The following is a 137,489-nucleotide window of genomic DNA, read 5'->3' as shown; positions in this document are numbered from 1 at the left end:
AAATACTAGGTTACTAATAGTAAACTAGTATTTCTTTTATGAATTAATTTAAATGACAAAGGTATAGTTATCTGGAATGTCAATTTATCCCAGGGTACTGCGTTTTTTAAATGAATCAAATATGACGTTTGCCAGTTCCACAATCAAGCCAATGATTTACAGAGGTTTCTGCACAGAAATCTGAAAGGGGTTTTCCATTTAGGTAGATGTTCATAATTGTGTTTAACGCTTCTTGTTAAAGACCAGTACGTAACGTGTTTTTTTGTAAGTTCATTGCTGAAAAGCCCCTTTCAACAGTTGTAGTACTCCCAGACAGAGAAAACAACAATTCCACCATGCGCAGTATGTTGCTGTATTGTGGGTCATTTTGCTGCATTATGTCTTTATAAATAGCTTGGGCTCGGAGGACTGAAGGTTTCTGGGGGTAACGATGTGTACCTTAAATTTTAATGACAACCATTCTTGAGAAAAACGGAAAAATGGACATTAACGGGAAAACGGCCGTCCGCGCGGACGTCGGATTCGAGAAATTCGTTGTCCGAGGGGAATTTTTGACCGCTGCGGACGGGCGGTTTTTCGAGCCCTGATTTATAACTTTATTTATAAAGTCAAAGAATAACGATTATTTAGGGCTCCATAGCCGAAAAAAATTGGGAACCATCCTTTGGTATTGGTCAGGTAAATGGTGCATTTGCCCTTGGACCCGCTATCCTAGGACTCTAGAGGGCCCCACTCTAGTTATATTTCAAGAATAATAATGACAATAATAATAATAATTGTAAACATTTAAATTTTTTTAAAAAGTATTTTAAGTATTAATAATTTGGAAAATGCGTTTTATATTCTAAACATATAGATAATAATATACTAAGCATTACTCTATAATTTGAGATATAGCAATAAAAAACATAGAGTTATTATTATTATTATTTTTTTTTTTTTTTTTGAAAATCGGCGTTGAACAGAAGAACAAATTCTGAGTTTATGACTACCAATGTTCAACTCCATAGCCTTGTAATTTTGAACCCAACCCAGAAGACAAAGAAACTCTTGGATTAAACATTGAGACAAATTAGCCTTCTTTGAGGGCCTTTTGATGGAACTGACCCACACTTGCGCTACATGGAATGGAAAACCACGAAAACCTTCCTCATTTTGAACCGACGGCAAAGGGATTCTAATCCATGATCAATCTGTCACTAAGGATATTTTACGTCAGCTCTGTGATGGGTTCAAGCCGGGAGCAGGATTCGTATCAACCAGCACCGCTAGGATTCGAACCTGGGTTACATTATAGGGAGGCGAACGCTCTATCCCCTTAGCCACCTCGACTCAAAACACATTAAATATTATATTTATTTAATTTTATAACCGTGGTTCAACAGCCAACCCAATTTTGAGTTTAAGACTACCAATGTTCAACTCCATTGCCTTGCAATTTTGAACCTAATCCAGAAGACAAAGGAATTTCTGGATCAAGTATTGGGGAGACATTTGCCTTACTGGAGGACTTTTTGAGGGAAAAAACCCGCATTTGCGTTACACAGAGAGGAAAACCACGAAATCCTCCCACGCTTGCCCTGACAGCAAGTGGACTCTAACCCATGATCCATCTACCACTAAGGATAGTTTCACGTCTGCACTGTGGTCGGTACGAGTCGTGTACGGAATTCGTATCGACCAGCCATGACAGGGATTCGAACCCGGTTCACCTCATTGGGAGGGGAACACTCTATCCCCTGAGCCACCACGGCTCAAAACATAGAGTCAGATAATATAACATATTTAATCGTTCTTAATTGATTATTTAAGTGGGATCCTTAATCACAAAATTTCTTAGTTCTCATTTTCTCTGATAAATACTTAAGCGATTGTATAAATTTGAAAAAAATATAAAATGTTAGAGAGAAAAAAGTTAAGTTGTTCGTTCTTAAGAATAAAATTTTTAAAAAAATCTTAAACAAATAAAAGCATGTAACTCACTTCAAAAATTTAAGAGAGAATCTTACAAAAAAGGGTCCCAAAGAAAGAAAAGATTTAAAAGGGCGTTGTAAAATATTTCGCCCAGGACCCGATAAGTCTAGCGACGTTTCTATCAATCAATATTTAAAGCTTATGGCTAGGGCTGCAAGTTTGTCGCGGGAAAAAAGACCCGAAATTCGCGGGAAATTTTGAAAATTGCGCAGATTCTAAACATAAAAAAATTTACTCAACAAATGATGCAAAAAACAGAAATTGGACAAATAATAAAAAAAAGCTTAAGAAATACATAACGTAAGCATTTCTTTTCATTTCAAGCAATATTAATATTTTCATTTAAATGAAAAGAATTTTGGTACAAAAGTATTGCACATCGTCAGATTATTCTCATTTATGCTTCGTCTTTCATCATTTAATACATTTTATACTTAGAAAACGATCTTTCTGCTTCCACGCTGTTTGAAAACTCGATCAATTTTCCTTCATCAACGCTCAATTCCTTGACCGTTGCTTTGTAAGAAGTAATTGCTGTGAAAACTCAAACATTCAAACTGCTAGTTACAAAAGCCTTATGTCCCTCTCATCTAAGAAACCGATCCCTATTTAAGAAATCACAAGAAGCCGCCCAGGAAAAATTGCCTGGATAGAAAGAAAGGCAGTAGAAATTTCATTGCCCAGTGCATTCATAGAGTTGAAATACTGCTATCTCAACTCTATGAGTGCTATAGCCTGTATTACGATTTTTCTGTCAAAGATTTGATTTATAACATTTTCCTTCTTTTGCGATTCCAATTTCTTTTGCACTCTTACTAACTTCAGGAAGGTAATTCTATCAGTCTCTTACCCTCCCTAAGTGTAGAAAGACCACCTTACCTGACAATATTGTGATTATCTCTGAACTATTTTCTTGTCATTTTGCTATTGATTCACTCCTCTAAATATCTAATCAATTTTGCATGTTCAATTTAAGGCTTCAGAAAGGTAAAAAATTCTGTTAAATAAAAATAATAAATTTAAAAAAAAAATTTAAATTTTTGAGCAATTTTAGCTCAAATCAAAACATATTGAGAATTCGCGGATTTAAAGAAAAAATAGGACAATTTCTCTGAAATCATCGCGGAAATTCGAGCAGCGACAGACCTGCAGCCCTTACTTATATTTCATTACAATATTAATGTCGGGTGAAATAATAAATATTATAGTTATGGCTGAAAATAGATAAATGAAAAGTATTGCTGTAGTTTCAAATTAAACCACACCACTGAGCTTCACGATCAATCTACAACTGAGGATATTTTACTACAGCACTGTGGTTAGTGCGAGCTGAGATCGCAATTCGTAACAACTAGCCATCGCTGAGATTCGAACCTGGGCCATATCATTTGGAGGTCAACCACCGCGGCTCAGGGAATGATTCGGTACAAGTCGGACGGTTTTCGAAAGTGGAAGAAAAAAAATCTATCTTACAATAAGCCAGATATACCACAATGACGACCCTCAAATTCCTATTAAAATTCTTATTAAGTAAATGAAGATTTGGCAATTTCTTTTTTAAATTAAATAATTCTGTAATATTATTATTATTTCTCAACATATTTAAATATTTTCTGAAACATTAGATCTATTCTTTCATTTGAAAACGGAAAACCACAGAGCAAAAAATTATAAAAAAAATTCACAATGTGTCTGACAAATTATATCGAATAATCTGACGACATTATCAAGAAAGAAAAAAAACAACAAGCTTGTCGATAAACTCTAATAAACATTTCGTTCAATAAACATAAAAAGAATGCGTAAATAGCGTTTTCCATTCTCCTCGAAATCTGATTTATGGTTAAGTTGTTTCAGTTTTTGGTCTAAATTTCTGATTAATAGTTTTAAACATATATGTTTCTTTCCGAATTTTACATATATATATATATATATATATATATATATATATATATATATATATATATATATATATATATATATATATATATATATATATATATATATATATATGTAAAATTTGCAAAATTAAAGTAATGAAATAATCAGAAGAAATCAAATAATTAAAAGAAATCAAATAGCCAGAAGTAAAAAAAAAAATAATAATAGTAATAATTGAGCGTGACAAAGGGGAAAAAATAATGAATTCGTATTAGACAGATATCAAAATTCAACTTTATGTTTCAATGGAATGTGAAACAAGATTAATAAAATTAAATTTTCTCCCAGGAATTACAATTACATTTCTTTCCTTAAATGCAATTTCGTGGTTATTGCATCTTTGAATGATGAAAATGTTTTTCCTATCTGTTGGGTTTCATATACAGTACAGTCATGAGAAGTTCGTCATTCATAAATTTCAGGTGTGCCATTTGCCTCACTAATTTTTGAACATTTTATGCGTATTATTTTAACTAAATAATTGAATTCAAGCATAGCAATTACTATCTCCCTAGGTAATTATTAAAATCTTCATCATGAATTTTTTTCATGATTGGTAACTAATTTGGTATCATTAGTTTGACAGTGATATGTCAATGTAATGCTACCAATAAAATAATGCATTATACACTGAGGTGACAAAAGTCATAGGTTAGCAATATGCAAATGTGCAGATGTCACTAGTATCGCATACAAAATTCGTATATAGGTATTAACCGCAGGACGAAAATTAACTGACTCTGAATGTGGAATGGTAGACGGAGCTAGAAATATGTGACATTCCATTTCAGAAATTGTGAGAGAATTCAGCATTTTTAGATCTACAGTGTAAAGAGTGCGTCGAGAATACCTGATAATAGGCGTGACCTCCTACCACGGACAATGGAACTGCTGACCACCTGCACTTAATGACCGAAACCGCAAATATCAAAAAAGTTCACTGTAGTCCCCTATAGGGGCTGTGGAATCAGTATTTTGAAACGAAGACAATGATGATTGAATGCATCAAACTAGATTATCTAACTAATTTTATGCTTTGATTTTTTATTCTTTTATCTGTTCTTTTTTTTATTTTTACATATTATAAATAGTTTAAAAAATTTCATATAAGGGGAACCGACTAAAGAATTGACTAAGGTACCGTTTTACTCCTTACTTTAGATACTCCTCTGATCAAAAATATGTGAAGTTAGATATAGTTTTTTTCTTCCTACAACGATCTATAACATCAAATTATTTAAATTAAAAACATAATCAAAATTAAAAACTTAATCAAAATTAAAAACTTAAGCAAATTATTATAATAAAAATTTTTAAGAAAAATTATCCCAGGGATCAAAAAATATTTTTGGGGGGAAATTCTGAAGATAGATATCGCAATGCATTATCTATTTTTATTTCACTTTCGTTTCAAACTTAAGTACAAATAATACTTTTTTAAGTTTTGTCGTTTTATTGTTTTGAAACAAATAATTTTATTGACTGAACTTTTTAAACTTGTAAAATGTTATAATAATCAGAGACGTTTTTCTCACATATTTTTCTTGAAATAAATGAAGAATTCCCACAACAGCCCTTTGTCTGCCAGGGAGTTCATTGAGGCTCCACAATTTCGTGACCAACGGCATTATTGGTAGCCTTCGAATTTCAAGCCGACCTAGGGATCGAAGCTCAGTTCTTCGCAGTGACAGTTCAGAGCCTTAACCAGGGCCCGATTATTGCCTAGACCCAATAGGCACGGGCCTATGCCACGCACTTTCTGGGGGGCCTCAAAAATTAGTAAAAAGTCTACAATATTCCTTAAAAAAAAAAAAAAAAAAAACTGAAAGAAACAGTTTTTCTCAAAAAAGGCATTTTTTTATTTCATATTTTCTTTATATTGTGATAAACCAAACTAGTGTAAAGATTGCACTAAACAAATTTGAAAGTACAGCTGAATTTTAATTGGTGCAATTTTTACTCTCAACAGCTTGAGCAAATGTAACGAGAATGCATATTCGCTAGGTCTCTTATAAATGATTAGTGTCAACAAGAACTAAAAGCTTATTCTTAACAAATATGTAAAGCTGAAAGTGGAAGACAGTAGTGACTTTTAGCAAAAATCACTGATTTCAATTGTTTGTGGTCACCAAACTATTTTCCTTTTCATACAACATTGTTTTGCTGTTTTATAGTTTGCTTTAATATTTAGATGCGTAAACTTTATCTTAGAAAAATAATCTTCAATTGTCTACTTTCAAAATCTTTTAGAATGTTTCTCTTGAATCATGCAATTCAATAGATTCTTTTTATTGTTAGGACTACTCTTCAGAAATTTAATTTCAAAATATTTTGTTAATGGGTTTGGAAAATTTTGTGGGCTTTCGGCCTGAATTTGTCTTGATCGGTCCCTGGCCTTAACCACATATGTATATATATATATATATATATATATATATATATATATATATATATATATATATATATATATATATATATATATATATATATATATATATATTGTAATTAGATTGCCGAAAGTATATGCCGCAAAATATTTCTTCCAATTTAAAATTTGTTTTCATAGCTCAGCCCTGAACACAGGAAAAGAATGAATACTACTTATATTTTATATTTCAGGTCTTGTGAAGTTCAATATTTACTATAAAATTGTTTTCAGATCCAAAAATTTGAGTCAAAAAATAAATAAATAAAATCACGAACGACCTGACATCATTATCGTTCTGTTTTGATTAACTCTGGATTCTGTTGCTACTGTTTTGGAAGGTTTTTATCGATTCAAGATGTTTGAGAAAACAGAAATATCTATCTCGGAAAAATTCAGGAAAGTGTAGTAAAAATAAAAATTTGCGCTTATTTTTTAAAAAATATATGTCATCCTGCGGTGCATAAAACTGTTGAAAAAGTTTGACGTGAGTCCAACCATGAGCGAATTTCAGTTTTGCGTAAGATTGTGACTAAAATGATTGCCGAGATTTTTTTATAGAATGGGAAAGTTAAAGTGCCAGATGCTTTCTTCTTTTAATATTGATGCTAAACTGGCTCTGCTTATTTTTTTCGCATGCTATTCTGCAGTAAATTTTAAAAAAGCAGATCATTAAAAAAAAATTGTCTGTGAAACTTCAGGATCGTAAGCTTCTAGCTGCCATGGTTTCTGTTTCAATCTCTAATCATTTTGTTTGACATTCAGTCTAATCTTTAAACTATCATTTGGCAACATAAAATTTGTTGCTTATATTTTGTTTCTTTCTTTTAAATAACATCTCATTCTCATTCAAAAAACTAATTGATGTCTTGTTTACATTATGTTCCGTAAATTAACTTTGTTTGACTGCTTGAATTTTAATAAAGTCATTTATCACTGAAACTATTTCGCTGAAAGTATTATTTGATGAAGAACTTTTACTAATTAATAGAAAGTTAAGTTCAGACTGTCTTGGGTGTTGTTTTCTAATTAAAAGGAATAGAGTATGCGTAAGTCCTTTAATTTATTGATGAATTGCTCCAGACAGTTGTTTAAAATGGCTTTTTTCATTTTCGATTCGTTGTAAGACACATTTATATTTTGAACTCTGTGTGCAAGAAGTTTGTTTACATCTTTGTTTGGAGTGGAATTTTTTTTTTCTTTCGTCTAGTGTTATGTATGGTATTTACTAGTCATTTAATTTCTTAGATTCATATTTTTATTTTTTCCAAATAATGATGCAATATATGTCGATGCTTCTAACTGCGAAACATTTAATTTCGATTATCAGACTGGTATAAACAATTTAAGATGAACTTGGTGCATTAAAATTCATTCAAATTGAATTGATAGAAAACTTCTAAATTATACCTAATGTGTCCTAAACTCCATTTATCAACTACTGTTTTTAAATTGTTAAAGTTATTTTATTATCTTTCAAAGAAATAATAGAATTTAAAAAGTTATGAAGTCTTTATGTTAGACTATAATATTTGACATTTTAAAAATTTATTATGTAGCCTTATGATGGAAGAAAAACTGCTTAGTTTTTGTTTGAAAGTTATTAGATTTCAGTTGTAAGACACTGTCATATTTCTTGTAGATCATGCATGTTTTAATTAGAATATTTAAATGTATTCCCTATTTTTGACATGATTTTTTAAAAGCCAGCCATTATTCTAGGTTTCAAACTGCCTTATAATGAAACGATTCTTGAAACTTTTATTTTTTTAGTTTTATATAATTACTTGATTTTGTAGTTTTGTTAGAATCTGAAGCTATTTGATTTCAACTTTGCTTTTCTAGTTCAGCAAGTTGAGTTTTGATTAAATTTTAAACTATATTACGTATGAATATAATTATTTAGAGCTTGATCAACTTGAAAACTTTTCATAATAGTTATTCATAATGGTTTTAAAAGTCAAGCACCTAGTTTAAAAACATCAGTTGCCTTGCCAGGAACAGAATTTAGAGCCAACAATATAATTATTTTAAATTAAGGAATTATTTTCTATTACTTAGCCCATTAAGAAAAATGGGTACTTACGTTTTCTTTCATCGACCATTTCACCGTCGCACCAATGTCATTTTGGCTTCTTACAAAGTATGTATAGTAATTGAATAGGTAAAAAATTGAAAAAATACAATTATAACTTTATTACATGCCAAAATTTAGATAATATTTAAATTTGAACCATTTCCAAATCTTCAACCTCTTCACGACTAAAGTATATTATTAACTTAGCAAAAAAGTATTTTGCAGTTCTGAATTTCAATTTTACAGTCATTATAAGATAAAGTATGCATTCCTATTGACAGGCGGCTAATAATTTTAGGTATATATACGTGGACCTCAGGTCTTAACTAAATAAAATAGCATAAATATCTTAAATGTTAAATTGCACATAAAATAGGAACAAACTTACTTATTGTTTTATTATGGTCGATTTAAATACAATGATTAATAGAATTAACAATTTTTGGAATTGAAAAATACAAAGTTTTTTCTATGTACAATGCGATACTCTATTAAGTTTTATCAATACTATTTTAATTATGCAAACCATACAAAAAAAAAAAAATTATTGAAAGGAATCTAACATTAAATATAAAAAATATCTAACTCTTGGGGGTAAAATTTCAAAATTATCGAAAAGTAATTAAATATATGTATGTACCTTAATGTAAAACAATTCATTAAAATACACATAAAAATATTTCAAAATAGATATAAAATTAAATACTCATAATATTATGATATTTCACTTGATTACTTACTAAACTGTTATAAATTTCGCCATGCATACCAAGTTACTCATACGTGGACCTGCATGTTCTTGATTGTATTAAATTTAAAAGCTTCCTATAGATCACTGAACTACTTAGTCAAAAGAATTTTTTATTTTATTTTTTAGAATAACTGAATTATATAACATTTGAAGTAACTGACATTTTTGAGCTCGTGGATTAGGCATCATTTTTCGAAAGTCACTTCTGTTTATGTGAAATTCTAACCAACTAATTTACATGTTCTGCATCGATTGGAATCTCCGGAAAACTTAAATGTCCATGAATGTTCCAGTTAGGGTAAAATAAATTTTCTTATAGTCTCTTTTTTGAAGCTAAAAAGCGAAGGTCCACATATGTGGACCAAGGTTATGAAGAGGTTAATAATGATATGTAATTTACTTCTTATACAAATAAAATGGTAGTTTCTCATCAATTTCATTTTTTTTTTATAGGAAATGCAAAAAGTTAAATGATCCACTACAAATAAATATTTTTTACCCTGATCCAAGACTTCAAATGGCACTAATTCTCTTTTCCAAGATTCATTGTTTTTGAAGTTATTGTTGATTGTTGAAAACAATCGACCAATTTTAAAAACAACCTATTTGAGCTGTGTTGAAAACTCACAACTTTAGAATTGAATATTTTTATGGATTTAATGTATCACTGCTTAAATGGTAACTATTATTTCAGATATTTTTGATGTTTCCTAAAAAAAACTTGTTATGCTTTTAGTCTTCACTTTTTGTAAGAATAATAATTTTAATTGCCTTTGTTAAATATGATTTGGGATTTTGTAAAAATAAATATCAATTGCACATTTACGAAAGACAATTCACACATTAGTCAATTTGCAGGTTTATAAAATGCTCTTAAAATTAATAAAGTCGGGTGGGGTATAGTGAGTATAAAATCAAGTTTTTTTAATTTTTCTTAAAGCTGGCTCTAAAATCAAACCATTAAATTTATTTTACTGAATATTTGATGAATTTATATGCATTGGATTTATATTGAATAAATATGAAGCATAGCTCGTCTACTTTGTTTGATAGTTTTCTTACAGTAATGCATTTAAAAGAACATGTTTTGATATACCTACTTTACCCCATATTACAGTGGTTATAGCTCTAAAATTAGTGTATATTTCACTAAAAAACTTGTAAATACTGTTTTCAAAGTAAAAATTTGCTTAATTAAATGTTTCTTGATTATATTTTAAAAAAATACATGCTAAAAAATGTTTTTTTCTCCATAAATTAAAGTGTAAAAAATGTTCATGGCTATCAAAAGTAGGTTTCACTTTGAATGCAGTATATTTCATTGAACTCTTCATAATTTCATCGAAAAGCACGAAAACTATTATAGTTTTAGGTTTATTTGAAATATAAATGAAAGTGTAAAATTTATATCTAAATAGGTAATTTAAAGTGTTTTTAATGTTTATATCAAACATGTACAGTACAGAACCCGTTATCCGGAAATCAGAAAACCGGAAAACCAAAAAACTGGAACGAAATTCGATAAATTTTCCCGCAATTTTTAAAAATTTTTTTTTTTTCCTCTTAAGATTTTAGGATTTTTCTTTCTTTTTTAAAAGATATTTACCTTACCATCATTTCAGAAATAAACATTAGTGTATTACCTCATCGTTTTTTCTTATTTTTAAGATTATTTCCAAATATTATTTTTTTTTTAGTTGGGTTTAACACTAAAAAAACTGCTTTTTGTAGCGATTCAGAAAACCGGAAAAATCAGTTATTCGGAATAGCGATAGTCCCGATCGTTCCGGATAATCGGTTCTCTACTGTATTTTTATTCTATTTAGTTATTTTAAGGAAATTGTTTTGTTATCCATGAAAAAACTGCCATATGAAGGCAGAAATTTGTGTGAAAACTCATCTATATCTTTAAATAAGTTTTGTTCTTCAGATGTCCCTCTATCAGTTTGAACTAAAATTAATAGTTTTTAAAGATATTAGAAGAGAAGTGATCAACAGCTTAAAATAACATACTGTAAAATTTTATCATTAACAGATAATTTGTAAACATAAAATTTTTACAAGTTTCTAAACTGAAATTAAAATGCTTGCTGCAAAACCAGTAAATGTCTGTAATAATATGAAACAAATTTTCTCAATTTCAAAGGAGGAAATAGAATCTTAGATAAGTATTATATTAAGGTAAACCATGACTTAAACCAGAATTTTAACTAAACTTATTTTTTAATAAGAACCATCCCTGTTTTTTTTAATGAAAAAAATCTTTGCAATAATTAACCTTTCTATTATTTATACAAGTACCTTTTAGTTTCTTTTTATATAGCCGATTGACAAAATGTATATAAAAATTTCTATAAAAATCTTCAATTTTGAGTTCGCTATTTTGAATTCAATTATGAGTTCCAATTTTGAATTGCTACTGTAAGTCTATGTATCTCTGAATGTACATTATTGCACTTTTCAAATACAGTGAAACCTCCGTTAAGCGGACATCCTTGGGACCGAAAAAATTTTCCGTTTATGAGAGTTGTTCGCTTACGGGAAGGATACCCTAATAACGAAGTTTAACACTGTTAATTGTTTTTAGAATATTTTCAAAGATGTAGAAATAATTCAATAATTTACAATAACTATTTACTAGGATATTTATTTGAACTTTAAGAAAGGTATAAAAGTATATATAAAGAAAAGTTGAATTTTTACCCTTGCAATTTAAAGCAGAAATAGTTTTTTTTTTTTTTAAATTTAGAAAAAGTAGTGTCTGGTTTGAAGGGATAGAAAAAAACGTTTCAAGGCCAAAATGACGGTCCGTGTCCAGTTACAGGAGTGTCCGCTTTGCGGAGAATGTACATAATGGTTTATTTATGGAAGATTCCCAGGGAATTAAAAATATGTCCGTATTGAGAGGTGTTCGTTTTGCAGGAGTGTCCATAACAGGAGGTTTCACTGTATATATATATAATAAACTAATGTGTGTAAAGTTAAGTCATAATGTTTCTAAAAAGTGTTTGAAATAAAACAGATCATCACCAATTCCATGTTTTGATAATTCCCAAAATTAGTAAAATACTATAGTTATAGATTGAGTTCAGAGCAAAAGTTTTTTGAACTGTTTCTTCATATTGTGAAACAATACATTATGCTTGCTACAATCAAGAACATAGATGGAAATGAGAAGTTATCTTGAATTTTAATTTTCAGTTTATTTTAATGATTTTTTTCTAATATTACTGTTATTTTTTTATGCAATATATTTTTATCTATGATTAAACTAATATTTTCAAAATAGAGACATTTATATGAAAGAACAATTTAACAGAAAAAAAATATTCCTAAATTTTAATATATGTTATCAATGAATATTATTTTATTTCATGCAGTATTATTTATATGCATATTGTTGTGTATTGTTGTATATATTTATATTGTTATTTTCCTCTTATAGATGAAGAATATACTGATGTCTTATAACAATACCTAACATGGTGGAAATGTACATTTTATGTTATTTCTGACAAATCACTGTATTGCATTGAATTATTTTAGTCATTTCTGTTAAGACTGCTTTTACAAAAAAATGGAAATTTGTTGTGTATCATGACGATAGTTTTTAAAAAATGGCAGTTCCATATTATTACAGTGAATTAAAGAAAGGCACTGTTCCTGATGCTGAAAAGAATAATTTGAATAAAGCAGAAACTCCTAATGAAAAGGGACACGGTTTTGATAATCCTTTGCTGGCAATAGAGCCTGATGTTAGCACGTGTGATATTCCTAGAAAAGCCTCAACTTTTCAGAAAAAGAAGAAAAAGAAAAAAACTTTTCAAACACCTACATATCTCAGATCAAATTCTCTAACTACTAACAGTCTTCGACTTTCTTCTCAAGCAATTTATGCTCATAAGGAAGCAATATCTACTGGAGAAGGAGCTTCTAACTCTCCTCAAAAAACTAAAAAACAAAATCATAAAAGGCGCAGCTCTGAACCAAATATATATGAAGAAATTCCTGAACAATCATATGAAGATTTGTCATGTTATACTGAAAGTAGAGATGGTTATGCATCACACAGATGGCCACCTAAGCCTCATGAATGTAATGGATCTTCAACTTATTCGTCCTCTAAGGTTGTTTTGGATGAGGTTGAAAAAGTACAACAAAGGCATGTACAAATTTTAGAAAATCTCAATTTAGATGTGGAAGCTATGTTAATGCCTGAAGAAACTGTATGCTTAGAGGAGTTAAATTCTGAAACAAATAAGTTTGCTGCTGAGCGTTCTAATTCTGAAGCTAAAGCGTTGCATTTTCTTAGTCCTGGGACGCCACCTTTATACTTTGCCTCTTCACATTGGCAAGGTGGTGGTAGTTTGTGTGGCACTATGCCTAAAGCAGCAACTACTAGTCATGGCCTCCGTGTAATGAATGAATATATTTTACAGCAATCAGACTTTTGTCCTGGTGGTAAAGCTGCTTCTGATTATGGTCAAAAAGGTATGCTTATAATCTCTATATATGTAATATATCTAATAATATATATATAATTATTAACAATACCTTAAGCATGTAAAGGTATACTCATTTAAACTTGCTTTTTTATTTGATTTTTTTAATCAATAAAAAGTCTTTTTTATATGTGAGAATAATTGATTTGAATTATCAAATAATATTATAACTGAAGTTTTAATAATATAAAAAAATAGTTAATTTTAATTAATAACTTTGATTAGATTTTTAATGTATAACTATCTACTACCAGGTAATTTTTGTATAAAAAATGTTAATATATGTTAAAAATTAATAAGTAATAAAAACTTTTTTTTTACATTATTTAAACTTTTATTATACTTGTAATTTTTTTATTTTTAACTTTATTATTTTTATATTTGTTATGGAATAAGAGTATTTTTTACTTTCTTATATAAAATTATCTGAATTGATAGAGTTGAAAATCTTTATAAGTTGAATTTGTTAGGTTATATAATTTATTTCTTAATACTATAAATAGAAATCTATATTTAATTTGAAACTTATATTTTCTCTTTATGATACTTGGGAAAACATATTTTAGGCCTTAAAAAAGATGATTTTGCACATTTTACACCTTTTTTTTAAAATTTTTATTCTGCTTATGTTCAAATTTATAATTATCCTGTTTATTTATTTAATTTTGTTAGTTTTTTTTCTAAGTATGAAACTAAAAAAATATATGAGGATGCTGAGAGAATTTCATTTTATTCCCTTTTATTAGATTTATTTATTTATTTTTAAATTTTCTTTCTCTGTTGTAGGGTGCTTTATTAAGTGGTTTATATTACCCAATGTGTATAGTTTCTGTTATTTGTTTAGTCATCAAAACCTTTTGCTACTATTTTGTTAGTTTTGTTTGTTTCTTTTAAGAATGCTTCTATGAAAATATACGTTCATTGATTTTTTCTCTCTTGAATTTTTTTCTATTCCAACAAATCATTCAATATTATTCATATGTTAAAGTTAGAAGTGCTGTCAGTGAATACATAATTTTTAATTTAAGAAATATTGCTAATTAGCACTGATAGTATTTAGTGTATTTAAATTACATTTGCTAATAAAAGTGCTTATTAGCATATTTCTTAGAGTAGTTTTTTTTTCTGGTAATTTTTTTTGTTTTTTTGTAAGGCTCATAATATTTTTGTGTGCTTAAACTTGGTACTGCATGCTTTGGCCTTTTCTCTTCTTTTTTTCTTTTTAAAGTCTTTCAAGAGCTCTTTCTGATTTTAGTTCTCCAGAAATTCAGCGAATCTACTAATGCTGGAGAAACAAGTGAAGAACCGTCATACATGCTTTATGATGATGCTCATCGGCTACAATGTTCTTCGCGAGGTTGGTGGTGGTGCTGCTTTTTTTTCTTGCCTTGCTTTTATTTAACTAATATGCCTATTAATAATAACCATTAATTCCATTTAATTTTTTACACCTTTTTCCTTGTTATGGACGATTTCTATTTTTCTCTTTGTAATACATTCTGATTTCAGAAAAAAATTTACCAAATCTTATCAACTATTTTTACTGATTATCTATATTTATTATATATAATGTTACTTTTAGAAGGACACCGAATAAACTATATTAGTTTTTACATTATATATCTGTTGACTGTGAACTTTGTTTAATGTAACACTTCTGGTTGCATCAGTTAGCATTGAAGCATCATAATTGCAATGCTCGTTTTTAACAACTAATCTTCTAAATACAAGTTGCTGCTCATTTTATTTGGGTAATTAATTACATTCATCTCCTTAATACAATTGTTTAGGTTGTTCCTGAATATATATTTTAATAATCAAAATTTAAACATTGCAGCTACATGTTACAGTTGAATATTAAGTTTTGTAATTATTAATATTCTTCTCTTGCATAATTCATTATTTCATTAAGTTCATTGTATTAATTACAGAAAGTTAATGACAAAAAAAAGAAGCTGTAATTGCATGGTATTATAATTATCATAGCATGCTGGTCTCACACAGAAAATATTTTCATTCACTATTGTCTTACTTCTGCGAACTCTGCTTGATCTATGCTTATTATTCAGACCCTTCATTATTTAATAATATCATATTATTTCGTTAATAGATGTAATTTTTTTTAAAGACATGTAAGTTATAATTTTGAACTTCATTTGATTTTCTGTTAGAAAAACTTATTCAAAATTTTTTTCCTGTTAAAAAGTTTGTTGCTTATTGCACCTCAAGAGGAACTTTGTAAAGTATATGTTGTGGCTATTACTATTATTTATAACTTGCCTACCTTAACATATCTGATATTATTGTCTAGAGGAATGACGTCGTGTTTCCTATGCATTATTTTATCCTAAATTAAATGAGGCCAAACTTAAATCAGTAGAACTGATAAATTTAAAACTATGTGTGCAAAAATTTTATATTTTATTTTAGTCTTTTTTGCACAAAAAATCCTTGTAGATTAGAGACTAGTAGTTCTATTAACTTAATTTTTAATTCACTAGATTTGATTTAAAGCAAAAGAAACAATTACATCGGGTCTAAATAGCAATGTCAGTTATGTAAATAAAGTGTACTTTTTATACATAATATGGATTAACTCTTTTAATTTCTAAACTACATCTAACATTTGGTTTCATTTGATTCAGCATAAAAAGATACCAATAAATCATTTATCCACATATCAATGTCAAACAAGTAAAAAATGTGTAGGGGAGTGTCGGGTACCCCCACCCACTGTCTATTTCATATGTATAGAATATTTTTTCAAGTCAATGGGCCATCGGACATTAATTGTTATATTAAAAAAAGATAATTTTCAAAGTTTCAAGTATTTATGCAGTTGAAAATATGTTGAATTCAGTAGTCGAATTTTTTAAATTTCTATTTTTTTAAATTAAACTATTCTTTTTTTGGTTTATTCTTTTTGCATTATTTAATTAGATGATAAAACAATAGAAACATACAAAAATATTGATTATTACTCAATATTATACAGAAATATAAGCAATACTCCTTAAGTGGGCGGGGCTACCCGACTCTCCCCTAAATCAAGAGTTGTACTGTTTTTTTCATAAAATCCTTTAAATTTTAAACTGTGGGTCCTGTCAACTTAGGTTTAGTTTTGTTCCTTTCAGCATAAAGAGGGTTATTCACTTATCTAGTTAGCATTTTTGAGTTTTTTTCTTCTCTTTTTTATTTAAATTTATATCACAGCTCCTCAATTGATCCACAAATTGTAGCATGAGGTTTACAGATGTAAATGGACAAAATAGAATTGTAAATTAAAAAAAAAAAAAAAAATTGTGCAAAATTAAAAGTTTAAGCTGTAAACAAAATTGCATAAAATATTTAGGTTTTTAGTGCATTTAACAAGCAAGGACAAAATAGGTGGCCAAGAAATGCCTGAGTGTCTCAGTTCCTTTTTTAAGCTTTCTTTTTGACTTGAATATAAATTAAAATAAAATATAATGTACTCTATAGTTCAGACTAAAAGAACAAAGATTTCAATTCACTAAATTAAACCCAAACAAGTAACTGTTGAAATTTCCTTATCCTGTAGGAATCTGAAATAATTTAAAGTCAGTAAAAAATTTTATACTTTTCAACCGTTGAAAAATAGTTGGAGGAACTCTTTTAGTCCACACAGCTTTTGGTGAAGCTAAGAACAGGGTGGCCACCCACCTGGAAAACCTTGAAAACCTGGAATTATCAGGGAATTTTTTTTATACTGGAAAAAACCTGGAAAAATCAGGGAAATATGGATAAAAACCTGGAAATTTTAAAGAAAAGCTGGAAATTTTTTCTTATATATTTTTTTATTCACTAATTTAAATTATTTGCTAATAATTTTCTTAATTTAAATTGTTTCATCCATTATACCAACATTTTTTAATCAAATAGTAACAAAAATGTTACCCCACGAAAGTCATCGTACATTTAAATGTTTTGGATCTCAGAATTAAAATTATTCAAATGTATCTCCAAACAGTTAAAATATCATCAACTTACTTTGCTTTCGTCAAAATTTGCTCCATTATAACCCTATTAAACTAGAATACAACATAAAATTCTCCCATGCAAATGTAGAAACCTTTGATCTCTGTGCAGACTGTGCAATTTAGGAAAGGCAAAGATTATGGTGGATGTGGAAGACGGGGTTAGGATTCGGTTTTTAAATTCTGTCCTTGTTCACACAATGAATCAAGTTTGTTCGCAATTGAGAGTGGTAATTTTTTTCTATTTTGACAAAATGTTTTTGTATTTTTAACTTTATTAAATTCTCCAAAAATTAGTTGGTTATAATTTAATAATAATAGATTTTATATTGCACTCTTTTTCTGAAAGCTTTTCAACTCCCATTCAAAGAAATCTGTAAATTATTTTTTCTCAGCAAACCAACCAATCACGCATTTCCCCCCATCACTAACAGCAATGTTTGTCGACAAATTGTTACAATTCTTGCATTAATGCTAATTTTTTCTATTTCATTTTAACCTTTTGTAGTATATTTTGATTTTGAAAAAAGTTTTTTTTAGAACTAACTATATATTAATATCAAATTTTACGATTTTGTTGGTAAATATTAGTTTTTTGATTCAAAATTCGAATTGTATAGTTATCACAATATCGAAAGTTCGTAAATGTTGCTTGCATTCCAGAGATGATATTTCAAAACTATTCCTCTTTTTACCTAAAAAAGCTGACAATGACTAAGGAATATATAGGAAACGTATTAAATGATATATATACATAAAATATATATATTTTTTTATTCATATGTGTTTAGTCAAGAGAAGGAAAACGAAACTTAGTGTTTTAGTTCTGCACTGTACAAGATTCTAGTTGTTCAAACAGAAACAATTAACTATGCTGAACTAAAAAACTGTGTGTTTAGATTGGAATTCTTTAAATGTTTTAAATTCAAATAAGAAAAAAAATCAAAAAAGTATAAATTTTAAGGAATTTTATCTATTTTTTTTCTTGTATAGAGTATAGAACTAAAAATTAGACAATTTTACATTTCTGACATTTATTTTTTTATACTGTATCTCTTAAAATAAAAATGCTATTTCAAAATACCATTATTTAAAAATTTGACTTGAGATATTGGTTTAAGGAAAATATGATCAGTGAATTTTATAAAAAGCACTGGTAAGATGAAATACAGTATTATGCAGTATACAGTACAGCTTTATATTGAATTGTAATTACAGTGATTCACAAAAGTGTTGATACACTTATGACTTTCAATGAAATAAGACTATCCATTAATTAAAATGAATGTTTCAGAATGTATATTTAATGATAAAAAATGTGTTCTAATCTTAACAAAACTGAAATATTTTAAATGACAATATGAAATATTTTAAAAACAAAGGAAAACTTTATTTTTAAGGAATCAATCATCAAAAAGTGACAAAAACTTTATCCCACAAAAGTCATCATACACTTTTAAAGAAAAAACTCAGTCTATTAGTAATCTATTTTTTCGTTAAATTAACATTTAGTGGAGTTTCCTTTAGCATCTACAATAGCTTTTAAAGGTTGAAAATACGTGTAACTAGTTTTTTTTTTGTCAGGTGAAATTCGCGCAAATTATTTTTAAAATTTTTACAGAAACTTTTACAACACTCAATTGCAAATTTATGAATTTTTCCACAAAATTTATAATTTTAATATCTGATTTGAAGTCCTTCTTTTAAGCATTTTATCACATATTGCACAGTTCAATTGAATACAGTAAACTAATTTAACATTCATTACTGATTTACCTCTTATGAAGACAAATAATCAAATTTGGTCTATTTTATTACGACTACAAGTCATTTTTAAATGATAAAATAAAATATTACGGAGTTAACAAGCAAAAATTAAAATATAATTTTGCTATTATAGGTTTGATACTAAATTGCTAATAAAGAAATGAAAAATAATTAAATAAAAAAAGCAATTGACGATAATTTTAATTCTGAGATCCAAAACATTTAAATGTACGATGACTTTTGTGGGGTAACATTTTTGTTACTATTTGATTAAAAAATTAACTTTTGCTTTGTTTTTAAAATATTCCGTGCATTTTTGCTAAGAATAGATTATACATCTTATTATCAAATACCCATTGTGCAATATTCATTTTAATTATTGAATTTTTATTACCTATTTCAATATAAGTTATAAGTGAATGAGCACTTTTGGGAGCCACTGTAATTATTAAAAATTATTGATATATAATCACCTGAAACTGTTTTCTTTTCCTTAATGAAAATATATTAAACAATACTTATCCAAGGTTTTATTGGCTATTCTGATTTTGTCATTTTGTAGGTACACTTTGAGCAAATACTACTTAAAGTAACACATTAAATTCAATAAAAACAATTAGAATTATTCAATAAAAACAATATATTCTGCAAGCTAAACATATTATTTTCTCCACGTCTTAATTTTTTAAAAATTAATGTTGTACCAGAACATTAAAAAATAATGAAAAAATATCTTGTAAGAAATTTTTTTTTTTTTCAAGATATGTTTAAAAAAATGACATTTTGAATAAGATATTTTATAATACAGACACTTTTCTTGTACACATCCTACACTTTATAAGAAAAAAGGAAAAAAACACAAACCTGGAAATTTTAAGATTTTTACCTGGAAAACCTGGAAAAATCAGGGAAATTTGAAATCTGTTTTGAGTGGCCACCCTGAAGAATTCAGCATTCCAGTTTGAAATAGTTTTTTCCCTAGCTGCATATTTCCAGTCTGACAGCGGGACAGATATAGAAAGATCAATATCAAGGCAAGTCACGTCTTTGTTTAACTGGTCTGCTCTATCATTGGCGACTTTTTGAAGTTTGCCTCTCACCTTTGACCCCCTTAGTAAATTTAAGACGGCTAACTACAGCTACCTGGCTAAAACTCAGGGGAGGGAGGAATTTCAAGCATCAATATTGGCTTTTAAGCACAACTTTTAAAGCATTTTCCAGCTTTTTCCGAATTATTTATGTATTCAATTACTTAATATAATTGAATACATTAATTGAAACTGGGCTATGAAAAGAAAAAAACTTTACTTTTTTATACAGATGTATTCACAGTATATATAAAAATGCAAGATATTGGAAAAGGACCTAATACCTGTTGTTTACATATATTTATCACTTACCTTTGTACAGTTTTAAAAAGCGATAGAAATTTTTTTGTTAGTTAGTGTGCAGGGTGAGTCTAAATTATTTGTATTAAATAAGAGTTGTGATGGTACTCATTGAGATAAACGATGTTTACAATGGAACATGGGTCACATTCCACAATAAGAGGCTGAAAAGAGTAGAATCTTAGCAGACCTGTGATTTGACCATCTTACTCACAGCATTCCACTGTTCCCATTCTGGACTTTTTCTTCTGCAGGCATATGAAATCTTAAGTATATGAAAGCATGTCGAGTCTGTTGAAGCTCTTGTCACAAGAATTGCTGCTACAGACAGAATTAGCACAGCACCAGTAATCTTTTCCTTTTTCCCAGGGGCTGTGGCAACAGTTGTCACATCTGTAGTTCGGGTCCTGTTAGGGGCTTGTGACACTTTCAGCTTAAGAATGGGAGTAGAAATCTTCTCGACAGTTAAGAGAGAATATTAAAATACAAATACATTGTAATACGTTTTATTGTTGTAGTCGCTGCGGGAGGTCTCACCTTCTTTAAGATTAAGGGAGAATAGTTTCATTGCATTTCCTACATACTTTTGAGCATATATTCCAAGTTAGGGTATTCAGATGTTTGTTTGCTATTTTTCTTTTCTTTTTATTTTTTTATATATTTTTTTAGTCAATAGCAATTTCAATTATACATAAAAAATATCAAGTAATTATAATAGAGAAGCGTTCTTGAAAGTAAATAATAAAAAAAAAAGTTTTAGGTTTTGTTTGCTATTTTTGTTATCTATGTAGAGTTATAATATATATATATATATACGTAATTCTTTTAAACTTTTTCTGCTACTTAACCATTTATCTGTGGCAAATTTCCCCCTTTTTTTTTCTCTTATGCTTTTTGAAAACATAAATTTATTAATTCATAAGTTTTAAGTCAATTTTGAAATAAAAGCAATAAGTGAGCTGTTGAAAATTATCAATGACTATATTTCAAGAATATAAATACAAAAAGAATAATTTCTATAATCTGTTCTACACAGCAACAAGATGTATTTTTTTTATGAAATTTGGTTCAAAAGGAAAATGACATGATAATTTGAATCTAAATGTGATATATGAATCATTTGCAACTGAAGCAAAGTAATTAAAGTTTTTGTGCTTTATGCGGTAGAAGATTAATTTTAAAGTTGAAAATCCTTTGAAAATCGGAAGACTTATTACATTCTAACAAAGATATTAAGTAAGAAAATACTAAGTGGCATGTTATAAATTTAGAAATAGGCTAAAACATTTAATTTTTTTAAGGGAGTGATTTTAACTGCCACATGCTAATTAGAAAATTAAAATTAAAATTGCTGTATAATTTTTTTTAATGATTAAAAATGTTATTTATGTTAATTTTTTTTTTAAATCACACAAAATACAAAATTTACAATATCTTATTTTATTGCATTGACTGTGCTTACTTGAGAATGGGTCAGTCAAATGAGCCAGGAGTTATGACAGAATTATCTTCATTTTCCCCACTTTTTTTTTTTTGTTTTATTAAGAATAATAATGGAAACATAAGACTGGTAAATAAAGTGAAAAAACTATTTTTCATTTATTGAAGTGACCGGTATTTTTTCTAAGTTTAAAAGATTTATCATTCAAAAAATGAAAACTAAAATCGAAGAGTACATTAAAATAATTACTATTTGAAGTTTTAAAAAAAAATTTCTTGTATCAGCGACTACTATAACTCAGACTTATTGTAAAACAATGACAAGTCACATTTTAAATTGCTTAAAATTTATTTTATAATAAATATGTGGTTAAAAGACTTAAGATTTTTGAAGAAATAAAACGTTAAATGTTTAACAAATTTACTAAAATTGCAAATGTTAATTGAAGTATATTAAATAGTTATTATTATAGAGACTAATAATTATAATTATTAAAACTTTGTATTATATTATATACTAGAACTTTATAATTTAATTTATTTTTGGGTGAAATCGGAATAATTTGCTAATTGATATAACAGCAGAAAAAAAAGCTGTTTCTCTTATTTCTTTCATTTTTTTATTTATTTTTGGCATAAATATATGTATGAACATTAATATGTTTGATCAATATTCTGTATTGATAAATCTTAAAACAACAAAACAATTAAGAAAAGTGTTAAATAGTGCTAATGGATGTATCCACAAACCTGTGTAAATTGCTATAACTCAGACCAGCTAGATCATTTAGAAAGTCGATAAGGGAAATGGTTTTTTTTCTTTTTCTGTCTTTTACGCTGAATCTAATGCAACCACCGAAGAAGATTTCCCTCTCTTTTTCAAATTATGCAAAAGTGTGGGGAACCTTCTCTTGTTTCTCTCCCACTATCCCTAACTATGATGGTCTAAGAAGTAGCTATCAGAGTTAAGAAAAACAGTGGGATGTTTAGATTGTTTCACACTTGTCACCTACTTTGTTTTTATGATCAGCGGAAACCTAACCGCGTAAAGAGTTGCTCAATAGACCTAGATTTCTTCCTATTGAGCCCTCGTGAAAAGGTTAAGAGTGTGCACCAGTTATTAGTATATCTGTGTGAACTGTGCAATGATATGTGGGGCTGCCACTTTGAGCAGTTGTGAGTTTGCACCAGTTATTTCTATATCTGTGTGAACTGTGCAATGATATGTGGGGCTGCTACTTTGAGCAGTTGTGAGTTTTTTCTCTGATCAATCTATCAGATTGTGCAACTTTTGGTATCATCCATTTGCCTTCTTAACTTTGTTAAAAGCTTATGTTGAAATTCTAATTATAATATTTTATGCCTCTCATAGTGGAATGCAACCCTATGTTCCATAGTAAATATTGCTATGGTAACTATTGCATGGTGATATTGGTACTACCACCCCTCTTATTTTGTAAAGACAATTAAGACTCTTGTAATAAGCTTGTTAAAAAAATGTAATTTTTTTATTACTTCAGGAGGTAAGTGTTTGCAAATTATCTTAATAATTATTCATTTTACTGATATCAATCAATAATTAAAAAAAAAAAAAAAACGTCTGATTTAAATTTTTGCCACCCTGTTTTTTACTGTATGTTTCATTTTATTCTTCTGCCTGGAGTTTTATTTATTAATTTTTTTAAATATGAACATTTTTACTTTAAAATCACTGTTTTGTTTTTAATACTTTTATTTTATATTTTTTAAAGCTTATGCCGTGAAAAAAAGCCAGATTAAAAAATTTACTTTAGTGAAAAACTAGATATGCATTATATCCGTTTTTAGATTATTAGATTATGTTTTTAGATTATTTTCTTTAATTGCTTAAAAAAGGAATCTCTGGATATTTAAAGTGAACTTGTGACTCAGAAATCAGAAAAATGTTTTAAATACCCATTAAAAATTTTATTGAAATTTTATGATAGTGTTTTCAATCAAAATTTTATTGTAATTTTTTAATTTTTCAATTTATAACTATTAGTTAGTATACAATCTATTGAGATCTTAATACTAAGGTTAGTTTATGCAAATTTGTTGGAAATTAGACTTCTACGATCAACTTATTCCTTTGTTAATTACTGTTATAAAAAAAATTTATGATTTTTAAAAGTTCAAGTTTTTCCACCAAATGATTTGGAATATTATTAGCACAAAAATTATTTTGTAAAATTTGTGAAGTCAGTCACACATACTTAAATGCATTAAAAAAGAGATCCCATTGCATAGGACCTGAGATGACTGCTGACATACTATATATATAATGCATAATTTCAATGAAAAGGTTAGAAATACAACACGCAGCTACACATTTTTTTACATTCTACAAATTAGTAAATTAGAGCCAACTGATATCATAATGTGTGGTCACTAAATTTGATTGAAAAAATGGAAGTAGATTTTAATATTTTCAAATGTGATTTTGTGCAGTGTAGAGTTATGCTTTATGGATTGTTTACACAAAAACAAAGGTTATGAAAGCCAATTATTTTTAATTTGTAGGTTTATTGATCCATATTCATTAAGATTGATACAGACCTTTGATTCACTCTTTTCACCTTATTATTAATATTGCTACATTTACATTACCTTTTTATTTTTTTCATTCTGATCACTATTGATGGTAGTATTAAAAATAGGATAACTCTAGCCTCATTATTAAATGTTAGTATTTTAAAATGATTAATTTACTAATATTCAAACAGGTGAATACATAAAATTTATTTTTTGTTGATAAGTATAAAAAGAAAACTCTAGGACAGTATGAACTATTAAGGATATATTACTAAGAACATTTTTAAATTTTAATAGGTTTAGCTACACCTGAAGACAATATATATGAAGAAGTAGATTTGCATCAAACCGATGAAGAGTTTTCAAATGCGGGCTGTTGGATTGATTCTGAAGTTTCTGCTGATCAGTATATAAGCTCTGGTAGTGAAGATGCAGAAGAAGAAACTGGAGCAGTTAAACTTGCTGCTCGTTTTATGGGTAAAAAGAAAAAAAGTTCAAAGAAAGGCAAAGAAAATGAGGTATATGCACTAATTAATTAAATTTAATTAAAATTCTTTGTCAATAATTTTTTTTTCAAAAATACCATGTGTCCCACAGAGACTGATCATAAAGACACCCAATAAACACTGAAGTAAGGCACCTCTGGCTGCAGCCAGTGAGTGGGTATAAAACCACTTTGATCAGCCTGTGAAGGGACCAAAGGTGTGCAGTATCAGTCCTTGTTAAACTGTTCTACCATTTCTGAGTCTACCTGTCATCAGGCTACCTGTGAGGGGGAGAGGGGCACTATCTCCTCTCTGAAAGACGAAAAATGTGATGTTATGTTTTCAGTTCATTTTCAGGGATGTTTCCCAGATCGCAGTCAGTAGCCCATTGTGCAGTTCTCGTACGATGTAAATAAAGTATTACTATTAAAATACCATGCAACAATCATATTTTTTGAATTGAACATTTTTTAAATAAATGCATTATATAGGTAATATTTATTAAATTTTGCATTTTTTTGCATTGGATATTCTGTTTTAGATTAATTTGCTTTTGTTTAAAATCTGTCTTAAAATTTCAAGTGTTTTTAAAGCTAGATTTTTTTGCACCAATTTTTTTTTTCTTTCCTTTAAATGAAACTATTATTTTCTTAAAATAATAATAATAAAAAAATTATTGGCGTTTTGCAAAAAGTTTTAATTTTTTTTATTGTTCTAATTTATAAAATCTGCACCTGCAGAGTCTTAAAAAAAATTCTGATAAATTTTTTTTTAAAATTTTATTTATTGTAAATTTGCAATTATAGTTATTGTTTTGTTACATATCATTTAAAAAAACGCAGCACCTTTAATTTCTCTTGAAACTTCATTTTACTGACACAGAAAATTGTTTCAAATATGTTATGAACAAATTTAATTTAACATATACAGCTAGCTACAGTAAAACTTTGATTATTTGACAATTGATCATGTGACCCTTGAGTTATCTTACACCTCTTTTTTGCATGTTTAAAGTGTTCATACACAGGATTCATCATTATTAGAGCTGATGTTACCCAAACGCTGTTTTACTTTTAGTCCATGTGCCGTTTAAGCCCACATTGAATACAGGTATAGTCAACTGCTGTTGTGTCAAAGATTCCAAAATTTGGTTGTTAGAAAACATTAAACAGGAAAAAATTGACTTATGATTTTTTTTTCCTTTTCATGATATTGTATCATTATTTAAGAAATATAAAACACAAGTAAGAGTTTTTATAAAAAATTTTTGTAGTGGCTAATTATTTTGAGTATTTACTCATAATTTATTTATTATATACTTAGAATAATGTTTTTATTTTTTATTTTATAATATTGTGTTTTCTATTAATATTAATGCTTTTTTAATGCTTAGAATATAAAAAAAAGCTAACCATTTTCTACAGAATTTTAACTGTTATTGTTACAATCCCTTTCTTAATCAAGGTTTAAAACCTTTTCAAAAATTATTTTTGAGATTTTTTTGTTTAAAAAAAGTTCTACTTTGCATTTATTATTCTTTTAAAAATTTTTGTGTAAAAAGTATTGGCATTTAATGCATTCAAAATTATTCCTGATGTTTTTTCTTATTTATTCATTATAGTTTGTATAGTCTCTGTGCTTTTTTTAATGTGTGGAATTTTGTTTAATTGCTGTTAGCTCACTTGTAATTACCAAGGTTGGACTCAGGATGTTGGGTCCCATAGATTTATTTTAACTTAAAGCTAAATGTTTCATATTTTTATTAATACGTAATTAAATCTGGGGAATTCTTACAGTAAAATTGTGGAACATTCCAAAAATTTATAAGCATATATATGAGAAATTTAAAAGCATTTCAGTACTTGTAATGAATTTGAACCAGGCCCTTAACTATCTTGGGCCCAGAACAATTTGCCCTGTCTCTTCCCCCTGTGAGTATGACCTCGGCAGTTACTTTGAGATGTTGAATAATACTTTCATTTAGACATCAATACAGTTTGATCCACATGCACATCTGTTATGCAGTTTTAAATCTTATTTTGTTTCAGAGAGCTACTGGAGGCTTTACTAGGTGGTTTTCGACTCGAAAAAAAGAATATGTGCTAGATAAGTGTTCTAACAAACTGAACAGACATTCCCAAGGTATGGAAATATAATTCAATAGAATTTGGCTACATTAATTTTTTTTCATTAATTTTTATTATCTTTATTTTATCACTCTTATATTTTCAATAAATTTTTATGTGTTATTTATTTTTTCCTATATTTTTTTCACTTTGTTTTTTAAATACAGTAGGAAACCGATTATCCGGAATGATCGGGACCATCGATATTCCGGATAACTGATTTTTCCGGTTTTCTGAATCGCTACAAAAAGCCGTTTTTTTATTGTTAAACCCAACTAAAAAAAAAAAAAATTTGGAAATAATCTTAAAAAGAAGAAAACACGATGAAGTAATACACTAATGATTATTTCTAAAATGATGGTAAGGTAAACATCTTTCAAGAAAGAAAGAAAAATCCTAAAATCTTATGAGAAAAAAAAACATTTTTTGAAAAAAATTACGGGAAAATGTATTGAATTTCGTTCCGGTTTTTTGGTTTTCCGGTTTTCTGATTTCCGGATAACGGGTTCTGTACTGTACTTCTCAATTTCAAACATTTTGTTTTCTTATTTTAAGAATTTTAAATGAATTATTCTCTTGGAAATATTTATATAGAAATATTTTATGTGAAGAGGAAATTTATATCAAAATTTATTAAAAAAATTTTCCTGAAACTTAAGACGCACATATATAACCTGTCCTCACTACGGTTTTTATCCCTGATTTTTATAGTTACATTTAAAAAATCTTTAATTGGTAACAAAAATATCATCCCTAATGTCGTTGTAAAATTTGTCTGTTACGTTTTATTTACAATGTGAAATCTGTAGACTAATTATAGCAATTGGAAAATAAATTCTGTTAGAATGTGTATTGTATGTACTTTGAACTTGAAAGTATGTACTTTGTACTTGAATATGTGTAATTTAGAATGTATATATGTTTGAACCAAAATTGAACCAGTTTAATTGTCGAAGTATATAAATACTATGTCGAAGTTAATATCTACTCTGTTATTATTTTGCATGTATCAGTTCCACAGTATTTTACATTAAATATATTTTTTCTGGCCTTTAAAATGCAATTAAAGGTGCTTGTATTTTCCCTTATTTTTTTATATAAAACTTTTGAGATATATTTATTTTATATTATATATTCAAATCACATTGTTAATTTTCATAAGCAGTACAAAAAACACATTTTTGGAAAGACTGGAAAACCAATAATATTTGTAGAACTTGGGATTTTTGGGAAAATTTGGGAATTTGGATGGTAAAGTTTAGCTATTTACCAGTTTAGATCAAGGGGTGATCTATGGAATATAGTGAAAAGTCCTGTATCTAGAATTTTCCAGACTTCGGTAAGTGCAGAAAATAGATTTTCGGGAATAACAGGTCTTTAAGGTAATCAATCGTCAAAACAAGCATTATTCAATGAAAAATAACAAATCAACAATAATCAATGTCTATTTCATACAATGTTTTCTTATATGTTAAATTAATAAATAAATATAAGTGAGGAGAAGATAATTTGAATAAGAACATGTTTCTTTCGTGAATAAAGACAAGTTTTCCTCTTTTTTTTCTTTTCTCATTTGATGTAAAGAATTAGCTAGAAAGATAATTGGATTAAAATAACGTTAAAAAGAAGACCCCAATTTCTAAAAGTAAATTAATCTAATTTAATAAAGAAGAAAAAAATGAAACAGGGAACAGAATTGAGTTGATTTTGCTATTAAAAAAAATTATAATTTTAAGGGAAACAAAGCCTGTCTGCTTTTTGTTCTTTTAAGCACTTTTAATATTCAGCTTCATGTAATATTCACAGTTTATTATTTTCACCAAAGTTTGCTTTTCATTAACTGCTCTCGTCTTTTCGAAGCGGAATTAATATTTAGGTATTGGAGCAGTAAGAAGAAATAAAATTTTCTATTTTTTCCAGATGTTTTGTAAACGTTTCTGGTAAAAAAGAGGTCCATATATGGCACTTTATACTGAATGACAAGTGCAAATTAAAATATAAATAGTGCATTAATAGTGCAATAATAGTGCCAAATAAACAACTTGCAGCAGAATTTTAATCACAATGATTTTCACTGCATTTTTTTCTTAATTTAATACTTCACCTAATTAAACATGCAATTATTCATTAAGGATGAATTTTAAATCCAATATAACACATGGATCAATAAGTTCCGAGACTAACCCAGAGATGGCGCTCGTAGTAAACCAGTAACCAGGTCTTTCTAGAGTACTAACCTTTGCTTGAAACGTGTCAAAAGTTTAAGTCGATTGGACCAGAAACAGCTGAGTTATCAAGGTTGGAGTAAAGTCGTTTTGTAGTTTGTTTAAAAAATGGAAAAAACAGAGTTTCGTGTTCTGATAAAACATTGTTTTTTAATATGTAAAAACACCGTGCAAGCGAAACAATGGATTGACAAATGTTACCCGGACTCTTGTCCATCGAAAGCAACGATTTGTCGGTGGTTTGCCGAGTTTAAATGTGGTCGTACCGACACAAATGACACGGAACGCTCGGGTAGACCTGTGGAAGCCGTTACACTGGAAAATGTGAGTGAAGTGTCAAAAATTATAATGAAAGATCGTAAAGTGAAGCTCCGTGAGATTGCTGAGATGACACAGATATCATATGGAAGTGTATTTACTATCCTTCATGAAAAATTGAGCATGAAAAAGGTTTTTTCCAAGTGGGTGCCGCGATTGCTTTCGATGGAGCAAAAACAGCAACAAGTCGATGATTCAGAAAGCTGTTTATCGCTATTTACACACACACACACTATTTGCACATGCAGAGAAAAAAAATCCTTTTTCACCAAGACAATGCACCCTGCCACAAGTTGATGAAAACAATGGCAAAATTGAACGAATTGGGCTTTGATCTGCTTCCCCACCCCCCATACTCGCCAGATTTAGCCCCCAGTGACTACTGGCTCTTTGCTGATCTTAAAAAAGTGCTCCAGGGAAAAAGATTTGGCTCAAATGAGGAGGTCATCACTGAAACTGAAGCTTATTTTAAAGCGAAAGATAATTTTTTTTATAAACATGGTATTGAAAAATTGGAAAAGCGTTGGAACGATTGTATCACCCTAAAAGGTGATTATGTTGATGAATAAAAAAAAATTTTGCAAAAAAAATTTTGTTTTCATTGTTAGTCTTGGGACTTATTGATCCATGTGTTATATATATATATATGCACACACACACTCACACTGTATACAATTATTTTTAAAAATAACTGAATGTTATTTTATTGAAAAAATATACACATTTCGCAGAATAGATGCTTTTTATGAAAAGTTTCTACTATTTCCACTGAAAGATGCAGATGCATTGATTTAATTGCCAGTTTAAAATGTTGGGTATTGAAACCTAGTTTATTCTTAATCTCTTTTTTTTTTGTTAACTTTTCTGTAAGAAAGTTCTTCTGGAGTGGCATAAATTATAGCCAAATAAATAAGAGTATAAAATGCATTTCATTAATTGAAAAAAAAAAATTTCTGAGGAGACATCTCTAAATGCTATGTAAAATCTATTAAAAAACAAATTGAAGCATATCACGTCTTTAAGTAGAAATCAACGTATTTCTTTTCTCTTATTCTCTTTACTGATTTATTGGGCTTTCCTTTTATGCAAATAAGTTATTAAAAATTTTATTTTCTACGTATATTTTTTCTTTACAGATGGTGCAATGTTAATATGTATTAACAGAAATTTAAAATATTTAATCTTTTTAACATCTAATTCTAATTTTAAAAAAAATCTTAGATTACATATTTATAATCTTGTAAGATATTTACAAGTCCTTAATTTCTTTTAGCAGTTTTATTTCAATTATGCAGCTGCTTTAATTTTTCCATGAAGTGAAACTGCTTAAATTTTTGGCAAGAAAATTTATTATGGTATTTTATAAAATATTAATGTTTTATTTAAATATAAATTGCATTAATTATTGTAGGAAAGATTACAAATGTAAAATAATAACATTGCAATAAATATTCACTACTGATGAATAAAATGAGAGACAAAAACTTAAAAATATAAATGTAAAACTCCTAGGAATTTTTAGAATTTCTTTCTTTACTAACCCGGTAATGCATTCGAATGTTTCTATCCTTTGCAACTCTACTTTTTCACTCATTTAGGATAGAAATACACCAGCAACAGTAGTTTTTGATAAGCATTTACAAATTTCATTTTCAATATTGGAGTTTCTACGTGGAAACAATTTAAGATATGTTCTTCTATTAAAAGTTTTTGATAACTTGTAACTTTTTTTAGAACTAAATTTTACATAAGAGATTGCTAGCAGCCTTTGAGTTTAAGGGATGTTAGTTATTGAATCAATTTTGAATCATTTTTCTATTTTTTATAATATTTAAATTAAAACTATTTAACATAATATTTTTAAATAGCAATTTAATCTAAAACTTTTAAATAACTTAAGTATTTATGTTTTTATATTTTCATTTAGATTACACAAGAATAGTTTGTTTCTTTTAGATATTTTAATTACTTAAAAAAATTATGCAATTAATTACTTTCTTGCATAAATTTAATTTTCAAAATAATAATATGAAATTTTTAACAGTTCTGTATGCTGATGAAGATGGATATGTTGATGTCAAAATCCCCAAAAAGCAACGTCCTCCTCTATCTCTACCACCAGTTCCACCAAATTTAAGCCCTGAAAAAGTAATTAGTCATGTTCTCTTCAAAGAGTTTCTTGTGTCGAAATTTTAGTTATAGCTGCTCCTAATAAATTTATCACTTTTTTTCATATAGAATTCAATCTTAAAGTATTATTATTTCTTTTTCAGTTAAAGAGAAGATATATTGTCGGAAGTATAGTTGACAGTGAAAACTCCTATTTAAATTCTATGCAGAGGCTTATAAGAGTAATTATCACTATTTTCAATTATGTAAAATTTTAACTAAAAGTTATTGTTTTGCTTTAATTGTGTATTTTAAATTACTATTTTATCAATTAATATTTTATTTTAAATGAAAATATTGAATTATTTAAAACTTTTTTGTATTTTGAAACTGTCAGGTTTTACTATTATGTTAAATCTTACAGTTAGAATCATACCTTGTTTTTATATATTTATTAAAGATGCATAATAATACAAATACTGTATAATACTATATGAGACAAGCTTACTGTGTGATAACAGAATAACAGTTTTACATATTAACTGCTCATATACTAATCATATGTACAAATTTTGGTTTACCTATAAACTCCTTTTCTCCATTTATTTAAAACCATTTTTTAGTGCGTTTACAAAATTACATTTATTGTGTTCAGCAGTGTGATGTTATAATCGATCTTCAAGCTTGGCATTTCCAATCAAAATTTACTTCCCCCCCTTTTTTTAACATTTCTAAAATTATATAAGCTACAGCAAAAAATCAGATATTTCTGTTACTTCAGTCATAAATCTTTTTTTTAAATTTTTTATTGAAATGTTTTTTTTTTTGGTTAATGGCGGGCACTTGGGTCTATTTCCCATTGACCTCAAAAATGCCAGAACTGCTACTCTCTTCTCGTTACCCAGTGAGCACCTATGGCCAAGCCACGGCGGTGGAGCAGTGTCGCCCACGTCACGCAACCACAAGCTCGTCTATAGGGCGGGTCACATTCACACAATCTCACAGAAGAAAGGACATAGAACACGGAGAGAGAGAAAGAAACATCCATGCCCTGAGCGGGATTTGAACCCGCAACCATCGACTCCGCAGTCAGGCACGCTAACCACTCAGCCACCTGGTCGGCTCAGTCATAAATCTAAACTAATTAATTTCTCCTCTTTCATTCTAAAACAGTAATTGTGAAGTCATTAATATTATAAAAAAGGATTTGTAATATGATTCAGAATATTCTTAATGATCTCATCAATTTTTGGAAGGAAAAAGTCAGAAATTCTGGTCACGTAAAATGGAAAAAAGTTCTTATGGGATAATGAAAATGAAATATACTTTATGAGATACTCATGTTCAGTATCTTGCTCTTAAGGATTCTTACATGTGTTATATGTGCATAGAATTTGACTGGAAATCAAAATTTAATTTACATAAAAAAAATCCTGTTTATAAGTGATTGTATTTTTAAAAACATAAGAGAGGGAGCCCATTTTAAAGTATCGTAAGCATATATATTTTTTAAATGTAGGAATAAAATTATGTGTAATAAATTTTGTTTCAATTTGTATTAGTCATTTTTAGTGTACTTTTTTTTTAGCTCCAATTATCATTTTGCTTAGAAATAAAGATTTGTCAGTAACATATTGCTACTATTAAAATATTTCTTTTGTAATAAATTCATTAATGTAATTAAAACTAACATCTTTTATTCTTGTAATATTCACACTCGAATTTTTTCTATTAGGATTATAAACATCCATTGGAAAATGCCCCTTCTCCAATTGTCAGTGCCAATAAAATTAGTGTAATGTTCCACAGAGTTGAGCAAATTTTGCAGTGTCATAACATTTTTGGAATTGCTTTAACTCAATGTATTCGCCAATGGGATCAAGAAGAAAAAATTGGAGATGTATTTGTTGCCTCTGTAAGTAACTTTTGTTGCATCAAATAATGTCTTTTTTTTGTTGGTATTTTTACTATCTCAATCATTAAATGTATTTTATTTTTCATTTTTAATACTCTAAGCTTAATTTCAATCAAACAAAGAGTTGGATTATACTCAAACTGAATGTAGTATTTAGTAATAATTTTTGATGTCAGTAATAATTCTAGTGTTTTTGGTCCACTTCAATTAATCTGTATATTCTTTCGATGTTCGTAGTTATTCTTTATAGGATTCTGATATCTTCAGGGCTGCCAACATTATATGCTTTTTGGGAAAATTTGCTCTAGCAGTAGCTAAGTTTATATTTTAATGTAGAATTCTTTGTTTTGTAAATTGAATTAAAAGCTATTTTCCATCCAACCACTTGTAAAAGATTCAAAAGTTCATATGAAACACCATTTAGTGCCAGCTCTTTCGTGGTGAGTCTTTTAAAATGTGTGCAAAATTACCAAAAATTCTGAAAGCTTTAATTTTTAGTTGTCTACCACTCAATAAAATATTTGCTGTCAACTATTATGCAAGAAGCACATAATAGTTGACAGCCTTGTATCTTTCATTATAACATACTGAGTTTTTAACTCTAAACCTACCGGAGAGGTCAAATTTTATGACTTTTATTAAAATTGTTAAATTTTATATTTTCATTTTTCTTGAAGTAACTGCACCATCTTTTCTGTAATATATAGCTACTTTATTGCTCAATCTCTCTCTCTCATTTCTTTCGTTTTTCCTGATGATTATATGTGCTCTATGATTATCTATTGTGAGTTGTCTTTTGACTTCTGGAAAATATGTGAAATTTTATAAAATTATTTGCACTAAAATCTTAAACTTACTACTAATTTTAAGCTTTTCAAGAAAATGTCATCTGATAGTGCTTAGAAACATCCTATGCATCTATGTACAGTTTTATGCTGGGTACAGAGGGCTGACTGGTGGTGGTAACCCGTGAAGCAAAATAACAATCATTCAAATTCAAACACAGGCTCTATGAGCAGCATTACAAATATTTGCGATGTATCAGTTCTATTTGTTATAATTTGATAGGCTACAAACTTTGGGTAATAAATAAATAAAAATAGTGTGTTCCAATTTTTGTATTTTTTTATTAGTGGTCTATTCAAATACAAATTAAAAATTTTGCTCTAAAATGTCAATGTAAAAGAAATTGTTGGAAGAAATCAAAAATAGAGGAAGAAAATTGTGGTAGTGAGGGTGGTATGTATGATCTATTGGACACTGACTCTAAGCTATTCGACACAAATAATGAGGAAGAAAATATCGTGAATATATGCATAGCAATTGAAAAAGAATAAAATTGTTCTCTACTTCTGAAGATAAATGTGAAGCAAATGATCAAAATATTCAAACTTCAATGGACATAGACATGGAAGATCCCTGCTTCATACTATTTTCAGAAAAATATTGGCCAATGAAAAATACAAAATGCTATATTATGAAGATGCATTTCTTTGTTACGTGACATTTAGAAGTGCATTTTCGTTGATACATGACCAACGAGTTATGGATCGTATAAAAATGTGTATAGAATCAGAAGCATAACAAGTTTTAGGATCCGAATGGAGTCGTTGTTAACTTCTGCAGATTTAGATGCTTTTATTGCAATTTTATATGCATGTAGTGCTTATGAAACAAGAAATTTGAATGTTTCATATTTATGGACTAAGAATTATGGTTCTGTATTGTTTGCAGGAATAATAAGCAGAAATTGTTTTACAGAAATTCTGCAATTTATCAGTTTTGCTGTAATTGCTGCCAGCGTTTATAGACTTACAAATCTGCTCTCATCTCAAAGGTAGGGAATATATTTATAGAAAATATTTAAAAAAAGGCCACAAACTAGATGCAAACATTACTAAAGATGAACAGCTATTTGGGACAAAAGCAAGATGCAGATTTACACAATATATACCCAACAGACCTGATAAGTTCAGAATCAAATTGTGGTTAGCATCTGACATTGAGAATATATTGTGAATAGGTTTCCGTATATTTTGAAAATATGAGATTAGACTATCAGCAGTATCATTTAGTGAATTCGCTATTCTCGAACTCTGGAATCATTTACAGGGTGCGGAAGAAATTTAACCACCAATAATTTTTTTACTATATCTTTAGCAATAAATCTTCTATCAAAAAGAAAGGTCTTAGTAGGAACTAATAGAGTGAATAAGAAGGAATTACCAAAACCTACCAAACACAATGACAACAAAACAAACGAAATGACAAAAGGAAAGACAATGTAGCATGCTGTTCAACGCAGCTTTACAAATCAACTAATTGTACTCTGACAATTAACAAAGTTATTCAAAAAAAGTTCTCTTATCTAAGTTAGGACTTTAAATTTGTAAACAGCGCTAAATTTATACTTAAAACTATTGCTTTTTATAATAACATTAAATTTGGCATTGATATAACATATCAAATAACTTGGAAATTACAGCAAAAATTTTAAATCTCATATATGGTCTGTCCAATGTATTTTTCAACATTCTGGATTTAGCCGCTATCAATGCTTGGATTTTGTGTAAGCAAACAAGAGAAAGAGTATAGTTAATTTTTTTTTTATTTCAGTTGGCAGCGGAACTTGCCACCGAAAATTGAAATTTACAGGAACAAGAAACGAAAGGCATGGAGGAAATTTCAGCAGATTTCATTAAAATTTCAGAAAGATAAAAAACTTATCAAATTGGGGGTTGTGAAAATAATTAAATAAAATCATAAACATTTGTTTTACATGTAAAAATTATATTTGTGGAAGAAAGTACGATAATTAATAAATTTTATTTTAATTTGAATAACAATATCAGTATAAATTACTGGAGTAACATAAAAATTTTTTAGTCTCTAATGTTTTAGCCTGAAAAATAATTGTTTTTTAATTATTACATAATTATTTTATTTTTTGTTGCCTAATTGTATTCTACTTATAATAAACTGGAAAAGGATATTGCGTCCATTTGAAACGTGGTCATTTGTCTGCCATCAGTAGAAATAAATACATATAAAGTGCTAGTATGTTTAGTATTAAATGCAGAAGTTATTTTAACTATAAACTTCAATTTTTGTTGAAGTGTCAAAAATTAAGATGTAAACAAAATAATTTTTGCAAATGATCGAAATCATCAGAATTTTTTTAAATGCGTAACCTTTTATTTTGCAGATGTAATTTTAAGCAGATTTTACTCATACAATTTTAAAATTCAAATAAACTTAATTTTGCAAAAACATTTTGCCAATATTAAACCACTTTATTTTCATCGTCTTTAGAAAATCAATAAATGTTTCAGCTTTGAGCTCTGTATATTGAATTTAAGGTTGTGCATTTATTGTCACTTATATGTTGATATATGAAGAAATCTTAATGTTTCAATATTCAGCTACTTATCTAGTGATTTTAAGTTGTTTTCCTACTAATAGTTTTGGTAGTACATAATTGCTCTCTGTTTATGGTAGTTCTTATTTTAACATTTAAAATTAGCTTTAGTTACTTATTTTCCAGCACATGGTTGAATCTTTAATCATAATCATGTAAAAATTAATTCTGCAGTTAACTTTTGATGTTTAATTGTAATTTGTGAATAAAAGAATGTAATTTATTTCAAATGATCTCTTTAAAATTTTATAATGTGTTATTTTTCATTAATCATTTAGCTTATAATGTCTTCTATACCCCTCATTTAAATATTTTACCAAATAAACTTTTTTTGGATTTACTTGATTAAAATTAGTCATAAAATAATAATTGAAATTGAAATACTCAACTTGCTAATAACTGTAAAATATTTTATAAGTTTTTAATATTAATTATTAATTTATCTAATTGATAAAACTGAGTGTGTTTGATTTATTCTTGAAATTTTATATTTTTAATTTTGTATAATGGAAACCATAATTTATTTTTCAGTTTTCAAAAGTAATGGTTCTGGACATATACAGTGATTTCATTAACAATTTTTCTTTGGCTATGGAAACTGCGAAGCAAGCTTCAAAAAATAAATCTGCATTTGCAGATTTCTTGAAGGTAATTTATATGGAATTACCATACATTTTATTTTAATTCATTTCTGTATGTAACAGCAGCTCATTATGCAATTGTGACTGCTTCAAGTATTCTATTTAAGTAGAAAAATATTTTGGGTTATATATACAAAAATAATTATGATATTCTACTTGAAACTTAAATATTTTTTGTTTACTGTATTCATATACATCACATTTATTTCAGAGTTATATATATATTTTACAATACATTATTTGCATGTAATATTATTAACTGAACTTTTTTTTTAACTGAACATATTTTGTTAACTGAAATAACTTTAAAAGAAATTCTCTTTGTAATGACTCATTAATTTAAAAAACACAAAAGAGAGTATATTCATTTTTTGTAAAAGCATCTTAAACGTTAAAAAATAGATGAATAAACAAAGCTTTTTATGTACTTTATTCTTTTCTTTTATTAAAAATTTGAGTGATATACTACCCACAATATTAACAAACTGAAACACTTTTGATAAGTTGAAATTGAACAGCTTTAATTTGGTATTGTGTGTTTTATCGTCATGCCTTTGCTTTCAATTTTTTTACAGTATGTAAAGTTACTGGTTATTTTAACAATATTATTAATTTTTTAATGTATTTTTGTGTTTGTTGAATAAATACTTCAATTTCGTTAATAAAACTCCTATAGTTAAAATTCCATATAGTTTTGTTAATAAAATACCTATTTATGCGTGATTATTGTTGGACTATTTAGTTATACACTTTTTTCCAAATTAGGTTGATTAGAAATTAGAACTTCTAAGAATTTTTTTTTCTGTTTTAGAGTGTTAAAATTAACATATAAGTTTTGGTGCCCCAATTGTGCAACCAATGACATGATTGCTGCAATTGTGCACAAGCCTTTCTTACTCCCCCGAGAAGTTAGTTGCCATTGCAGGGTTGGCATGGTATTTACCATGTGAAGTTTTTAGCAGTATTTACCATGGTTTTACCATCTTGGAAAAAACCTGTGTTTCCCATGGCTTTTACCGTGTATAAAATTAATCATTTTCAAAATGGAATATGAATAAAAAGGCAGTGTTTTTAAGTGATGACTGCTTATTTCGACAAAAAGGACACATTTTTTGAGATTAAATGGCAGGCCGTCCTTAAAAAAAACGCTTATGGAGAACACTGCTATTACATTTAGATAAATGTTTAGTTAAGTAAATTATAACTTCTTTATTGGTTTTTCTTCTAACTCTTTTTTTTTTTAAAGAATATTCTGCACGAAAATTGTTTTGATTATGTCTAGTGTATTTATTTTATTTATTTGTTTTATTTATTATTACCTCCTAATTTTCTGTTTAAACGACTATAAGGCATGTTAGATATTTTTTAAAATGTTTATCATATATTGATTTATAAATTAATCTAACTTTTGGCCAAAATAAAAAATTTGTGTATTTAATATATTTTCAGTGGATTTGATAATGATATGGTCAGTCTTTATAATTACATATTTATACTGATTTCTAATGTATACACCATTCATAATCATTTTTGTTGTTCCTTTGGTTTTTGAAATCTTCATACATAAAAAATTATTTTTTAATTAATTTGAACAAATAATTATTTTGGAAAATTTAGATCTTAAAAATGCACATACTTACTGAAATAAGTAAAATAATATTTTTTCCTAATCTATATTCTATATAATTCCTTATCTATTCTAATCTAAAAATAAATGTCAAAAGATAGGTAAGATGAATCCTTATTTTACTATATCCTTATCACTACTGTAGATTTTTTATTTTTCTAATTATTCTTTCATAAAAAAAGAAAGAAAAGAATTATTGTTAATATTGTTTAAGTCTTTTTAATAAAATTTCAAAATTTTGCTTATTTCAGCTTCACGGTTATTGGTTATTTCGGTATATAAATGCAGCTGTAATAAAGTTATGGTATACAATGGTATACAATAATGTAATTTATAACTTATGCCAAAATTAGAACTTAAAGACTATCCATTAATTATGCACAATTAGTTTGAAACTTGCATTTTACTTACAGTATTCATTTTTTCAGAATTTGATTCTTTAAAGATTTTATAGAGAAAAAAAAACTAAATTAACAATATTATAACTGAAAATTTCGAAAATGAGAAATTCAGTGGCCATTAACTATTATTATTTTCAGGCAATTCTTCCACAAATTTTGTGGGATGGAATTTTACAGTTTCAAAATTTGTGATTTCGTTCCCCCATTGTGATTGATTTCTAATTAATGATTGAATAATCGCAAAATGTTTTAATGGAAAACTTATTAAAAATCTATAAAAATATTTTTGTGCTATAGCATTTATTTACGCACAGTATTTTTGATTTGAAATTTTTGATACCATACTTACTAATTAAATAAAAAAAGGTTTGAACAAAAAAATTGGATTGAGGGCTGATTGACTCTTTTAGGGCAACTTCATGCTTTATCTTTCTTTTTTAAAAATAAATGTGTCCAATTTGATAATGAAACTTTTTGAAAACAGTTTGTTTAGTTCAAATTTTTAAAAGAATTAAGCCCAATTAATAATGAAACTTCTAAAGAAATCATTATTTTTTAATAAAATAATAATTTTTTTCTACCTTAATACAATAACAATGCTTTTTTCAGTTCTATGTATTTTTTATACATTGCCTATAAATATAATCTCTCTATATTAAAAGAAACTACCTTTGTTTCAGAAATGTTTTGCTGCACGCCTTTATTACTCTCATGCAAAATCTATTAGAGGAAAATATATTGAATTTTTATATTTTTGGAGAAATAGTTAAGGGGAAAAAATGATACAAAAACAAAAGAAAATATTACAAAAGTGATATTAATGAGGTTATTAGTTGTCTAATTTTTTTTTGTGTCAAAAAGAAGTTTTTTTGAGTCATGCATTTTAGTTTAGGGAAAACTAGTAGTAGGGGAATTAAGTTGTTTTGCAGCTACAGCCATAAATTCTTATATTTTAAAATGAGCACATGTGTCATAATAACATTTTAGGTTAGCTTAGGAGTAATTAAAGAGTTTATTTATTTCTTTTTTTGTTTTATGTGTTTTTTTTTTGCTAAAGTTTGCAATTTAAAGAAAAGAATCACAAAAAAATTATTTATTTTTGCAACCATCTATTCTTTTGAAGAGAAAAGATCTTAGCCTTTAATTTAAAATGTTATAATGAATTGTTAACGAATGTTTGTTTCTTTAATGAATGTTTTGTTAAGAAATTAGCTATGGATTTCTTAAGTTATCAAGTTGGTTTTTCAGCTTTTTTTTTAAAAAAAAATCATTTTTTATAATTTTGAAGGATCATGAAAAAGCCATATCTTCCATTTAAAAAAAAAAAAAATTTTTAATTAGTGTCTCTATATCAATATTTATGTGAACTAATATGGTGAGATTTTTAAAATTTCAGCTTTTCTTTGTGTGTTTCCTCTAATATTTCTTTTTCTCCCTTTTCAGTGACTTTCTACATATGGCAACATTTCTCTATTTCATTAGAAAGGAAGAATGAAATTTAATGGTTAAAATATAAAATTCATACCATATAATGAGTAGAGGACATTTATTAAAAAAAAGTTCTGCATTAAAAAGGAAATATTTTTTAAAAACATCTGGTCCCCATTTTTACATTCCGTTTGAAACCTTGTGATTTCCAATTTTTTTTATAAAAATTCCTGCATATTGATTTGAAAAATTCTTCATTCACAATGTCCTTATAGTTGGTATGGTCTCAAGTGTGTATGTACATATAAATATTGCTAAATTAGATAATACTCACAAGCAGATTGATGTTTTGGCTGAAAATTTTAATAATTTTTTATTTATATTCTTAGGTTAAACAAATTAATAGTACTGATAGATTATCATTCTTTGGTCTAATGGTGAAACCTGTTCAAAGATTTCCTCAGTTTATATTGATGCTACAGGTAAATACTTTTACTCTCTTACTTGAAAAAAAAAATAAAATAGAAATTTATTTGGAAAGTCATCTTTATAAAATTTGGTATTGCTTGTTTTGTTGTGTTATACTTTTTCATAATGTTTTTAAAGGAAAAATAATTTATTTTCAAAAATCTGTTAGTATGTACTAGTTGTAAATCCCTCATCTTCATATTTGTAAAATATCCATGAAAATGGCACGTGACTATGGTATGTGTAAAGAGTGTATGAGAATGAGTGGAAAACAAAAAAGACAATTGCAAAATGAGGTATTAAAATGTTGTTTAGAAAGTTATTAAGTTTGGGAACAGTTGCCAAGCTATAATTTTTCGAGAAAAACAAGTGTTGAACTAGTTTTCAAAAGAAATTTTTCCAAAAATTCCTGAAAAAATAGGTTTTTGCTATTTTTGTTACCTAAGATATTTTTGTATTCTTAAAATTTGGTTTCCTGAGAATGTTATGCTAGCAGTTGGTTTCATTGGCTGAAAACAACTATGTTGCAGAAAACAAATCTATTGCTAATTATTCAGATTCTGAAGTTATGTTATAGGATAAAATTTATTTAATTATTTTATCTGTGTCATTTACAAAATTATCAGAAAATCAAAATTAGCAAATAAAGATGAATCTGTTAATCAGAATTAATGTATTTTATAAAACTTTAAAAAGTTCTCTTTGGACATGTTTTAAAAGTTCCGTTAGTGCTAAGAAAGGAAATTATATTTAATTTTTTTATATTCTTTCTGTGTAGAAATTTAGTATTTGCAAACGCATATTTTTCATTAAATAATAAGGATTTAAGTTTTAGCTATATTAGCTGTGCTTCATTTTCCTTAATCTTTTGCTACTTTGAGTTTCAACGTTTTTCATTTCCTCCTCTGATTTAAGAGTAGTTTGTTTGATTATTTAAGTTTTCTGTATCTCACTTCATTTACCTCACATATAAAAATATAGCATTGAAGACCTGTATTTCGTTTGAAGATGTGCCATCCGTTTGAAAAATTAAATAAGCCTTATAGAATATTTGGATAATTTCAATGCTGTATCATTAAAAAAGTAAAAGCTTAACAATTATTCGACATAGCTGGTGTTTTATAAGACATTTGTTATAGGTACTTTGAAGGGTTTATAAACAGGTCTTAACCATATAAAGTGCTTTAATTTATAGCATTTAGCTGTTTGATTTTGACTTTTTACATTATTTAATTATTTTTATTCATATATTTATTGTAGGATTTGTTAAAATATTCACCTCCTGGTCATCATGATCGCATGTCACTTCAACTTGCTCTAACACAACTTGAATCACTTGCTGAAACTTTAAATGAAAGGAAGCGGGAAGCTGAACAACATCATGCTGTTCGGGAAGTTCTCAAACATTTTGGAAAGTTCTCCTTTAAATCTTCTGCTGACAGAAATCATTTCTTGCTAAGACAAGATGATGTGTTACAACTTGTTAGTATTAAGATCATCCATTTTATGTTCCATCTTATTTTGTTTTATATTATTTTTTAATTTATAAATATTTATTCCACGTAATAATAATTCCAGCTTTTATGTCTAAGAACTGTCTAACATAAAATTTTTAATGGACTTATGGGTTTAAAAGAAAAAGCAGCTGTTGTTGCCACCACCATATATATCATTGGCTCAAAATTGTAAAGTTCAAGCCTCCATAGTCTCCTTCGTCAACAACTATCTGTTGAAGAGGCTATTTTACTTTATCAACAAAATAATATTATTATTTCTTCTTTATTTTCAAAGTTATGATGTAACAAAATAAGGAAGTGTTCTGTTACTTTCTAATGCGAAGGGTAAACTTAGATAGTTCATCAACAAAATTTTAAATAGGAGAAAAAGAACATTAAGCATTTAATCTATCTTCAAACATTGTCTTCCATATCCTAAAAGAAGCAGAAAAAATTTGTCAAAAAATATTTGTAGGCCTAAATATAATGATTTTTGGAGTGTTACTTAAGTAATTTTAAGTTGGCTTTAATGATAATGATTTAATGTTCAAACCTTTTTCTTTTTTAAAAATATATGCAATGTCTTTTTTAGCAAAATAAATAAGCAAATAAATAAAATAAAAATATTCTTTTCTCTTGTATAGTTGAATTTTTGTCAATCTGGACAAATTAACTTTTTTTGTTCTTTCCCTTTACTATAAATCCTTTAAAAAAATTTATATTGATAAGTTGATTTTAAAAAATAGTAGTTGGAATCCTTAATTAGTTCCTTAGATAATAGTTTTGTTTGTATTGCTTCAAATGCTTAGTGACTGTGGGTTGTACACTAAGAATTTGAAGGAATTGCTTGTATTAAATTAAAAGAAGTGATAGAGTATTCTTAGGTATAAAATTGATGCTTTTTTTATCTCATAAACATAATAGTTTGTATAATTTAAATTTAAGAAAAAAATTTATTGCAGACATTGTTCTATCAATTTTCGCCCTAATCCTCACATAATCAAAACAAGAGGTTAAAAATAGGCGAAAGTTGTTTTATATTTTAGCCGATTTGCAAAGCAAAATAAATGAATGAATAGCTGTAATTGTTTTAACAATTCAGAACTGTTTTCAGCAATTGTTTAGAAACTTATTTTTATGCAAATAAATTTTTAAAAAAAAAAAAAAAACCATATTAAATTAAAATTTTTATTATTGATGATTATATTATGAATTTATTGACTTGCTATTATCCTATAATTAAATAGAAATGGGATTTCTATATTGACGTAATTCAATAGTTAACATACACAATAAATGTTCATTAATGTCTTGTTGTATCATTTTGAAACAGTACAATAATACAAAAGTGAAAAAAAGAAGTACAGCAGCGATTTCATGAAGCTCAAACTGGCAATAACTTGTCTTTTAACATCTTAACAAAATTTAAGCTATTACTTCTTAGGATTTTGAATCTTCATCTGGGGAAAAACATCATAATTTGCTAAAAAGTATTTTTACTCATATTAATTTTAATTAAATAGTACTCATAATTACTTATTATTAATTTTAATTAAATAGTACTAATTAAAGAACATGTCTTAAGTATGCGTCATTCTCAAAAAGTTTAGATTCATTATGTGGTAACTAGAATGCTTTTTTGCTCATTGAATGTTGAATATAATCACAATAAAATTATTTTATTATTATTCTATATTTTTTAATCTGAAATCTTAAAAATTAAGTAAATAAATTGCCAATATTTTTGATGTTTTTATTACTTATTACTAATTTTGTGTAAATATAAACTTAGTGTGAGCATGTGTTGAATCTATAACGATTTTCTAAAAACAGTTTCGTTTTAGTCTTTTTAAATTATGAAATATATTATTTAAAATTCGTACGATGCTTATGAAACTAGTGAGTTCATATGTTTCTAATATTTTATTTATTGTTTGGCATGTTTACAGCAGTTAGATCAAAATGGGCTTGTAGTGAAGTCTAAGGAAAGGAGACTTTTCCTTTTAAATGACCTTTTATTATCTGTTGCTGTTTCATCTCGGTATGTATATTTCACATTTAATGATACAATAGTTTTGCTATCGGTAATAACTGTACTGATATTTTCTTAATATTTTTTAAGGAATAGTGATAATCTCTCAAATGTCGAAAGGTTAAATCTCAAATGGGCAGTTCCTCTTCAAGAAGTAGATATCTATGATGATTTAAACATGTCTGCTAAAACTTTAAAAATGTTTTACAGCAAAAGTAAATTTGCAAATCATAATGCTGATGGTGAATCAGGTATTTTTTTTCTTTGAAATTTTTTTTCCAAATACTTTTTAAAGCAAAATATAAAGATTTAATTTATGATAAAAATTTTGTTCTTTAAAATTAATCAATTTAATTTTATTTTTTAAATATTTGATTATTTATAAGAGGAACAAGTTGTTAAGATACTTTTAGTTGTAGGAAATATTTTTCTTTTTTTAAAAGAAGCTGAAGTGATTGTTTTACTGTGTTATGAATGTATGTTTAAATATATTAAATGGTAAGTGTTATAGTTTATCACTCATTTATATATTTCTAATGAAAAATGTTGAAATAAATCAAATTAGGAGAGTGTTATTCTTGTCTAAACTCATGAATGATTTTTTTTCAATAGTAAAAATTTTATGTTTTAGTGTTATAAGTTCATTAAAATATCAAATAGTGATTACTAAGTAATACAAAAGAAAATTTACTTTTAATTTACTGGTACGTCAAAATTTTTTTGTGCATTCCCTTTATATTTTAATTATTTATTATGTGACAATTATTTATATTTTTTTCTTTTTTTGAATCCTTTTTGGTCAAACAGATTTTTACCATTAAAAACTGGTTTAAATGCTTTCCTTTACAAAAACATTTCATTTGTTTCAATTTTCATTTTCTTGACAAATTTTTATAGTTTATATTGTTGATGGTTATCTTGAAAATAAACAGTTAAGTAAAACAAATTTTGTTTTCTAGCTGATGTCCCTACTGAACAAACTCTTTACGAAGAACTAAGAGATCTCATTCATGACAAAGATATCATTGCTAGAATTGATTCATTAGTGTCATCATTAAGAAGAACTTATAATGTAAGTTATAAGCTTATAGTTTTTTCTAATATATTATGAGGAATGAAAGGAGTAGTTATAAATCAAGAAACAAATGTAACATTTATCTTCTTACTTGGATTCTTTCCATCTGATTTTCATTTGGGGAACAAGCTGAATGATGTTTTTTCTCTCTGTAAGAGAAAAAAAAATTCTTGATAATCACATGCATTTTAGGAAAGAAGAGGGTGATTTGTAATTTAGTCAGTGTATTAGATTTTGGTTTAAAAACATTCTAAGGAACAGAAAAAGTTTTTGTATTTGGCTTTAAGCAAATGAATTTTTCTAATGTTGTTTATTAACAAGGTTAATTTTTAATATCCAAAATATAATCTTTTTACTTAGTTTGAGCAGGAAATCATATAAATTAAAACTGTTTTATTTCTATAAATAGCATTTTTGCCTTCTTATTTGTTTATGAGTAACAGAAACAGCTTCTATTCATAATCTTAAAAATTTCTATTTTATCCTGTTGTTAAAACTTTACTTTTTTCTGTATTTTTCAATTAGTTATTTTACTGTGTTTGAATCATTTGTAAGCGTAAGTTTTCTAAAAATTCTTGAAAATTGTAATTTGATATGAAAAAGACTCAGTACAATATATATAAAATTTTCAATGTTTTTTTTTATATAATTAAATTCTTATGGATGGAACATATTTTTAAATAATTTTGAACTTTAAGGCATAAAGTATGCTGCCTGACACACTCTTTTACTTGCCCATACACATATATTCCATTTCTAATATCTTCATATATTAAAGCCACATATTCTGTTGTAATTTTTATTATTGGTATAAATTGTATGATGAAACTTAAGCTTCCCGTTAAAAAAGTGCTTAAAGAACATTTTTACTCTTCGTACGTGCGCATGAGTTTTTCATTATTATTTAATAACACTAATGTAACTAGTTGTAATTACTGCATTGAAGTTGTAGTTGAATGAGTTGATACATGCAAAGTGATTATTTTTAACTCAATCACCTACAACTTCAATGCAGTAATTACAACTAGTTACAATGCAGTTAACGACAGTGAAACATTGAACTTCGTAATTATCATCAACTTTTCATTGTCTTTTAATATAATTTTTGGTTTTAGTTGTTGAATGATGTTTACTTTTTTTAGGATTTAAATGTTGATGTTGCACAAAGAGTATCATCAAGCATACAAGAAACTATTCAACAAAAATGTGATGAAATAAACCAAATGGAAAGCAGCTGCTTACAACTGGCTGTGCCGTTCCGATCAAAGTATATTTTCAATTTATTTTTATTAAGACACGCGTTTTGAATGAAATAAGTATTGCCCGGGAACTTGGAAAAAAAAACTTTTTTTCTTTTTTGCTTATACTTCATAAAAGTGTCGTAATTTTTCTAACTTGTAATTACAAAGGGGAAACGAAGTTTCCAATTTCATGCGTGTTTGTGTCTTTACAATTTATATACAGTCAAACTATAGTGAACCTTCAAGGGACCGAAATTTTGGTTCACTATAACCGGGAGTTCACTATATCCGTTATGCGGGCAATTTAACTAATGGTTCCCAAATTCCTCCCTTTTATTACACTTTATTCAAATAAATGACTGAAAAATATTATGTAGTAGCAAAAAATTTGTTATTTTTTATTACTCTTCGTCCTGCGTACAAAAAAAAAAGAAAAATTAGTAATCTTTAGCTGATGAACAATCCTCAACATCAGATATGGAAACACTTCCCGACTCTCAGATAATTTTTCCTGAATTTCTGTTAGTCCACTTTTTAAACTTGCCTAACCTGCCATTCTAGCACATAAAAGTAATCTCATAAAATCGGTTAGAAAATTCATCGACATTTGCTCAGATACTGGAAGATTGCGGCTTCTTTGAATGCTGAACCGCTTCAATAATGCTTCTTCAACATCCTTGTGATCTGCTTTTCTCAACTTTTTTCTGCCATTTAAATTTTTTTCATGAGCAGAAATTGTTAATTGCCTATTTTTCCATATGTTACGAACTGTAGATTTGGATAGTTTATATTCCCTGCAAATGTCAGCTTGATTATATCCATTTTAAATTTTTCTGATTATGCTCATTTTATCATCAATGGAGAACATTTTACGTTTACTGCTCGCCATTGTTAAATTTGAGACACTTGTTTGCAGGCTTTTTTTTAATTGCACTGAGAGCAAACAGGAGTTGAAATGAGGGCCTTATCAACACATATTAGTGTCCAACTCTTTGACCAATAATGAATAATTGCTCATTCCCTCTGACAGAAAATGCATATTGATCTCACTGACACCTTACAGGTGCATCATCTGCCTGGGTTGGAAACATCTACTTGATTTGTTTAGGGATGGAAAAGTAAGATAAAAGAAGCATGCAAGAAAAAAATACTTATCGCTACCTTACCCACTATAGATAATATTAAAAATCGGTATATGAATTATTTTAAAGTAGAAATTTCAAAATTATTACGAAAAAATGAAGAAAAAAATCACTCAAAGACAGAAAAAAGTTCATTATACCCGACTTCATCAATTTTTTGGTTCACTATATCCACAAAAAATAACATTATACGGGTATAGCAATTCACGGAACCGAACATTTCATTCACTATATCCGGGAGTTCACTATAAACCGTGTCCACTATTTTGACTGTATTTTATTTTGAGTATGAGTAATGAATTATTTATTTAAAATTTCGACAAAATTAGCTTAAATTAAAAATTGTTATAAATTGTTTTGCCATGCATCAATGATGGAGAAAATATTTTTAGCTCTGATAAATAGAATTTTCTTTTGTTTGTAATACTAACTTCAAACTAGTTACTCTTTGTATATAAGAAAGTTTTATAAAAAATGATGACAGAAAGCTAAAAAAGAAAATGTACAAAGAGTTTTATAACACCAATATAGTTCTGTGGCTAAAATTTCCTGCTACTGAATGACACAGTTGCAAAGCTCATTTAAAAAATATGCTTTAGTCTTCATTTCAACGTCACTGTTTTTTAAAAAAAGTTCTATATCTCTATTTGTTGAAAAATATTATGTAGGTAATACTACTCTCAATGTGGTGATTTTTTATAGTTTATTGCATTTATCAACTATTTTTTTGTTTTCTTTATATTTTTTTTAAAAGCACATTAAAGCAGCTTTTTTTAATATTTTTTGCATTGGCTATAATAATTAAATTGCTGAAACAGCCATTCTGAATGTGCTTCTTTGTTTTACTTAATATTTCCTAACTACATCATATTGAAGCTTATTTATTTTCACACTATATCTTATTTTGTATTATTTATTAATACCAAAGCTTATATTCTCTTTAACCTATTTTAATATTCTCTATTAGCACCTATTTTCTCTTTGTTTGGTCACGGGGAGAATGAGATAAAAATTTTAAAAATATGCCACAGTGTTATTGTTAAGTTTTATCCAGCTAGTTGCTAGTTTAGTGAAATGTCATATGAATTTTTTTTGTTTTATATTTGTTATTTATCTAGAGTTTTAAATGTTAGAATGTTTTCTTAAAACCTATAAATGACCATATTTTCTCAAAATCATTGATTAGATTTTGAATCTTTTTCTTGTCATCTTTTGACTATCTTATTATTATGAAACTCTAGTCAAGAGTTGAACAAACATTAGCATTTCATTTTTTGATCACGTAGCAGTTTCAAGGATGCGAACTGCTCTGCTTTCATTAAAAGATTTTCTAAACTGGTAGTGAATCAAAAACTGAAATTTATTTAATTTTGATAACTTTTGCCTTTATATTAAAAGGCTCATCACAAGATAACTGTAACTAAATGTTGAACTTCTTGAATTAAATTTGAACTTCTAAGTTGTTTATAAACAAAATTACAGAAGCAGAAGTTATTCATATTAACATTAAATTTTATTACCACTTGAAAAACTTTTCCTATAAAGCGGAACATCTTGGCATCCCTATAGTTTTAATTTTAACATTTAAATTATTCAGACTTTTCTCTTGTACATTATGATGCAAAGGTGATTTATTTCATTCAGGTACAAAATTTAGTCATTCAATGTTTCTTAATATATTTAATTTTATAACAATCTTTTTCTTTATTTCTTGAATATTAAAAATAAGTGCCTAAAATCTGCAATTTCTAACATTCCCTACAGATCTAATAAAGAAATATTCTGCTTCCAAATGATAAGCCCAGCTGTGAAGCGGGATTGGATAACTGATTTGCGATTGGCAAAATTAGCATTAGGTATGGTTTTTTTAACAGTTAGAAACTTCATATGGCTTACATTTATTTTTATAATTTCTTAAGATATGCCATAATTTTTCATATATAATGATTGTTCAAGTTTTTTTTCTTCTCTACAGCACTTATTAATTAAGTTGAAAAAAATTTAAGAAAATTAACATTTTGTATTTTATTAACCTTTGTTGTAGAGAATAATTCATTAAAAACTCATTTCTTTTTTCCTTTAAAATAGTTTATACATATTTATTTAGAAGTGCTTTAAACCTTATTTAGTGTGTTACCTGTTTTTTACTGATTCTTTTGGCTTAGGTGCACAATGGTATGAAAATGGTTAACATTGTGGTTATAAAACCTCATTAATGAATGTGTACCTCAAACTTTTCCAATTCTTATAAGGTTAACTTTGTTAAACATATTTTTTTTAAGTTACAGAATCCTGGAAATTTTATGTTTAGAAAATTTTAATATATTATCATTAGCATGATTTTGAAGTGGAACTGTTGGTGTTCTTGAAAAAAAATTAGTTGTAACTATAATTTAAATAAAATACATATAGTTTATTTTTCTTTTAAATAATATATTTGAAAAGCATTTGATTGCATTTCTTACCAGAGCAAAAAATCTACTTATCTCTAAAATCTGTTTACCAACTTGCAACTGAGCTTATTAACCAAGAAAAGTGAAACTGTCTAACCCATTCACATTCTTTCCCGATCTCCCAATTATATCTTAGTGGAAGCTGGCCCTCCCAGATATAACATACAGTTTTATATGGATAAAAAATAGTTTGTTACTGAGCCTTTTTTTGTATTTTTTAAAAATTAGCTTGATTTGATAAAATTTACACATGAAACTTCTTCTAAGCAAGGAATTCTTATGTTTGTCTGGTGTTATTTTTGTCTGTCAACTTAAGTTTCTTCATTCAATTTTTTATAATTTAATATTTACAGTATTCATAATTTTTCATTTATTAAAAAAAAATTTCTTAAACTATTCATTTTTGTACCAGTAATAAAAAATATGTTATTTTAAAGTTCTTTCTTGTTGTTTTAATTTCAGTTTATTTTAAACAACAAATAAAACCAGGTAATCATTTTGAGAAATGTTTTTTGCATACATTATTAAATCTGTTTTAATTTACTCTTATCTTTATTTCCATTGTTCTATTTTCTCTTTATATCTTTTATCTTTATTACTTTATGAAATCTCTGTTTTATATTCTAACCTTGTTCCAAAATATCTTTCAAATGAGTTGCTTTAATAATGACACAAATATGAGTTTTTCAGTATATGTTACTGAATAATATTATTATTTGTCTTAAAGTTTTAAGAATTTGTCTTATTGTTGGCTTGTTTGTTTCAATTAAAGTAATCCATAATGCAGCGGTGCAGAGCAAAGTAATGTGTTCATGTAGTATAAAATATTTTTGGAATTATGAAAATTTGGCATTTGATAGAGAATACTTTTTAATTCTTCTTGCTTAAGTAACTGACATTTTGATTTATGTTTCTGTGAGGTGTATGTAACTCTAATAATAGCTCTTTCATGCCTTTTTAAGCTCAATCATTATTTGTAATTTAATAAACTAAATTACATTGTCTAATGTTTACTCTTTTTTAACAATTTATGTAGATGCCAACAACCTTCCTGCTTGGGATATTGCAGATCAAGAAAAGAGACCAAGCAGCAAAATGCCATTATTTGTGAAAAACTTTCCTGTATTTCAGACCTCTTGTTCATCTGAAGTAATGTCTGTTAAGTGTTTTTCTGCCATTTTATTTATTTATTAGTTAAAGACAAATAAGTTTTATATTTCGTAATTTTAGGTTATATGTGGGTGCCATTATGTTGCCAACAGTTGCTCTATCTCTCAACATTATTTATGGATTTGTTCAACAGATGGATTGAACAGTCATATTGTTGTTATGGCCGTACAATCCACACATCTTCGTCAAGTTGCTGTGTACCATTTAAATGAGATGAAAATTGTTGCAATCGAAGCTGTACCAGGAACACCTTCAGTTAATAAATCTTGTTCTGATGAAAAATCTCTAAGTTCAGATACTGTGCTTTCTACTGAAACTGTTTGGCTTGGCACTGAAAACCAAAAGTTAGTAAAATGCCATGATTATTTTTTTTTAACCCTTTTCTTAATTTTTTTGTAATATTGGAATGTTTTGAGTTTTTATTTTGTATAACATTTTGCTTGTTAAGTGCTTCAAATGAAATTCATTAAGCCAAGAAAGTTAAGCTCTTGAAGCTAACTTTGCAATAGCTCATTATTTGTAATGTGGAAGAGGATGAAATTGTAGATGCTAATGAAAATTATTATGTTTACTACAAAATAGCCTCAATGTTTGTACTAGTTCTCAAAGTATTTATATCAATAACAAATTATGAATTTTAGAAAGAGCTAATTGAAATTAGAACAGGCAAATAATTGAAATATTGAGTAATATTATTGGTAATAGAAAGAAAACTGGAGATTTCATGTAAAAAAAAGAAATGAGCATTGTATTTAATGTACAAATTACTTTAAACACTTAAATGCATTATTTTATGTTTCCTCATTTTTTTCATTGTTTTAAATAGTGGAAAATTAGAAATTTATTTTTTATTTAGTGCTATTGCTATATATTGTTTAAAAAAATTCATATTTAAGTGCTTCCTCTTATTAAAATGAAATTATTATTTTAAGTTTTACTCGCATATTTGACTAAAGATATTTAAAATATTTTTCTTGATTTATTCAAATCTCATATTTCATTATTTTCTCTTATAACTAAATGAACTCATTAGTTTATTCTTTTATAGTTTGTACAGCCCTTATAGATTTTGTTTTGATTGCAGGCTAGTTTTTCTAATATTTTTTGTTTTTGTTTTATCTCTTGTGATTGCTAAATTTATTATTCTTGTGTGTTTTCCATAACAATTATAGTCACAAGGTTATGTTCAAGCACAATTAGCATATGTTTTTTTTTGAATAATAATATCTGTTTAATATGTGAATTAAATTTTTATAAATTTTCTCATCATAATCTTCAACAAAATTACCTTGCTTTATATGCAATTTAAAGTTAGTGATATATATATATCAGTTTTTTGATATCACGTTTCTCTTTTTATAATTTGCCCTGTTTTGTTTTTAGAGTGATTGTTCTAGAAGGCTCATGTCCAGAAAAATGGGAAGAACTTGGCAGCACCGTTACACCAGCTTGTATTATTCAAATAAAGTATCATTTGGATCGAGTTTATGTTGGAATAGCAAATGGTTCTGTCTTAATATTCAATAGATATTCTGGTTAGTACATAATTATTATATAATCATTTATATATAAAATATGATGTATAGTTTATTATTTTCAAGTTGCAATTTTATATTTTCTTTGAGTTGGAAAAATAGAGCTAATTATAATCTTCAACTTGATGATCCAGATTTGATCTGGAGACTAATCAGAAACAGTAGAAATATGTTTTATTTGTTAAATCAAAAGTGTATACAAACTCTTTATTTATCCCTATCCATATTAATTGTATTGCAATTATATCTAAGTATTTTGTTGTTTCTAAATTTACATTCATCAGGTCAAGGAAGTCTAATAAGTCACTGAGTCTAATAAACACATCTTACTTTTAATTAGCAGTTTTCTACTTCTGAAAGCTTAAAAGACTGAGTAGTAAGAAAGTATATAAAAAGATATTCTCAGAACTTGTAATATTTAATGTAAACAATTTTATTTGCTAAACAGATCTTGAAAATATCAAAGTATTAGACTTTCAGTATTTAGTTCTATTCACAGTATTGAATGAATGAAATTTATTCTTCCAACTTTGTTTGGCAGTACTCTATATTAATAAAATAGATGTATATGTTGTAAATAAAATGGATGTAAATGAAAGTTTTCTTTTACAATAAGAGAATGAATAAATTAAAAAAACAAATTGTGCACTTTTACATTGCCGACACAGAGACTGCTTAGGGATTTTGAAGTTGAGAGCTTGTAACCTTCTTTGTCACTGATAGGAATCATATTTTAACTTGCAAACATCCACTCAGATATTTTGGATCATATCTGGATAGAATTGATTATTTTATCTGTATCAATTTGTTTTTAATGTTTAGCTAAGACATTGACAAGTTACAGAACATAGATATCTAAATGATTTAAATTGCTTTTGTGTATCAACATTGGAATAATAATTCATGTTCACCTTTATTAATGCTATTGGTTGTATTCATAAAATTTATGCTTTGATGATATTTCAGTTCGATGCTGCAAATATTTTTCATTTTATCTTTTATTTTTGTACTTGTAAAAAAATGACTAGTTAAGTTTTAAATTAGTCTTGAAATTTTTTTATAAAAATATCAATTTTTGTGTACAGATGGCCATTGGCAGCTAGAAAACCCCACTAATTTAGTCTTGAGTCAAGATCCAGTTGCTTGTTTATTACCTGTTGGTCTCAACTTGTATTGCTCAAGTGGCTCAAAAATATGGATTGTTGATTCTCTTACTGCTGAAGTTCAGGTAAAATTGCTTTTTTGATAAGATATGTATCATATTTCGCTCATTTTTCATATTTATTATGGATAGTAATTTAAAATAATGTTATACTATTTTATATTTCTAAACTTTATAAAACACAATACTCAGGTGAAAATTTATTTGTTTAAATAATTGTTTTATAGGTATTGTATTGATTGTACGGCTTGATTCTGTGTCTGTAATATGCATTGTTTCACTTTTTCTTTTAAGGATAAATTTGTACCTTTATAAGACTTACATTCAGGGATATTAAGACAAAACAACATTCAGAAATAGTAACTTTTATTATAATCTTTTATTGACTTTAATTTTTTTTAATTCTGAATACACTAAATATTCAGTTACTTTTGGTATTTGTCCTCTTTCTAAGCTAATTTGGACATTAACTTTTGGGAAATAATTTCCCTAAGTGTCTAGTTAATGATAGTTTAGTAGATTGATGCAAAAACGGGAATTTGCATATAAATAATATTTTCTATAAAATTACTAAGTAAATGTGTATTCTTAGACAATTTTATAAACTCTTTTGAATAGTGTACTTTTAACTATCATAGCATAGGTATTAATGAGAAGTGCCTGTTTAATTTATTCAAAATAGTGAAAAAGTTCCATATTTCTTTCATGTTGACAGAAATAATTAGTTTGATAAAGTTAAATAGAATCTTACAATTAAATGTTATTAATAATTGTTGTATTTTAACTATTTTAAACAAGATTCCCTTCACAAAAACTTTCACATTGATAGCACCATGTTTGACTATTAATTTTTTTCCCCTTGAACTCAAAATTATGATTTAAGAATGTAGCTTTAGTATAATTTTGTTTATTTTAGTTCACCTTGATGCCCTCTCATGTATGTTAGATTGTCATAACAGAACACATTTTTTTAATAGCCATATTTTATTGTTACAAATTTTGTGAAGAAACTCTCAAGCAAGTTTTTGAAGCTAACTAACAAAAGTTTTAACTTTTGATTACTAGAAAACAAATTATAAGTATTTTTGAATAATAGTTATCAAGTAACATTATAATTGCTTCAAATATTTAAGAATTGTGTGCAATTTTGTAATAATTATATTGAATTTTACCTGCATATAGTAATTACTTGTCTTTGTACACAATACTATTAAAATTATTTTCAACCAAATAATTGCATCTCAATGTTATGGATATTTTTATGTTTAATGTATATGTCTAATGTTCCCATTATAAAAAGTTTCATTTGTGTTTTAGCGAAACTATCCTATACAACATGATGATGGTAGCCAAGCATTTCATTTAGCTCACTCTGGAACTGGAATATGGATGTCATTGAAAAATTCTGCAACTATTTGTTTGTATCACACAGAGACTTTTCAACATCTTCAAGATATTAATATTGCTTCTAATGTGAATCATATTTTACGAGGTATTGATTTTTTTTTTAAATTTACATGAAATAATAATAATTACAGTTTTGAATCACTAGTAGAATTAAATGAAAAGTTCTGCTAGAAGAACAATACTTTCATTATAACAATAAAGATTCATTTTTTAAGCTATTCAAATAGAGGATGTTAATCAGTTGGTTATTAAGTTTCTTTCAATTATTTTTCTAAAAAAAAAATCACGCTGCTGTTTAAAACTTCCTTTTGATTCTTGTTTTGACTTCTGCAGGATATTTTGATTTCTTTATCTATAGTCAAAGATTTGTCCTGAAAAATCAGGACCATGTTTTTAAAAGGAAAAGTTGCTAGTATTTGAATATGGTTTTTCTAATTTTCTCTAATTATCTACCAATTTTGCTTAAAATAATTTCATTTATATTTTTATGTAAGTTAAATTTTTCTGTATATGTGTCTCCTAAGGTTTTATCAAGTGTGGTAATTACATTTATATTAAATTTCTCAAAAACAGATGAATCAAAAAGTTCTTTAGTACTACTTTTACTTTAAATACAGCTTTGTAAATCTACCTTTGTAATCTATCTTTTAAAGTAAATCTTAGTAAAGTAAAACTTAAATTTTCTATTAAAAAAAGTTTCATTACTTAGTGAAATTATGCTTTGAGGAAATATTACCTTGAATAGCAAAAATTTTGCCTGGAATTTTATTGAAATTTTCTTGAAAAATTCTAAGAACTTCATTTCTAATACTGAAAATGAATTCTTAGAGTATATTTACTTTAATTGCAGTCATCACACATTGTTACTAAATGATAATATTTCTTCATAGGTAAGGACAAAGAAAAGTCAATTCAAGCCATACACGTAACTTCTCTTTTGGCCAGCAAAGGGTTACTTTGGGTTGGAACTAATGTTGGGATTGTTTTGACTGTACCATTACCTCGTTTAGAAGGTGTACCTATTATAACTGGACGTGTTAGTTTAGCATTTCATGGACACCAAGGACCTGTTAATTTGCTGTTAAGTTTACAACCAAAATCTGTGTCAATTCCATTCTTATCATCTCCTATTGCCAGTACACCAACCATTGATAATGTTGATCCTTGTAAAGACTTATCGCCACAATCTTTAGTCATTAAACAACTTTCTGATTCTATGTTACCCTCACCAACATCAAGTAAAAAATTTGGTAAGTCTTCCAGTTTTAATAATTCTTTACTGTTTATTTTAATACATGTGTCTTGTAATTAATCACTTAATTTTTTCTGTTATTAATGCATTTTTGTTTGCATATTAACACTATGTAATGTTCTTTTATGATTTATAAAATAATACAGTGTTGGTCTTTCTGACTCTCCTAACTACTGTATGTGCAAATAGGGGCCATATGAATGGTGGGCATCTTTGGAACTGCTCTGCCCTCCAAGAGGTCCATAATTCTTCCAGTTTCAAGACGCTCTCCGCCCCTGGAGATATTTCTTTGTTATATTGGACTGCAAGACTTCTCGTGCTTGAGAGAGCAAATGATGGACATAATTTTAAAAAAATAAGAGAGATTTATAAAATAACACAGGCCATTTAGCTTGTTTTCAAGTAACTTATAAATTAGTTTAAGTGATTTAGATGGGCTTTTTCATAATAATACTTGTTTTAAAATTTACCTATTCAATGTAATGGATAAAATTAGAAAAATAAAAGTCAATATTTTTACTTACTTTCTTATCAACTTCTATAGCTAAATTTTTCTTTAGATTAAATGCTTTTTTTTCATTTCATCATAAAATTTTATTTTGTGCTGATTTTTTGCTTTACTAATAAAAGCTTATATTATGCTATACATTTTTAGAAACAAAACTAGATGTTGGGTACATACATGTATCTGGAGTTAAGACATTGCCTCACAATCAATCTTTATGTTCCCATATTGCCCCATTGAATAATTTGGAAGAAGCTAGTGATGTTTATGGATTGTATGCTGATTTAATGAATGTGCGTGACTACGAAAAAGACAGTGAAGGAAAACTGTATGAACGACTCAATCACAGCGATCCTGAATTGATGCATCTTAATTTGAATAATTTGGATAAAAAGTTAGTATATTTATGTATTTGTTTGTTTTGATAAATTTTATTTAATCTACTAATCATTAAAAAGCATGCTTACCACTATCTGTAAACACTAAAAATTAAACAAATAAAAACTAGAAGCTATATCTTTGTGGTTCATTCATGCAAAAAGGAATTTATAAAAGTGTAATAAAATATGTCTATTTTTGTTTAAACTTCTTTTTTAAAAATTTTGCGTGATTAGGCCAACTAACCATTTCTTCATTGGTTATTTCAGTTATTTTATTGTTGCATTAACATCGTTAGACAGTGTTATATCTGTAGATATTGAGTCTGCAGATGTGAAGAAAACATAGTTTTCTGCATTTTAAACACTGATATGTTTAAAACTAAAATCTGAAATTTGGTAAATAATTTTAGAGTATTTGAAACTTTATTAATGGGGATTTATTTAATTAGTTTACCTAATTATATTATCTGTATAATGTCCACAGATGTGACAAGTTGATCTCTACTCATAACAAAGAATAGCTAAAAGTTTCAAATTAAATAAAATGAAACAAAAAATATATGCTATTCCTTGTAGATCTTAACAAAATGGTTAATTGAGAAAAAATTCATGAGCTGAAAAAGTGTATCGCTGTATTTTGGATGAATTTCTTCTGTTTACAGATGTGACATTACTCTGGAGAAACAGGAATTAGAATATAAATTTCTGTTTCTCCAGAGAGAGAGAGAGAGAGATCACATTTGTTGACAATTTTTGAACTGTAAATTAATATTTTTTATTTAATTTTTATGTTCAATATATTGTTTTAAATTGGATAATAGTAATTTTAAAATATTAAATTTATGTTATGGATGCCAGATGATAGAAATTCATGGTTTTTCTGAGGAGACCCATATATTTTTTTTTACGATATCAAGATATTAATAGTCTAAAATTTTAGCGCCACCTGTCTTAAAAAATAAATGCTAACTATCATTGAAAAATTTTATCAAATCTTCAAATCTGTACATTTTTCATCATTTGTAAAAGTCTTGTTAGAACATTACCCTTATAAGTAACAACAGGTTGCAATTATCTAAACTTTTTAATTGTTGCACCAAGCATATTAAAGCTTGTATTTTCGGTTCAGCTCTTCTACTCATTGTAATAAGGTTAATGTAAATGTCTAAGCTAATCAAATATCTATTTAAAGTTTTTATTTTTTTATATCCATGTTCAATGCAAACTGTAAAGAAAAACTTTTTAAATTAAACTAAATACAGCTACTTTATTGGACTATAAAAATTAACAAATTTTAAAATTAATTTCTTCGGAAGTAGTTCAATTAAAAATTAGTTATTGATTTAATAATTTTATATCAATATACTGTTTTTATATATTGCCCTCTTACTATGTGTTTGCTTTAAAGTATGAATTAATATTACTTTATAGAGTGCAGCAGAAATCAGGCCGTCCACGGTCTTGGGATTTGTCTACAATGGCTGTATCTGAAGACTCTGATTCTGCATCAACTGCTACTTCTACAGCCACTACACCATCTAGAAATTCTACAACTGATGAACCAGTGCAGAGGCACAGTGAAGACTTTCGTTGTTTACCTACTCATGTTACGTTAAGACGTGAGATTTCCAAATCAAACAAGAAAACTGACTCAACTCCAAAGACAATACTTATGTTAACTGGTGGTTGTGATTATATTAATTGGCGAAAACCAGAAAAAACACCAAAACAATATCTAGATGCAAATGTTATTATATGGGAAGTTAAAATTTAGAAGATTAATGAATCTCTGTGTAAATAACGTTTAGAGAAAATATTATTAATAACTATTTACATGAAACTATTTTTACTGCACATATTTTTCATTCATTCTTGTAGAGTATCAAATAAATTTGATGAATTTACTTTTTATATTAAACATGTTGCATTTATATTTATTAATTTTGTAGGTGTGAATTATTTCATTTTGCAGTTTATTAATAATATTATAATTAATATTTTATAATGAGGGAAGGTATAATAAAGTTTATAATACGATTTTGCGACCATCACGAACAAAGGTTTATTCCATTAATTTATGAATGAATGAATTTCACTCAATTGAAACAGCTATATTGGGTACTTCCATAATTGAAAGCACTTATAATTATTTAATATTATTTGCTTATTTTATCTTGTAACTTAAATTATAAATAAGGGAAGGATGTTAAGGGCTGTCTGTCCCAGATGGCATAGTAGGTCAAAAATTAGTTATTAAGGTGTTCAATCATATTAATGTACATTTAGATATGTATTGTATTAAGCTTAAGAATTTTCAGTTTTTTTTTTGTCACTTTAGTTGTAAATGTATTTATAAGAAAATTTTAAGTTTAATTGTGTGTCTTTAAATTGATAATATTTAACAGTTAGTCATTAAGGGCATTATTATTACTTCTAAAAATTGATTGATTAGTTTAGACTTGTGAATCAATTTCTTTTAATATATGATACTTTTAATAATCTGAAAAATGATTTTTAAAATAGTAAAATAATTATTTTTTCAATAGGTATGTTCATCCTATAATTTTATTTTAAACTGAGTAAAAATATTTAATATTTTATTTATATGGCTAGAAAGATATTTTAAAAGAACATTCAATAAAATGATCATCTATAAAAATTAAGAAAACAAAAGGTTATAATAATTGGAATGCTCCTATAAAGATATAACAATATATTAGTGCTAAATTCTGCTCAAATTATAAAATCGGACTCAAACCATATTTTCTCAAAATAACTTTTTCAACTTAACTTTTTCAGACACATTTTTATAATATCAAAATGTGTCTAAAAAATCATTTATGTAATCTAAAAAAAGTTACCTAATTAGTTTAGATTAATATTGATCAAATAAGAGGAAGCTTAAAGTTGATTTTTATTATTTTTTTCCAATTTTATGATTGTAGGCAAAAATTTACCCTATTAATTATAACTTGTTTACTTAAGTAGATTACACGGAAAAAAAAATTTATAATTTTTTTATGTTTTTGTTCCTAATTGAATAAATATAAAAAAAATTGAATTTTAAGACAAAAAAATTTACATTACGTTAAGTTGTATTATATGTTGTATTCCAAAATTTGAATTGATTGAGTAAAGTCTAAGAAAAAAGTAAACAAAAATTTTTTTGTAAAGGAAATTGGTGTTTTTCATTAAAGTTTTAGGAATTTTGAAACTAATTTTTTAAAAGAAAGATTTGTCAGTGAAAGAGCATCTTGTGCAGAAAAAACTGCTATTAATTCTTTGGTCTCATGATGTAGCATAGCCCAAATAAATTGAGGGAATGAGTTTATTTCAATTGTATGTTTAATTTAACCAGAGTTCTTATTAATCGACTGAGAATTTCTTGTTTCTGATTTTTTGTTGGGAAAGAATGTCTTAAGTTGGGTAAACTAATAATTTATTAAAAATAAATCTGCAGTTTTTACCCTAATTTCAGTTCTGTGTTTTGTTTCATAGTGTTTTTAAGAAGACAAAGAAAATTAGTACTAAGTTTTGTTTTTTTAGTTTTATTTCAAAACAACAGCAGATAATGACTTCTTAGATATACATACAAATAATTTATATTCACAATATCATGCTTAAACATTTCTCATATAATAAAGCTTTGATACCATTTTAATTTAAAAACTTTCATTTTTAAATGTGTGCTTATTATAACAGCTTGCAGCATTTGAAGAATATAGACTAATTTTGTTTTGACATTCTTTTTTGACATCAGTTTTTAAGTTAGAAGTAATGTAAAGGCGCATTTACTCAATACAGTACTTCTGCAATGCATTAATAATTGCATATTCTGTGTGGACATAATATTTTAATGAGCTTTTAATTTAAAATTTTACTAAAAGGACCATGTCCATAGCACCCTTATTTACTCTTTGTTTTTGATGGAAGGCATACAAAGTGGCCGGTAAACACTTTGTCATATAAAAAATATTGAATCTTAATAAGTTTAAATTAAAATACCACTCAAGTAACCCATTTACATTATTAGCATATGTATGCACTCATTTTTACATTCATTCTCATGTGCTTCATTTTTTCTTCTAATGTAAATAAGATACAATGTGTTACACATAACAAAAACAAATGTACATTATCACTTAATGTGTATTAAAAAATAATTACGTATCTTATGAAAAATACTTTTTAAGCAAGAAAAACAAGCCAGAAAGCTGATAAGACACAATTGATTTAAAATTAAATAACACTGTGCAAAAATAAAATATTTATAATGAGTATTTTTTCTAGTGTACAAAGTGTAATTTTGATTATTTTAATTTTGTTGTCACTTAGTTAATTGATGGCGCTGGCTGAATAATTGCTTTTCTGCCATTCTTTGTTGAAACAGAGACAAGATAATAAATTGGATAAAATTAAATAACCAACAGGATCAAAAGTTCTATTCCCAAAGGTATTGTGATGATCACGCAGCAAGTTCCAATATTTATATTGCCCGTCTAGCAATTATGATGATTTGTCTAAGGCACAGTCGGGTGCCTAGCATCTGGTACCATGCGATATATTCATCCCACCAGTGAAAAGTGCTTACGAAAAACATTGAGCACGTAAAATCTTTCAATTAGTTCACATATATGACATTAGTTTTATGCACTTTTCATTATCAAAATTTGTCTCTAGTTTTATGAATTTAGCTGAATATCCCTTTTTATTTCAATGTTCTGTAATTTAAATTTGTTATTTGTTCTAGATCGTTTTTAATTTTATTTAAAGATTTTATGAGTTCACGGGCCACTCTGCGTGATTTTTTTCTGTGATTTCATCTTGCAGACACACAATGAATGATTAAATGCAATACATATGAATTTTATGCTTTGTTATTCATATATTACATCAAATTTGAACAAACTTCATGGTTCATGATAGGAATTTCTGACAAATCCTATCATTAAGTTTCACCAGAGCAGTAGTTCCCGAAAAAATTTTTCTACCAAACTTTTTAATGTTGTTCTTCAAACTGAGGAACAATTCTTTAATTTTGAAATGATAATAAAATAAATTACTAAATTATAGATCATATTTATTAGATTATAATGCATTTTGAAAATTTATTCCATGACTGATAGTTGTAGTTAACTTTTACCCTAAAATATGCTGGCAGAGAATACCAGATTTGTTTCGCAATCTTTAACAAACCAATTGACTAAAAATACAGAGCAATGGTTTAAGAAGCAATGGCAGTTAGAATTAATAAGTGAATCTTATTGATAATGATATTTGTTATTGCTGACAATTAAATGATTTTACTGGGATTTTAATCTCAACAGCAATATTCTTAATTAGTCTTATTTGGAAAATATTCGTTTAAGATAATTTTAGATCAGCATAAAAATTAGATCCTAAAACTGCATATCAAATCACTATTGCTTGCTAACATTGTTTTCAACCTATATTATATATATTTAAGGAACCTATATTGAAGAATCTATATTGAATATATATTTAAAGAACAACATTTGGGAATTACTGCTCTATGTAAACAAAAAAAGCACCATTTTTGTACATTTCACAATTGTTTTATTTCTTCCAGTATCAACCAGTTCCTGTTCATTAATATAAATCTAGGCAATGGAGGGCTACAGAATATTCAAAACAAACAGTTTAGGTATGTGCATGCGTGTAAATACTTCATATTCTAGAAAACAAAAGCTGTACAACAATGTCTAGAAAATAACAGTAATCAAACATATAACTTTCAACTATAGATATTTTTTCCAAACATCTCTTTTTTTTACTTGACTGAAATTGTATTAAGTCTCCAGCACACACAGTCACTCTGAAGAAGTTGTAATATTGCATTTTATCCATTTTGTCATGCTAACCATTCAAACTGATGCGTCACAAATACAGTTAATATCTTTTCTTTGGCTTAACGTTTTTCACTAATTACCAAAAGGCATATTCATCTTGCATGGCTTCAGAAGAGTGACACTTTCAAGCTCATGATTATCAATATAAATTTTTATAAATAACGAACACATAATTTTTACTAAAATGTAATGGAGTAATAAGATTTCTATTTAAATTGTTTTAATAAAAATAATTGTTAAAAGTTTTCCTAATTAATTAAAATTTATTTTAAAAGCTATAAAATTTTATCTAAAACTTAAAAGAGCCATGATAAAATTTGAAAGATTTTTCTTTAAGTCTCGAGTAATAGATATTTTATTTTTATAACAGTATTTTAAAAACAAAAACTTATTTCCAGGAGTTATAATTGGGCTTCATCTGTATACATGAATCTAGAGTGTATAAAAATATATATCCTTTTCCTTTCTTTTTCTTTTTAAATATAGTTCTGGCATATTTGAAACATTTTTATATGTTTCTCTTAAGATATGTTTTTGCTATGGGTATCTGTATGAACTTATATTAATAATTTATGTTGTGTATAGCTAAGAAAGTGACGGTTATTAGATTTTTGTTAATTGATCATTATAAAGAAATTAAATGAAAAAAAAAATCAGTTTTTTTTTTACTTAACTTTTTATTATTATCATAATACTTGATTTCTTCGGATTAGGAAAAATCTTCTGATATTATTTGATATTTTGTCCTAACACTAGTGTTGGATAAGGTAAACAGTACGTTCGTGAACACTAAAATGCCTAAAAGAAACTCAAACTGTGACTGTGTGTGCCTTAGAAATGACATTGATTCATGAGTTTTCACCAGGAATGCAATCGTCAATTTCTTAGAACACATTTTAAGGTATTATCATCTAAATACTACTGCTCTTTAACCAAACCACATATCCAAACACAACTTTCATGTGCCTCCTAAAACGCACTTTTCTTATTAGTCAATATATTTGGCCACATCTCGAAAATAAAATTTCTTCTCATTTGAAAGATCTGTGTTCAACTTCTTTGGAAGATGACATATTTTCTGCCCAAACGCAGCACATGGTCATTAACTCTAAGAAAGGCAAATTGCTCATATTTTTCATGACACTTGAGAACACTTTATATTAATTTTGATGCTCTCAAAATTTTCACTTTCGATATAAATAAATATGAGCTTTAATCTCTTAAGTCCCCATAATGGGAAACAAATGATGATTAAAAATTGTCAGCAGTTGTGGCATATCAGTATAATCTTGTGGACGAACACAACTTGCAGTGTCTTAATCTGTCATCCCTCATAAATCACGTGATTCAACTAAAATTATAATTTTCAATTTTTATTTTGAAAATATAAATCTACACGTTTAGGGAATGAAAGAGTTCAGTTTTGAGTAATTCTATTTGACTTCAAATTCATTAAAGTATCTTCAAAATAATACATATTTAATAAATTAAACAGATTAATTTAATTTAAAATTATTTTGCTATAAAGCTAAATAAATATTATTTTATAATAGTCGGGTAAATTAAAATACTCTCCGCTTTATAAAAATAAAAACTAACAATTAAGTTTATTGACTCAACATTGATTTTTATATAAGTATGCAACGAACATGTTACACATTTCACATCACGTTACACAATTTTTATCCACATATATTTTCAAGAGTTTTACAACAATAACAGTGAGTTATTTTACTTGAATTTTAATGAACTAATGGATAATGAGTATCACGAATTAAAAGTAAGTATAATGTGTCTTACTTTAACACAGTAGATAAAACTTGTGAGATATAAGTTAAAGTGAAACATTTGTTTGGATCAGCATTTGAATGCCAATCTCAGTCACTATGAATACATACAGTAATATCTAATATGACATTGATAGATTTAATTTGAATATACTCTCTATGTGACTGCTACATTGTTTGCAGAATTCTCACTGATAAGCCTTTTGTCGGAAGATAGCAGTTATTTCTTCAACTGTTTTGTTTTTCGTTTCAGGAACATATTTATATGTAAACATCCAGAACATAGCCAAGAGAGCCGTAAATATTAAGAAGGTGTACACGCCCATCACATTCTGTAATAAACAACACAATTAGATTTTTTTTAATGAAATGATTGAAAAAATTATAGTTGTAAAAAAGAATGTTTTTAAATTCTTTATTGAAATAAATTGAAAAAAATGTGCATTACATTCATTTATGAGGAAATGTGTATTAAAATTTCTAAAAAAATATTAACATCATGATATAAAAGCGTGCAATTATTTTATTTTTCTGTATTAATGCTAACTCAATTGAAAAAAAAAAAAGCAAATTTTTGGCTTAAATATCTCTGAAACGATTATTTTCTATTTAATCGATAATCTTTTAACATGCAATTTAAATATTTCAATTTGCTTAAAGAGTATATTTCAATAACATAATTACAATTACATAATTAAAAATAAAACTTTTCTATCAAAGATATGTTTAATTGTAACGTTAAGCATAATGTTGTAATATTGTTGCATTTCATAAAATAGTGACGTAAGACGTTTCTTGCAACCGACTTTTCTAAGCTAAATATGATACCATATCAAAAAATTCTAAATTTCTAGTACAGATATCCTGCAACCAATTATTATTTTATTTTTATTTTAGTTAGGGTATATCTTGTAATGTGCAGTTTAATATAAATATTTCTTATGATCCTGAGATTATATGTTTTGCAGTTACATAAGCGTAAAAACTTATTTTTTCTGAAATGTGAAATTAAGTACCATATTGGAAAGGGTTCACATATTCTAAAAAATATTGACCAACTGTTATACTACGCATCCAACTTTTCTATAATAATGCTAATTATATAAGGAAAAAGTATAAATTTTTGCCACAAATATCTCGGAACGCATTTTTTTTTTTAAATTAAAATACAATATAATATTTTTATGGGTGGTTTAATTATTTTGAAAGCGTAGATTATATAGGTGAATCCAATGGTCGGAAAAACTACATTCTTTTTGTATTTTACTGCAACTACTTTTTTACAAATGTAGTTAACTACAACCAGTGGCATAGTTTTTTTTTTTGGGGGGGGGGGTTGATATATATATATATTAGAAGGAACAGATGACCCCCCTTGAACTTACATAAAAATAGTTTTTTTAAATGTAGTGACTGCAAACTAATTTGGAATTTACTTTAACTTCTTCACTACTTTAATGAGACAAACTTTGCTGGAGAACTTAATTTACACGAATGTTCAAAGTGGTTTTGATTAAGAAATTGGCTTGCATTAAATATAAGAGAATAATTAAGTTCAAGTTTACATGAACCAGTTTGTTATCCCGAAACATATTTTTCGAATTTGTTCATTTAACCTACAACTTTTATGCTTTTTTCGTGAGAGAATATTTATTTTAAGAAATGCGAAATTATCAAATGCTTACAATTTTTTAATTGTTTAATGCTCTATTATTTCCTCTAAGAAATTAAGTAAAACAAGTTTCTTTCCTTTGAAATAACATCTACGTTTCACAGTGTGCATTCACATGTGGATGTGTGACTAAAGTGATAGTCTATTTTTTATAATGGCTAGTTTAAATATTACTTATAGGTGATTTTAAATACGTAATTTCTGTTAACGCTTCAGTGGCAGCCACAGGAAGATTTTCGTTGCATCCATTGATAGACCCACGAAGATTAGATCCCATCAAATTCGAAAAATTAGTTGCGTTAGAACCCTGTTTCTTTTCTAAATTAACGTTAAAAGTAGTTGCCAGAAATCGCTACAATTACTGTTAAGATCTAAGAGAAACAGTTATTGTTCATTAAAATTACTTTAATTTACGAAATTAACTCTTAACAATTTTTTAAATATTGAAAAAAAAATTTACAGCTACTTTTTTAGATTTTATTATTAAATAATTATTTCATTACGTATTAAAAGTGAGCAATTTTTGTTTCACATGTAATAGTAAAAATTCTTAAACAACTGGAGTGTGTACTATGAAGTTCGCACTCCAGTTTACAGTGACAGCAATGCTTGAATTTTCATTGAAGATATTCTTCATACTTTTTTTTCTTTATTTTGCATTAAATAAAGTCAAAATAAATAAGAAATATAATTTTAGCATTTCTACAATTTATAAATATGAAATACAGTATGAAACACCTGTGTCTGTTTTTGCGTTAAAGGTAAAATCTTCAAAACATGGCTTTCTGCCAAACAATAATTTTTCAAATTTCCACTTATTTACAGTTATTTAGATCTAAGAGAAACAGTTATTCGTCATTGAAATTTCTTTAATTTTTAAAATCAATTATTGTTAAATTTTTGAATCCGAATAAAAAAAAAAAATTTTTTTTAAAGCACTTCTTTCGGATTGTATATTTTAGTACGCATTTAATTCCGATAATCTGACAGATTGTTTTATCTATTAGACTGTTTTCTATAATTAATAAATATCAAAATATATAGTTGCTTTTAATTATATCGTCAAAAAGAAGATATATAAAAGGGAAACTGGTGACCCATCTGCATCAAAGGGTTAAAACATTAATTAGGACAAGTAGAAAATTTTTGTTTTACCTGTAATGGTAAAAATCCTAAACCAACTATGAAATTCGCACTCCAGTTTACAGTGACAGCAATGCTTGTCGCGATGGGTCGTGCTCCTTGTCCGAATAATTCAGTCACCAGGAACCATGGAATGGAACCTAAAATTCGAAGATGAAAAACAGATTATATTGCCCCATAAAGAAGCATAAAAAAGTATATTTTGAAATAAAATAATGTAGAGTATAAATGTACGGTGAGCAAAATAAAAAATGGAAGACATTAACAATTCTTGATCTAGCAAACAGATTATTACAATCTACTAAATCTACTAAATTATTTCAATCTACTAAACAGAAAATTACAATCTACTTACAATGTACTAAAATGCCTTAATGGTCTGATTTACTAACCTTAAATATGTTAAAATATTTTTTCAAGCAATAATTTGAGTTACGAAATCAGACAGATAAACTTAATTTCTCTGAATAAACATGCCTTTTATTGTTGTTGACAAATTTAAATTCTTGATCCTCAAAATATGGTCTCAATAATATCAATTTCTCTTTTTCAAGATGAATAGAATAAAAAAGTCAGTTCAAAAGATATTTTGACTGTCTTTAAGAATAAGTAAAGAAATACAATGAATAATTTATAAGTATTTACTTTTTAGGAAGATCTTTATAGACATGTGAAAAAATGATTTGATGATTTTACATAGTTCCAAAGATATGGTGAAATACGCAAAATGGGAAATTAACATTAAGGATTCCAAGAATTTTGCAGCTTTCAAGCCTGAACTATTGAGACCATTTTTTTCAAATTGCAACTGCCCTCTATTCTTTGAAGGTCAAGAATCCAAAATCGTTGAGGACAGGCACTTTTATATAAAGATAGTACTTTCTTGTGTCTGACTTAACTAAACTATTGTCTATAGAAATATTTCGGCAAATTCAAACCTCTAAGTTAGTATATTAGAGTGTGATTTAAAATTAGTATTGACAGTAGACTCGAATTTCGAAAATCAATTTTTTTTCTTAGCAGTTATATGAAATTCAATTTTAGCATTGATGGTTTTAGTAAGGGAAAGATAATAGTTTTCGAGCTTTCTTCGTAATCTATTGTAAAGCACTTACGTTTTTTTCTTCGTTTTTCTTTTGCATTTTTCAAATCAAATTTTTCACAATTGTGTTGCCAACAAACTAACAGTCTACAGTTTTTTTGTGTGCATCTCCAAATAGCATGGTGAATGTATGCAACTTGGTTCATATCATTTCTGATAAATGATAACGGAATGCAAAACCAAAGTCAGTCAAAAGTGCTGGGTTTTTGATTTTATTTGCTTACCCGTTTTTGATCAATTCAGCTTACAAAAAATGTATCAGATATCGCAATTCGCAAAATTACCAAACTCAAAAATTTGTAAACTATTGCACTGGGAGACGAATTTTTTGTTGCATTTATACAAATACATAATCTTGCCTAATTCGGGTGTGAGGTTTTCAAATCTAAAATTAGTTGGGCTCCTAAACCTATGTATTTTTTTTTCAAAAAGATAATTTTAGTCCATTTTTGTTGAAATGCACAAATTTAAAAAGGTTATATAAAGCATAGAGTACCATAAATATTGTTACAAACTTCTAGGAGAGTCAGGACACATCATCAGAATTAAAAATTACATAAGAACCCATACCCCGATATGTCGTTGTACGTGGCAAGGGGCGCTTCCCTATAATGACCTGTTCGAAGAAACAGTTCATAATAGCAAAGAGTTCTTAGCGGCATAGGACGATATTTTCGGACAGGGTTTCCTGTGTAATTTTAATCCTAATGATGTGTCTTAACTCCCTCGAAAGTTTGTTGCATTTATGCAACTTTGTGATATAGATAACGTTTTTAAACTTGCATATTTCAACAAAAAATAGATTAATAAAAAATCTGCTGCTTGGAGAATGAAATCGATTACAAATTTGAAGTCACCGATACTAATATCTCATGCAGCAGGTAAAAAATTATTCCACTGTCTCTTTTCAATACTTTTTATAAGAAAAGATTAAGCAAAGATTTTGGCAATGTTATTTTAAACTGAAAGAAATTTTTAATCAGAACCTTTGAGTTTTCATAAGTGTATAGGTTTAAAAAGAGTACAGAATTGTTAAAAATTGCAATCAGGGTTTAAGAGAATAGAAGGGCTGGTTCACTCCTTTGAAGAAACTCTCGCCGCGCCAATCCTCCGATTTTCTCTAGTGACGTCACTTTGGCGCAAAGCTCGCCCTTTTACTTCAAGAACAGAGCGTTCGGCCTTACTAGCTCTAACTAATATTGGAGCATTTTTTTGTGACATATTCTAAGACATTTGTTATTTTCTATAATGACTTTCCTCAGTTTTTGCCGTGAATTTACAAAATTTTAAAACTATTAACGAAATGCCAGTTTGCACGATTGCAACTTGCAAAAATTCTGATAGAAAAACAAAAGGAAAAAATATAATTTTCCACGTGTTCCCTAAAGTAAATGAACAACTATGTAAAGAATGGATTCCGAAATGACACAGTTAATATAAAACAGCAATACGTTTTTTCTATCGTTAAGAACTTTTATAAAAATTTGTTATCTAAACAGAAACCGCCTCGTTACTTCAAAAAGAAAGGCATGTGAAAAAAATTAAAAAAATGGATAAAGTCAAAGAAAATTAAAACGTAAGTAAAAAGTATAAATAAAATATATAGTGTACAGTTGAAATTCTCCTAATTTCATAACTTATTTTTTTAATGTAGTTATTCTAAATATTTATGATTCTTTTAAAAATTAAATTTAAATATCTATAAATTATATGATCTTAAATTTAAATATCTATAAACAATTGTAAAATTTCTAATGTCACTATGAACCTAAATTATTATTTTGTTTCAGTAATTAGCGTTTAAGGTTGATGTTTCCTAATGATTAAGTATGAACAAATTGCTATTAACGGCATATCCAAACCGGGGATTCTAAATTTAGCTCAACTTATTGTTATAAAAGAATATGTAGATAAAAAAGTGTCGATATATGCTTTCATTTTTCTTAATAATTAAAGTTAAAACTGAGCTTTTTAAAATAAAGTATTTATAGTGTCATTTTCGCCAACTAGTAAAATATTTTTATTAGTTTAAAATGGTATTTTTTTAATATAATGGCCAAGAAAGTTTTTTTTAAACTATGTTTATGAATAGAAATAATGTGTTAATTACGTAAAGTTTGAAAGCCAATAACCAGAAAAAGACCAGAGAAAGATGCAAAGTTATCATAATATCTTTGCGTGCGATCTTCCGAGATCTGTGGACGCAGTGACGTCATGAGGAGGGAAATCGTAGCTTCAGCTCTAAGAGCGGAGTGAACTAGCCCTTCTATTGTCTTTAGCCCTGATTGCAATGGTAATCAAATTGAAAAAGCTTTTTACTGATCACAATTTTTGTTTAAGTCAATTATGAACTAATTAGAGAGCAACTCACCAGGTCCAATGGCAAACATTATCACAAATGTTATCACACAAATGATGCTGACATATGATAGCCATGGTGCGGATTTCTGAAGAAAAAAAATCGATTTAAATAATATCAATTAAAAGCAACTATAAAACCCAGATATTATTCATGTAAGGTGCTTTTTGTTTTATGGTAATTTAGTTATTCTTAACAGAATATTTAATTTTCAAAAAATAACATATTTTGTAAATAAAAGGGGCTCTGCAATTATTGTCTTCAATAAATATTATTTTTAGATTATATAGTAAAAAAATACAGGCATCAAGGTTCACAAATTATTATTAAAATGAGGACGTGAATCCGACATATGACCATAAATGATGGCAAGATTAAAAACATCAAAATCTCTCCGATTGCCAAAGGCATGGCAAACAAGGATAGGTATTCTTTGGCCAAGGCCAAAGGAAACTGCGGCGAGGTGTGAAAGGTGCTTATTAGAAACTAGAGATGGGGAGTTTCTTTTAAAATCAGTTACTGATGCAGCTGATTATCAGTTACATTTAGATCTTACAGTAGAAGGGGTTAAGAATTAAGTAATGTAGTAAAAGCTTGTTATAGCGCAGCGATAATTCATAACAGCAGATGGTATTGCCATCATAGCGAGCTTGTTTTTATAACACTTTCATCGTAGCAATAGCACGCCTTTGTCCCCCCCCCCTCTGCGTTAAGAGTTTCCCCGCAGCGCTAAAATTGAAACAAAACACGAATTCCTTTAAAACTTGTTTGTAAATTCGCACTGGGCACGCTGCAATAATATAGAAAAATCGCATGTAGAGTACGAGCTATCTCGTCTTTCGCGCACAGAGAATATTCTTGGAAGACGAGTTATTTCGCCCGTTGAGTTGAAAGAGATAATCAAGCATTTAACATTAAAATAGTAATAAAAGAGACTCAAGTGTTAAAGCGTGTATCAGCTTTTGATGTCATTTATAACATTGAATATTGATTTCAGTTGTAATTAGTCATGATGTGTAGTAAGATTTCTGGTCATCATAAAGAGGATCCTTCTGAAGTGGGAGACAGGATTCTTAAAAAATAGCTGAAAAACCTAACTTTCGTAAGGGCGAAGATAACGTGGCCGATGGTTGCTAACAAAAGTTTGCTTTATGTACATAAAGAAAATAAAAATAAATGATGTTCGCTTTTGCTTTTCTATATTGATAGCAGATACATAAATTTTTTTTTCCATTTTGTTCTTTTTCATGTAACATTGCTCACTAAAAGAACAGAATAATGTGTTTCCTAAAAAGAAAGAAATTCGAAATAGCGGAAAGAAGCGAAATCGAATAGTGGATCCCGAGCGAACGGTGACTCGGAACTGGTCGGTAAAAACAACTCAAATCGAATACCTATTCATTCATCACGATTAGCTAAAAGCAGGATCGTGCTTTTTGCTAATCGTGAGTTTGATCCAGGTAGTCGAATAAACAACGTGTGTGTGTGTTGGCATCAAGTTGCATATCAAATCTGTCGTAGTTGAATGGAAGTTTGGAGAGAAGTGTACCAGTTCAGGCTGGCCGACCGGTCTGCGTAAGGGGCAGGGAACTGTCCTTGCATCTGAAAGGTCCTGGGTTCGAATCCCGGGCAAGGCATGGATGTTTCTTTCTTTCTCTGTGTGCTCTATGTCCTCTCTCCTTTGTGGGTGCGAATGTGTGAATGTGACCCGCCCTATAAACGGGTTGTGGTTGTGTGAATGGCGTGGCAGAAGTCGAATTCCTGGTCATAGATGGCGCCACCGAAAAACAGGAACAATCGCACCCCCACTGTCTAAACAGGCATACGACAAAAAAAAGATAAATGCCTTAATATGGGACTAGGGGCTTGGCTATGGTTTGGTGATGTATTATTGTAAAATTACTTGAGGATGAGTTTTTTTTTTATTCCTGTTTAATTTTTTATTTTCTGTCTATCATAGTTTTTTTCCTTGTGTTACATGGAATAGAATTGAACTTACCTGAAAAGCTAAACATATGGTTAAGAGAATAGTCATGACCATCATGCCCGCTAATCCAGTCAGGAGAAGAGTTCGTCTTCCGGCTCGTTCTATTAGAACAAGAGATACGATAGTCATGACTACATTAATGCTGCCCATTCCTAATGTGGCATTCAAAGCTTTTTCCGCTGTTAATCCGGCACTTAGAAATATGTCGGTCGAGAAAAATATGGCCTATAAAATATTTAAAAGCAATGCTTAATTAGTGCTTATGTTATCGCTAATGCTCGAAAACAATTTAAATGCAGATTACAAGAATAAGAGATTTGCTCCATCAAAGTGCGGAATGAAGTACTTTTCACACTTAACCTTGATAATGTGCACATTAACGACTTCAATATCGTTAAAGTTCAAAATTTTGTTTTTCTCATTCTATCAACACTGAGAAAAAGGCAAAGTCAAAATTACCAGAATATGTTAAAATTTACCGTGTTACTGACTCTAATGGAATACCATAGAGCTTTGGTTATGACTTTGGTGAAATGAGCAATAAAATATGGTTTTATAATTTGCGATAAAATTCGACATATGTGGTAAAATTTGTTAATTTTAACATGATACATTGGAGCATGACATAAAAACCGTATATTTGGTAAAACTTTTTTTTCAGTTTTGTATTTTTTATAAAATGTATGGTAATAAGAACTATAATTATGAAAATCAGAATTTCTGGTAAACCGTTTCTATATGAAAGGAAAAATTATCATGTATGAATGGTTTAAATACCGTATATTTTGGTTTTATTAACCAGAATTGTCTTTTATTTTCTTTTTTATGAGAAATGTCATTACGATACAGTATGATAATTTTACCAGAACATCTTACCCCCGTGAATTCATTTAATGACTGTTTTGACTTGGTTCTTTAGACATTGAAAAGTGAATAAATGGCATTATTTTAATTTCCTTAATTGTAATAATATTTTATACCGTTTAATTCTTGATATTTTAGTTTTTAAATTAATTGATGATTGATTCTATCATCTACTTTGTTGTTTGCTTGATGTTAGTAACTTGATTTTTAGATAGCTAAAAATAATTATAAATTAAATAATTATAATAAAAAATATTTAGTTTTTTTAGTTGTAGTAATAATTTAAACCATTTTATTCTTTATAATTTTGGTTTTAAATTAATTAATGATTGATTTTATCATCTACTTTGTTGATTGTTTGATGGTAGTAACTTGATTTTATAGATAGCGAAAAATAATTATAAATTAAATAATTATAACTTAAGTAATTATAATTAAATAATATTTTGTTTTCTTAATTGTAGTAATGATATAAACCATTTTATTCCTGATATTATAGTTTTTAAATTAATTGATGATTGATTCTATCATCTACTTTGTTGGTTGTTTGATGGTAGTTACTTGATATTTTAGTTAGCGAAAAATCTATAACATTACGTTATTTTAAGCGCGCAGAAACGTTGCCGTTGTTCCAGCGATATGATTTTATTTTCAGTATATGACTGCTTAATGTGCAGATTATCTATGTAGTTTATAGATTACCTTAGTAATTTGAGAAATTTAGCGTATCACTCTAGTTGATCTGCACATTAGCTAGATTATATACAGGATAACTGATATTCTACATTTTAACGGTAATACTTATAACTATTAAGCAATAAAATATTTTCAACCATTCTTCCGTATGCATGAAGCTAACGATTCTGATTTGACTGTAAAGCATACTAAATTAATGTATTAAATGAAACATCAGTTTTGTTTTAGGCAGAAAATACAAATGAAATAATTAATAACGAATGATTATTAAATTGTAGAAAAGAGAGGGGAAACTGATCCATCAGAAGCAATTTAAACAATTTTAAATAAAAATAAACAAATGGACACTTATTATTTAATTTGACTTTTTATTTTCATAAATATAAACCACAAATGTTGTGAGGAATATTATATACCTATGTATTTAGAAATAACAAAAAATTCAGACATTTAAATATATGAAATCCTTTGGTCGAAATAGTTCAAATAGTGATAGTTTAAAAATACGACTTTTTCGAAGTTTTATTGATCATAGGCTGTTTAACTTATTTCAATCAAAATTTGTATTTATCATTTAAAATTAGAATGCTTGAAATAATGTAAAAATGTATAATTAAAAAGTTCTTGATCGCTATAAAATTGAATAAGAAATAATATTAAAAAATATATTTTTTGTTTCATTGAATGTATAAGTTTTAGATTTGTGTGCAAAATTCTATTCAAAGACACAATAAAAATGTGCAAAAAAGTCTAACTAAACTATTTGAATCCGTTTTTTTTAAAATTTTGTTCCTCAAAAAAAAGTTCTGTTCATTTTAAAAGAAAGTATGTTTATTTCCCAGTTTCATAAATTAAAATCTCTACTACTTAATTAGCAAAGTTTAGATTACCTTATGAACTATTAAGATTGTATGTTAGTGCGACCATTAGATAAAAAAAATTATTCACGCTTTTGTTATTGTTTATTCATTTATAACTTAAAAACAGGAGTAAAAAAATAATTACTTACTGCATTGATACCTGAAAATTGTTGAGCCAGCATTACCATGACAGAAATGAGAAGTGGAGTCCGCAGAACGGGATTGTGCCACATTTCATGAAGAGTAACCTAAAAAATTTAGAAGTAGTTTTAATACCACATTTTCTACAGATTCATCTTTGTATGACCAAGCTCTATTCCTTTTAACCTAAGCTATCGTGCTTAATAGCACCAATCACTTGAATCTAAGAGATAAAATCAAATTTTATAAGCAAGAATACGTTACAATGGCACTAAATAGTTTATTAGCTTTTAGTTTAAATTTAATACAATATTAAATATTTTATTGCTTCTTTATTTAATTACATAACTTACTTAATTACATAACTTACTTAATTACATAATTTATTTAATTACATAACTTAATAGCATAACATTACATTCATTAATTTTAGTAGAACTATAAAATTATTTTTATCATGTTAATTTAATTATATTTATACACTGAGAAAAAAAAATATGGTAAAATTATCGTACTGTATGGTAAAGACATTTCTTGTAAAAAATATATAATTCTGGTTAACAAAACTAAAATATACGATATTTAAGCCATTTATTTGGTAACTTTTTCGCTCATATGGTGACGCTTTACTAAAAATTCTGGTTTTCAAAATTATAGTTCGTTTTATCACACATTTAGTAAAAAATTCAACACTGAAAAGTAAATTTTATTGAATAAATAGTTTTTATGTCATGTTTTAAGGTATTACGATAAAATTACCAAATTTTATCGCATATTATAAAGTCATACTTTATAATTATTTTTACCAATATTATTACCAAAGTGCTTCTGTAAAAATTACTGAGCTTCTTAGTGTTTCCATAGAGCCAGAAACAGAATAAATTTTACCATATACTGGTAGTTTTGACCATACTTTTGTCCTCAGTGTATTATTATTACTAAATTATGTAAACCAAATTATCTCTTTATTTTAATGTAGGCTTATAAAACTAAATAGAACTAACAAAATTATTTTACATAATAGAATAAGATAATATTTGTAATTCAAATTCTTGTCTGATTGAATTTTCAAATTCTTGTCAGATTCTTGTTTTTTAAAACTGAAATTTATTTTCTTAAAACTAATCCCTTATTTTGTCTGATATTTTTTTGATTAAAGTTTAAAAATTTAAATTGCGAAATGCGTGGCGTGCAATAGTGTTCTGCCAATTTATTATTTATTTTTTATTAGATAATAGTAAATAATAAAATGAAGCTTATTTTTTTTAAACAGCATTGTGTTTTTATCATAATACAGTTTTATATGCATCTTTTAAAAGACTTATAATCTTTTTTAAAAGTTTAATACATAAGAAGCGAAAAACTGAAAAATTTTACAGAAATAAACAGACCGGAGACTTATACTCGTCATGTAGCTACAAGTTTACCTGTAACTATTTATACGAAATAACTATTCTTTTAAAACAAATTCGGTCAATAATCATGGTAAGAAAACAATTGCGTGTGGCATGTTTAAATGGGTATGCATGTAATTTTTGATTTCAATATTAAAAGTATGAAATCTTAGTTGGCTTAATCTAAAACTTAGTTAAGCAAAAAATCTGATCAATATTTCAAAAGTCATGAAAGGGATTCAATATTTGTTTGACAATTGCAGTTACATAAAACAGCAATACTGGTTAAAGACCTCGATATTTAAAGCATACCAGTTTAATCAAAAAATGATTTTATACATTTAAACTATTTTACGTCAATAATGACGTAAAGTGTTTCAGCCTAGTGAAACAGTTGAGGATCGGCTAAGTCTGAGGTCCAAGTCTGAGGTTCCTCCAAGGTCATTCCAACTTTAATCGAGTTGTCCTAAACATGTAAATACGTACAAATAAAATCCCAGATTTTATTTATAATTTAAATGGAATGTTCCAGAATTTTATAAACTATTTCCCGACATCATTTCCAACTATCGATTCCAAACTATCGACATTACTATGCGATCCGTCAACAAGATTCCCTGCAATAAGCCTAACAAAAGACGTCGGCAATTTGCAAAGAGCCCCGGATTTTCAAATTGGCCTATGACTACTTCTACTTCAACTACCTACAACAACTTCATGCTTTTCTAGTATATCCAAGAAGTATGTCATAAATCTATTTGACTTCAAGATTAAATTAAATTCTTTCTACATGATAATATATACACTGAAGAGCCAAAAAAACTGGTATACCTGACTAATATCGTGTAGGACCCCCGCGAGCACGCAGAAGTGCCGCAACACGACGTGGCATGGATTCGATCAATGCGTGAAGTAGTGCTGAAGATAACTGACACCATGAATCCGGCAGGGCTGTCCATAAACCAGTGGGAGTAAGAGGGGGTGAGGATATCTTCGGAACATCACGTTGCGAGGCTCATGTCTGGGGATTTTGGTGGCCAGCGGAAGTGTCTAAATTCAGAAGAGTGCTCTTGGATCCACTCCCAGACATGAACATTATTGAACACATTTGGGATGCCTTGCAACGTGATGTTCAGAAGATATCCCCACCCTCTCTTACTCCCACGGTTTATGGACAGCCCTGCAGGATTCAGGGTGTCAATTATCTCCAGCACTACTTCACGCATTGATCGAATCCATGCCACGTCGTGTTGCGGCACTTCTGCGTGCTCGCGTGGGCCCTACACGGTATTAGTCAGGTATACCAGTTTTTTTTGGCTCTTCAGTGTATTTTTAAAGTTAAAAATGAGCAAAGGAATGATCATTACCTTTGGGACAAGTTTCATGGCTTCGTATTCAGCTCTCATTTCATCCATTTCATCATGAACCTCTATTGTTCCTCGAAGCCAAGTTAAAGCTAAAATTTTATTGCAAAAGGAATGAGAAAATTTTTTTGGTGAGACATTACAACTGAATATAAATGAACATATTGAAATATGTCTGTACAAAAAAAAAAAAGCAAAAAAAAAAAGCTATAAATTGGACCAAACAGTAAGAAATATTGCTTTTGCGAAAATTTGTAAGCTACGGTAAATATTTAAAAATAATATGTGACAAATATGAAATTTAAAAAAAATTTCAAACTGAATAATTGCGAGTAATATTTTTTTAGTAAGTTTTACTATGACAATTTGCATTAGCAATTTTTAAGATAGTTTATATTGTGATTTATTGAAGAAAAATATTAAAGTATTACATTGATGCTCAGTTTTGACCAGAGAATTGATTAGAAACAGGATATAATAAAAATGTTTTTTTTTAAAATTATTATTTCTATTATATATTCTATTATTGACATGTTATACTGTAAAAATTCCGAATCAAATTAAGATGAAAAATACCGGTCCTCAGAATCCCGTTACTTTTACTTTTTACCGTAAAATAAATTTTTTTCCGATTGTAGATAGGAAATTTAATGAGAGAATCTATTTATTACAGTCAGATTATAAACGTAACTTGAGAAAAAATAGTAATAAATAGTTAAGCAGTTTAGAAGAATTTTTAAATAATTAAATAGTTCAGAATAACTTTAGAATGTTTAAACAATTCAGAACACGTAAATAATTTAAATAAATTTGTATTAATTAATTTAATAAAATAAAAAAAAGTACCTTTTTGGGCAGATACATCTCTTCCTTGAGTAATTAAAATATATTTTGGTGATTCTGGACAAAATGGTAGAGTGACCAACATGAATATGGATGGCACTAATGTCATGGCTGAAAAAAAGTACCAAAACATTAACAATTTAGAAATATTCTCCAAAACAATAATGTACATTCATTTACATCAACATCTATTTACATTAATATACAATTATTAATGCATTGATAATAATGAATACAATTATTAATATATAACAATTATTAATACATTGATAATAATGAATACAATTATTAATATATAACAATTATTAATACATTGATAATAATGAATACAATTATTAATATATAACAATTATTAATCCATTGATAATAATGAATACAATTACAGTCAAACCCCGCTATAGTGAACCTTCAAGGGACCGACATTTCGGTTCACTATAACCGGGAGTTCACTATATCCGTTACGCAGGCAATTTTACTAATGGTGCCCAAACTCCTCCCTTTTATTACATTATATTCGTATAAATGACTGAAAAATATTATGTAGTAGCAAAAATGTGCGTCTTGCGCACAAAAAAAATTAGTAATCTTTAGCTGATGAGCAATCCTCAACATCAGATCTGGAAACACTTCCCGACCCTCAGATAATTTTTCATGAATTTCTGTTATTCCGCTTTTTGAACCTGTCAAACCTGCCATTCGAGCACATAAAAGTAGCTTCTATAGATGGTTTTAAAAATCGGTATATGTATTTATTTTGAAGTAGAAATTTCAAAATTATTACAAAAAAAATGGGGGGGAGGGGAATCAGTCGAAGACAGAAAAAAGTTCATTATATCCAGCTTCCTCACTTTTTTGGTTCACTATATTCACTAAAAATAACATTATACGTGTATAGCAAGGCACGGGACCGAGCATTTCGTTCACTATATCCGGGAGTTCACTATAAGCGTGTTCACTATAGCGGGGTTCGCCTGTATTAATATATAACAATTATTAATGCATTGATAATAATGAATACAATTATTAATTTATAACAATTATTAATACATTGAATATGATAGACCGAACATTACATTATAATCTAGTGGATTTTAGAGAAACTTTTTTATGAAAATAAATAAATAAAAGACGATATCCTAAAAAATGTATATGAGGCATTAAAAATATTTTATTGTCTAATTCAGTGGTGGGCAAATGATTTGACGTGGGGATAATTTAATGAAAACAAAGGTTAGCGAAGGCTGGATGAAGCCCTTCGCTAACTTGCTCTTGATATAATTTGCTTCGCTGACTCGCTTGCTAACTTTAAAATGAGTGCATATTGCAGTTAGTAGTTAACTTAGCATTTCAGAAAAGGTATAAATTGTATTATTGGAATAAATATAGAAAAATAAGCACAATAATGGCAGTTTTATTCAATTTATTTATTGAGCTAATTTCATATCACCTGCAGTTTCCAACACCTTTAATTTTAGAAAGAATTCAATGTGATTGATGCACCCGATTACACTGGGCCCATATCCAAGAGGTCGTGGGTTCGATCCTCGACGGCCGAAGACTCCCCGTGCAGTAAATGGTGACTGATGCACGTTAAATCTGTCGAGTCTCAAAGTCCTCCATGTCCCCACAACAAATCAATACCTCTGGGGGTACTGATCCAGGAGTTTCTTTGTCTTCTGGATTGGTTCAAAATTACAAGGCTACGGAGTTGAACGTAAGTAGTCGTAAACCCATGAAATTGGGTCGGCTGTTCAACGACGGTTATGAAATAAAATAAAGTATTTTTTGTCAGGTGTGAGATTGCGTGATGAGATTTTCATCACAGTCAACACAAAACTGCAAAATTGACAAAAAAGGGATTTTAGCAACAATCTCGTTTGTGTACCCGGTTCCCACGCTCACCCCCTCCACTACATTTCTATTCAAACTGAATTTTACTGACTGTCTTAGCGGTCACAAAAGGAAGAAAGAAAAAAAACTGTTAGCGGGCTGGTGTTTGCCCACCCCTGATCTAATTATAGAACGGTATTTAGATTCCTAATTTTATCTTCTAATTCTATTTTATATTGCATTATTATATGCACGTAAATGGGTTATGGCTAGGATGCAAATATATTAGAATTTGCAAACAGAGTACACATTGCGTTATAAAATGACTGAAATTTCAAAGTCATTTCAGAATTTTTGACAAAAATTAAGTCATTAGAATCTATACACATTAAAGGTAGCAAATTAACATGTAAGTGGGAAAAAACAACAAGAGAGGAAAAAAATAACAAAGAAAAACATCATTAAAAACTTATGAATCATTAGTAAAGGTATTAGACAAAAAGTAAACTAAAATAACCAAAAGAAAATAAAAATAAAAAATAAACAAATAACAGTCAATTTATGATTAAAAATACAAGGAGTTAGCTTTTCGTTAGGAAGCACATCCTTCAGTTCAATTTCACCAGGAAAATACACGGTTTTTGGATCATTTAAATTTCACTCTTGTTTTAATTGACCTCAATTCACAAACTTGTATAACGCTTTCCTCCATACTTCAAAATTAATTTGCGATTCTTAATTATATATGAATAATTTTTTTAAATAGGAGCAATGATTATAGAAAATGATTATATAAAGTAATACATCAGAATTATTTTGGAATTTTTTCAGACGTAGTATAATAAAACAAAATTTTAAATAAAAGAAAAAAACTTTTTTAAAAAATTTTACCCAAGAGAAAAGGCCAGTGATCTTCAGTTCCTAAAATTTGTGGCAAGCCTAGGACTTGTGAAACTAAAATAGATATGGTAATTACAAGCTGATACACAGTCCCGACGGCTCCTTTTAAATGGAGTGGAGCTATTTCTGCCAGATACATAGGTGCTAAACCAGCATTTAAACCTGAAATAAAACATTTAGCACATATTTAATTATAAGTTTGTTATTCAAAATATATTGAGTAGACCTGCTAGCGACAAAAACATAAAAAATACGGAAAAATTCGTTTCCTAACAAGATAATTTTGCATGCATTTTTATTTTGCTTTGTGACCGCAAATAGACAGCTAATTAATATGAATCTTTATTGAACTATATTAAGTATTTGTTTTTATAAATTATGTTTTCGGTATTTAAAATGTATAGAATCAAGACCTGTTAGCTGAGACAACCAGAAGAAAATAAGGAAAAATTAGTTTTACAGCACGATAATTTTGCAAGGGATTTGTTTTATTTTATTTCCATAAATAGACAACATATTCCTATTATGGGTATAAAACCCTTTTATTTACTAGATATTATGATATGTATTTACTTATATATTATGATTTAAAACGTATGAAGTACAATGATTCAAGACTTGCTAGCTAAGACAAACTGAAGAAAATACGGAAAATTTGTTTTTTAACATGATAGTTTTGCAAGGATTTTTATTTTTGTTTTAGTATTGCTATATAGTCATTTTGTCATCTTACTTCTTATTGAACAACTTCTTACTCAACTATATTAATATTTAACTTCAAATAAAATCCCTAACGCTATCCAAACACTACAAAAGAGTATTTAAAAATAACAAGTACTTTAAATATCCAATTTTAATTAATCAGAACAAGAAGAAATTTTTTGCAAAGGAAGTGTTATTTTTTCATGATAGAAATTTAGTAAAAAGAAAAATTCTTGCACACTGTGAGTACAATTTATTTATTTCAGTAAATATAAGATCAGTGATAAATTTTAATAATTTTTATACAATAAAAGAAAATACAAAGTAGTATTATCTTCAGTGTTTATGCTAAAATTATTTTGTAATAATAATTAATAGGATCTTAAATTCTCTTCTATTTTTAATTGACGCTGCAACAACAGTAATTTGAAATATTTCTTTATTCAATATGATCACTATTTTTCTGCAAACATTAATTTTAAATATAGATTACAAAATTTGAGCTAGAATTAATTCTATAAAATCTATATAATAATCTAAATCTATTCATCGCAAAACTATATAATATATTTTCATTCGATTAAACTGTACCCTAGACAAGCTCTAGGTTTTTTAGTTCTAAATTATATAGTTATTTCATTTTAAGGTTTATTACACGCGATAAGATGGTTACAATTTAAAATAGAAAATCAAAATATATAAAATTAAGCTATGCTTTGTTTACCGAGAACTGATAGCGAAAGTAAGCAAAGCCAGGCAATACCTTTGAATTGACTCCAAAATTATTACAAGATGACCAGTATGAAAGTAAAAAGAGTTACCAAATCAGTGAAGAACTAACAGATGTTGGCAATGCTGGCGATAAACAGCAAAACTTAATGTTTACTTCCACTATCGATTCTCGCTGAACAGATGTTGACAATGTTGGCGATAAACAGCAAAACTTAATGTTTACTTCCACTATCGATTCTCGCTGAACAGATGTTGACAATGTTGGCGATAAACAGCAAAACTTAATGTTTACTTCCACTATCGATTCTCGCTGAACAAAGTATAATGCAAAACTGAATTATAGAACTCCACCTTTGACGTTCATATTTTTTAATTGCTTTTTCTTTTAAGAAAACTCTTTTCATTAAAGAAGTCAATAATTTTAAAAAATTACCTGATTATTTACCTGAATTGAATCCAATAAAAAAACGTCCAATAATAAGCATTTCATATGAGCCTGCTGATTTTGATGAACCCATAAATATTGCTGCTAAAACAACGAAGACGTTATTTAGTAAGAGACCCCCTTTTCTACCAAACCTTTCAGCTACAAAGGCAGTCATGAGAGCTCCAGCCATGCCGCCCACGCAGAAGATGGATACAAGGATGGAGAAGATGTAAGTAACTGTCGCCTCTCCGGCAAGAGTGTCAAACCTTTCATAATAAGTATCGTTGATGAATTTTTGTATAAGCTAAGGAAAAGAAAAGAAATTTCCCTGGTAAAACAGTGTTAATTATAAAACTTAAGGCATTCATTACATGTCAAAACTACAGAATGAGAACAGTCTTTTTTTAATTACTAAAATCCAGGACCAATGAATATATATATATGATGTTCAATAAGTCTTCATACACTATTTCTATCACAACGTATGCATGAAACAAGAATTCTACTGTCTATTGATTTATTGCTGAAATATTATAGTGTAACAAAAACAAAGCTTTAAATGTATGAGTAAAGCTTTAAAAATTATGTTAAATAAACATGCATGAAATATTCATCATCATCACTGGCACGACAGCCCAGAGTGGGCCTTGGCCTTCTCTAGAACGTTTCTCTATGTCATTCTTCTTGTTGCAAAGTCTTGCCAGTCAGTCATGATTGCTTTAAAATCTGCAGAATATTGTTTTCCATCAAAAAAGAAAAGAATGGAAGGTAGCGATCTTTTTTTCATTGCACGCTGAAGATGAGTTTGTTATTGAGAAACTTTTTGTTATGGAAGAAACTCATAACCTTCAAAATGTTCGATTGTGGTCAGTATCGATTCAAGGTATACCACACGATGAAAAACCGGAATATGGATTTCAAAACCTTCATAATATTGGTTTGAGAACTTTTTCAAAGACCTTCGTTGGTTTTCAATAATAAAGGAGTTATTAATTTGTGCTGAACTTGATAAAAATTGATTCTGGAAGAAATTCATTTGCCTAATCATAAAACTACGGTTGGAGGCGATTATTATTGCTATCGACAAGATGGCTTTATTGCAAATATTGCTAATCATTTGCATTCTAGCTGGATCATCATTGACATTCTAGCTGGATCATCATTGGCATTCAAGCTGGCAGACATTCTAGCTGATTTTCAGCCAGATGCATTCCAGATCTTTGCTGTAAATAACATTAAAATGCTTATAACCACGTCCTGCTTGTTTTAAACTGTCAGGAATTTATGGGATATCGAGGGGGCCATTTAAATATTATGTAAGCACTTAAAAGGGGAAGGTTAGAGATTTATTTATTCTAGGGGGGGTATGAGCAATGCTCACTTAAGATATTAAAATCTCCTCGTTTTTAAAATTTTCTTAAAAAGCAAAATGTTCACAAAAAATTGCACTTGCAAAAATTTCGATCTTGAAATAAAAGTTGAATTTGGGGAAAAATTCCTTCGAAGAGTTTCAAAGGTCACCAGTTTCGAACTCCAAAGGAATTCAAAACACAAAAGATTCCTCAAAAAATACTCCAGTCAAAATTTTAAAAAATAAATTAAAATTTTAACTTTGTTCATAGCAAAGTTAAATTTTTTTAAAATTTAATTTTAATCCTCAAGCTAGATTACTACAGTAAAAGTCAAAGTTAAAGCTAAAACCAGGTGGGGGGGGGGGTTGTTACGTTAGCATGAGAGGGGATTTGTAATTGGCTTATTTTTACTGACAAGGAGGGAGAGGTTTAAAAAATCTGCTTAAAGCTTTTTCTGAGCTTTAAATAGCTTTCCTGCATCAAATAGGTTTTCCTATCATCATCGGAAAACTAGTGCGTAGTAGGGAATTTATAGTACAACTTTAGTCGGGGGGCTTTACGCTTAGTTGCGTTGATAGAAAAAATACACTTGTTGTCGATGCGTGAGGTATTCTAATAGCGTGTATTTCGGCTCAATAAATAGTTTTTCTTTCGTTTTCTCCTTTTAAAAATGCATGAAATATTCATCATCATCATCACCGGTACGACAGCCCAGGGTGGGCCTTGGCCTTCTCTAGAACGCTTCTCTATGTCATTCTTCTTGTTGCAAAGTCTTACCAGTTAGCCATAATTGTTTTTGTGGGGGTGAGCCTTACTGTTAAGATAGGCGTGTTCATCTCGAAGTGGGCGTTTCTGCCAACCTAGGCGTGTTCACATCACGTCCGAAGGTCACCAATGTGGGGGGAGTAGTTATCGACAATGTCAACCTTCATCTATGAAAAGGTACCCCGTCATAGAATCAAGTTAACATGTCTTATATACTAGTGAATTGAAATTGTATTTTTGTAGTGGTAGATACGCTACATTTCGCTACATTTTAAAACCTGCAGAATATTGTTTTCCATAAAAAAAGAAAAGAATGGAAGGTAGCGCTTTTTTATTTTTAAAAGCAAACAGTTAGCTTTTTTTTCACTCAAAAATAAAATTATTTAGTTCCAATAACTTTTAATAAAGTATGTAATTCGTTATAAACATTCATACAAAGGAGCAATTTTCTTTTTTCTTCATCTACTGCTAAATATTATAATATCAGGCTTATCAAATTTGGAGCATGACTTTTGTAATAACATCCACCATTCTCTCCATAATAAACATTACCGAAAATTATGTATTCTATATGCTCCGCATTCATCGTGATTCTGCGCTAACTATTTTAATACTTAAAGCTTAAACTGAGAACACAATTTCAATATGTGTGTTCTTAATTTAGTGTACTGTACAATGTGCAAAAAATAAATAAATAAAAAAATAAAAAAGGACTATCTTGAATAACTTTTGATCTAATGATCGGATCTTCCCATTCTAGGACTCAATCTTAATGGCGTAATTACGTAACAAATTTTTTTTTTTTCGTTATTAAGTTAATTGTTTGTTCATTGAATTAATTCGACACATTAATTTTACAAGAAGAAATAGAAAAATCTTGCCAAAACATATGAAGAAATTGATACGATATTATCTTAATTTACTTTAAGGTACAGCTTTTTAGGCGTTAATTAAATTATTTATTTCAATGAAAAATTCTATTAAAATATTAAAAATTATTCAGCTTTTATGCCTTACTCTCAGAAAACCTATAGAAATATTAGGTATTAATTGAATACTTAATAATTGATTCTTACTAATTGAGGAATATTTGTAACTCCAGTGTTGTACCCATGTTGGAATGATGAACCAAGGGCTGCAGAAGCAATGGCAAACACTAAATGGCTTGTTAGACCCTGTAAAAACAAAGCTATGATTAATTTTCAACTCAATTGCTTTTAATTTTATAAAAAAGCACAACTTGTATGAAAAAATAAATTCAAATGTAATTTACATACAAACAAGATTTTTTTAAAATATTTTTGTTGAGCTTGCTGTACAAATGAAAATAAAAAAGCAATTAAAATGATGTAAGTATTATAACGAATTAACTTTTATAGAGTTTTCGTAGTATTGTAATTTAAGTGAACTGAAATTTGCAAACGATATAAAAGTTTAATTAATTTAATGCTATAAATTTTCTGAGACATTTGCTTCGAAAGACAAAAGCGTTTTTTTTTCTCATTTTCGTTTAAGATAAACACACGCACACTGGTTTGCCTTTATTGATAATCATTATTTTATTCCATTAATTATGATAATCATTATTTTATTCTTTTATTTATGATATTCATTTATTTCAATGAACTTTTAAACTCGTATTTAAACTCAATCTGTTGCGAAACTTTCAAAACTATTTAAAAATTACATCATAATGACTAAAGACGTATTTGGTTACTTATTGAAATATAATGTAGCTATAGTTTGTAAAGAATATCCAACATAAATCTTTCATTTGGAATAATCCCATTCCTTGGTATTTTCATATTTCATAATGTTCTAAGGGAAATTATAAACCGACTTCAGTCTAATCGAAGAAAGTAAAGACTAAAAAAAATTGTATTTTACACAAAACATATTAATTTATCATCAAATTGCTTATTTAATAAACGCAATTGAAATAATTTTTTTAAAAAAAATTTAAGCACCTTTTATTACAATAATAATATTTCATAATAAATAATTTAAAAAAAAATCGAGCCTTATCAGATATGTTTAATTAAATCAGAATCGATAAAAAATAGCATTCATAAAAGCATTTTCATTTATTATTCAGAAAATTTATCTATTTTCATAATTTTGAAAACTTGAATTTTTCTATGAAGAAAATAAAAAAAAGTGCTTCGTATATAATTCCTAAAAAGTAGTTGAAATAATCGATTTTCTTTTAGCTGGAGAGGTGTGTTTGTATTTTGCAATTTTGAATAGCGCGGCAGAACTGCCACAAACGTTACATAACATTTCAATAGATGGCGCCACTACAAATCACTGCACAGACAGTCACTTTCTCCTCTTCCAGACTCCGCATCTTCTCACCCCATCAGCACTCTTGAGCTTCTTTCTCTCTTAACACGAATACTAACATCTTGAAGGTCACGATACTACTCTGCTTCACAATGGCGAGGCCAATGTCACGTGCGGACCATCATTGTCTCACTCGCTTTATTAAGAGGGAAATATTTCGCCCTGTTTATTTTCTATGTAAAACTGTTTATTTTACAGTTAATATGTTGAAACTGTTTATGAGTAAAGAATTCTGTTTTCAAATTTAAATGGTTTGGATTTTTAAGATTATGAGATGAAAGAATTAGAAGAATTAAGATTATGAAATGAAATAAATAAACGGTGGTTATTCATTTGACATAAATTAATTTCTTTCTAGTATAGTCTTTCAAAATTAATAAATTAAAGTATTTCATAGAAGACTCACTACAAATTAAACAAATCAAGAATATTCGAATTGACTAAATTTGTTATGGATAAGACACTTGCTATGAAGAAGTTTCCAATTAAAAATCTATTTTTATCATATTTTAAAAAGTTTTATCTTAGTTAATTACAATATTTTAATTAACTATCTATTTTTAATAAATTGTAGTATTATAAAATATTGTTAATATTATAAAGCGAAATAATATAGAAAACAGAAAAATATGCTAAAATTTCAAAGAGAATAAATATAACAAAATATTTTACCCGCCATAATAAATTACTTCTTAATTTCTCATTAACTAGTTTAACTGCTTTAGAAAATGTTCTCTCTCAAACTGGCAATTAAGGAGTAAAAGGAAAGTTTTGTATCTAGCTTCAGGTTACAAGTAACAAATATCTATTGCTTTTAATAGCTATTAAGAAGTAATGAGTTAAACATAACAGATGTTTTATTTAAATATAATATGTATGTATAACAGGTAAAACAATGATAAAGTGTGCATACCCTTAAAGTGAAAAATAAAATAAACTGTTTAGCTAAAGATAAAACTTTTTTATGGTTAAATTAAGTAATTAAAATAAATGCACTTAGACACTAAACATATATCATATTTTTTGTCATATTAAAAATTAGAAACATTACTTTTCCCGGTTTTTGAATTTCCATTTTTTTTTACTTTTCGCTGAAGATTTGTGAAGAAATTCTGTATACTCATTAAATGATATAACATTAAAAAAAAAACAAGAAATCTATGAATTTTTTAGAGTTTTATAAATATGGCCATGAAGATCAAATTTAATACTAAGCAAAAAATAAAAAAATAATAATCATTATACAATGATACAAATTTCAGCAAAACTCACACCAATAAAATGTTTTCAAATTATTTTTAATAATCTTATTCATTATTCAAGAAACAGCTGAAAATATGTAACGACAAATCCCCGCTTGCATTAGCTGTTAACCTTATTTATGAAAAACACCTCACCTGTTATCAATTGAGATAAATCTAAAAGCATATTTTTACCGCAGTAAAAATATACCAACGTTCTTATTTGAGAAGACGGGAAAGAAAAGAGGGATAAATTCCCGGTGTGAAGGCTGCTTTTTCGTTTGTTTTAGGACACCTCACTACTTATAGAACTTGGGTAATACTTCGATAGTTAAAATTAAAAAACAAAACAAAAAGTGTGGTATTTAAAAAGATAGAATTCTAACAGCAAAACTGATATTTATATGTTACTTCTCAGATATTTGCAAAGGAAAAACATAATAGTTGACGAACTAAGAGCATGAAGATTTTAAACGATATTTTAATGACTTTGAGAAAATGAGAAAGTTTATATTCCGATGATTGCATATAAAGATTATGCCTTGCCTTTATTTCTTCTCCGGGAACCTTCAATAGGCAAAATTTATAAATCCATAACACTCTCTAAACTATTCTCACCATAGAACTCGCATTCTTGGCGGTTAAATTTTCTGCTGAAAGACAAGTTTCTTAAGGTTCTTATACTATTTGTTGAAAAACGCACTCGGAGCCCTCTTCCATTCCAAAAAACACTCAGAAACTGCCACTTCATACTTTCATTCAGAATTTAATGACTCGATAAATTAAATCAGCTTTGCATGCTTATATATGTTTGAAATAAGAACTCTTTCTGAGAAATCTCAATTTTATTTTCCAAAATATTCTTCCCTTAATTTCTTCAATAGTGTTAGTGGTAGTATTTCATTACTATGGTGGTTTATGCACAATTTATTCGCATCCAAAGTAGGAATAGAAACAATTTCGTGATTTTATTTAGATATAGCTGTGTTAAACATTATTGTCCGGTGATAATTTAAATAGTATTTATTAACATTTCTAATTAAGTTGTGTGTTGTATAGCATAATCTCCTTGGTAGCAGAAACCCTGTAGAATTGAAGCGTGGGCTGCAGATTATTCTTCATATAAGTTTTATTTTTAAAAAGCAGTCAAACAAATTGGGGGGAGAAAGAGAGAGAAACATCTTAAAATAATTTTAACATCATAAATCATCATAAAATATTTAAACATCGTAACATCATAAATTGATTCTGTTCATTCTAATTATTTTATAGTATTTTTGTCTGGGTGATTTAAAAAAATACATAATTTATCAATCTGATTTTTTCAGAAAACAGAAATTTAAAAATCAATATTTACTAAATAATAGCAAACTTAGATATTAGTAGTCCATACATAAGTTCTTAATATAGACTTTTTTTTGTATTAATCTTCAAAATGACAATTTAATGAATTTTTAAAAAAATTATCACAACAATTTTATAAAGCAACATTCATTAACATTTTTGCATATCAACATTCATTAACATTTTTACATAGAAATGTCCATTAAAATTTTTACATAGCAATAAAATGAAATTCAATCATTAAATAGTTAAAACTAGCATCTAATTTTGCTATTTAGAATATAAGCATAAAATAGTTTCATTAATCGATTAATTGATGATGTTTAATGATTTTCGCATAATAACCTATATACCTTTACATTGGTGAAATATTTATTTACTTTTTCACTATTATACAGTTAGAAAAAGTAATGATCTTTTCATTTCAAATCAGCTATAAAAAATACAAACATTAGGAAACACCAGTAAATAAACTTTAACGAGAAAAAAAATATGGCAAAATTCTAATTCTACATTTTTTCCCCCAACGTTTAAGGAAAATACATGATTCTGTTGACATTCTTTTTCGCCTGATTATTTAGATGTTTCAAGATTAATTTATCGTCCAAAGCAACATAGCACCAAACATTTTATTGCACTATAACTAATATTAGAGAAGCCCTAACTAACATAGTAGAATTGAACAATTCCAGAAGAAATAATGCTTCAAAGAAAAAAAATTGAAAACGTAATGCGTAGCAACTAGTTTACTTTATATTAATTCGAAAGTTATTATCAACGCTGTTTATTATTTTAATTTTGAAAAAGGTTTAATAAAATTCCAAAAAAGAAAAAAGAAGTGAAAAATCACCATTAAAAAATAACAGTAAGATTTTATTGTTGTTCTACAATTGATAATTTTATAATTATCAATTATGTTGTTAACAATTGTTAATTTTATGATTATCAATTATGTTGCTAACAATTGATAATTTTATATTTATCACAGAAATTCAAACAAAATAATAAAATGTAAGAGCAGTATATAACTTTTTAAAATCCCTGGCAGGCTATTAATTAAAATGCTACAAAAATAAAGAATAAGAGTATATCATAATGTGAAGAAGGATTGTCCGAAAATGTATATCGAAGCATACTTAGAAAAAGCAAACAGCTAACTGTTCCATATAGTTCGTAAAATCATCCTACTAATTGAACTCAAAAGTTGACGATATTTTGAGGCCATCAAAACCTCAGAAATACAAACGGACCTGAATATAATTTAAAAATGCCATGTTAAGCATTGAAATAAAAAGAAAATTTAATAATATCTTCAGCAAAAGTTTTGAAACAAAAAATCCTTTGCACCAAAATAAATAATATTCACAAACGCTACATCCAGAACATAAAAATTAATTAAATAAACGAAGTTAATTTAAAAGAAACTCATGTTAAACATTAAAATAAAAAGAAAAGTTTTTATTTAATATCTACAAAAAAAGTTTGAAAAAAAATCATTTGCAACTAAATAAATAATATTCATAACTGCTGTATTTAGAATGTAAAAGCAAACGAGTTTTTAAATAACCTTTAAATTTTAAGTTGGAAAACCATGTAGTTTCATTTGTTCTACGTACTTTGAATGTTTCAAATTAGAATTCAAATAGTATTATTTTATTAAATGCAAATTGCATACTAACGCAAAAATTAACAATTTGAAACTGGTAAGTTTTTGATATTTTGTTTTTCATCATTAACAGTTTATCTACTGTATTCCATTTACATCGATAAGTTTCTATAATTCTTTATAATTCTCTTTTATTGCTTTTGTTGGATGTAAACTTCTTCAAAATTGAATTCTTTTCTCCATTTCTACTAATGCGTCTTTTATAATTATTCATTATCAGTTTGTGCTCGATGGAATAATTAAATTTTAAATGATTATAATAATAAAAGAAAGCCGAAGTACATTTAGCTAACTTGTTAGTTTAACTTATAGTTTCTCATCTTAAGTACTATGTCTTAATAAGTCAACAAATTAAGATGATAGGAAGAAATAGTTTTTGAAGCTTACGCTTTTTAATAAAATGTTAACTTCATTGTTAAAAAAAAATGTAATAAAAAACGGTGATAATTGATTCATCATTTGTTACTACATAAATTATGATAAAGCGAAAGATCGCACATAAATTTGAAAATACAGATAATTTTTATAAATCATTATTTCTATCAAAAGTTTTCTTTAATACATGTGTCGAAGGATGCGAAAATATAAATTATGTTGCAGACAGATTGATTGAAAAGAACAAGTTATTTAAAGATAATTGAACTACACGCATTTTAACAAAATTATGACTTTTATTGTTTAAGAAAATCAGAGTTGATTGACATATTTAGAGCTTGTTTCAAATTTCGAGGATAAGGCATTGCCGAATTTGAATAAATTTGTTTTGTAACGGCCCCTTTCTAAAAAAAACTATTTCAATAACTGTTTTTTTTCCTTTTAAGTCGTATGAATTATTGTTTCATTCATTATTTATCTATAACAGCCAACTTTTCTATAAGTTATTCTTTAATACATGAGAAGTTTTTAAATAAAAGATTTGTAGTTTCATACTATGTTTGTTATTTTGAAAATATTTTGCTTACGTTGCTTGTCAGGAAACGGATGTAAGCCTAAAACAATTCTGTTGCAAAATATTAATTTTTTAGATAAATATCAGATGAAGATATATGTAAAAAAAGGATGTAGATGGAGATATATGTAAAAAAAAAAGTTTCAAAAGGAATGTACAAATAGCACTGTAAAATATCGCAGGGAAAAAAAGAATAGAATTTGATATTATGTTAATTAAACTGATACGACAAAAATAAAAGATGTGACTGAAAAATGATGTAGACATGTAACAAATCTGAACCAAGAAATTATTATTTTAGATAGGCATCAGATAAAGAATGATGTTATACGTAAAAAAATAAATAAATAGAAGTTTTAAAAACAGTGTATATGTAGCATAGAAAATGAAAAATTTAATGAAGACAGAAGAGAATAGAATTTGAAATTGTGTTAATTAAGCTGGTGAGACAAAAATAAAAGTAAAATTGAATTTGTAGTTCCGCTATTGCGTGTTGAAAATCAAGTTTTCCTTCCTAATGCTGAGTTGAGGCCGCAATATCTTATTGATAAAACATCTGCCGACCTGCTACTCTGACTAGAGGCCTTGGTTCCGTGGTTCGCCAAATCATTTTTAATGCAAACATCTGCCAGTAGCTTAAGTTAAATAAAAATTGTTCAAGCAATTATTCTTTTATAAACTTTATAAAATCAAAATTTCTTACGCTGTAGAATAAAGGCATGGAATATGTACGAGTCGGTGACTTTTCTACTTCAAAATGTTTTTTTATGATGTCACCGATTGCGATTCATTTAATTTGTTTTCAGCATGGTGAACCTTAAACATTTATTTAAACTTGCGTTAAATGAAAACAAGTAATCTGTTTTTTATATTAACTTATTTTTACAATTTAAAGGTTAAAACGTTGTTTAAATTTACCAATAAAAAGGGAACTTCACTGAGAGATTTTTCAAAAAATTCTACCTTCTAATGTTTTTACATAAATCAACAGTGCACACATTTGATAATATATTCTTAATAGTAGTAAAAGCTCAAAATCATAAATATAATTAAGATGGAGCATTTGCTTAGTGGATAGGCAAATGATTGAAACAAGCCTTTGCAGTTTTTTCCCCGCACAATAGCGATTCACATACTTCTGATAAAATTCTTTATTTTTCTTCAGATTTACTTAACAATTTCAGTACATGCATATTTTTTTTTATATATTATAATCGTCGTTGAACAGACGACTTAATTTTGGGCTTACGAAAAGAAACTCCTGGATCAAAGGTATGATTTGCAATGGGAACATGGAGGACTTTGTGACTCGACAGATTTAACGTGCATCAGTCACCATTTACTACACAGGGAGTCTTCAGCCGGCGGGGATCAAACCCACTTCCTCTTGTACATGGGCTCAGTGCCTTACCAATCGGTCTTACTACATGTATAGCGGTAAAATGTTTCCAGGACAAACTAATTTTCTAAAATTGTATTTACGGTTTTTGATTAATTAAGTGATGAACCCTTTAATGTGCCATCATTTTGTTAACAGTAAAAATTTCTTACTAATCTTGAAGTTGAGAGTGAATTTCATTTACTGCTTGCATGTTGCTAAACGTTAGACGATTAACATTATAAACGTTAAACGATTTAAAATGTTATTTTTTTAAAAAAATTTCTGAAGTGATCAATAAGTCAAATTCTTTTCTTTCAGTAACACGGTGTTTTGTTATTTATTTATTTTTTTAAAATTTTCTTTTAAGGATACGTATTTAAGAAAGCTAAGCTTTTATAAAGTTAGAGAACAACAATTAAAAAAATCCGTTTCGGAGCTATAAATTTAATTTAATGTCATCACGTTATACATTAATATAACAAAAAGAAACAAAAATCAGATTAAGAATAGTCACAGTTTTGGAGAAAATAAATAAATAAATAAATTAAATAAATAAATAAATAAGTAAGTAAATAAATAAATAAGTAAATAAATAAATAAAATAAATAAATAAGTGATATAATGTTACCTTTACAGCTGAAGATCATCAGAATATTAAAATAATATAATTCAAATCATATTGAATTAAAAAGAATTTTTATATCCCAATTGCTTTGCTTATAAAACAGTCGGAAAGAAATAAGTTTGAGTGATTTTTTTCAAATAGCTGTTTTGAAAAAACAAAAGTTCTTTATAGTTACAAAAAAACAGTTTCATAGGTATCAATATGACCTCAGTCTGTCCCACAGAAAAATATTGTTCTATTAAAAATAATTGGATATTAAAATCGTTGAAAGATTATTGAACAGTGCGCAAATAAAAAATGGACCACCCTGAATACCTTTTGGACTAATGATCGGATCTTAGCCAAAGAATATAGGAAGGAAAAATACAGATCTCAGAATACGAAACTAACGCGGGGAACTGCTCAGTTCAGTATGCTATACCAGTAAAACAACTTACAGGGTGAGCAAGATACTCAGATTTGACAGAGCATCATATGTACTAAGATCTAGCGTATGTGCATAAGAAGCAAAGTGACTGTCAAGAGATATGTCACCTGTGAAGTAGGGTTGCAAATTATTTCAAGAACTTCAGCTGATGTGCCTCTAAATATATTTTCCTTTATACACAGGGGTCATTCCAAACCTTGGGGGACTGGTTTACATTATGCCTACGAAAGTTAACCTTCTTCACCTATGTATATTCTTTGTCTTAACGTTCTAGAACTTATTCTTAATGATTTAGGGGAGGGGGTGGCCTCAAATATACTAATTAAGTAGCGCAAACGATATTTTAATTTACCGAATCAGACACAAAAACGTTCTCTGAACAAGCATACCTTTTTTTCAATGGATTCTGGTTTCTGAATTTTAATTTAACAACAGTCGAAGCAATTTTCAATTGTAAGGCATGCAATTTTTCACATCACATTTAAAGTATGTAAATTGACGAAGTTTTTTCGACTATTTCTAAATAAAATAATAAAAAATAATAAATATTTACTAACATTTATTTTTTACATGGAATTATCTTTAGATAAGAGAATGTTATGATTGTGCGCAAAAAAATTTAAATTAGCTTAAAAAGTTCTCGAGATATGGCGAAATACGCAAAAAGGAGCATAACATTAAGGAGTCCTAATTTTGGATCGCTCTCCTCGCCAAACTTTTCCATATCTCCCGACCATATTTCCCTAATTACGACTACCTATATCTTGAGAGTCAGAAACCTGAACTGTTGGAAAAAAAAGTACGTTTATTCAGAGAAAGTACGTTTATGCGTCTGATTTCGTAGCTTAACATATTATCTGTACTAATTAATTAGCATATTTGATGTCACCCCCCTTGAACCATTAAGAATAAGTCATAGAACGTGAAGATCCGATCATTCGATTACAAGTTATTCAGGGTGGTTTGTTTTTTACTGCTCATACTTTACATTTAAATTGTTGAGAATTTGAGAGATGCCAGACGAAAACATTCATGCTTAATATTTGACGCTCGTCATCTGTTCTCGGCATTTATTAGTTAATAAATGTAATGGAATGATTAATGTTTTATTGGGTCAATTCCTACATATTTTTGGGCTGCCATGCAATAAATCTAAGAAGAAAGTAAAAATCTTTTTCAGTAATTCTTCTTTTTTAATATCTATTAGAGATCAAGATTAAATAGAACATCCAAAAATCAACTAGCTGCTGATCAACAATTTTATTAGCGTCATACTTAAGCTAAAGAAATGAAAATTAAATTTGTTAGATCAATAATTAAGAGCCAGTTTCTTTTTAACAACATGCTTTTTTATAACATGGCCGTACCTGAGTAACTGTATACAAAAATAGTTAAGAGAAAGCTTTAAGTAGTTTTATAAAGTGTGATTTAGGTCCGATATGAAAACATTAAGTTAGCACCTTCTCCCAAGGTGAGCTGTAGTCTAAATCTATAACCTACTGAGAGGGAGGTTTGCAAAGGATGGTGAAACATACACTATGCTATCTAGACTAGTCGTGCAAAATCGCAGTTTCTTGCTACTTTAGACCAATTTTTAGGTCACGCGTAGTATACAAATATGTGTTTATTTATTTAAGTACTATTCATTGATATGTATACCTTAGTGTTTTACTGTTAATACTAGTAGATTTAGGCGGCAAAAGTCTAAGAAAAAGAAAATATATATTTGAATAACCCTTGACCTTTGAAGCAAAGGTCCACCGAAAGTATTTATCTCTTAATTGTAGTTAGTGTGAAAGTAGTGGAACATAAAATAACAGTCAGTGTCGTGTTTCACAAAAAGTATTGCCACATGTAAATTAATGCGTTTTTCTCAAAATTTCACTGGTCCTGCAGTTTTAACCCCCCCCCCCCCAAAAAAAAAAAAAAAAACTTAGAGAAAAAAATTTTTTTTCGCAAAAATAAAAATACATGCGTCTAACAGTTTTATATAAGAACATATCTGAAAATTTCAACAAAATCAAAAATACCAAGTACCCAAATCCACCCCTGTTTGACTCTTATAGGAGCCCGCTCTTACAAACGATAAATTGAATGTTTTTGATGATTTTTTTTTTTTAGTTTTAGTTTTCTTTCTTTCTTTCCTTCTTTTTTTTTACTAAGCACGGTGCAAACAAGAATTGAGTTAAAAAGTCAATTTGTATTTGTGATGAAACTTTCAGAACTATTTAAATACTCTAAGTAGAAAAAGGGCCAAAAGGGTGAAACTTTTTTTTTTCGAGGTTATATTTGTTATTTTTAATGAAAATCTGATCTCAGCTCTTAAGTCAGAATTTATTTTAACTGATTGTTTAATGTTCTATCTATTGTCACTTTTTGATTAATCGTGACTTTAACTACTGAAGAAGTCCAGCTAGACTTGATGAGTTGTGACGGGGAGAAATTACATCAGCTGAGCTTCTAAAATTCACCTTGCTTCCTGGAAGGCTCGTCCTCTCTTTTGATTGGTTCTACAGTCGAGGGTGTGTCTGCATCACCTTGCTGAGGAAAAGGACATAGCATCGATTGGAAAGTTTTGGCAGTCTGCCATTTCTCTTCACCTACATCTTTGCTTTTTGTTTATCGTCTTCATTGAGACAGAGTATTGAGTAAAACATTTTTTAAAATAGCACTTCTTTATTTCGTAAGACAGGGTAAGAATTTCTCAAATGCCGCTTCACTTGAATTTCAATAAAATGTCAAGCACTTTTTTGAACTTTGAATTGCTTTTCGGGATAAATGTCAGAAGAACTGAGCCTCATATCCCCATAATAAAACTCGTTTTGGTTCTAAAAGTTGTTGATTATATTATATTGTTAATAAATTTATGGCAAGTAGTGTAGTTGGTTTTTAGTTTAAAAAATAGGTAGGACAACTATGCCAAATTTAACACTGTCACGCAATAAAATTGTTTACTGGTCATTTCTCGCGACTTGATAGTTTACACACGTAGATAAATAAAGATAATGCCGACAACAGATTTCTCTTAATTTATCCTTATATATTATTTATCTACTTCTTTTATTTTAATTTTATTTTGTATATACCAGCCTTAAACTATATTTTTAAAATTCTTTTTTAAAAAAAAGTAGCAATTTGGCAAATTACTAGTAATAAAAATGGAGCTGAACTTTTAAACATGTTTGATTATTGGAGAAAACTGACAGGAGGTGAAAGAACATTATTAGAAACAGTTTGAAGTCATCTTTGATCATCAAGGTGGTTTTTGGTTTTTATGTGTTCAGTAACGCCCTCCTGAGTAGTGATTCCCCTAGCGTTTTTTTTTTTTTTTTTTTTTTTAAATTTTTTTTAAAATCACTTAACTGTTATTTATTCGCATCAAATATGTTTCCTTTTCTCATTTTAATTTTGACATGGATTCTAAAAGCATACATTCGGGTGGCTATTATCAGTATTACCTCCTTCTTATATTTTAAAAAAGGAATTCAAAAATGAATTGCATTTTACGCTTCTTTTGAATCTTTTGTAATATTTCTCACAATCGAAATAATAAAAACGCAACTAAAACAAAATCTCAAAATGTTATAACTTTGACAGTTGTGTACATTTTTCTGTCATCATTATTAAATTATATAATTCTAAATAACTTCATAAAAATTTCGAGTAAAATAACTCTTGCGTAAAATACTTTTTTGAGAAACAAATTTTATAATTATATCCAAACAAATTCAAATTCAAATTGTACACTCATTTTCAAAGATTTGCCGAAAAACACAAAAAGCAAAAGAGGCCCAAATTTTCAATCGGTGTTGTGAGTATGTATTTGCTTGCGGCTAACCCCATATTTTCAGTCAATAAATGCAAGTTCGTTAAAAAAAAAAAAAATTATGTTTTTGTCATTTTGTGCCGGATTTCATAGTTTAAATTATCGCTTGCACTTTTTTATCTTCATATTTAAGATTTGCCCCTTTAACTATTTATAATATCAATCTTTAGTGGAAAGTCCGAACATATGAGAAAAATATTAAAAAAGGTGAAAAAAGAACAAAATTCTTTATAGTCTATTGTATGCACACAAAATGTTCCATATTTTTCATTACATAAGTTATTGATATCCATTTAAAAAAATGTATTAAATTAACAATTAAAATACAGTAGGACTAAAATATTTTCAGAATGTATTTTAATAAATTTGTTAAAACATTTTACATACTTCTTTAATTACTTTATCAGCATCGTGAGACTTGAATAAAATCTTATAAGGCCGAAATAAAATTGGTTACATCAGATTTTTTTTTACTTCCTTGTGTGGAACAAGCAAGATTTGATACGCATCACCGAATATAATTAAGCATGAGAAACGGAAAAAAAAGTACCATTTGTAATTCAAAAAATTCAAATGAGACAATTTTAATAAAATATGCTTTTTATCAGAGAAGTTTTCAAAAATCAGAGAAATTTTCATGACTTTTACAAAAATGAAGTTTAAATTGATATTATTTATTTCAGAGAAATTGCAGAATGCTTCTTCAAACTATTAAAAGTAATGCAGTTTAAATATATATTTTAAAGCGCTATATTTAAGTATCTCGTACTCCTGAATAAGCTTTAATTTTTTTAAAAAGAATTAAAATTAATTTAAAGTCTATTTATACCGTTAAAGGGTTGGTTAAAGTACAAGAATTGGGTAAATTCAATCCTTTTAATTTAATTTTTTTTTTTGCGGCATTTTTAATGATGGACAATAATAGCTTCTTCTATTCGTGCTGAACATAAATGTAAAATTAGTCCTCTCATATGAGTTAATATTGCTGAGAAAACTTACGCAAGCCTATTGACTTTTCAGATTTCACTTGGCTGTGGCTGTTATTAATAATTTGTGAATCTAGACTAATCTTGTTCTTGCATTGAAATAAATTTCCTCTAAATAAGATTTAAAAAACTGAAATTAATGCCACAGCTTGCATTTCACAAAGTCACAAAGACCGAAGTTGTTTGTACTTGGACATTTTATAACATTTTAAATGAAGATATGATACGCAAATCATAATTTCACAAAAAGATATTTAATAAAAATAGAAACTAAGCATTTAAAAATGTAAAAGCACAACAATTTTAATGAGCGTTACTTGAAAAATTAAATTTGAAAAACACGAAGAGGGCTTTTGTTTTTCTACAAATTTTTTTTTATTACGGGTCATTCCTTTACATCGCGACGCTCTATTATTTTTACTATGTGACAGCTGACTTTCTAGTATTGAGTTGTTTTTTTTATGTCCAGATAGTTCTAATATAATATTTATAATTGATCTGCCGCTTAGAAATATAAAATTATAGTTCTCTATTTCCATTTAGAAAGTATTGAAAAAAATGTTCCATCATAAGTAAAACAGTGAAAAAGCAAACCATTTTGGCTCCGTAATTAATTATTAAGATCAACCTGTTAGAAAAACATAATGAAGATCAAAATCCAGTTAAGCAAATATTGAAAATATAGCTCATATCTTTTAAGTTATGACTACTGACCCAAGTGTCGTTCGCAGCAGCTTCCCTTACAGAGATAGAATAAAATGTCGAGCTAGGTAAAACTATTTTGTAATATTTTTTTTAGGAAACCACCAATTGCATTCTTTTTAAGTCTAAAAGGTTGAAAAAGTTAGATGAATACTTTTTACAGATTACGTTCATATTCTTAATCAGTATCAAATGTTTTAGGAAAGAAATCAGTGAAAATGTGAAAGGAACAAATCAAATATATTTTGAAGAAATTAGTAAATATGTGAAAGGAACAAATCAAATATATTTTAAAGAAATCAGTAAATATGTGAAAGGAACAAATCAAATATATTTTAAGAAGGAAATCAGTAAAAAATGTGAAAGGAATAAATCAAATATATTTTAAGAAAGAAATCAGTCAAAATGTGAAAAGAACAAATAAAATGTGAAAAGAACAAATAAAATGTGAAAAGAACAAATAAAATATTATCGTTTTTTAAAAAAAAATCTTATTTTCCTCTAATCTATGCAAATTTTCCCTCCCTCCTCAATTCCAACTATTTTACTTTTCATGACACTCACAAGAGAAATGAAAAACTCGTGTCAGTTGAGTGTAAATACTGTAATAGTTAAGTTTAACCTGACGTGTGGTGCCTTTTAGTTATTTTAAGATCAAAGTGAAAGTCAAGGTCAAAACGACTGGCGTCAAGGTTAATTTACAAAAAACGATATAAGAAACTTTTTATTTTTTAAAACAGAATATGTATTTCCTTTTACGAAGACATTTTGTAAGATTATCAAGTTTAATTATGAATACGAAATAATGCAAATATATAATGATCAATTCATATTATTTTTAATAGCAAAATGACAAGTTTTATAGCTACAGGGTGACCAGAAAAAAGCGCTCCAAATAAGGAACTATAATATCTTGAAAACCACTTTACATTAATCGTTCAAACTTGGGTAATAAACAATATTAACAACCAAGTTTGCTTCGCGAACGCTGTAATTTTTTCCGTGTATTTGTTTCATCACTTTTAGAATGGTGTGATTACTCTGAGTTATCCGGATCATAATTGAATAGAGATTAACTGGTCGCCTTATACTCCTGAATTCAATTCATGTGACTGGCTTCTGAGACAAAGTGCTGAGACAAGAATCCCAAAACGATTTCTGAACAAAGATAAATTGAGCTCATTGATGTGCAAACACTAAAAAAATTTTGTATCTGTCACGTCATTGTAAGAGATGGCAGACATATTGATTTCGGGATTTCAAAAATATTTGGGATTTCATAATTTAGAACGTATATTTTTTTCTGTAATCGGAATAAAACATATTTATTCACCCATAATCGGACTGCGAATACTTTTGTATGTAAAATGAGACTTTTAAGGTGTGAAAGTAACTTTTAAATTTTCTCTTTACACTCTTATTAGCATATTTTATTTTCAGAATTTTTAAAAATGGGTGAAAATATGTGTTATAAATTACACGGTTTTTCACTTATTTTGATATTAACTTTCGCTCTGTATACCGTCAAATAACAAGCATAATTCATAAGCAAACAGCGACCACATGCCTTCGGGGAGTAAGTGTAGACGCATATTGGTGGGACATGTGCGGACGTATCCATAATTACCCCATTCGCCTTCCAATAGAAGAAATATAAATTGGTTTCAAATGTAATTATTTTGTATGTATAGTTATAGATTTGACGTTATTTATTTTCTAAATTAGAATGATTTTGTAGAATAATATACCTTTATAATTAGCGGTTTCAATATTAAGCAAAAACTTTTGCACGGAGCATTTATATTAATTTACATTTTAAAATTTTTAAGAAAATTTAAAAGCTATGTTTCATCAAGTTTTAAAGCAATATAATTCATAACACTTTAATATATGAATTGAAGAAAAATTTGGGGCATGCCTTAAACTAAAACAGAATAGCAGCGAACAGTGCCGTCTTTTTTTTTTTTTTTGTGAGATATTTTCATTGTTAAAGTAAGGAAAATATCGCTACGCCATGCTCTCCGTGCGTTGTACATTCAGATAATTTAATCATCAAGTTAAAAGTAAGGTAATTAAAATTGATACAACTTAAAATTGGCTTTGTGAATTAACTCTTTGAGGTCCAGGATATTTTTTAAAAAATAAGCCAGAATCTTCATTATTTTATTTTGTTCTAGTATAACAATTCATTTAAATGAATTTTTACATTATTTTGTTTACTTTGTAGTTATCGTTGAAAACCACAGCCCTTCGAAGAGTTTTAGTAATTTATTTGTAAATAAAAAAACTAACAACGATTTCCAAATGAATTAATTTTGTAATTTTTTATAGTATCGTGAAATACTTTTTCACAAATTGGTATTTTAATTAAAATATGTCAATATTTACTCTCAATGAAATCTTAAATTGAAAGTGATTTTATTTTGACTTTAGATATACTTTTCTAAGTTGTAATAAATAACTGTTTAATAAGTTATAAAATTTGTTCGCACTAACCACACAGCTTGGCCACACTAGCCTTGACACAGGGGGTAAAAAGATCCTTTTAAGAACTATTATTATAGAAAAACTAAACAATTTTGCTATTCCAAATATAAACCAGAATGAGGGTAATCGTTCAAAGTAACTTCAAAAAAATATTTCTTGAGTAAAAAACTATAGTAAACCTTTTATTATTTTTGACACATTTGTAAAAATATGTCCACACCAGCCCTCTCTCACATATTAATTGATACGTTATTACGAATTCTAATTAAAGACAACTGCATCTCAAATCGATAACTTTTGAACATGGAATCAATAAATTAAAATCTAACTTCACCATGACAACGCGTTCGAATCTTCTTCATTAAATTAAAAAATTGAATTTCACTATTCAAAGACCCGTATATTCTCGATCTACTCCCCCCCCCCCCCCCCCAAGAGCGTTGCTAAATAAGGCACGTCAGTATTCGGTAAACCCCTTTTCGAGTGTTTCATTTCCCTTACCAAAACTTCTGCCAGAAAATCCATTGTTGACAAAGCTAAAGAGCTTTTAGTTGTAGTCTGCGTGCACATGTCGTCTGGATAGATGAAATCAATAGTGGAGTTAGCGGAGAAACAAGAGTCATATTAGGTTTTCCGTCCTAACACCATATACCACTCATCTCCTTACCTAAAAAAACAGGCTACATTTTGAAACTAATGTGCCTTATTTTGCAGAAATCTTAGGAAAACGTCTTTCATAAATAGTAAGAAAGTAAAATTTCACAAATTAAATTTTTTTTTTTTTTTTTTAAACTACAATCGGCGACACTATTATGGAGAAACCGAAAAAATACGTTGCTTTAAATGAATTATTTATTGATTATAATTATTTTTATTCATTTTGACCTTCATTGAGACCAAATTATTGATAATCTTATCTGCTAGAAAACTAATGTTATTAATAATGGATACAGCAAATAAAGAAGTTCTCTGCTAAAAGAATTTTGCTATCATGAATATATATATATGTATACATATATATATATATATATATATATATATATATATATATATATATATATATATATATATATATATATATATATATATATATATATATATATATATATATATATATATATATATATATATATATATATATATACATAATATATTGCAAAAGTATCATCTTAAAAAAGTGTTTATTAAGCAAACTAACGTAGTATTACTTTTTTAAATTTAATCTGAATTTCAATTTTGTTTTTAAACAAAAATTTCAAAGCCTAGAGAACTTAAATAAATTGTTGAATATTAAAAATCATTCTCAAACATGAAAAGGACTGTTTGTATTGTGTAAGTAGCTCAATTGAGGAACGACTCAGCATTAAAGTGCGTGAATTATTTTTTCAAGAAAACATGATATAATTAAATAAAAAAGCTAAAAAATCATCGTTGGAAAACCTCAATTTCAAGCAGCTAATAAGTTTCCGAGTGATTGGTTTGGAATTCCCTAGTGTATCAAGTTTATTAAAATATACTCTTAATTTAAATAGATTTCAATGCATAGATTTAAGCGTTTCAGCTTTCTGTTAACAACACGCCTGTATAATATAAAATTGAAAAATGAGTGGAATTTCGAAACAAGGACAAAACATATATTAGTTTCATATATAATTTACTATGAATACTTCATTCACTTATTTTAATTGCAGTTGCGTAATTTTTACCGTCGTTTTAAAAGTGAATCTGAAAAAATTAAAAGATGTTATTTACTTAACACATGAAAAATATGCAATTAATGAGACAGGAGTCCTGAATCAAGACCTTTAATGTTTTCAACATTTTCGCTTGGGAAGCTGGCCATTAATCATTGTAAGAGAAGGAAGAGGGAAAAAGACACTTGTTATCGTTACCAATTTTTAAATTGTTTGCTTCTGTGCTTTTATGTAATACTTATTTTATTTATTTATTTATTTATTTATTTATTTTGCGTTTAAATGCTATGATAATATTTCTTTATCATTTCTCCGCTTTTAGTGTTAATTTTTTTTCTCCACTAATTAAAGGTTAGGTCAGCAATTATCTTGAAAAATCCGCAAAATTAATATTTATTTACTTAAAATTACCGTTTTGTTTGCTTCTTCAAAAATCTGCTTTTTTTTTCAGAAAATTGTTTACGTTTAAAAAATTTTATTTCACTACAGAGAAAAATTAATATTTTTATTCCAAATGTGAGTATTAAGTTCTTTTTCTTTAGTTTTAAGTTTTTAATTAAGCGTTTATGTGTCTTATTTTACTAATTTTAATTTTAATACTATCTTATCAGTAGAAAATTCAAAGAGACTTAAAATTTTGAATTTAAAATCCTTCAGCAGCCAAAGGTATTTATAAGTCAATCCTTTCAAAACCTAAGTACTAAAATTCGAAACATAACTTGGGTGAAAAGGCAAATAAAATGAATTGTGAGTATTAAATTACAAGTATACATGGTGAAGAAAGTACGGAAGCCCTGAAATTCAAGAAACAAACTTCGAATAAAAAATGCGTGCCAAATCAGTTTTAGTAAATTATTTGCTGGTCAGCAGAGCGTATTCGTACAGGTTGTGAGGCCTTCGAACTTAGAAATGCATAATAAAACGTTAAAAAGTTATTTTCAAAATAAATATTAAAATAAGTTTTTTACTGTGTTCCCCGAAAATCCTGAAAAGAGAATGTGAGAACTGATAACAATTAGTGACTGTAGGTCTCAATCATACCCCACGAAAAAAATTAAATAAATTCCTCTGAATATTCAGAAAGATATACAGCACGTCATCTTGATCACGCGTTTCAATGCGCAAAATGTCTAGAAATCGTAGCTAAATCGTAGTAAAGCGATATGAAAATGAAGTAACCACTACAACCCTTTATGCTCTTGGTTTATTGGAACAATTGAAGTAAATACCGTTTCAAAATTATCCATTTATGAACGATTATGTAAAAAAAGTAAAAGTAAAGCATTCCAGCAACAGCCCGTTGTAGGCCAAGACTGTCATGGATGTTAGGGTTTCACAATTTCGAAAAAAATTGGCAGAATTTTGACAATATGGTCAGAGAAAGTTATACAGAGGTGGTTTATTTTCTCACTAAATTTCCCTACGAAAAATTATAAACAAATACGTCAGAAATAGTGCTACATGAGATAAGTGCGAGGATGAAAAATTCGAAAATAAATAATTTGTAAGACCAAGTGCATTCTCTTTATGTTTTATTATTTTTGTTGATACAATTTGGCGCTTATTTCAACAGCCAAATTATATAAATAAATGTGCCAAATTATATTATTTATTATATAAATAAATTAATTTTATTTATATAATAAATGAAATTAACGTAGTTTTAGTTTATAAATATTCATTTATAAATTAAAACTAAGTCTGCAAAAAGTATCCCTTTAGTTTATTTAAAAAACGTGGCTAAACAATACTTTTAAATCGAAGAAATAAACTAAATGAAGAAATTTGTAATCGGGTTTTGTTTTACAATCAGACCTTCACATATAATGCTAAGTATCGCGAGAGTGAGCAAAGATTTCTTTTCCCCTTTACCCTCCCTCTACCCTATATACTTTTAGTTTAGAAATAGGTAGTCTTAGCGATATTGATTAATGACATAAATGTGTATAAAGAGTCAATCAATGCGTTGAAAATTGGTCACAGTTTTGTTGTTAAAATGATCGATTTGTCATTTTTATGGTTTTGAACTATTTAGAGATCATTAAATGATATTTTTTCATTACACTTATTGGAGGAAATGGAAAATTGAGGATGGGAAAAAAGGGGATATCGGTATATTAAGGAAAAATACGGCTAAGAAGTATTTCATTTAATTAAAAAAATGGGTGCTTTGTTAAATTTTGCACTAATAAAATATGCTGTGCTTGCATAGATAGAAAATTTATAATTTATATAAATGAATTTTATTATAAAATTTGCAGGTGAAATTATATTTTCAATTTTGTTTCATAATGAAAAAAATTCTTATTACTTAAGACTCTAATTTCTTATTACTTTCCAAAATGTTATAAAAGGTATTTCTTTCAAAAATGGAATTTTTCAAGCGCGTACAGCCATTTTTATTTCTTTATTCGATGAAAAGAATCATCTTTTTGAAACATACCTTTTGTTTGAAACATACCTATAATTTGGAATTAAGAATAGTTTCAATATCTGCATTTTCAAATTCCGATTAGTACTTGAAAATTTTTATCTCTGAAAAATTTTTCAAATAAATAAATTGCAAAAAATTAAACAATAGATGTATCATTCTACAAGTTGATGATATGCGTATAATAAACATTTATACCTATTTGAAAAGCTGAAAAAAAAGTGGAATATTATATAAAATTTTTTTACCATGTTGCAGTAATAGTATGATTTATATATTTTGTAGTGCATTAGTGTAGTGTTTTACGTAATGCCTAATAAGCATTAATTAATTTTAATAACATTATTAATCAGGATTAACTTATTTAAATCAGATATCTCTGAAAACTATTAATTTCATAATGATATTAATATCATATTTGGGTAGTTTTCAAGAGGAACGTATTAGTTGCTCACTGTCTTTCATATTGATATCTTGTATGTATTTTGAATTAACTTCTAAAAATAGAAAAATAGCTTTTTTTCTGCGACCATGCCTTTAGAAATAGTTCCTATGAAATGTATTTTAATCCTTTAACACCCAGAAGGAAATTCTCAAGTTGACAAATCCTTTAATACTGTTTAAATCTTGTCATCAAAGTGAAACCTTTGGGAGATAAATTGTTCGGTAATCTCCAAAAAAATGGTATTTCAGCAATTATTTAAGTTGTGACATTTACACGAAATCTCGCAGTTAGTTAACGTAGCAACCTTTGCTAAGGCAAAACAAGGTGGTGTTTGAATGATGAGATCTAAATATAAATAATTTTATAAGTATACTGTTAAATATTAAATCTGCAAAATGCAAATCATAAATTTTTCACGATCTAAAATGCACTCAAATAAATCTTCAATCAAATACTTATTTTTGATTTTATTATTTCATAACCTTAATTAAATTTATGACACCAAAAATCTAAGGATTTTTTAAATTTCATGTTAGAAATACTTCTTAATGGTAGAATTTTTATGCTAGTATGTATGTATGCATACATAGTTAATGTTGCACCGACAGAAAAGATACAAATAAAATAATTATTTATGACTAGAATTGGAATACATAGTTTGAAAGTTATCCAAGAAATTAAAGTATAAATCGTGTTATTTGAGAACCAGATTACTTCAAATGGGATAAATTAGTTTTGTAATCCATTTCACATTAAATTAATATGAATATAAATGGATAAATATAAAAATAATTAAAAATGTTTTTAAAAAAATGCTTTTACTTGATTTTACATCCAGAACTCAATTAAATTTTCTTTAAATATTTTATCAAATTAAATAAATAAAAGTCACACCTTATAACATATATAATACTTTCTTTTCATTATATTTTTTATCCGAAACTCATATTTATAGCTGAAAATACACTACCCTACAATAATGGAAGAGACATTTTCAGTTTTTGACATTTTTTTAAAATTTCTCAAAAAATACTTAAACGACTGTTTTGTAACTTTAGAGAGTTCATGCGATTTTTCATACCTAACAATAAGGTTTAAGCTTTCAAAGGTTTGAGGGACCGACAATAAATTACAAAATAAAATAGGTATTTTTGGAAACTTATGCTAAAAAATCAAGCAATAAATTTGTAACTTGTATTGATTACTTGTGCTGTTATTTGCAATAACTGCATAAAATTTCGTAAACCACCTTATGGAAATACAGACATTTTCATGAAAAATTAATTTTTTTTGTCTTACGTCTTTTTATTATAACATTAAGAATATTCACTAAAATTTAGCAATATTTTGGGAGCAATTTAAAATTATGCACAAAATTATTATTTTAAAATTTGGAAAAAATTCATTAAAAACTCCGCAAGATATGATTATCTGTAGCAGTTCTTTCATACTGCTTATGGACGGAAAAATTTAATTGTTTTTTTATAATTTTGAAGTGAATTGTATTTGGCTACTAATGAAAAACGTCTGATTTGAATATCTTAAAAATTTAAAGAGTTTCAAGCAATTTTTTTTCACAAATTTTATTTTGTACTATTAACAAGATTTATAAAAAATGACACCGGCATTGTGGGGTTCATCCCTCGTTTTCCTTCCTTGTAGGGTAAACCAACCAGTGAAGAAACACTACCCAGTGAAGGAACATTTCATATATACTGATTAAAAATAAGAATTTGAAAGCTTTCTTTAGATTGATTGGTAACAATAGCTTACTGCCAAACAATAGGGAGTCATCTAGCAATGTTTTGGATTACCTGGTCAAATAGACTTCTCTGGAAAAAATTTTGAATTTGTTATTATCTCTGCAACACCTTGTTTCCTTGAAAAAATTATAAGGTGAGTGTTTATATTTATATGTCTGAAGTGGAATTAATTGCATGTAATAATTTTATTTTTCTCTCTGTAAAAAAGAGAATTCGAAATATAGTTATTGAAGTTACGTTTTATTTTTTTTAAGCATCATAGCATAATAAAGTACAGAGATAAGGGGGTGTTTATTCACTGGATCATCAAACGATGAAAAACCAGTGAAGGAACAAGTGTTTCTTTACTGGGTTTTTTTCTAAGTTAATGAAAATAAAAGATAAACTTTAATTTTCTTGTACCTTTAGTGATGTTCCGCATCAAAAATATGTTAAAAATACGAAAAGCAACTTCTAACCAGTGAGGGAACAGGCATGTTCCTTTACTGGGCATAGATTTCCCTGTGAATGAACAGTATGTGTTAATATGTTGACACTTTAATCTTCAATTCATGATTACAAAAAAAAAGTTAACATTTCCCAAGTATTTATATGTTATAATTTCAAGAATAGGCTTGTTTTTAGATATTTGTACGGCTTATAAATTCATAAAGAGCATTAAAAAATAACCAAAATTAAGTGTTCCTTTACTGGGTGTTCATTCACTGGTAAGAGCTGTTCCTTCTCTTGGTCTTCTTACTACTTGTTATTTGAACCTCCAAAACTTTCAAACACTATTGTGTAAGTCCTCTGCAATTTTTTTACATAATTTGCAATTAGTAACAAATATGTTAACACTGTCATTTAACTAAAATTACGAGTTTTGAAATTAATATGATTTTTTTAAAAGGCAAGCGAAGCTTAAGTGTTCCTTTACTGGTTAGTTTATCCTACAATCGCAGTTTAGTGTCTGAACGATTACTGTAAGGTATTATTATATGTTATTAAATTTTGCGTACTGTTATAAAATGAAATTTGTGTTAAACCGCTTATCATTTTGAGCCGTTTTTAAAGAAGTACAAAACTAATTAGAAAATTGCTTAACTCTTTCAATTTTTAAGATATTAAAGTCAGACTTCTTTCATTAGTTGCGAAATACAATTCACTACCAAATAATTTTTTTAAAATTCATCCGTGCATGCGCAGTGTAAAAGAACAATTAAAAAAGTCATATTTTACGTACTTTTTAACGAATTTTTTTTCTTCAAATTTTAACAAAATTTTTTAATTAATTTTAATTGCTCCAAAAATTTTGTTTAATTTTTTTAAAATTATAACTAAAAAACATAAGACAAAGAAATATAATTTTTATGAAAGTATTTCCATAAATATTTAAATTAGGTTTCTGAAATTTTATGCAGTTATTGCAAGTAACAACAATCGGTTCAAGTTATAAGCTTATTGCTCGACATTCTGGCAAATGCCGTAGGAAAATACTGATTTTCTTTCGTAATTTATTGTCGGTCTCTGAAAGCGTTAAACTTTAAATGGAAAATCATGAAAAATCGCATGAACTAATTAATTACCTCTAAAGTTCCTAAATAATCCTCTAAGTTTTTCTTGAGAAATTTAAAAAAAATGTCAAAAACTGAAAGTGTCTCTTCCATTATTGTAAGGTAGTGTATATAACTTAGAGATGGGGGAGAAGTTTGATAAAAAGTTTGAAAGTTTCATAAAAATTTGGCTTTCAATATCGATATGAACTTCTTTGTCCGTTTTCTAGTTTTGACTTTTTTTCCCAATTATTTACGTTTACTATTATTACTTACACTTACTATTAGGTTCAGGTTTTTTCGGATTGAAAACAGGGTTCGTTGATTTAAATCAGCTTGATTAAAATCACGATTTAAATCATGATTTAAATCAAATGATTTTTTTAAAAAAATCATTGATTTAAATCAACTAATTTTTTTTTATCTATATATATTGATTTTAGAAGTCAAAAAACAGTGTTTTAAATTTTTAATACTTTTATTATTTTCTTTTCTTAGTATTAAAATTTAATTTAAATAAATTGCTGCAGTAATTAATTTTAGTTAACGAAATTACTTTCTTGGTGTGTGTTAAATTCCAACACATTTGAAATTACATTTTTAAAAATGTTTTGATTCTTGAGATTGAAAGTACAGATTAAAGTAAACATTTAATGCTGTCTTAATATAGACTTGCATAGCTGTAGAAAGTAATTAATAAACATGAATTTTTTTCAAAAAATAATACAAATAATGTTAATTAAAATTCTACCTTTTGAATGAAAAAGCGTGAATTAAAATCTACATCATATTTTATTAGTGGAAAATGCATATTTCTGAAGCTTCAGGTTCTATTAAAAAAAAATTACCCTAATATGCCAAAAACAGAAAGAAAAAAAAGGGCAGATGAATTCATATGTTTTTTTCCTAATATAGTGTCATTCTTCCCTTTCAAAGTCTATTTGATGCAGTAGGGTTGGGTTATTAACTGGTATTTTTTTCTCATAATGTGTTTACAGTATCTTTGACATTATCTGATTTTCTATAAAGAAATTTTGTGAAAAAAAATTCCAATGAGTACATAGATTTTCCAATTTTTTTTAAGCTTAACTTATCTATTTTGACATAGAATTAAAAATGAATATTTTAGTATAAAAATATATAGATTAAATATTTATTTATTTTTTGATAAAGATGAATGACTACATTTATAAACACAGTCTGCTACATTTATTTTGTTATTTTAAAAATCAAGAGAAAAAAAAGAGAAATCGCAATTTTAAATTAAAGTTGTGATTTGTTAACTGAAACTTTGTTTTAATAGTTAAAATACAGGACCAAGCCAAATTCCATGTCCAAGCCAAATTTACTACGTTTAACGGTACCTTTACAAATTCAACTTTAGGAAAAATGATAGAATAATCACACGAAATACTTTTTCTTAAAATTTTATTTTTGTGTCTCGTAAGAAACGATAAATCCATATTTTTACTATATTTGTGTTGATTTTTTAATGTAATTTTTTATTTTCACAAAATAGTTACCTCTCAGAAAAACCCAGACACACCCCTGAAGTATTCTTTAAATTCTCTATTTCATGTAGTCTTTAAATTTTAATCATGCATTTGTTTCAAAATGGTTGCTTTGCATTCAAAGCCATGTTTTATAATGAAAAATTATTTTAGTTAGAGCTTCTAAAATATTGTTACAATATAGTTTTAATATTAAGTTAATTTGATTAAACATTTATAATTTTTTTAATCATAAATTAAAGTTCTCACAGTGTATATGAATAAAAATCAAAAAAATCTGATTTAAATCAAAAAAATCCGATTTAAATCAAAAAAATCTGATTCTTTCGATTTTTTTTAAAAAAATCAAAAAAATCACGAACCCTGATTGAAAATAATATTTAAAGAAATGCATCAGAACACGGCAATTACTTCGAATTAAAAATTTAATGTCTGGGTTCAACATTAAAAGAATATTGAAAAGACTTTTACAGATGGTCAAATGCAAATTTTATTTGGTATGGAGATAAACACACAACATAAATAGTTAAATCTTTTACAAATAAGTAAAAAAATATATAAAACTTTCAACAAAAATAATTGTTTTATAACGTTAGTATTTAATAAAGACTTGTATTGTAAACTCAATTATTTAAGAAAGTAATGTATAGATTTAATTGAAGATTCAGTGTCCCGTATAATAAAATTTTGGATATCTAATTGATCTACACACAAACAATCTGGGAAGGGCCAAACTGGCCCCTTCTTTTATTCTAGGTATACAACAATGTTCAATATTTCTAGTGTTAATTAAAAACTTTTATTTTTGAAACAATTTAATTAATTTTTTAGATTTTATTTATTTCTGATGTAATTAAAACGTGGTTTAAGTTTTTTTTGTCAGCAGATTATCACCTCACATATGTTTAACAATACCTCACATATGTTAAACATTGTTCTCCTATTTTTTATCAGTTAAACATTCACAAAGCATACTAATTTTAAATGTAAATAATTAGAAAATATTATTGCTTAAGAATATTAAAAAAGAAATAAGTTTTTAATACATATAAATGATGGAACCTAGAGTTTTTATGTTACTTTTATTAATTTAAATATAGATGAAAAACGGAAGAAAATTAGATGTTTGATTATTGATTATTAATACAGATATAATTTCAACGAATTATATTGTTTATGCGAAACGAGGAGGGTGGAATTTTTCCAATCATTTATAACGATATATAATATAGTTGGGTAGCCACTTTCTAAGGTTATTGATTTTGCTAGTTTATTTCCGTTATAGTTATTTAACCAAATAGTTTCAAGCCCTATTTTCACGTAAGATTCACCTAAAATGCCGATCAAATTCAAATAAGTTCTTCTAAATAGAAGGATCAATGTCAATTTTCTGTTCCGGAAAAGTTTTATGCGTTAAAAATTGACGTTTCCGGATAATGCCGTATGGAGATGAGAGTAACGCAACAAATGATGTTTATTCTAATATCTACTCGGGCTGAAAAGATGAATGCGTTTTCTGAATTATTTACGTCGGCGAAGTATGACGAATTTGTTCTGTAACATTTGTACTATTTATAAACACGAAATATTTTTAGATTTTTCAAAAAAGGAAATAATAATGCCGTTCTTTTTATTCTTGTTTTATTTTCGGTCATTAATAGCTTACAAATGGAAATTCAATTTATTGCAACGCTAAATTCCTCGAACCTTAGTTATTTCTATAATTTTCAACTTATACTTTTACCAAAATGTTCTTGAAATAACATAATATCGTATAATGTAAAAACGCTGAAAGAAATTTAATTTTTTTAAATTTTTCTATTGGTACAATAAATTTTGAGTATCTCCCGTAGTTGGGGACGTGCGATTCTTTTTCAAGGTAACTTATTCCACATCTTACTTACTATTTCTCTAAAATTAGAAGCTGATGTCAAAGAAACTGTTTATCTCAGTAATATAGCACTATAGCTTTTATTCCCATCAAAGTGTTTCCTAACCTTTCTTTATTCGAAGCGAACTTTAAACTTTATTTCTGTCAGCACATTACTTTGTGTAAAATAAAAGTGTTTTTAATACGGTTTTAAATTTCATGTCCTTGCACTAAATTTAAATTCATGAATTTTATATTAAAATATTTTCAGTAGGACAAAATCTTTTGCGCATTAAGGGAATTCTTAATTTACTTTATTTGAAAGGCTGTGGCTTATTAAGATTTAATGACACAAGATATAGAAGTGGCTACACTGCAGCAAACTCCAATAATATACAACACACACACAAAAAACAGCAACTTTTCACTAAACTTCTTATGTAAGATATCTGTTGCAGAAACAGAGCAGAAAAAAAGTAATAAATGTAAGAAGGTAAGATTATTTAAATTCCAGAGCTAAAGTAAATAGTTAGAGTTGTAGATTTAGAAGGTGTTTTAGGAAAGAAAAAAAAAACTACATGAATTTTTCCTCTAAAAATTGGTACGTTCTCAAAGCATCATAAAGCAAATCAATTGCATTATGAAACAAATTGGCGTCTTATGACTTTTTAAAAATGTACTGTGGCATCTAAAAAATTTCATTTCATTTTATACTCCAAAACTATAATGTTTCTTCAATCCAAAAATTTATATTCTTTTAAATTTTCGTGATATTTCATAAAAAAGTTTGCGTCGGCCGGGAGTCGAACCCGGGTCAACTGCTTGGAAGGCAGCTATGCTAACCGTTATACCACCGACGCTTCAATTCTCAAATAAGAAGAAGTCTTCAAACTCATAAATAACCAGGTCAATTTTCTTGTGAGATACTTGATTTTCTGAGGCAGATGAATCGGCGAAGCACGATTTTTCCACATTTTCCTTCCTTTGAAACTCGTTTTCTTTCGCTTCTTCTTTGTTAAAAGCGAAACATTTCAATCCTTTTCTCAGAAACTCATTTCAATGAAATAAATATTGATAATTTCATAGAATAGTGAATGTGAAGAGCATCTTTTTAGTGTAATATAATTGAATTTTAAAAATGACATAATAATTTTAGTCACTTTTGCATAATGTAAGGTAGTTTGTTTTATAAATACTATTTTGAGATATTGTTCCCCAATATTAAATCATGATTGAAAAACTTTAGCCTCACGTTATTTTCGAGAAATGTGTTCACACAATTACGAACTACAACTGACTTTTACTGAATAAAGTTATACACTGAATAGTGTGTTTCAATTAGTCATAATTAAAAAAAAAGAAATTATCTTTTTGAATGCGAAAAAACCGCACAAAATAAAGCAAATTATTTAATAAATGGCACTTTAAATTTTTTCTATTTTTAATTTTGGTGTAATTTATTTATTAATTAAAGTATGATATACCTAAATGCTTGGTTTAAAAACTTAAATTCTTTTAATTTATTGTATAATTGAAGTAATGATATAAAATTATAAAATCCTTTGAATTTTTGTACACATTTATCGAATTTGTTGTGAAAAAAATTTTGAAGTTTCGAAAATTCTTCTTTTTTTATGACTTTTATACCGACAAAATGATGTGTAAGCAATTTTTCTAAAAGGAAGTTCGAATGTTGTACATTTTTAAATAATTCTGGAGAAGAAAATTTCATTAGCTACTTAAATAAACTTCATAAACTGAAAATATTTTTCTTTTCTTGCGCATCAACAATAATGAAAGAAAAAAATTACAAACATAAAAGAAATAGTAAAATAATCACGTTTTCAAGTTGAATGATTGCTAATAGAAAGTGGCAAACGTGACAGACAAAACAGTGGAAATGAAATTTAGTCACGTTAATACAATACTGTCTCAGTTAAAAGCAGTAAGAAAGATTTTTCGTTTATAGCGGACCACGATTTTATAAGCTTGACGTATTTATTTACGCACTTTTAAAACTTGTAATCCCGTATATGCGCAGTAAATAATCTGAGTGTGAAGTATTCATTTCTAAGAGAGAGCATTAATTGGTATATATTAATGCTGTGTTATAAAAGGATAGATTACATAATAAAAAAATTCCTGATCAAATTACGGAAAAAAGTACTGGCACCTTGGGTGCATCATCTGTTATTTTTACCGTAATGTTTTTTAAATTTCAATAATTCAGTGATTTTGCAGTAAATATTACTGTAAAAATTACATTGATGTATCAGATGTGACAGATGTATCAGATTTTTTGTTACGTAAATTTTTCTGGTAGAAATGGATTACACGCTAAACTGTATCGGCACTCTGAAAGATGATACTTTTTACTGTAATTTTTTACTGTGTACTTATGTCATACAATATCATTTTTTTAATCATTGCGAGGTTTCTTTTTATCTAATAAAATTAGTTTTAACATATACTTAATAATAATGATATTTTTATGCAGTTTAAAGGAAATTTTTTATTCTGTAAAGTTTTAAATAAAATAAATTATTGTATTTTAATATTATCAACATTTTTTAAAAAAAAACTATCATAAATTAAAAGTTAGTATTATTTTAAGTAATACAAATATATAAATTAATTATAAAGCAATATCAGTTATATTTTTATAATATATCTTAATTGCATTGTTTTTTTTCCTTCGTTAAAACAAGCATTCATGCAAACAAAGCAATAATACTATAATATTCCAAATGTTTGGAAAAATTATAAATAAATAGCATGATTAAGTTATTAAATAAAATGGCATTAATTGATTTCTTTTCGTGCTCATCTGGTGTTTTGTAAGTTTTATGTTCTTGGCACACGAATTTAAGAAAATTTCAAATTATTATATTGCTATCACATTATCTTGCCAATAAGAAAAAAGTATTCTTAACTATTTTATGATTTTTTATTATGAGAGTATTTTCACGGTAAGATGAGTTTATCAATTAAATTTTAAAAATCATCTTTTGCCGCAAAGTTATTCAATTAGGCCTGTTATGGATAACTTCACAAAAAATATGTTCCGAGAAAAAGAAGGTAATATATCTCACAAATGTAATTTGATTTATTATTAATGTAAGTTTTAGCATTTTTCATAACATTTTTAATCATTAGCTTTGCATGAATAAAAATTATCACCAAACCAAAACATTACTATATATCTCCAAGAAAATCAATAAATTATGTCAACAATACAGCCAAATCTTTTTGCAGTGTTGTGTTTTGATGAATTTCGAATTCTGTAAACTATCGTAATTTTAGTTATTTTAGAAAAAATTATAAATAATTTTTAATTTGATTTTATAGATTATATATATATATATATATATATATATATATATATATATATATACACTACCGGTCAAAAGTTTGCGAAAATTTTGAAATCTACAAAAAAAAGTTCTAAATTCAAATGTTCATAGAACTGCGAAAAATCATTCAAATGGCATGAAAATTTGATATGTTCTAATGTGAACTCTTTACAGTTAGTTACATATGATCAAATTGCAATACTTTGTTTTTTGCGAACTGAATCCACCTTTTCATCATGAGTTGTTTCTATGGTGAAAAAAGTTGTTAAGTTTGAACACTTGCCAAACTTGCAAAAAAAAATTTTTGTACTTTCTGTTAATAGAAAATAGTTATTTGAACAGTTCTATGTAAGTCCTCAAAATTTCAAATCGATTTGATTTTTTTTGACGAAGTTATAGAATTTTGAAAAACATGTGTACTTTTCTCGATTTTTAAGAATTCCACATTTGCGGTCCTTTGGTCTATACATCTTCGACCAAAGAACTTTTTAATTTTAATGTTTTCTATATTTTCAAATAATTAATATTGATTATAAAACAAATATTCTTATTTATTATTGTAATTATTGTTACTACAAGGAACTTATTATGAATATAATTAAAACAATATCTCATAGATGTCACATTTCATCTAAAATTTGTTTGTTCTTGCAAACGATGCTCTGATATTTGAATCGAAGTCAGTTATGGGACATTTTACAACAGGAATGGAACTCTATATCACTTGAAGTGATTAATGGTTTATTAGAACGAATGTTATGCATATGTAAGGCTATAATAAAAGCAAAAGGTGGATGGTTCGAGGAATCTAAGATTTAAATGTTAATTTATTTAATTACAAAATACGAATAAGAATATGTTAAATATTTTACCTGTTGTAAATAAAATAGTTTAATAAAAATGCAAATTTTTTATACTATTGTTATTATTTTTTTAGAATTATTTATGTAATTATTGTTATAACTTTTTAATTTAATTTAATATAAAGTAAAAATATCACAACAAAACTAATACAGGTAAGCAATAAATATAAACAATAAATATAAACAATAATAATTACAATAATGAATAAGAGTATTTGTTTTATGATAAATATTAATTATTTGAAAATATAGAAACATAAAAATTAAAAAGTTCTTTGATAGAAGATGTATAGACCAGAAGACTGCATATGTGGAATGCTCAAAAATCGAGAGAAGTACACATGTTTTTCAAAATTCTATAACTTCGTCAAAAAAAATCGAATCGATTTGAAATTTTGAGGGCTTACATAGAACTGTTCAAATAACTATTTTCTATTAACAGAAAGTACAAAAATATTTTTTGCAAGTTTGACAAGTGTTCAAACTTAACAACTTTTTTCGCCATAAAAACAATCCGTGATGAAAAGCTGGATTCAGTTCGCAAAAAACAAAGTATTGCAATTTGATCATATGTAACTAACAGTAGAGGGTTCACTTCAGAACATATCAAATTTTCATGCCATTTGAATGATTTTTCGCAGTTCTATGAACATTTGAATTTAGGCCTTTTCTTTGCAGATTTAAAAATTTTCGCAAACTTTTGACCGGTAGTGTATATATATATATATATATATATATATATATGCACATACATACATATAAAATTTCATTATAGCAACCAAATTAAAATATGTAGTGTTGTAAAATATAAAGTGATTTAATATCAATACACATCCATAGGAGGAGATGAAAAATACTAAGAAATAAATATTAGTGAAATAGGTACTTTCTGTTCGCTAAATCTAGCAACGTTAGCTAGAAATATCTGAGTCTAAAATTCCCAATGTTTATAATTTAATTACGCGTAAGCCTTCCTCACGAAAGCATTTAAATATTTGATTTTATCCCTTTATCCTATTCGTACCAACACCACTTAATTATTTAGTCTTTAATTGAACAAAAGATAAAGAGAAAACGATTGGTGGCAGTTAAAGAGCATCCAAATAAATGATAGAAAAGAGGAAACTCCCTCTTCATTGGATCATTTCAATGCATCCCTCTTTTCATGGAGGAGAGATAATCTTGTTTACAGACTCTCCAGTGAGAAAGAATTTTAGGACCGTGAAAAATATTTATGTATAATGAAAAGGACAAATCAAGTAATTGAATAGGTTCGTTTTAAAAATAAGATTAATTCTGGGAAAACAGTCTAACAAAAGAAACACGTATTTGATAAAACGTTTTAGATTGTCTTGTTCGTCTTGATTTATGCAAATTCTTATGTATAAATATATAATTTCTCACCATGATAATTATAAATTATAATTATAAATAGAAAGCAGTCTTTATAATTTTTACCTTATATGGAGAGAAAATATTAAAAGCAATCGAGAACAATTGGTGACAATATATAATTTTATGTAAAATATGATTTTAGGCTGATGAAAAATTTTATGTGACTGTTCTTTTTGGAGTTGTAACGTGAAATTATATTTCATATTTCTTTTCTAAGATTGTTTTTAATGGCGTCTGAATGTTTTATTACATTTGGAAGACAAAAAAATTTGAGTTTTTCTGATTTCTTCAAAGAAATTTTATCAGGTCATTTGAATCGTGTTTCACAGCAGCGTGCCAATAACCATTTCTTGGTTTCTCAAATGAAATTTTAAATAGTAATGAAGCCTAAGTAGGGAAAATGAGAAAAAGAAAAATCGATTTTTTTCTTAAAATTATAAAATAGAATGTTCAACTATAAATATATGAAAATAACTCCTAAATATTATATTGATTATCCTAGTATAAAAGAGAGAGAAAAAAAAACCTAACAGATCAGAATAATCGATATTAAACGCGTTTCACTCAAATCAAAACTTTTCAAGCTGGTGGGGCTATTTTAACCAATCCTTTTCAGAAGTCTATTTTTTTAATTCTAGGGAGACAAAAACAGTCATCGATGAGCATCAAAAATAATTAAGTTATTATAATTGTTGTTATTTTTTTAGGATCAAAGTTTACTTTTTTCACTGAAATATATTGCTTGTTTTTGTTCCAAACACGGATACTTTATTGAAAAACTTACTTTTTCAGGATTCTTTAGCTTACTTCATGTACAAAAAAAATTTTTTTTTGCGTTACAATGAAAACTGACAGCTCTATTTATTCCATCGATTAAGAGTATGAAAATTTTGCTTCGGTATGCAAGAGGTGAGTGTGCAAGTTTTTAAAATAGTTTATTTTTTTTCAATTTTTGTAAGGGAATTTATATTTTTTAATTTTATACGACATTTTTATTTGTATTTTATTATAACAAAATCTTAAAAATCATCTTATAGTTAATTAGAGAGATTCAGTTATTTTACCGTAATTATAACTGTAAAAATTACGGTATGTCAGATTTTTTGTTAAATGACATCTTCAGGTGAAAATGGATTTTACGGTAAAAAATACCGCCAGCATAACTTCTATCTGGAGTAAAAGTTAAGTTTTACATGAAAGATTTTTTCAACTTAAATTTTTTATTAGTTTTCTTGAGTTATGTTATCTTTTATTTATCAATTTTAGAAGAAATTTATTTTAACTTAAATTAGATCAAATATACTTTACTTTTTATATTTTACATAAGAAACAGACTAAGTGAACAAGCACTTCCTTACAAATGTTATCAAAGTGTTTTTAACCAGAGTTTATTATGAAATTCATTTAAATACATAAATTAATTGTTTCTGGTATTTCTCTAAAGCTAAGAAATTATATATTAAGAATATATGTACTTTAAAAATATCAATAAGAGTAACTGTGATATAAAAAAAAAATCTTAATGCCCCCCCCCTTTTTTTTTTTTTGCTATTGTATTTATTTCACGTAACATAAAAATTATACATTATATGATAAAAACATAGTTAGTTTTAAATTAAAATCTTCTTTTTAACTTATTAAGTTATTTTAAACTGATCATAATTATAAATATTACGATCGGATAATATTACATTATTTTTTATGCTATCATGCTATCATGCTGACTCCGTAAGAGCTTATGGAAGTTAAAATTTTAGAAAATTAAATTGAACTTATTGTATTAGAAAAAATACTACATTGTTTTTTTATGATGTATCTCAAATTTAATTTTTCTTAAACTATTAAATGGAAAATAAGTTTTACTATAAGTCAAAAACTACTTGAAAAAATATATCTTCAAATTGCTGCTGGTGATAACACAAACTAATTTTCTTAACCCTTTCTTAACATTTTACTACCTTTTAACATTGGTACTATTTTTTATTGACATTTAAAATAGACTAAAGTAAAGAGGGGAAAAGTTTAGAGAGGTTTTAGAAAGTTTGAGACATGACAGTCAGCGTTTTTGGCATCAATCCAGTTAGAAACAATGGTAAAAATGTTCTAGTTCAATTTTTGTTTCGCTAAAAAATTTAACTCTCCCACTCTTCAATTGGTTATGCTAAGAACGCATTAAGCTATATTATAGTAAGCTTTTGTAAGATAAATTCCACTATGATATATATTCCATTATTATATTAATATTACTTAGTGATATCGTTTAATAATTTGAGCTGTAAGAAATGCGAAAAGATATTTGTCTAAGTAATGCGGATTTCATTTAATAATTGAGTATCGATTTTTATAATGCGCATAACTATTAGAGATTGTTTTTTTATAGCATTTTTCCACGGATGATATTAATTCATTATTTTAATTACGGGAATCAATTTATTAATTTTAATTTACATAATTTTAATTGAAGAGCTTTTTAATTTATAACTTTTGTTATTATCATTTTAATTAAAGAAAATTTTAATATATTTGAGATAATTTGTAATTTTTTTAGTATAAATTCTAGTGTTATGAATGAAGGAATAAAAAGCAAATTTATTTAGAGGAAGTGAAAGAGTAAACTATATACAACGTTTGAAACAAGAATTTAAATTTTCATTCATTTGTTAAACATGACGAAATTTTAGATGCAAGTTTATTTTTTGACATTTTGAAGTGTGTGTTATCAGTAGAACACCTTTTTATCGACTTTTTAAAAAACATGACAACTTTAGGAAACATAGGTACTTCACTAAATTTTACTATCCTATATAAACGAAATATAAAATTGATATAAATTCCTCAAGTGCTGAATTATCGAAGTAAAGTTGAATAAGAAAATAACAAAATAGCTGATGAAACGAATAATCCAGCGTAGAATTAGGCGGCAAGTCAACCTGAAAATAAAAAGATCGTTTGCTTCATAATTGAAATCGAAGAAAGATCGACTTATTCCAGCGTATTAATACGACGCTTCTCGTCGGGAAGTTAACATGTGAATGATGAAAGCAGAAAAGGTACAATCGCGAAAGAAAATTTTCCATCCCATTCTTTGGTTTGCAATTGGGAATATTCCTGCTACTGTTTTAATTTAATGTTAATTTATTTCTGTTTTCATCATTCACATGTTATGACCACCGATTGAAACATGTTGACCTTTCTTCCATTTCAGCTACAAAATAAAAGAAGTTTTTTTTTAAAGTAGTTATTGCTTAAAAGAATGGAATGATTTTCTACCTTGTTTATTATTTTTTTTCTTTCTTTTCTTTCAAATAAACTTTAAACAAATGCTACCAATTTAAGCATGGGCTAGCTGGATGACAAGTGTTCACAATAGCCTGAAAAGATTTCACGTAAATGGGCAATCGCTTGACCAGGTATTGTACCAACCAATTTGAAAGGTGGGATATTAGCGTTCTAGTAAATGCTGTAGGTCTGTGCAAAGCGCGTTTGACTTGATCATAAATGTATAAAAAAATTCAATTTGAAAATGTATTGTAATCACTTTCAGATTAAACAACGAAAAAAAATTGATTTTTTTTCTAAAGTGCTACAGTATAAAAAACTCTCTTTCAAAAACTTTTTGTTCTTTATGTTCTCTCTTAAAAATGTGTTGTTTTGATTTCTCGTACTAAAATAGTGTCAGCTGGTGTCAGTAGTGTCAACCATCACCAATAGTGCTTTTTAGCATGTTGTCTAAACAGTTTCAAAAAAAGCATTTTTCGTTTTCTACAATTCATTTAACATGAGCTAGAAGAATGATTTGGAAAAAAATGTGTCCAAAAAAATTATAACCAATAGTTAAAATTTTTTATATGTTATTGTTTGGATTTATCTATGCTAGTTATAATCGTGAACAATCTGTATTAAAACAGATACATACATTTTTCACAAATGACAAAACAAGTACAAAGAAGCTACTAAAAGTCGGATAAAAAGCTTTACCCATAATATTGTAATCAAATACGCGAAAATAACAAATCGATTTTATATATATTCATGGCTATGTTGGCGGGAAAATTCACGCAATAATCATCGACATTTGTCTTTTTGAAATTGAAACTATTAAGGAGTTATCCAATGAGTGATGAATAATTTTGTAAAATATTGGTTTTTTTCTTTTAATATGGAAAAAAAAGCAAAAATTAATCAACATTAAATCATCAATTAAAAATAAGTGGAAAAAAAACTCTCATTCAGTTGAATCATTAAGAATTGTTTTTATTTACTTGACTTGATGGAAATTTTTATTTAAGTTCTGATATAATAGAAAATTGAATTAAAATTAAAGTAAAAAAATTTCAATTCAAATACAATAAAACTACTCAAATACAGTACTACAAATACAGTAACAGAGCCTACAAACAAATAAAACTTCGGATGTATTTATAATATTAGAAGAAAATTTCTAACAAACTAATTGAAAAATGAAGTTAAAGAAAATTGATTGAAGTACTATAAAGAAATAAAATTGAAGAATAAGTTGGAAAAAATTTTAAAATCAAGTACAATAAAACCATTCCTTTTAACAGATTCTACAAACTTGATGTAAATTGTTACTTAAGTTTTGATATAATAGAAAATTGAACTAAAAAATAAAATAAAAACATTTCAATTCAAATACAATAAAACTACTCAAATACAGTACTACAAATACAATAATAGAACCTACAAACAAATAAAACTTCATATGTATTTATAGTACTAGAAGAAAATTTCTAACAAAACTAATTGAAAAATGAAGTTAAAAAAAATTGAATGAAGTATAAAGAAATAAAATTGAAGAATAAAGTTGAAAAATTTTTTTAAATTAAGTCCTTTCTTTTTAACAGATTCTACAAACAAGAGAATATTCGTATGTTTTTCTAAGATCAATTCAAGATTTCTTTAAAACTAAATAAAATATTTTTCTAAACAACAGATAATACATACATAAATACAATATATTTATAATTAAAGTATTTTTGTTTAAAGAATCGATTCAAAGAAGCACTTTTCAAAGCCCAAGTCTTACCAACAATATCAATATTTATGTGTCACTCCAATCAAATGGTACTGAAGAAAGAGTCTTATTGAAAGGGATACTGTTATAAGAATACTTACGTAATCATCTCTTTTATGTGTATTTCGGCCACTGATGGGAAGCATGGATATATCAGTGGCCGAAGATGTGAGGGAGTCGGCCGGGGATGCACTCCGTGACCTCTCCCTCTCCGGCAGGTTCAGGTGGCTCATCTCACTCATTTGAAGCTCCATCGTCCTCTGCTGTTCCTTTACATCTCCTCTAGCTTTGCCTCCAACTGACAGCGCCCCATATCGTATTCTCAGAGAACTACTGCTCTCTTATATTCCCGCTGCCACATGTGAATTTGAAATATATTAATTTCTTGTCATCATCTTAGTTATTCTTAGATGTGTTACTTACTTTTTGAGTCATGTTTTTTCTGATTCCCCATCCCGTAAGAAACTTTTTTAACTGACCAGAGTGGACGAAATTGTTCCCTTTGGGTCATTCGCTCTCTTGTTAAATGAATAACCTTGAAATTTCACTCAATCATTGTTCTAGATCTTCGCTACAATTTTAATTTTATGGTAGAAGTTAATGTTATTTTGTATAAGGAAATAAATTACATTTCTTCGTCTGCATTTTTATTATTTTTCAAAAGAAATAAAATAACATAAATAATTTGAACTTTAGAAATTATCCCTTTTTTTTCGACTGCAATAAATATTAAATAGTTAGTAGACCAGAAAATACTGAAGTATCACATGTGCAAAGGTTTTATGCATTAATTTAAAACTAATATAATTTAAAAAATTATTGCACTCATCGCTAATTATATTATGTAGTTTCAAATCCCCCCCCCCCAAAAAAAAAGTGCCGTAACATTTATTTAAGCCAATAACTTTTGTAACAAATATTAGTAATTTCTCAAAGAAGCTATTCAAAGAATTAGCACATTTAGGCTATATTATTATATTAAAAATACTATAAAAAATGGATGATTAGGCAGTATTTTATTTTTATTCCTTCACTATGATACGCTACTGACATAAAATTCTTCACGCTAACTTTAGTTTATGTTTTTTGCTGATTTAATGTAATTTTAAAAAAATGATGACTTTTTGATGATTTTTTTAAATTTTCGCTAAGTTTTCTTAAAACTTTTTAATTTCTTTTAATACGAAATTATATAGGGACAGTCTTTATGACCAGTTAGGACTTTTTTCACTGCTTCATGTCTTCCTAAAATAAAGTTATTGTTTTAATGAATTTTTGGCTATTTTAGAATCTAGAGAAAACTAATTAACCTTTAAGTTACTTACTTAGGCTCTTAAGGAGGTGATCATGAATTTTAAGGGAAAATTGGGGAGGGGGGAATTATGAGCACAAGTTTATGCACATTCTCGAACAGTTGTTGACTCTCGGTCAGTCTCTAGAAACCCTGGCCATTGCTTTTCCTTTCATACACACGGAATGGGTCGTGATTAATGTAAAACATCAGTTCTTAATAGTCAGGTGATGTAAATTTTCGCACCTAATTCACTGCTTCTAATTTTTTATAAAAAATGTTGAAAATTTTCGGAATTGTGTTAGGTTGAAGCAATGAATGAAAGTGTTAGGCTTTTTTGAATGATTGATAAGCGAAAATGTCTCTCCATAAAATCTAGATATTAGTCCCCTCTTGGTTTGCCATCCTTAAAGAGCGTTACCGAATTTGGCTCCTGACAATAAGCATTCTAACAAGTTCTTGTCTCTCTTTAATTATTAATGTTGTTGGGCTACTCGTTTTATGATTCTCTGAACTAACTTTTTCAGATATTCGCTGCTGGATTTTAATATGCTACATTTCAGCTTTTCACTGATTCAGTTTCTTCTTTTTTTTTCAACCAGAACACTGTTTTTCAGAATTTTTTCAAGAAGTAAGAAGGACAAGGCTTCTTTTTTGTGCATGTTCTAAAAAATTTTTTTTTTGCTACGGAACACAAAAAGTAATTAATTTTGGGATAACAGGAAAAAGTCATAATTACCCCATTCCGGCTAAGAAAAAAAATGACTAGTCGCTAAATAAAATATAGGATTAAATTACGGCACTCAGGGTGCTGGTACTTTTTACCGTGAAATCCATTTTCATCGCAATATGTTTCGGAACAAAAAAACTGATATACTGTAATTTTTAATGTAATAATTACCGTAAAATAACTGCATCTCTGTATTTAAATTAATATTAATATAAAAATTACGGTTTAATATTTTGCGGTAAAATTCTTATTCATAAATTTTAATTCAGAGATAAAATAAAAATAAAAACTAGAAAAAAACATCATGGACTTAGTTGCAAATAGATTTAAAACTAAGTTTTCTCACAAAAATTTTCTTCATTGGTTGAAATCACTTTAAATGAGCATCTACGAAAACTGCTTTTCGTGGATTTATGTAGTTTCCTAAAATTATTTAAATATTGACTCGATATATTTATCTCAGAACAATTGAAAAGTACTTGAAACAAAATGTACTCACAACACTGAATTTTTACCTAATGCGAAGTTTTTAAAAATGGATCTGGTCACAATTACCCCACATAACCCTAATTTGGAATTTTTATTTTTACTTCAATTTCGAAATTTTTATTTCTTATCCAAACTCGCAAGTTTGCTGAACTATAAACTTTGGAAATGAAAAATCTTTTTACCCGAGTACTCCAGTAAAAGTCCCACAGTTTGTGAACATTATGCTTTGGTTTTTGAACTAGTTTATGAGTATTTCATGTAATATTTTATCATTTATAGCAGTCAATAAATAAATTAAAAGTCGAGTCTTGTTATTTATTTATAATTTATTTTCACAATTTTTTTGTTAAAAATAATTTGATTTTGCGAATTCAAGGTTGATAAATTGAAAGTTGATTTTTATTATTTCTTTTTGCAATTTTTCAGTTAAAAATAATTTGATTTTGTTAAATTCCCAAATTATTTCATTTTCCTGTATATTGTAATCAGGAACTAGAAAGCGGTGTCATTAATGCTAATACAATAAAAATACTGTCGTCTTTCTGAGGACATAACATTTCGAATTACAATTCTTCTTATAACTTATATTATTTTAGAAACAAAGTTAAATCGAAGTAAAAATTTTAAAAATAAAAAGATTATAGTTCAATATGAAATTTTTATAAGGTCACGTACTCAATTTTTGGATAAGGAATACTATTAATCTCGTTTTCCGTATTATGACTTTATTTATTTGTGCTGAGTTAAAGGTATTTATAAAAAACGTCTGGTGATTTCACAATACGGCAAATTTAGGAGAATGTTTCTCTTTTGAACAATAGTACCCTAGTTAAGAGAATACTGAAATTTATTTTGCCTTACGGAGAAAAATGCAGATCAAAATCTGATTCTTTCGTATGTGACTTTCAGAGGAATCAAACATTTTTTTGGAGTCAAAATGCTCCCTGGATTCAAAAACTATGTAATACATCAATGTCCACAAATTTTCTGTTTATTATTATTATTATCCAGGCATTTAGAAAAGCGTTTTAAAAATCCAAATTTTAAAGTCTTAAAATGTCCTGAGTTTTTTTTAGCTTTAGAATAGAAAAAATTTAAATTTAAAAGTGCTATACATGATATACTATGTCGAGAACGGATGCACATCTTACGTCCGGAAGGGCTGCGGCGAAAAGGAATCTGCATCATTTTTGATGTATATATACCATCTTCTTCTGAGTTATATTAAAATATTGTTGTGTTGTAGATCCTTGCCAGGTGTGCTTTGTTTTTTTAATGGAGTCCGTTTACTTAATATCATCTGTTGAGCAATTTTAAATTTTTATTTTTTGCATCACAGGATCAATTTAAAAACGGTTTAATGTAAATATGAAATCATGGTCGCCTTATTTTTCAAAAATATCCAGATATGTCAAGAAATATTTAAGGAACACTTTTTCAAAAATAAATAAATAATAATATTTGTCCAAAACATGCTAAATTGAGAACATAGATGGAGCTGACATATAAAATACGATTTGAGTCAAGTTTCTTTACACTAGATTGCCCAAGGAAGTCATTTTGACTGCTATTTATTTTCAATTAGAAAAACAATGATGTATATAATGACACAATTTCTTAGAATTTTGTGACTTTTATAATTATTTTTACTGTTGATATATTTGCTAATAATTTGTTATATAACTGAAAATAATATAAAAAATTAATTTTAAACAAATTTCTTTATACATTAGTTACTTATTCACAATGCAGTCATTTTTACTGCTTTTAGGCAATATAGGTATTTCAGTCTTTCTAGTGTTAAAAAGGCACTGTCAATAAAATCTGATAATTTAATATCATCTTAGAGACTGTTAAGACTAGCTTTATATAATTTTTCGTGAGTGGAATTAATTTAAAACTGAAAATTACTTGAAAGATTGCACGCCATAATTTCTGAAAGTAGACTCAAATTTTTTGCATCGTAAGATTTATTTAAAACAGATCTTTTAGTTTCGCATGCCATTGAAACAGGTATCTTAGGAAAAAAATAGACGTCATATTTCTCTGAAAATATCTATAAGGTTAAAGTGCCTAAACGCTACACGCAATAAGGTGAAAATCGACTATTAAATATATTCGCAGAAAAAGGCTGAAGTAGTACGACTTCGGTTCTAAACAACTTCGGTTCTTCAGAAAATAGAATTACTATGTGCAATCTAAGCCAAGATTGTCATTGTCGCATTTGTGACATTTTTGTCACCTTCAAGGTAGTAAGACCTTAAATGTAATGCTTCAAAGTACTTAAATGCGACATTACCTTTTTACTACTATTACTAAATTCCCAAGTCTGCACCGCTCTCTGCCTAAACCATTGAGGCCATAGTTTTCGGATTTCATTCCCCTTTTTTGTGGTAAAAAAAAGAATGGGGAAAAAAGCATGTTTCTTCAAATATAGTAGATTATTTTTTGTCTGATTTAATGAATTAAAACACCATCTGCACTAAATAATTAGCATATTTAAGGTTAGACAGTCGAACCATTAAGATTGATTATTAATACGTGAAAATCTGATCATAAAATCAAAAATTATTAAAGATGTTATCACAGTACATACACGCGTACTTGGCGTGCAGAAACTTAATCATCGATTGTAATTTTTTGTCGATAATAAGGAAAAAATTTGTGTACTTCAATTACATTTTGGAAATTATTTAACTAATGTACAGTGTGCAAAATAATAAAGCGAACACTGCGAATAACTTTTGATCTAATGATCGGACTTTCATGTACTAGGACTAAGACTTCACCTTAAATATACTAATTACTAATACAACTATAATTTAAGTTACGAAATCAGACAGTCATACAAGTCAATTAAAAGTTAAAAATTATTGAAAAAATCTTTGCAAGTCTTTTTCTTGTCATGCAATTTGCTGTAGTTGGACATAGGCAATCTAGGTTTACGTTTTTATATTATTTTTTGTTAGATTTTGCTCACCACGCAGTCTGAAATAATTGACCTGATTTGAAATGTGAAAAAAATACGGACATATGCAACATACGTTGTCTTTAGTTTAATTAAAATGTTTTTCATATATTAATTTGAATTTGAATTGCAATTTAATTATTTTGTAACAGACTTAGTATATAGCACCAACTCAAAATTTAATGCTTCTCGCGTCACAGAAATGTCACAGAAAGAGTACTAGTTACGTGAAGAATTCTCAACCACATACGCCAAGGAGTATTTTTAAGAAATTTTTTTTTTAGTTTTAATAATAATAAATAATCTTGCGATAATACGATGAGTAAATAATTAAAATAAATAATTCCACACCAATTATGCCTTTGATTTCACGTGTCTTGGACAAATTTAAATTTTGGAATACACGATGCCCATTCTTTCACATGAAACCGCTTTCAATTAAATTCCACTGTGCAAAAATTTTAAAATATTCCATAAAATGTCTGCCGCACAAAGTTTTCTTCCAACAAATCGATTATAAGTGTTATCGACAATTAAAAGTCGATTTTCAGTGATTTTGATACTTAGTCAATTTACAGTGTTCAAATGAATTCTTCGAAAAAGAAAGCACACAAAATTCATAAAGAGTCCGCAACCTGCCATTTTCACAACTAAACGTGTTTTTGACAGGATTAAAACTTCTTAAAAATGTTTTATTAATACTTTTAGGCATATGTTGACAGTTTCGCAAGCTATGACGCCCATGTGAAACTAGGCTCAAATGAATCTCTCGTTGTAAACTATTATAATAATTCATAAGGTGTCCGCTAGATAGCTTCAAATAAACAGACTCCATCAATAAATTAAGCTAACTCGGTACGAGAATGCGTAATAACAAGTCAAATCTATTCCCCCGAGAAATGAATACAAAATAATATTTCCCATTTGTCTCATATTATCTTCTAATGTTTATTATTTAAATTACTTCATGATTTTTTTTATTTTTACTTACTTTTACTGATGAAAAAATATATTATATACATGCAGACGGATCTAATGAGAACGAGACGCGTTTTTATTTCGTTTCCCCCCTTTTTGCACCAGATTTGGTCTGTAGTGCTATCTGAAAACACCTGATTCAATTTATATGAAAAATAAAAGAATAATAATAAAATAAAATAAATATATATATATATATATATATATATATATATATATATATATATATATATATATATATATATATATATATATATATATATATAAGCAATTAATTAATACAATTTGTCTCATAAGCAACAATTTGTCAATAAGCGACAATTTAATTTTTTAACTTTATTTGTTGTGCTGTTTATTTAGCCGATTTATATTACGCAATAGGATTTCATATATTGAATGCTTTATAGAGTATGTCGCCTGTTCCATGCTTCAAGGTTCAAATCGTGCTCCAACCATGCTTTTTTTTTTTTTTTTTAATTCCTTATTTTAGATTTTGCTTTTCCCGTTAAAGTATATAGTTCAGTACAGGTTCCACCATTTCAAGTGCCCCAGTGATTTTTCATTTTTATATTTTCTGCCTAGGTCTGCTTTATCTCAATGTCTGCCAACACTGACCTAATTTGCATTTAAATCTAAAATAAAAACACTGAAAACATAAGAGATAAGTTTTATACTTGACCTTTTAATTTAAAACAAAAATCGTTTCTCAAATATTCTGCAACTTTGCACAGAAATTCATATATTATATTTAATTATGTATTCATATTATATGTACCATGATTATGGGTGTCACAATTTCTCGGTCTTATACCACGATTTGGGTGCGGAAAGGAAAGGATTTTTTCACAAAATGACCCATTTCACAGTGTAATAACTCTCGAGGGGAAACGATCTTTAGCGTTATTGGTTTATCAAAACTTAGTAATCCTTGAAATGCAACAGATGGTAATCTAATAGTTATTTCGGAAAAATGGGATAGAAACTGTTCTTCCCCAGTGAGCTTTATATATCTTACAATTTAAAATTCCGTTTTTAAAAAAAAATCCTCTTTCTTCCATTAATATTTGTTATTTTTTAAGAGTTCTGATATTGAAAAATTACCATCTTCTCTCACAATTTACTAAATTAAAAAGAAAAATTTAAAAACTGATAACTTTAAAGAGTTTTTTAAAAAGTTTTTTTTACCATCCTTTTAGTTTTTAATTTTTTTAATAATATCAATTAATAAATATGATTTAAATTTTTTTATCGTTAATTTTTTTACCCCTTTATCTCCGTTCTCACCTTTTGAAACAATTATAATTAAGCTTTTTATAAACAATTATAGTGTTTTTCAAATAATGTCTGCTTTTTGATAAATCACTCTCAACCCCCAATAATTTTATTTTTAAAAATATTTATACCTCTTCCTCCATTTTTTCAACTTTTTTTTAAACACTTTTAAATTTCTAAAGGCAATCAAATTGGTTTTGATATTTTTTAAACCAACAGTTCGTAACATTGAATCCCCATATTTGGAAAGCGTTTTTGAGTTTTTCTTGCTAAATATTAATGGGACCAGTAAAGAATATAATATTAGGGGGACCGGAAAGTAATCTCGTATCCGTGATATTTGTGATTAAGATTTTATTTTTAATCAATAATATGTTCACCCTCGTTAGCAACAACCTTTCAAAGCCGGATCGAAAATTGAATCGAAAAAAATGAATTGGTTTTTAAGACTAACGAATATTTAATGCACCGAAACGACAATACTTTCCGATCCTCCTAATATTTTGACTTCATTTTTAACAGAAGATTTAAAGAAACATCTATCAAGAACGGTAATAAAAAAACATTCAGAGAAGTTTTTCATCTCAGCTTTTAAAATATCTCATAACACTTTTACTCACTGAGAAAAAAACATAGCAGGTAATATAAAACTTTATTTACTAGAATTGTACTTAGCAAAACTCAGTCTGATACCTGAAATTTGTTGAGCTAAATACATCCTAACCTCTCGATGCTTCCTTATAGGACATAAACTCATTATTTAACGTGTTGTTTTAAAATTGCGTTTTGTTCCTCATAGTAAGGAACATAAAAATATTTTGCATTAAAACACTGCTAACAAGAGATTGAATTCAGTCTACTGAATGAGATAATTTAAGATATCAAATTTACTCGTGAAATGAATTAGAGCATCGTATAGAGTTTAGCTATTAATTACGATACGATAATTGTTGAAATATGTTCCATGTTGCATCAATCTTATGTGTCGTGACACAAATTTAGTTTAATGACTGTGTTAGTTTGGAAGTTGTTCGTTAATGATCTTTATCAAATTAATATTTCCCACTTTTATTTATTCTTCTATATATATGAGCCGAAAGTTTTTCACGTTGCTTAATATTTTACGAGGAAATAGACAGTAACTTCCTTGCATAAGAAGTTTATGAAAAAGATAGTTTCTCCAAAATAAAAAAATTATAAAGTTTTACGAAATCACTTAGAAAGTTTTAATAGGGAGAAAATTATTCTGGTAAAATTACCGAACTGTATGGTAATGGCAGTGATTGCATTTCTGGTTAAAGAAAAAAAAAACATAATTCTGGTAAATAAAACCAATAATACGGTATTTAAACCATTCGTTTGGTAATTTTTCCGTTCATATGTTAACGGTATACCTGAAATTTTGGTTTTCAAAATTATAGTTCTTATTACGCAAATTTAGTAAAAAATCGAAAACTGAAAAACAAATCTAACCGGTTTAAATGGTTTTTGGGCCATGCTCTAAGGTATCTTGATAAAATTACCAAATTTAACTACATTTTCCAAATTTTATCACGGATGATAAAATCATATATTGTTGTTAATTTTAACAAATTCATTACCAAAGCGCTTCAGTAAAGATTAAAGAGCACTTTAGTGTTCCCATATAGCCAGAAACACGGTAAATTTTGTCATATTCTGGTAGTTTTCTCCGTATAGGTATGTATTGTAATCGATAGCAAATGATTATTTTGCGTTTTAGTATGCAAGCCGAAAGTTATAATTAAGAGAGAATTAATAGTAAAATTATGATTTTTGGTTCAATTTTAAATTTTTTAAAACCTACTGTTGTATCTCTATACCATGTTGTGTATCTTAAATCATATTTTTTGTTCATAATATCACACATTTTTTAAGATTGGGATAGGGAACCCTCAATCTAATGGTAGAACAAATTAAGAAAACCTAGCACCCTATATATTAGTTAAGAGAATTATTAAAAGATCAACTTTCTCAATAACAATATATTTATTTTTTACAATATAAATAAGTTTTGAAGAATGTTTGGTAGCAACATAATATTTAGATCTTCATTTAATCTAACCTGACAACACTGCAATTTCGTACAACTGTGTGTGCATTTGGTTAAGAATATCCGAGCTATTTTTATTTTAAATTGAATATAAAAATATTTCTACCGACAAAAAATTTAAAAAAAAATTCTTATTGTACTTTTTGAAGAAAAACTCTGCTGAAACATCACAAATTCGTAACAAATATTGTTTGTAAGAAGGATTCA

At 27.4% G+C, this 137,489-nt stretch overlaps 2 protein-coding genes and 1 non-coding gene across 7 annotated transcripts; 1 reads left to right on the top strand and 2 right to left on the bottom strand.

Annotated features, from left to right (window-relative positions):
* Positions 1 to 7,103: 7,103 nt before the first annotated feature.
* LOC107447338 (rho guanine nucleotide exchange factor 10-like protein) lies at positions 7,104 to 60,761 on the top strand. 5 transcript variants are annotated; one of them, XM_016062215.4, is made up of 25 exons: positions 7,116 to 7,389; positions 9,622 to 9,846; positions 12,614 to 13,659; positions 14,926 to 15,027; positions 25,111 to 25,331; positions 27,347 to 27,440; positions 32,012 to 32,115; positions 32,241 to 32,318; positions 33,812 to 33,991; positions 37,941 to 38,057; positions 41,896 to 41,988; positions 43,235 to 43,456; positions 45,420 to 45,511; positions 45,593 to 45,753; positions 46,462 to 46,574; positions 47,720 to 47,844; positions 50,725 to 50,816; positions 52,450 to 52,562; positions 52,644 to 52,927; positions 53,967 to 54,118; positions 55,204 to 55,346; positions 56,598 to 56,772; positions 57,578 to 57,937; positions 58,595 to 58,838; positions 60,256 to 60,761. In XM_016062215.4, the coding sequence occupies exons 3-25, from the start codon at positions 12,786 to 12,788 to the stop codon at positions 60,596 to 60,598; spliced, it is 4,482 nt and encodes a 1,493-aa protein (XP_015917701.1). In that variant the 5' UTR covers positions 7,116 to 7,389; positions 9,622 to 9,846; positions 12,614 to 12,785; the 3' UTR covers positions 60,599 to 60,761. The 5 variants fall into 5 exon arrangements, with proteins under 5 accessions (XP_042894997.1, XP_015917701.1, XP_042894998.1 ...); XM_043039062.3 differs by lacking the exon at positions 7,116 to 7,389 and adding an exon at positions 9,295 to 9,466; XM_043039063.3 differs by lacking the exon at positions 9,622 to 9,846 and having other exon boundaries at positions 7,104 to 7,389.
* Positions 60,762 to 65,157: 4,396 nt separating this feature from the next.
* LOC107447340 (solute carrier family 2, facilitated glucose transporter member 1) lies at positions 65,158 to 127,779 on the bottom strand. Its single transcript, XM_016062217.4, has 11 exons — positions 127,585 to 127,779; positions 88,691 to 88,789; positions 85,516 to 85,801; positions 83,628 to 83,798; positions 80,910 to 81,017; positions 80,067 to 80,155; positions 77,314 to 77,412; positions 74,757 to 74,969; positions 72,770 to 72,845; positions 69,309 to 69,436; positions 65,158 to 66,813 (listed from the first exon to the last, which is right to left on the bottom strand). Exons 1-11 carry the CDS (start codon positions 127,735 to 127,737, stop codon positions 66,670 to 66,672), a joined length of 1,566 nt encoding a protein of 521 aa, XP_015917703.1. The 5' UTR covers positions 127,738 to 127,779; the 3' UTR covers positions 65,158 to 66,669.
* Positions 117,626 to 117,697, bottom strand: TRNAG-UCC (transfer RNA glycine (anticodon UCC)). Its single transcript has one exon. It is a non-coding gene; the product is annotated as a tRNA-Gly (tRNA).
* Positions 127,780 to 137,489: the final 9,710 nt, after the last annotated feature.

This window comes from Parasteatoda tepidariorum, chromosome 11, assembly GCF_982258835.1.
Source record: "Parasteatoda tepidariorum strain Cologne lab strain chromosome 11, Ptep-v5.0, whole genome shotgun sequence".
NCBI classification, from domain to species: domain Eukaryota; kingdom Metazoa; phylum Arthropoda; class Arachnida; order Araneae; family Theridiidae; genus Parasteatoda; species Parasteatoda tepidariorum.
Note: the sequence above shows the minus strand (reverse complement) of the source record. Positions and strands in the feature narration are given on the sequence as shown.

Excerpts from the sequence above, each read along its gene's own strand:
- LOC107447340 (XM_016062217.4), bottom strand. The coding sequence starts at position 127,737 with ATGGAGCTTCAAATGAGTGAGATGAGCCACCTGAACCTGCCGGAGAGG. Across the intron at positions 81,018-83,627 it reads TCACTGGCCTTTTCTCTTGG|CCATGACATTAGTGCCATCC; the intron begins GTAAAATTTTTT and ends ACTTTTTTTCAG. Across the intron at positions 72,846-74,756 it reads CCATATGTTTAGCTTTTCAG|AAATCCGCACCATGGCTATC; the intron begins GTAAGTTCAATT and ends TTTTTTCTTCAG.
- LOC107447338 (XM_043039063.3), top strand. The coding sequence starts at position 12,786 with ATGGCAGTTCCATATTATTACAGTGAATTAAAGAAAGGCACTGTTCCT. Across the intron at positions 15,028-25,110 it reads GCTACAATGTTCTTCGCGAG|GTTTAGCTACACCTGAAGAC; the intron begins GTTGGTGGTGGT and ends AAATTTTAATAG. Across the intron at positions 55,347-56,597 it reads CTCTTACTGCTGAAGTTCAG|CGAAACTATCCTATACAACA; the intron begins GTAAAATTGCTT and ends TTTGTGTTTTAG.